Source organism: Artemia sp. Qi Xiang Cuo, chromosome 10, assembly GCF_049724085.1.
Source record: "Artemia sp. Qi Xiang Cuo chromosome 10, ASM4972408v1, whole genome shotgun sequence".
Taxonomy (NCBI): Eukaryota; Metazoa; Arthropoda; class Branchiopoda; order Anostraca; family Artemiidae; genus Artemia; species Artemia sp. Qi Xiang Cuo.
In genome coordinates this window covers 56,613,584-56,757,762 of record NC_142803.1, presented here as the reverse complement: position 1 = coordinate 56,757,762, position 144,179 = coordinate 56,613,584, and the positions used below count along the sequence as shown (strand labels likewise).

At 35.3% G+C, this 144,179-nt stretch overlaps 1 protein-coding gene and 1 long non-coding RNA gene across 2 annotated transcripts in view; one reads left to right on the top strand and one right to left on the bottom strand.

Moving 5' to 3' along the window:
- Nucleotides 1–2,922, top strand: part of LOC148947925 (uncharacterized) — an 8,274-nt gene extending 5,352 nt beyond the window's left edge. The window contains exon 2 of the long non-coding RNA XR_016142272.1: nucleotides 2,647–2,922. This is a non-coding gene — a long non-coding RNA (uncharacterized LOC148947925). The remainder of the gene's footprint in view (nucleotides 1–2,646) is intronic.
- Nucleotides 2,923–30,015: 27,093 nt separating this feature from the next.
- LOC148947924 (lipid scramblase CLPTM1L) lies at nucleotides 30,016–104,887 on the bottom strand. Its single transcript, XM_089095145.1, has 11 exons — nucleotides 104,654–104,887; nucleotides 91,309–91,409; nucleotides 74,702–74,897; nucleotides 67,724–67,878; nucleotides 65,787–65,930; nucleotides 59,514–59,655; nucleotides 52,796–52,984; nucleotides 44,396–44,598; nucleotides 36,625–36,760; nucleotides 34,740–34,855; nucleotides 30,016–30,188 (listed from the first exon to the last, which is right to left on the bottom strand). Exons 1-11 carry the CDS (start codon nucleotides 104,810–104,812, stop codon nucleotides 30,113–30,115), a joined length of 1,617 nt encoding a protein of 538 aa, XP_088951271.1. The 5' UTR covers nucleotides 104,813–104,887; the 3' UTR covers nucleotides 30,016–30,112.
- Between the last annotated feature and the right edge of the window lie 39,292 nt (nucleotides 104,888–144,179).

Sequence of the window (144,179 nt, the reverse complement as noted above, 5' to 3'; positions counted from 1 at the left end):
AGCTAAATAGATAGTGCCACTGCAACAAACCTCGATTATAAAATATTTGGTGAGAATAGAAGAAATCTTATAGGGCTCATATAAATTTACATGCTACAAAATCTTCAAATATTAGGATTAGATTCCCGATGAAATCTGTAACAGCCTCTCAACCATTATTGGGAACCAGTAAATCCCTTTCAATTTTACTAGGATTATTTCTGATTCTATCTTATTGCTGATGGATAGGGGGGGGGCACTCATTCAAAAACTAGGACTTTTATTCATACGGATTGAAACCTGGGTTTGGTCTTCTATTGGATTGAAGCCTACCTGGCTCTTCACCTTTAAATATTTTTATACATATACACATATAAATCCACTATTTTATCAAAACAATCTTTTCATGGTTTATTTTGTTATAGCTTTTTTTATTAAATAAATACCCGTCATTATTAAAGAATCTAAATTTAGAAGAAAAGAGTCATGTTTTGATGTCTAAGAAAAGGACAACACTGAACACTGAATATGAAAGGATAACACTGAATATGAATCAACACTAAATATTTGTTTCTTTGATTTTGTTTTATAAAAACAGAGGCTTTCTTTGCTTTGTCTGCGAGCCCTGAAATTTTAAAGCGTCTCAGCAAAACCTAAATCCAATTTTTTGTGCTGAGAATCGATACAATCTTTTTTTCTTACCGAAATTTTATGTTCTCATAGAAAATCTTTTGGTCTAGTAATACTTACTCTCAAATACCCTGTTATATGCTGATTGGACAAAAGTAGTGTATGACTCATTTTAGTATGTCACAAATCGATACAACAAATCTTTCAATACATTTTCTTCTCTTAGGTTTGCTATGTCCATTCTATATGCCTAGAAAGTTATAAGCCATTCATAGACAAGAAAACATAGGTCTATTTAGATTTTCAATAATTTTGTAGAATAACGATTCCGTGAAACTGATAGTATGTTTGAAAATTTTGTCATTTTTAAACCTTGTGAAACTCAAGCATAATACAAACCTCGCACTAGTTTCCTAACCAGTGTTGCCAACGCTCTGAGATGGATTGCACCAGTGTTGTGATCAAACTTGTTATACAAAAAATGCTTTTGGTACAATTTTCGCATTTCAAATTCCATTCCAACAACGAGGAAACTAGAATAAAAATCAAAAGCAAGCTATCTTTTTTTGTTTTGTTTATCTTTCTTTGCCTGCTTCTTTGCCCTATACAACTAATTTGTAGTATTGTTTTTCCGTGTGAACATATTTAAATTTCAAAAAAATTATTTTTCGTCGTGTTGGCATTCGATGGAAATTTCTTTTCTTGTTTTTACATTCCTTTTCTTTTTTTTTAAATTTCAAAATTTCACAAATTAAACCATGACCAGGTGAGTATTATAATATCATCATTATATAATATATCATTATAATAATAATAATAATATAATGCAAAAACGTAGGCCAGAGCCTCTTACAAAACAGAAAAAATTTAGACAAATTACAAAAATACGAAAATACAAAAATTTTGATAAATCTTCTAAGCTTACTGAAGTCCTACATACGACTCTTGTATATCTTGTCAAACGAGTTCTTGAAAGAGCTGATGGATGAAACCAGAACGGTTTCCTCGGGTAGGGAGTTCCAGGTGTCGACGACTCGGTTTCGATAGGTCCATTTGCCTACATCTATTGTAGAACCTCTCAGTTTTAAGCTTTAATGAATGAATGAATGAATGAATGAATGATTTTTATTACCCATCTTTAGCAATACAAAAAAGTAAAAATGTAGTAGAGAGAAAATGAAAAGAAAACAACAAAACACATCGAGCAAACGAACAACTTAAATTAATACTTCAATAACTAAAAAAAAACAATGGCGAAACTATTTACATAAAAAGACAACCATTAGACAATACTGACTATGGCTTCAAACATACTATGCGTTGGGTCTAAAGATTTCAGGAACTTTTCCCTCCTGAAGGGATGGCCACGTAGATGATTTTCGTTCAAAGACCAGTAGTGCTTCTCTGGGGACGTTGTCATAGCAACCATGGCATAGCTTGTACAGCTCGACCATATCACCCCTTAGAAATCTGTATGAGAGTGCTGGTGGGTAAAGCAGACGAAGACGTTGTTCGTATGGGAGGTCTTTCGGGCTTGGGGAGAACTTCGTCATCCGCCTTTGAACTGCTTCCAGTGCATCTATATCCTTGTTCAGGGATGGACAAACTGTACAATAATCATATTCGAGAATTGGGCGGACTAGTAACTTGATGAGGGTCACGAGCATTTCCAACATCGAGACACTTGAACGTTCTCCTGATCAGCGGTGATACCCTCGTAGCCTGTTTTATGGTCAATTCGTAATGGTGTGAAAAGGTCAACTTTTTGTCAACCATAATACCCAAATCTCTTTCAACCGTGCTTTGAACAAGTGGCGTGGGCTCAATGCTGTATGATGCACATGAACATTCAGCTCCGAGGGTCACAGATACAACCATATTGAAATGAACCAAAAATTTTAAATTGTGCCATGCGCCACACTATACCAGGACCTCTAAACTCAACTTAAACACGATGTATTGTATCACGTTAGCTTTGCTTTCCTCCACTGTGTCATCGGTTTAACAGACCTCGTGAAATGAATGTTTTTTTTGCAGCTATTCGCAACCTTTTTCGCATTGATGTTTCTTTGCGCAGCATTGGCTGTGGCATCACCTGACGCTATTCCTGAACCAGGAAAAAGTCGAAAATATGGAGTGAACAGGGTCCCAAACAAGGATGCCGCATATTGGAAATATCATCGGTATTTGCGATGAATCTTTTTTTTTAATTAAATTCAAACTCTACTTGCATGGATTATTTCATTAATTTTCTGATGTGCTGTTTGGCTTATTCTATTCTTGTAATTTTAATAAAGAAACTTCTGGCTTAAATGTTTTGTATTGGATTTGACATAATAGTAGTTATGTAATTGACACCACCTTCTAGATTTTTAAAATTATCTCTTTAGTATGTACATTTTTTTAAAGGAATTAAAAATCCTCTCCTCCTCTGTATTTTCATGGATTTGTACTTTTGGCTATAAGGCAGTGAATGTATGTTTTTTTCACGAGACTCTGAATTTCATCTCATTTTCTTTTCCACCCCAAAGAAAAATAACACTCACTGTCAATGTCAAAACAAAGAAATGCCTTTGCAGGATTGTACAGCTCCAGTGGAATACATAATCAAAAGTGAAAGAAATGTAGTTTATCCAAAAAAGTGGTGAAATCTTAAGTCAGCTAAAAAAAAATTAAAAACATAAAACGATATAATATGCGCCATAAGCAATTAGAAACTAATTTTCCAGATTTGACAAAAAAAAAATTGGTAACATTAATAAAAAAAAAAAATGTGAAACCTGGGTAAGTTCGAGAAAATTCGAACTCTTAAAACATGGGATTACTTCTCAATGTTCGCCTGCAGTAATAAAGCAAAAGATAATATATTACTATCCCCATATAATGTTTTGCATTGAGATTTTCCTATTCCAACAGGGCAGAAATTGAGATTTTATCTCGTTTGTTTAATTTTTTTATTTCAACGAAAGCATCAATAGTTTGGCTCAGTCAAAAGGCATTTTGATACACGATACATAATTTTTATGAGAGCAAAAACAATAACTGATATTGTAGACTCCCATCCTATAGCCCAGGATTACTGCAAACACATTTTCATTTTAGAAGCAAAACACACCCTAGACAGTGTGTGTAAATGGAAGCATTAAAAGGGAGAAGTGGTCACATCAAGTCAGTTTAGTATATGCGTTAAAATGCAAAGGGAGAAACTAGAAAAATTGAATAGCGTAATCATTTTTTTTTTATGGATATGATTTTCAAGAGTTCATTGGAGATATTCTAAATCGATCATCAAACAGTTATGCCCCATGAACTTACCAAATAAAAACAAATCCTAACTGATACCACAAAAACTACAGTTTACGCAAAACGCAGGTTTGGATACAGATAATTAAAACGCCCGTGGGACAAATGGCGCGTGAAAATATGACTGCGGCGCGTTAAAATACGAGGGCAGAAACATGGAATACGTTAGTCATTTTTTATAAATATAATTTTCAATAGTTCAGTGAAGGTATTTAAAATTAGCCATTGAACCGTCATGAACTTACCAAATGAATACCAATCCCAATTGATACAGAACACAAAAACTACTGTTTACGCAAAAACACTTCTTTGGATATAGAGTATAAAAACAGGCGTGGCACATTTGGGCCCGTTAGAATATGACCATGGCGCGTTGAAATACGAAGGCAGAAACATGGAATAAGTTAGTCATTTTTTATGAGCATGATTTTCAATAGTTCAGTGAAGGTATTTAAAATTAGCAATTTAACCGCCATGAAATTACGGACTGAATACCAATCCTAATTGATATTAAATAAAAAAAACAAGTATTTTAACTGAAAGTAAGGAGCGACATTAAAATTTAAAACGATCAGAAATTATTCCGTATATGAAAGGGTCTGTTCCCTCCTCAACGTCCCGCTCTTTACCTTAAAGTGTTTTATTGGTTTAAAAAGTAGAGGTGTGAGAAAAAGTCAAACTTTGGCTTAAAGAGGAGGCGTTGGGGAGGGGACAGCCCCTTTCGTATACGGAATAATTTATGTTTGTTTTAAGTTTTAATGTTGATCCTTACTTTCAGTTAAAAAAACTTGTTTTTTTATTTAATTTCTGAAAATTTTTGAATTAATGCAAAACAAAATTTGCATTTTAGTTTTAATTTTTTTTAACTAATAATAACCTTATAATAACCTAAGTTTTATTTTTGTTCCATTTACAATTAGAATAATAACCTGTTTTAAGAGTTAAAAAAAAAAAGCTTTAGCGTGAAATCGAGCTATTCAGAAGAGGTATCCCCCCTTATATACGTAATGTTTTCTATTTGTTTTAAGTTTTAAATGTTGCTCCTTACTTTCAGTTGAAAAAACTTGTTTTTTATTTAATTTCTGATTGTTTTTTAAATAACGCTGGGATAATCCCCAGCGTCCTTCATCAAAATTCTCTTCCTCCCTTAAAAATTCCTCCATGGGAAGATCCTTCCATGTAATCTCCTCCCTTAGACCCACCCCCCAGAAAAAATCCCCCCTGAAAACTTCTTTATACTTCCCAATAACCAATACTACATGTAAAGAATGGGCAAAGTTCATACCTTGCAACCCTTCCCCCTGGGACTGTGGGGGATTAAGTCGTTATCAAAGACATAGTTATAATATTTTTCGACTGTGATGGCTACAAAATGGCTATCTCAAAACTTTGATCCGGTGACTTTGAGAAACAAACAAGCGCGGGAGGGGGCCTAGCTGCCCTCCAGTTGTTTTAGTCAGTTAAAAAGGGCACTAGAACTTTTAATTTTCGTACGAGTGAGCCTTCTCGCGACATTCTAGGACCATTGGGTCGATACGATCACCCCTGGAAAAAAAAACAAAAAAACACGCATCCGTTATCGTTCTTATGGCCAAAAAAAAAAAAAAAATACAAAATTCCACATTTTCGCGGATAGGAGCTTGAAACCTCTACAGTAGGGTTCTCTGAGACGCTGAATCTGATGATGTGATTTTCAAAGAGATTCCAAGAGTTTTAGGGGGATAATCCCCCTAAAACGATAATCCCCCTAATCCCCCACAGTCCCAGGGGGAAGGGTTGCAAGGTATGAACTTTGCCCATTCTTTACATGTAGTATTGGTTATTGGGAAGTATAAAGAAGTTTTCAGGGGGATTTTTCTGGGGGGTGGGTCTAAGGGAGGAGATTACATGGATTATCGTTTAGATTCGAAATTTAGATTCCTTTTTAAGAAAATAATACAAATTTTCTCAGGCTCTTAACTTTTGATGGGTAAGACTAAACTTGATGAAACTTATATATTTAAAATCATCATAAAAATACAATTATTTTAATGTATCTATTAATATAAAATTCTGTTTCTTAGAGTTTTGATTACTATTGAGCCAGCTTGCTCCTTACTTACAGACGTTACCACGAACTGTTTGACAAAACACAAAAACTACTGTTTATTCAAAAACGCTGCCTTGCGTACAGAGAATAAACACGACCGCGGTGGAACTGTTTCGTGCTCAAACTATAATGAAGGAATATCTAATCACGGTATTTGCCATAGAATCTAATAACAAACCATAGGCTATACAAATTTAAACAAATTTTATACAAATTTCAAATCTGACGGAAAGGAGGAGAGTTTGATTTTTTTTTTCCGACAAAATCTGTCATAGAATTATACAGTACGTGGTAACGAACTGTATTAATGAACCGTAGGAGTGACGCGGCTCAATAGTAACCGAAATTCTAAGAAACAGGGTATTGATAATAATGGATACATCAAAAGAATAGAAGTTTGATGCTTATTCAAAACATATAAAGTTAACCACGTTAGATGTTACCCATCAAAAGTTACGAGCCTAAAAATTTGCCCAAATTTGGAAAAAGTGGGAAAACATCCGCAAAAGATCAATTGATCTCAACTAAGGGAACACCATCAGATTCAGTATTTCATTAAACCTACTGTAAAGGTCTCATGCTCCTATATACAAAGATGAAATTTTTCATTATTTGCTAGAAGCAAAATTAAGGAGGGTTGTTCATTTTTTTTATTGGTAATTGTATCTAACCAGTTATTCTAGATGATCGCGAGTTGGCTCATTTGACCAGAAATCGAATGTTCTAGTGCTCTTTTTAAGTGACCAAAAATATTGGAGGGCAGCCAGCGCCCCGAAATCCATTTTTCTCATAAATTTCCGATCAAAACTCTATCAGCATAGTCGAAAGATATACTAACTGGGTCTTTGAGGATGATTCAACCCTCACAGCCCCTGGGAAAAGGTCCCCGGTCAAGGTATGATCTTTGCTCATTGTTTAAATACAGAATTGGCTAATGGGAAGTGTACAGATACTTTTCGGGGGAGGGATTTTTCTTGCGAAGAGGCGGGGAGTTGCACTGCTGGATCTTTCCATGGAGGAACTTTGGGGGGGATGGATTTTTCCATAGAGGAGTAGCTGTATTTCGGCATTATTCAATAAACGATAAGAAATTATACAAAAAAAAAGTTTTTTTTAACTGAAAGTAAGGAGCAACATTACAACTTATACCGAACAAAAATTATTACGTATATGTGCCCCCTCCTCAATACCTCCCTTTTTATGTTAAAGTTTTTCTCGGAACTTTTAAAAAAGCTTGTTGTTCTAATTGAATGACACTTGGGTTTCAAGAGTCATTCTTAAATAATTGGAACAAAAAGTCAAACTTTAACGTGAAGAGTATCGAGGAGGGGACAAATCCTTCATATACGTAATAGTTTCTGTTCGTTTAAATCTTAATATTGTCCCTTACTTTCAGTTGCATAAACTTGTTTTATATGTAATCTAATAATAAACCACAGGCTAATGGTTTACGAAAATATCAAATCCGGCATAAAAGAACGAAAGTTTGCTTAACTTTTTCTCCGTAAAAAAATCTTGTTCAAATAAGACACAGGGGCCTAGAATTTTATTATCAATCTATACAATATAATAGATACATTAATAAAATTTGTCAAAATGACGATTCCATCGAAGACCCTTGACCAGACTCTGAATCACTTTCTGTATACCTCATTTCCAGTGAGTCTCAACCACAGACAAAACTTATACAATACAGATTTCCAACTGAGCAATTTTTCGGTGACCGATGAATTTTGTGCTTTTGTTCGTCTGTAAATTTTTTCGAAAGCGTTGTCATGAATATTTACTGTTAAACACGAGCTCACTCAAAATATTTGATCCTTATAAAAAAGAGAGTTAAATAACTATGATATAATCGGAAGTTCCTTTGTGATTTCTTTTCAGTTTTAAATCTTTAAGTTCTCATTTTAAATTACAATTTTGCTCTTTAATTCCAATAAATATATTTTTTTTTAATTATTCCAGGCTCGTTTTTAATAAAAAAAAAATTGCTAAAAACATGGGTCTATCATACTTCCTAATATGTTGAAAATTAATTTTTATGCAAAAATAACCCCTTTGAAACTTCTGATTCCGCACAAGACGTCTCAGAGCCTTATTATCAAGAAGATAGGTGAACCTACTTAATGGCAAAAGTGCAAAAATATTCAATACTTCCTGTTTCGCAACGTTTGCCCAGGTGAATTTTTTTCCTAATATTTAAGATTAGCGTAAAGAGCGAGGGGTTGAGGAGGGGGCAGCCCCTTTCATACACGGAATAATTTATGTTCGTTTTAAGTTTTAGTGTCGCTCCTTACTTTATTTTAAAACACCTTTTTCTTATTTAATTATATAATAAAAACTGAACCAATCAATCTAAGAAACTGATTATAAGCGAACAAAAATGACAACCTTTACATCTGCAAAAACTGAACCGATTAATCAAACAGACTGATTATTACACCATACAAACTGAATGATTATATTATGCAAACTGAACCGCTCAATCGAACAAACTGATTATAATCGAACAAAAATGACACCCTTTACATCTGCAAAAAACTGAACCGATCAATCGAGCAAACTGATTATTACATTATACAAACTGAACCGGTCATCGAACAAATTGATAATAATCGAACAAAAATTACACCGTTTACATCTGCAACAAACTGAACCGATCAATTGAACCAACCGATTATTCAATTAACAGGGCAACAACATCTTCAAACATACTTTAACCTCATTACAAATAGCGTCTAGGTACGCCCGATGGCCGACATCTTCATTCCCATATTGCAGGATAGACGCATGGGACATCTATATGGTCTTACCATATAGCTTACCATGGAACTTAAAACATGGAACTTACCATACAGATCCACTAGTTGAAGGAAGTCCAAACAAAATTTTGCCATAATGTGCTCCAATTTATGGAGAAATGTGACTTTGCAAATGTAATGCTATTAAAAATACACCAGAAGCGTGTTTTTTACACGCTTTTTAAAAGACTAATTAGAAAGACTTTTTCAGCAAAATAAGTTTTTCAAAAAAACAAAGAACTCCATTAAACCAAAAATGATCAAAAATAAATCAAATAATCTACCAAGCATACAATTACCACAAATCAGTATCAATAAGTAAATGAAATCGAAAACAAACATAAATTAAAATAAATAACAGAGTCAAACTCAAAACGAGCAGAATGTAATATCAGTAGGATTCTAAAACAAAATGCTTTCTAAAAGCCAGAATGTAATTTGTGCTTTACTGAAAAAAAAAATTCAAATGAATTTACTAAAAAAAAAATTTGCATTGTCAGTTTAATATACATATGCTCGTATTTATTCCTTAAAATCTTAATTAATTTATATTACTTAAAGTTATAAAAATAAAATCATTTAAAAGAATTTTTTCAGTAAAGTACAAAATATATATTTTTACGACAATGTTTTCTATAAAACCTTATATGCCCCCAGGATATAGCTTACAACCTTAGCCCTGAGGACTGTGGGGGGGGGGTCATACTCAAAGACATAATTTTCTGAACTTTCAACTATGTTGAACAAAATGGTTATTTCGATTGGATTTGTTTGGGGAAGAGGTGTGAGAAAGGGGTTAGTTGCCCTCCAATCACTTTCGGCTATAAAAAAAGGGCACTAGCCCTTCCAATTTCTAATCGAATGAGCCCTTTTTGAAGTTTCTACGACAACATTCAATTCCCAACTGAATGAGCCCTATTTGAAGCTTCTACAACAACGCTTTCTATAATAACCTTATATACCCCCCAGGCAAAACATAAAAATTTCACCCTGGGGGTTGTGGGGGGTTTCTCATCCTACAAGACACAATTTCCAGACCTTTCAACTACGTTGAACGAAATAGCTCTCTCAAAATTTTTATTGATTGTGTTCGGGGAAATGGTGGGCCTGAGAGGGGGGGTTAGTTGCCCTCCAATCACTTTCGACTATGAAAAAGGGCACTAGCCCCTTCAATTTCCAATCGAATGAGCCCTTTTTGAAGTTTCTACGACAACACTTTCTATGAATACCTTATAAGCCCCCAGGGCATAACTTAGAGGGGGGTTGTCATCCTCAAAGACCTAATTTCAAGAACTTTAAACTATGTTGAACAAAACGGCTATCTCAAAATTTTGATTGGATGTGTTTGGAGAAATGGTGGGCGTGAGAGCGGGGTTAGTTGCCCTTTGATCACTTTCGACTGTTAAAAAGGGCATTTGCCCTTTCAATATCGATCAAATGAGCCCTTTTGAAGTTTCTACAACAACGCTTTCAATAAAAACCTTATATGCCCCCAGGTCAAAAATTACAACCCTTACCCTGAGGGTTGTGGGACGGTTGTCATCATCAAAGACCTAATTTCCAGAACTTTCAACTACGTTGAAAAAATGGCTATCTCAAAATTTTGATTGGATCTTTTTGGGGAAATGGTGGGCGTAAGAGGGGGGTTAGTTACCGTCAAAACACTTTCTACTATAGCAAAGGGCAGTCGCCCTTTCAATTTCCAATCCAATAAGCCAGTTTTGAAGTTTCTATGACAACTCTTTCTATAAAAACCTCATATGCCCCCAGGGCACAGCTTACAACCCTTGCTCTGAGGGCTGTGGGGAGTTGTCCTCAAAGACATAATTTCCAGAACTTTCAACTACTTTGAACCAAATGGCTATCCCAAAATTTTGATTGGTTGTGTTTGGGGAAATGGTGGGCGTGAGAGGGGGGTTAGTTGCGCTCCTATTACTTTCGACTATCAACAAGGGCACTAGTACTTTAAATTTCTAATTATATGAGCCCTTTTTCAAGTTTCTACGACAACAGTTTTCATAAAAACCTTATATTCCCCTGGGACATAACTTACAATCCTAGCCCCGAGGGCTCTGAGGGGAGTTATCATCCTCAAAGACCTAATTTCCAGAACTTTCAACTACGTTGAACATAATGGGTATCTCAAAATTTTGATTACATCTGTTTCGGGAAATGGTGGGCGTGAGACGGTGGTAAATTGTCCTGCAATCACTTTCGACAATTAAAATGGGCACTAGCCCTTTCAATTTCCGATCGAATGAGCCCTTTTTGAAGTTTTTTAGAAACTGCTTTCATTAAAAATAAAACCTTATATGCCCCCAGGGTATAAATAACAACCCTTGCCCTGAGGGCTGTGGGGGGATTTGTGATCCTCAAAGACCTAATTTCCAGAACTTTCAACTACGTTGAAAAAATAGCTACCTCAAAATTTCGATTGGATGCGTTTGGGGAAATGATTGGCGTGAGAGGGGGGTTAGTTGCCCTCCAATCACTTTTCGAATATTAAATAGGGCACTAGCCCTTTGAATTTCTAATCGAATGAGCCTTTTTGAAGTTTCAACGCTTTCTATAAAAACTATATATGCCCCCAGGGCATAGCTTTCAACCCTTGCCCAGAGGGCTATGGGGGAAGTGACCTCCTCAAAGACATAATTTCCAAATCTTTGAACTACGTTGAACAAATCGGCTATCTCAAAATTTTGTTTGGATATGTTTGGGGAAATGGTGGGCGTGAAAGGGGTGTTTGTTGCCTTCCAATCACTTTTGGCTATTTAAAAGAGTACTAGCCCTTGCAATTTCCAATCGAATGAGCCCTTTCCACAATTTCTACGACAACTCTTCCTATACGAACTGCCCTGGTCTAAATGAAACAAACAAACAAACCAAAAAAAAAAATTAACAATAATAGTTTGTGCCAAAATCGTTCTTTACTTATGATATTCTTAAAACCTTTTCTTCTTCTATACTAGTCATATGGAGGCTCAGAAATTAAAAATTGATGATTTTTACAACAATAATTATTGAAAACAACACTTTTGACCTTGTTTCATCAGATACTCGCAGGCACTTCCATCTCTTTTTCCCTTTTCTTATCAGTTGCAAGAAATGCTACGATTTCTGTGAGTAGTGCGAACCCAATAGCACTTGTGTAAGATTAACTGTAAAAAAATATACAGCTAAAAGGATAATATGCTACAATTTGAAACTTCATTTTATTACTATTCGGCATAATATCAACTATGCTACATAATGCATTATATATTACATAATATTATATAATCGGTAGTATTCAAAGCCCATCCAACGTCTAACTTTGAATGCCTAATTTAATTTTTGTCAAAAGTTTTTGATGCAGAAGATAATTTATTGTTAAAAATATTTACAAAATGGTGTACTTTTTAGACCATTTTCTTCTAAGTTTAAGGTATTGTCTAAAAAACTTTGTAAAAGTTTCTCATTTTATTCTGAAAATAAAAAACCTAGGAAATACAAAATTAAAGAACTCAAAGAGTAAAAATTATTAGAGATAGCGCTTGCATCATTGATTTGCCATACACTCACTGGCTTCACATTTTCTTTTTTTAATCTCGCTTTTACAAGCGGTTGCGAGAAATTCCACAATCCCTGGAAGTGACAGGGACCAAATACAAGTTGCGTAACCCAAACTACAGAAAAAAGGCTAAAAATAATGAAAAGCTATCATCTAATGCTTCTTCCTATTTGTTTTAAACGAAAAATCCATATATGGCCAATGATATTCCGAATTCGTCTTGGCATCGCTCTAATTGCGAAACCCTAATTCAATTTTCACCATAAAATTTTTATCGGAGGCAGTATGCTTTTCATTTCGTAAAGATTTTAGGTAAAGGTTTACAGCCCCAGCCAACTCTTGGCCTGGGATCTGATTAGAGCTGGGACTTGTCTAAAAACTGAGGACCCCTGGGGTGGACTCCCACCCACCTCATAAGGTTTATTATTACGATCTTTTTCGCTGTTAATGTTTTAAACACCAGGCGTTTTGAAAATAATTAACTAAATTTGAAATTATTCATTTTACATTCATTGGGAACCTAACTGCCGCTATAAAAGCAAATAAAAGAAAATAAAAAAAAAAGGCTGACGACAGTAGAGATGCCTCAGGAGGTCCGATCGCTCACCCCTGCTGCCACCTACAACTTTTTTTAACACCAAATATGAGCATAGCCTCCCTAGGGAGAACACGTGGTTAATGGGGATCAATGACCTTAAATTTCCAAAGGTGACGATGTTGTTGTTGTTGTTGTAAGTGCACGCTCTCAGCGAATGTCAAGGTCAATGTTGTTGTTGTTGTTGTAAGTGCACGCTCTCAGCGAATGTCAAGGTCGATGTTGTTGTTGTTGTAAGTGCATGCTCGAGGCGAATGTTATGCCGTCCAGGAATTTGGAACACCTGTGCTGTCGAGCTCAATTCCCCTATCGTGAATCAATAATTCCCCTTAGAAACAACAAATTAATTCCCCTTTCTTGACAGATCAATCAACCAATGACATCATCTGTCTGACTTTAAAAATTTTCGCCTAGAAACGATTCTCCAGGAATAGATCCAAGTCATTAATGTCTTTGCCTCGGAAATAACTCTACTGGTCGAACTCCAAAAGATATTAATAACCAAACGCCATGGAAACAATTCACCAAGAAACATCTTAGCGATGAATTGTTTTAGCGTGGGAATCAGGTTTCGTAGTAATTTGAAATGCGTCAGCGCAGAGATGCCAAAAACAAAAGGAACATGCTGAAATTACGTTTAGGGATTATTTGGGCGAAACCGTTTTAGACAGGTTATGGAATTATTTCGGCGAAACAGTTAGAGACATTTTAAAAGATGATTTAAAAGATGATTTTAGAAGAGGATTTGTGGGTGAAACTCTGTGGTCGTTATAATACACAAGTTCCATTTGAACAGTGTTGTGAGGTCCCCTACCACAACCCCAAAGGGTTCCGATCCCCCCACCCCAACCCCGAAGGAAGCCACCGGTCCTCAAAGGTTCTCCGGATTCCCAAAGGGTCCCCGGCGCCCCAAAGGTTCCTGAGCCTCCATTTTAATACTTTTTTAAGGCTTTATTATATCTTTTCAGAACAAATTATTATTTTAGGGAATTATTTCGGCGAAACAGTTAGAGACATTTTAAAAGATGATTTTTGAAGAGATTTTAGAAGAGGATTTGAGAGTGAAACTCTGTGGTCGTTATAATGCACAAGTTCCATTTGAACAGTGTTGTGAGGTCCTCTACCCCAACCCCAAAGGGTTCCGATCCCCCTACCCCAACCCCAAAGGGTTCCAATCCCCCTACCCCAACCCCGAAGGAAGCCCCTGGTCCTCAAAGGTCCCCCAAGCTCCCAAAGGGCCCCTGGACCCCCAAAGGCCCTCCCCCGGTCCCCAAAGGCCCTCCCCCGGTCCTCAAAGGTCCCCCAGGCTCCCAAAGGCCCTCCCCCAGCCCCCAAAGGTCTCCCAGGCTCCAAAAGGACCACCCAGCCCTAAAGGGCCCCCTCAGACCCCCAAAGGACCCCCAGCACCCCAAAGGCCCCTGAGCCCTCATTTTTTAATACTTTTTATGGCTTTATTATATCTTTTCAGAACAAGTTATTTTCTTAATGTCCATCCTAAACCCATTTTACAAGTTGAAGTACCCATCCTTTTCACCCACAACTTTACTATACTGATTTTTGAATGATCCAACACCAAGCAATACTTTTCAAAAGGCATTTCAGAACAAGTTATTTTCTTAATGTCCCTTCTAAACCTATTTTCCAACTTGAAGTACCCATCCTTCTCACCCACAACTTTACTTTACTGCTTTCTGAATGCTCCAACACCCAGCAATACTTTTCAATGGCATTTCAGAACAGGTTCTTTTGCGTAATATCACTCCTAACCCCATTTTACAAGTTGAAGTACCCATCCTTTTCACCCACAACATTACTTTACAGCTCTTGAATGCCACAACACCAAGCAATACTTTTCAATACATTTCACAACAAGTTCTTTTCTTAATGTCCCTCCTAAACCCATTTTACAAGTTGAAGTACCCATCCTTTTCAACCCACAACTTTACTTTACAGCTTTTGAATGCCCCAACACCTAGCAATACTTTTCAAAAGGCATTTCAGAACAAGTTCCTTTCTTAATATCCCTCCTAAACCCATTTTACAAGTTGAAGTACCCATACTTTTCACCCACAACTTTACTTTACATCTTTTTGAATGCCCCAACAGCACGCAATACTTTTCAAAAGGCATTTCAGAACAAGTTCTTTTCTTAATGTCCCTCCTAAACCCATTTTACAAGTTTAAGTACTCATAATTTCCACCAACAACTTTACTTTAAAGCTTTTTGAATGCCCCAACAGCAAGCAATACTTTTCAAAAGGCATTTCAGAACAAGTTATTTTCTTAATGTCACTTCTAAACCTATTTTCCAACTTGAAGTACTTATCTTTTTCCACACGTCTTTACTTTCCGACTTTTTGCATACCACAGCACCAAGCAATACTTTTCAAATGGCATTTCAGAACCAGTTCCTCTCTTAATGTCCCTCCTAAACCCATTTTCCAACTTGAAGTTCCCATCCTTTTCACCCACAACTTTACTTTACTGCTTCCTGAATGCTCCAACACCCAGCAATACTTTTCGATGGCATTTCAGAACAGGTTCTTTACGTAATATCACTCCGAACCCCATTTTTCAAGTTGAAGTACCCATCCTTTTCACCCACAACATTACTTTACAGCTCTTGAATGCCACAACACCAAGCAATACTTTTCAATGCATTTCACAACAAGTTCTTTTCTTAATGTCCCTCCTAAACCCATTTTACAAATTGAAGTACCAATCCTTTTCAACCCACAACTTTACTTTACAGCTTTTGAATGCCCCAACACCTAGCAATACTTTTCAAAAGGCATTTCAGAACCAGTTCCTTTCTTAATATCCCTCCTAAACCCTTTTTACAAGTTGAAGTACCCATCCTTTTCACACACAACATTACTTTACAGCTCTTGAAGGCCACAACACCAAGCAATACTTTTCAATGCATTTCAGAACAAGTTCTTTTCTTAATGTCCCTCCTAAACCCATTTTACAAGTTGAAGTACTCATACTTTTCACCCACAACTTTACTTTACAGCTTTTTGAAGGCCCCAACAGCAAGAAATACTTTTCAAAGGGCATTTCAGAACAAGTTATTTTCTCAATGTCCCTTCTAAACCTATTTTCCAAATTGAAGTACTTATCTTTTTCCACACGTCTTTACTTTCCGACTTTTTGCATACCTCAACACCAAGAAATACTTTTCAAAAGGCATTTCAGAACAAGTTCCTTTCTTAATATCACTCCTAACCCCATTTTACAAGTTGAAGTACCCATCCTTTTCACCCACAACTTTACATTACAGCATTTTTGTTACCTCAACACAAAGCAATACTATTCAAAGCTTATTTCAGAACAAGTTATTTTCTTAATATCACTTCTAACCACATTTTATAACTTTAAGTACACATCCTTTCACCCACCACATTACTATAAACGTTTTTGAATGCTCCACCCCCCAGAAATAATTTTCAATGGCATTTAAAAAACAGTTATTTGCATAATGTCCCTCCTAAACCCATTTTACAAGTTGAAGTACCCATCCTTTTCAACCCACAACTTTACTTTACAGCTTTTGAATGCCCCAACACCTAACAATTCTTTTCATAGGGCATTTCAGAACAAGTTATTTTCTTAATGTCCCTCCTAAACCCATTTTACATGTTGAAGTACCCATACATTTCACACACAACTTTACTTTACAGCTTTTGAATGCTCCAACACCAAGCAATACTTTTCAAATGGCATTTCAGAACAAGTTATTTTCTTAATGTCCTTCCAAAACCCATTTTACAAGTTGAAGTTCCCATCCTTCTCAACCCACAACTTTACTTTACAGCTTTTGAATGCCCCAACACCTAGCAATACTTTTCAAATGTCCCTCCTAAGCCCATTTTACAAATTGAAGTACCCATCCTTTTCACACACAACATTACTTCACAGCTCTTGAAGGCCACAACACCAAGCAATACTTTTCAATGCATTTCAGAACAAGTTCTTTTCTTAATTTCCCTCCTAAACCCATTTTACAAGTTTAAGTACCCAACGTTTTCAACCCACAACATTACTTTACAACTTTTGAATACCCCAACACATAGCAATACTTTTCAAATGGCATTTCAGAACAATTTATTTTCTTAATGTCCCTCCTAAACCCATTTTACAAGTTGAAGTACCCACCCTTTCACACTCAACTTTACTATACTGCCTTTTTTGAATGCTCCAACACCAAGCAATACTTTTCAAATGGCATTTCAGAACAAGTTATTTTCTTAATTTCCTTCCCAAACCCATTTTACAAGTTGAAGTTCCCATCATTTTCACCCACAACTTTACTTTACAGCTTTTTGAATGCCCCAACACCAAGCAATACTTTTCAAAAGGTATTTCAGAACCAGTTCCTTTCTTAATGTCCCTCATAAAACCTCTTTGCAAACTTAAGTACCAACCTTTTCACACACAACATTACTTTACGGCTCTTGAAAATCACAACACCAATAAATACTTTTCAATGCATTTCACAACAAGTTCTTTTCTTAATGCCCCTCCTAAGCCCATTTTACAAGTTGAAGTACCCATCCTTTTCAATCCACAACTTTACTTTACAGCTTTTGAATGCCCCAACACCTGCCAACACTTTTCAAAAGGCATTTCTGAACCAGTTCATTTCTTAATGCCACTCCTAAACCCATTTTACAAGTTGAAGTACCCATACTTTTCACCCACGACTTTACTATACTGCATTTTTGAATGCTCCAACACCAAGCAATACTTTTCAAATGGCATTTCAGAACAAGTTATTTTCTCAATGTCCTTCCTAAACCCATTTTACAAGTTGAAGTTCCCATCCTTTTCACCACAACTTTACTTTACAGCTTTTTGAATGCCCCAACTCCAAGCAATACTTTTCAAAAGGTATTTCAGAACCAGTTCCTTTTCTTAATCTCCCTCATAAAACCTTTTACAAATTGAAGTACCCATCCTTTTCACACACAACTTTACTTTACAGTGTTTTGAATGCGCCAACACCAAGCAATACTTTTCAAATACATTTCAGAACAAGTTTTTTTCATAATGTCCATCCTAAACCCATTTTACAAGTTGAAGTGCCCATCCTTTTCACCCACAACTTTACTTTACAGCTTTTTGAATGCCCAACATCAAGCAATACTTTTCAAAGGCATTTCAGAACTAGTTTGTTTCTTAGTGACCGTCCTAAAACCATTTTACAAATTGAAGTACCCATCCTTTTTCACCCACAACTTTACTTTACAGCTTTTTGATTGCTCCAACACCAAGCATTACTTTTCAAAGGCCATTTCACACTAAGTTCTGTTCTTAATGTCCTTCCTAAACCCATTTTACAACTTGAAGTACCCATCCTTTACACCCACAACCTTACTTTACAGCTTATTGAATTCCCCAATACCAAGCAATACTTTTCAAAAGACATTTCACAACAAGTTCCTTTCCTAATATCACTTCTAAGCCCATTTTACAAGTTGAAGTGCTCATCCTTTTAACCCAAAACTTTACTGTAAAGCTTTTGAATGCTCCATCACCAAACAATACTTTTCAAAGGCATTTCAGAACAAGTTCTTTTTTTAATGTTCCTTCTAAACCCATTTTCAAGTTGAAGTACTCATCCTTTTCACCATAACTTTAGTATACTACTTTTTGAATGCTCCAACACCATGCAATGCTTCTCAAATGACATATCAGGAGCTAATTTTCTCATTGATGTGAAGAAAAGTTCAAGTTCTTTTCCTAACTATCCATATGAAAAGAAATAATTTACAGATCAATTCTTATTTTCAAGAAAAAATAAAAAATTTTCACTCCAGTTCAGATTGTTCTCAAAGAGATGGAAGAATTTAAAATTACTGTTCTAAATTTTTCATAGAAGATACAAAACGTTATACGTTGACCATAAAAAGTTAACTCAAGTCTGAATTTTATTAAAGAACATACAGTTCAATTCTAATTTCTCCAGAGAAAAATAAAAATTTTCCTCTGCAGCTCTTAATTTCACAAAGACACAAAGAAATTTAAATTTCTCTTCTGAAGTTTCGTAGATAAAAGAAACAGTTATAGTTTCAATTTTATTTTTTTTTCAAAGAAAATGAAAAATCTCCAACTCTTTAATAAACATTCCAAGCGCTTAACATGCTAACGTTTCCAAAGATAATAGAAATATAACAAAGTAATGCATAAAATATTTTTATTGAAGTAACAACATAAAAATATGTTACATACATTATTTTACATTATTAACATCATTGAACAACAATGAACATTCAGAATCTGTTCCATAAAATAATTAATCGAGTTCTCTCTCTCTTAATACTAGAATTACTCGCATCTCTTAGTTCATAACATCTAGAATAATCATTCATCCATTTTGAGTCGTATACAATTTCCACTGGGAATGTCACCTACTGATTCAATACACGTCTCATCATAGGTATTATTTGATTCATTGACTATATGATCAATAGTGGTAATAATGCACACTTGTGCTTCATTTTCCAATCAATTTGTCATTATATTCATTAGTAATATTGTCTGCCAATGCTCTTTTTATTTTACCAGCAATTTCACTGTCTATTATCACATTATTTTTACAGAGGCAGCAGTTTTGGCACGTTGACAAGATATGATTTATAATGTTGGTGCAGCAGTAGGCTCTTCTTTTCTTTACTGATTTCATTCGAATGCTAACACCGGAAAGATGACAATAAGATCTATCAACAGCTAACATGTTACCAGAACCATTAGCTAGAAGTTACCCATCTTCATCGACTATTATTTTTAAGTTGGCATTCTCTTTGAGCACTAATTTCTCTGGAAATGATATTTTCACATATCCACCTTTAGAATGATGAAAATTCTTGACTACTCCAAAGGAATTTAACTCCTCAATGTCATGACAACGTAGGCAAACATTCCCAATAAGATCTCCACTACTACTTGTCGCATAGTTCTAATATATCTCTTTGTCAGCATTCAAGGCAACATTGACTTTATCATGTGCACACACTTTCTTCGAATAATTTATTTTCACGTCTTTTTTAAAAATATGTTTAGGTGTTTATCCCTCCAATGGTAAAAAATGACTGATTTAACGCACGTAATAAACTCGATAGTCTCGATAACCTACCATGGAGTACCACTGGGAAAGCCTCTCCCAATATAAGAGCAACCAGAGAGTACGTTTGCTACACCCGCAAGCATGCATAGTGAGATAAAAATACAAAGTCGACCTGGGGGGATTTTCCGATGAGTATGGTTAGGTTAGGTTAGACTAGATTAAGTTAGGTTAGATTAGGTTAGGTATGTTAGGTTAGGTTAGCTAAGTTAGTCTAGGTTAGCTAGTAAACATCTCTCCATGTTAACCTAACTTAAATATGGAGAGATGTTTACTAGCTAACCTAGCCTAACTTAGCTAACCTAACCTAACCTACCTAACCTGACTTTACCTAACCTAATCTAACCTAACTTAATCTAGTCTAACCTAACCTAACCATACTCGCCGGAAAATCCCCCCAGGTCGACTTTGTATTTTTCTCTCACTATGCATGCTTGCGGGTGTAGCAAACGTACTCTCTGGTTGCTCTTATATTGGGAACGGCTTTCCCAGTGGTACTCCATGGTAGGTTATCGAGACTATCGAGTTTATTACGTGCGTTAAATCAGTCATTTTTTACCATTGGAGGGATAAACACCTAAACATATTTTTAAAAAAGACGTGAAAATGAATTATTCGAAGAAAGTGTGTGCACATGATAGAGTCATTGTTGCCTTGAATGCTGACAAAGAGATATATTAGAACTATGGGACAGGTAGTAGTGGAGATCTTTTTGGGAATGTATGCCTACGTTGTCATGACAGTGAGGAGTTAAATTCCTTTGGAGTAGTCAAGAATTTTCATCATTCAAAAGGTGGATATGTGAAAGTATCATTTCCAGAGAAGTTAGTGCTCAAAGAGAATGCCAACATAAAAATAATAGTCGATGAAGATGGGTAACTTCTAGCTAATGGTTCGGGTAACATGTTAGCTGTTGATAGATCTTATTGTCATCTTTCCGGTGTTAGCATTCGAATGAAATCAGTAAAGAAAGAAGAGCCTACTGCTGCACCAACATTATAAATCATATCTTGTCAACGTGCCAAAACTGCTGCCTCTGTAAAAATGATGTGATAATAGACAGTGAAATTGCTGGTAAAATAAAAAGAGCATTGGCAGACAATATTACTAATGAATATAATGACAAATTGATTGGAAAATGATGCAAAAGTGTGCATTATTACCACTATTGATCATATAGTCAATGAATCAAATAATACCTATGATGAAACGTGTATTGAATCAGTAGGTGACATTCCCAGTGGAAATTGTATATGACTCAAAATGGATGAATGATTATTCTAGATGTTATGAACTAAGAGATGCGAGTAACTCTAGTATTAAGAGAGCGAGAACTCGATTAATTATTTTATGGAACAGATTCAGAATGTTCATTGTTGTTCAATGATGTTAATAATGTAAAATAATGTTTGTAACATATTTTTATGTTGTTACTTCAATAAAAATATTTTATGCATTACTTTGTTATATTTCTATTATCTTAGGAAATGTTAGCATGTTAAGCGCTTGGAATGTTTATTAAAAATTTGGAGATTTCTATTTTCATTGAAAAAAAATAGAATTGAACTATAACTTTTTATTTTCTCTACGAAAACACAGAAGAGAAATTAAAATTTCTTTGTGTCTTTGTGAAATTAAGAACTGCAGAGGAAGATTTTTATTTTTCTCTGGAGAAATTAGAATTGAACTGTATGTTCTTTAATAAAATTCAGACTTGAGCTAACTTTTTATGGTCAACGTGTAACGTTTTGTATCTTCTAAGAAAAATTTAGAACAGTAATTTAAAATTTTTCCATCTCTTTGAGAACAATTTGAACTAGAGTGGAAAATTTTTATTTTTTCTTGAAAAAAAGAATTGATCTGTAACTTATTTATTTTCATATGGATAGTTAGGAAAAGAACTTGAACTTTTCTTCACATCAATGAGAAAATTAACTCCTGATATGTCATTTGAGAAGTATTGCATGGTGTTGGAGCATTTAAAAAGTAGTATACTAAAATTATGGTGAAAAGGATGAGCACTTCAACTTGAAAATGGGTTTAGGAGGAACATTAAAAAAAGAACTTGTTCTGAAATGCCTTTGAAAAGTAATGTTTGGTGATGGAGCATTCAAAAGCTGTAAAGTAAAGTTTTGGGTTAAAAGGATGAGTACTTCAACTTGTAAAATGGGCTTAGGAGTGATATTAAGAAAGGAACTTGTTGTGAAATGTCTTTTGAAAAGTATTGCTTGGTGTTGGGGCATTCAAAAAGCTGTAAAGTAAGGTTGTAGGTGTAAAGGATGGGTACTTCAACTTGTAAAATGGGTTTAGGAGGGACATTAAGAAAAGAAATTAGTGTGAAATGCCCTTTGAAAAGTATTGCTTGGTGTTGGAGCAATCAAAAAGCCGTAAAGTAAAGTTGTGGGTGAAAAAGGATGGGTACTTCAATTTGTAAAATGCGTTTAGGACGGTCACTGAGAAACAAACTAGTTCTGAAATGCCTTTGAAAAGTATTGCTTGATGTTAGGTATTCAAAAAGCTGTAAAGTAAAGTTGTGGGAGAAAAGGACGGGCACTTCAACTTTTAAAATGGGTTTAGGAGGGAAATTATGAAAAAAAACTTGTTCTGAAATGTATTTGAAAAGTATTGCTTGGTCTTGGCGCATTCAAAAGACTGTAAAGTAAAGTTGTGTGTGAAAAGGATGGGTACTTCAATTTGTAAAAGGTTTTATGAGGCATATCAAGAAAAGGAACTGGTTCTGAAATGCCTTTTGAAAAGTATTGCTTTGAGTTGGGGTATTCAAAAAGCTGTAAAGTACAGTTGTGGGTGAAAAGGATGGGAACTTAAACTTGTAAAATGGGTTTAGGAAGGACATTGAGAAAATAACTTGTTATGAAATGCCATTTGAAAAGTATTGCTTGGTATTGGAGCATTCAAAAATGCAGTATAGTAAAGTCGCGGGTGAAAAGTATGGGTACTTCAACTTGTAAAATGGGTTTAGGAGTGGCATTAAGAAAGGACCTGGTTCAGAAATGCCTTTTGAAAAGTATTGTTAGGTGTTGGGGCATTCAAAAGCAGTAAAGTAAAGTTGTGGGTTGAAAAGGATGGGTACTTCAACATGTAAAATGGGTTTAAGAGGGAAATTGGGGAAAGAACTTGCTGTGAAATGCATTGAAAAGTATTGCTTGGTGTTGTGGTCTTCAAGAGCTGTAAAGTAATGTTGTGTGTGAAAAGGATGGGTACTTCAGTTTGTAGAAAGGTCTTATGAGGGACATTGAGAAAGGAACTGGTTCTGAAATGCGTTTTGAAAAGTATTGCTTGGTGTTGGGGCATTCAAAAAGGTTTAAAGTAAAGTTGTGGGTGAAAAGGATGGGAACTTCAACTTGTAAAATGGGTTTAGGAAGGAGATTAAGAAAATAACTTGTTCTGAAATGCCATTTGAAAAGTGTTGCTTGGTGTTGGAACATTCAAAAAGGCAGTATAGTAAAGTTGAGGGTGAAAAGGGTGGGTACCTCAACTTGTAAAATGGGTTTCGGAGGGACATTAAGAAAATAACTTGTTCTGAAATGCCATTTGAAAAGTATTGCCATGTGTTGGGGCATTCAAAAGCTGTAAAGTAATGTTGTGGGTTGAAAAGGATGGGTACTTAAACTTGTAAAATGGGTTTAGGAGGGACATTAAGAAAAGAACTTGTTCTGAAATGCATTGAAAAGTATTGCTTGGTGTTGTGGCCTTCAAAAGCTGTGAAGTAATGTTGTGTGTGAAAAGGATGGGTACTTCAATTTTTAAAATGGGCTTAGGAGGGACATTAAGAAAAGGGACTGGTTGTGAAATGCCTTTTGAAAAGTATTGCTATGTGTTGGGGCATTCAAAATCTGTAAATTAATGTTGTGGGTTGAGAAGGATGGGTACCTCAACTTGAAAACCTGGCTTTGGAAGGACATTAGGAAAATAACTTGTTCTGAAATGCCATTTGAAAAGTATTGCTTGGTGTTGGAGCATTCAAAAGCTGTAAAGTAAAGTTGTGGGTGAAAAGTATTGGTACCTCAACTTGTAAAATGGGTTTAGGAGGGACATTAAGAAAAGAACTTGTTCTGAAATGCCCTTTAAAAAGTATTGCTTGGTGTTGGAGCATTCAAAATCTGTAAAGTAAAGTTGTGGGTTGAAAAGGATGGGTACTTCAACTTGTAAAATGGGTTTAGGAGGGACATTAGGCAAAGAACTTTTTTTGAAATGCCTTTGAAAAGTATTGTTGGGTGGTGGAGCATTCAAAAAGGAGTATAGTAAAGTTGTGGGTGAAAGGATGGGTACTTCAAGTTGTAAAATGGGCTTAGGAGGGAGATTAAGAAAATAACTTGTTCTGAAATACGTTTTGAAAAGTATTGCTTGGTGTTGAGGCATCCAAAAAGCTGTAATGTAAAGTTGTGGGTGAAAAGGATGGGTACTTCAACTTGTAAAATGGGGTTAGGAGTGATATTAAGGAAGTAACTTGTTCTGAAATATCTTTTGAAAAGTATTTCTTGGCGTTGAGGTATCCAAAAAGCTTGAATGTAAAGTTGTGGGTGAAAAAGATTGGAACTTCAAGTTGGAAAATAGGTTTAGGAAGGACATTAAGAAAAGAACTTGTTCTGAAATGCCATTTGAAAAGTATTGCTTGGTGTTGGAGCATTCAAGAAGGAGTATAGTAAAGTTGTGGGTGAAAAGATAAGTACTTTAACTTGTAAAACGGGTTTATGAAGAAAATTACGTAAAGAACTTGTTCTGAAAAGATATAATAAAGCCTTTTGAAAAGTATTGCTTGATGTTGGGGTATTCGAAAAGCCTTATAGTACAGTTGTGGGTGAAAAGGATGGGTACTTCAACTTGTAAAATTGGTCTATGAATGACATTAAGAAAAAAACTTGTTCTGAAATGTCTTTTGAAAAGTATTTCTTGGTGTTGTGGTATGCAAAAAGTCGGAAAGTAAAGACGTGTGGAAAAAGATAAGTACTTCAAGTGGGAAAATAGGTTTAGAAGGGACATTGAGAAAATAACTTGTTCTGAAATGCCCTTTGAAAAGTATTGCTTGCTGTTGGGGCATTCAAAAAGCTGTAAAGTAAAGTTGTGGGTGAAAAGTATGGGTACTTCAACTTGTAAAATGGGTTTAGGAGGGACATTAAGAAAAGAACTTGTTCTGAAATGCATTGAAAAGTATTGCTTGTTGTTGTGGCCTTCAAGAGCTGTAAAGTAATGTTGTGTGTGAAAAGGATGGGTACTTCAACTTGTAAAATGGGTTTAGGAGGGATATTAAGAAAGGAACTGGTTCTGAAATGCCTTTTGAAAAGTATTGCTAGATGTTGGGGTATTCAAAAGCTGTATGGTACAGTTGTGGGTTGAAAAGGATGGGTACTTCAACTTGTAAAATGGGTTTAGGAGGGACATTAGGAAAAGAACTTCTTGTGAAATGCATTGAAAAGTATTGCTTGGTGTTGTGGCATTCAAGAGCTGTAAAGTAATGTTGTGGGTGAAAAGTATGGGTACTTCAACTTGAAAAATGGGGTTAGGAGTGATATTACGTAAAGAACCTGTTCTGAAATGCCATTGAAAAGTATTTCTGGGTGTTGGACCATTCAGGAAGCAGTAAAGTAAAGTTGTGGGTGAAAAGGACGGGAACTTCAAGTTGTAAAATAGGTTTAGAAGGGAAATTAAGAAAGGAACTTGTTCTGAAATGCTTTTTGAAAAGTATTTCTTGGTGTTGTGGTATGCAAAAAGTCGGAAAGTAAAGACGTGTGGAAAAAGATAAGTACTTCAAGTTAGAAAATAGGTTTAGAAGGGACATTAAGAAAATAACTCGTTCTGAAATACCTTTTGAAAAGTATCGCTTGCTGTTGGGGCATTCAAAAAGCTGTAAAGTAAAGTTGTGGGTGAAAAGTATGGGTACTTAAACTTGTAAAATGGGTTTAGGAGGGACATTAAGAAAAAAACTTGTTCTGAAATGCGTTTTGAAAAGTATTGCTTGCTGTTGGGGCATTCAAAAAGCTGTAAAGAAAAGTTGTGGGTGAAAAATATGGGTACTTCAACTTGTAAAATGGGTTTAGGAGGGATATTAAGAAAGGAACTTGTTCTGAAATGCCTTTTGAAAAGTATTGCTAGGTGTTGGGGCATTCAAAAGCTGTAAAGTAAAGTTGTGGGTTGAAAAGGATGGGTACTTCAACTTGTAAAATGGGTTTAGGAGGGACATTAAGAAAAGAATTTGTTGTGAAATGCATTGAAAAGTATTGCTGGGTGTTGTGGCATTCAAAAGCTGTAAATTAATGTTTTTGGTGAAAAGGATGGGTACTTCAACTTGTAAAATGTGGTTAGGAGTGATATTAAGTAAAGAAACTGTTCTGAAATGTCATTGAAAAGTATTTCTTGGTGTTGGAGCATTCAGGAAGCAGTAAAGTAAAGTTCTGGGTAAGAAGGATGGGTACTTCAAGTTGGAAAATAGGTTTAGAACGGACATTAAGAAAATAACTTGTTCTGAAATGCCTTTTGAAAAGTATTGCTTGGTGTTTTATCATTCAAAAATCAGTATAGTAAAGTTGTGGGTGAAAAGGATGGGTACTTCAACTTGTAAAATGGGTTTAGGATGGACATTAAGAAAATAATTTGTTCTGAAAAGATATAATAAAGCCATAAAAAGTATTAAAAAATGGGGGCTCAGGGGCCTTTGGGGTGCTGGGGGTCCTTTGGGGGTCTGGGGGGGCCCTTTAGGGCTGGGTGGTCCTTTGGGAGCCTGGGGGACCTTTGGGGGCTGGGGGAGGGCCTTTGGGAGCCTGGAGGACCTTTGAGGACCGGGGGAGGGCCTTTGGGGGCCCGGGGAGGGCCTTTGGGGGTCCGGGGGCCCTTTGGGAGCTTGGGGGACCTTTGAGGACCGGGGCTTCCTTCGGGGTTGGGGTAGGGGGATTGGAACCTTTTTTGGGTTGGGGTAAGGGGATCGGAACCCTTTGGGGTTGTGGTAGGGGACCTCACAACACTGTTCAAATGGAACTTGTGTATTATAACGACCACAGAGTTTCACCCTCAAATCCTCTTCTAAAATCTATTCAAAAATCATCTTTTAAAATGTCTCTAACTATTTCGCCGAAATAATTCCCTAAAATAATAATTTGTTCTGAAAAGATATAATAAAGCCTTAAAAAAGTATTAAAATGGAGGCTCAGGAGCCTTTGGGGCGCCGGGGACCCTTTGGGAATCCAGAGAACCTTTGAGGACCGGTGGCTTTCTTCGGGGTTGGGGTGGGGGGATCGGAACTCTTTGGGGTTGTGGTAGGGGACCTCACAACACTGTTCAAATGGAACTTGTGTATTATAACGATCACAGAGTTTCACCCACAAATTCTCTTCTAAAATCATCTTTTAAATCATCTTTTAAAATGTCTCTAACTGTTTCGCCGAAATAATTCCATAACCTGTCTAAAACAGTTTTGCCCCAAATAATCCCTAAACGTAATTTCAGCATGTTCCTTTTGTTTTTGGCATCTCTGCGCTGACGCATTTCAAATTATTACGAAAACAATTCATCGCTAAGATGTTTCTTGGAGAATTGTTTCCATAGCGTTTGGTTATTAATATCTTTTGGAGTTCGACCAGTAGAGTTGTTTCCGAGGCAATGACATTAATGACTTGGATCTATTCCTGGAGAATCGTTTCTAGGCAAAAATTTTTAAAGTCTGACAGATGATGTCAATGGTTGATTGATCTGTCAAGAAAGGGGAATTAACTTGTTGTTTCTAAGGGGAATTATTGGTTCACGATAGGGAAATTGAGGTCGACAGCACAGGTGTTCCAAATTCCTGGACGACATAACATTCGCCTCGAGCATGCACTTACAACAACAACAACATTGACCTTGACATTCGCTGAGAGCGTGCACTTACAACAACAACAACAACATTGACCTTGACATTCGCTGAGAGCGTGCACTTACATCATCAACAACAACATCGTCACCTTTGGAAATTTAAGGTCATTGATCCCCATTAACCACGTGTTCTCCCTAGGGAGGCTATGCCCAAATTTGGTGTTAAAAAAAGTTGTAGGTGGCAGCAGGGGTGAGCGATCGGACCTCCTGAGGCATCTCTACTGACGACTTGTTTAGTCACCTGCTTTCAAAACAATAAATAATTGAAACAATTTCAAATAGTTAAAAGAAACTACCACTTTCGTCAATTTTGTACAGCGAAATGTTTCACGGGTGTTCATTAACCGCAGTAACTAGTACACAGTCTCAATACAGGTAAAAAAAAAAAAAAAGTGAATATAAAGCTTGATAATTACTTTGTACCACATAGAACTTATTTCAGAAGTTCTTTAATTGCACGTTGATTGCAAATTAAAAGTTAGCTGCAGCACTCATTCCTTGCTCCAGCATTTTTAAAAATCGCAAAGGAGGTGACATATTGTAAAGTCTAATTGGATCTGACTTTGTTTCTATCTAAATGCTATACGTATTGATGCTTTTACCTCTAAATGGCTTATATTTTGGATAAGTAATTTAGTTTTAAATGTAACTACACGAAAAAAAATTTCGGGTACACAATAAGCCCCCTCCTCGAAATATTGCTTTTCACAGTTACTGCTAATGAAACAGTTACAGCTGAATCCATTGATGCTTTCAAATGAAGGTTGAATGCTAAGTAGTCTGCCAGAGAGTGTAAACTCAAATGGGATGCTACAGGCATCCCAATTGTTGCTACTGGCAAAGGGGCATGGGCTATAAAATAATCCCCCCTCAACGACACCACTTAAAATAACTCCGAAATTATTAAATGACTCCGTTCCCCTACAAATTCACCTCCCTGGCAGAAAACCAAAGTCATGCCCATCGAGCCCCCCCCCCCCCACGTTCCTCTCCACTATAAAGGAAGTCAACATTGGGAACAACCTGATAAATGTGGTTGAAGACTTTCACTTACCTCGCATCCACTCTGTCGAGGACGGTTCGATCACAAAAGAGCTTACATCTCGACCAGCCCGAGCGTCATCAGTTGTTGGGAGGCTGAGAAGCATTATTTAGGTGAAAGCCAAATATAAGGCACCACTCTAAAATGCATATTTACAACGCGTCAATAAGCGCTATGGAGCGGAGACTTGGTCAGCCACAAAATCTGTCTTCAAGACCGTAGATGTCACTCAGACTAAACATCTTAGAAAAATCGAGGGGGCCCACTGGACTAAATTTTTTAGAAACCAGATCCACGTGTCACATGCTTCGCAAACTCTTTTTTCGACATAACTGGCCCAATGCACTGTTCACTGGTACATCAACCTCCTTCACATGCAACACGACACCTCAGCACGGGTTGTGTTTGACTTCAACTGCACCCTGCACGGATGGGAACGACCAAGAGGACTTCCCCTCACAAGGTGGAAAGGCGAGCCAACCAATTTCTTTTCTAAGCCCCATCTCAGTGGAAGAAGCCTGGAGCCTGGCAAGCGATAGGTCAACTTAGTGGCACATGGCCCCATCATTTTATAAGCCGAACCCCTGACAAGAGCCGTAAGCCAAATAAGTCATAAAATATTCGGTAAAAAATAGACCTCATCGACCTTCTAAACCATCATTTCACGTTTAATTTGGAAAATATTTAAGAAGATTTCAAATTAAATTCGGTTAACGACTTTTACAACATTTTCTGTCCATCTTAAAGCATAAATCTTTACTGAAAAGCGACCCTGTTTTTGTTTTTGATGTTTTTTCATCATTGCAATGTTTTTGATTTTTTTTTATGTTGCTTTGATATTGATGTTTTTTTCAGCGTATTTTATGTCAAAATATGCTTTTGACGAAAAAAGCAATAAGCGTTCACAAGGGAACATTCAAATCGAATTAAAAAGAAACAATTTAAGAGAGGAAAACATTAATTATTTCTTTATCCTCGCCTCTGCCCCTTGCTACATACTTGATATACTTGATTATACATACTTGATATCACCAAAATCAAGACAATATTATAAAAAAGTTTAAACAGAAGCAAATAAAGAACAATATACCAAAAACATAATAAATGAATAAATAAATTCACGTCTTAAAAGATTTATTCTATTTTCTCCTTTTCTTCTTCTCCTGATTGACCAAACTCGTTGACTCTAGCTTTATCAACAGGATATAGCCTGTAAAACAAGATTGATAATTTTCCTATCAGTTAAACAACAAGGAGAGAGATAAATCCAAATTCCTTCTTAAAAGATATATATGGAAGCTTTGAACTATTACATGCACATCCCCTGTCTTAACTCACAACCTTCGAATTTCAATCAGACCAGCAAGGAACAGAAAAAAAGAGAGCATAACCTTGACGGAAACGTACATTAAAATTCAGAATTATAAACATTCAGAAACAGCTTATATCTCAAAATCAAACAAAAAATAACATTTTTTGAAAACTGTTACTTAAAAAATTATTAGAAAACTAAAAATTAATTTCTTACTAACAGTAAATACTGAAATCAGTATTTCAGTATTTACTTTATTACCAAAAATTTATTACCAAAATTTAAGCTAAAGGTGGTAATTTTACGTTTTCGAATAGTTACGAAATGCAATGGAAAAAAAATAAATATAAAAAAGCAATAATAAAACAGATAAAACTTATAATTTTAGTAGAAAATACAGATTGGTGAATACGAAAAAGACTAAAAATTGATTTATATTTGACAGGGTTGCCGTGTATCTGAAATCGAAGCGAACTAAATATTCAGCCATCCTTAGATCGTGCAGCATAAATTTAAAAGATGAAACCTTCATTAGCCTATAAATGAAAGCATTAGGAGATTTTTGAATATTTGATATTTCGTAGGTGCCCCGACACTTTTTTTTAGTCTAAAAAAATTTCGATTTTCCCATTATATAATAGGGTCTTCATAATGACAAATATTCTTTTTTGCTTCTTTTTGCGACCAGGCTTTAAAAATTTAAAGATTCAAGAGAGTTCTGCAGGCTATCAACAGAGCAGAATAATTAAAACTTGACCGTCTATGGGCTGGTACTATTCATTCGCAGCAATTTTTTTTAGACAGAAAGAGCCTACAAATGCCTTTTCATAGGCTGCGCGCTAGCGCTACCTAAGTAAAGAACGATGTGTGCACAATGTGCTTTTTTTTTCTTTTTTTTTTTCTTTTTTTTTTCTCCATACCCGGGCACTTGGTATCGAAGGAGTTGTCGTATAAAATTCGAAAAGGGCTCATTCGATTGGAAATTGGAGTAGCTAGTACCCTTTTTACCAGTCGAAAGTGATTCGAGGGCAATTAGCCCCCCCCCCCCACGCCCGTCATCGTAGAAACTACCACAAATCAGAATCGATAAATAAATGAAACCCAAAACGAACGGAAATTACAATAAATAACCGAGTCAAACTCAAAACGAGCAGAAATTAACATAAATTGGGCGCAAAACCCTATGCCTTCCCAAGGCCAAAAAAAAATTTACACTTTACGGAAAAAAATACAAATGAATGTTCATTGTCAGTTTAATATACATATACTGATATTTAGTAATGAAAATGTTAGCATTATTTGATGTATTAAAGTTATAAAAGTAAGAACATTTACTTTTTAGGGTTGTAGGGGAAGTGCAAATTATGATCTGGCCTTGGGAAGGCAAAGCGGTTTTGAGCCCAACTTATGTTAATTTCTGCTCGTTTTGAGTTTGACTCGGTTATTTATTGTAATTTCTGTTCGTTTTGGGTTTCATTTATTAATCGATGCTGATTTGTGGTAGTTTCGAGCTTGGTATATTATTTGATTTTATTTTTGCTAATTTTCTGTTTAATAGAGTTCTTTACTTTTCTTTGAAAAACTTATTTTGTAGAAAAAGTTTTTTTAATTAATTGTCTACGAAATGTCGAGAATCTGTGCACAAAATTTCGCTTTCGGACTCACTTCAGACATAGTTCAACTAAAGAGGTAGGTTGTTCGTTCCGACTTTAACAAATTCTGTCAGAACTTAAGGGCTTGGGAATTTATTATACCAAGTCAGAAACAAAAAGTATGGAACTCTGATAAGAGAGAAATATTTTACGTTTTAAAAGCTGTCAAAAAAACCTTCGGTGGTAGAAAAAAAGTTTTTATTAATTAACCTCACTAAAACATAAATTGAAAAATGAATTTTTTAAATAAAAACGGTTTTTTGGAAAAAAAAGACTGGTAAAAATATTACTGGCAAAAATATACACTTCGTTGATAGCCATAAAACTTTCGATAGAAGCGAAAGAAAATACTCATAATTATGAAGATCCTTTTATAAGATACAATGTAAATTGAAAATAGTTTTTTTTTTTAGACTAAACTTTTTTTTTAATTCTAAGAGGAAACAAAATAAGAATTTTTACTGGTAAAACAAAGAATATTCAAGTATAAGCCATTAGTTGCAAACTAACAATCGTAAATATAGATAATGAAGATAATCCTATATTTACAAAAAAACGTTATAAATGTAGGTAAATTAACTCGTTAACATGGTAGACATAGTAACTAACAAGTGATAGATTGAAATGAACCCCATAGGTTATACACAGAATTTAACGAATGAAAGTATAGAGATACAACTTTGTACTGGTCAACTACGTATGTACAGAGGCATTTTTAGGAGGACGGACACTTGCACCAGGCGCAGAAACTTTAGGGGCGCAAAAGTTCAAATAAATAATCTAACGGTTAAAATCGCTTTGTATTTTTTAAATTTCATTTTTATTAAAATAAAGTAGATGGTGCAGTGAATAAATCAAAATGACTAAAATATTATTAATTAATTAATACAAAAAATATTAAGTATTAATTAAGTAATAATGATCAAGCAACTAAATTAAACTATAATAACTAAATAATAAAATGATTTAAATAATAAGTTTCAAAAAATTTATTAATTAACAAATGGAAAATAATTTGGTTAATAAATGAATTTTTTTTTAAAAAGCGGCCTGAAATTTTTTTTGGAGGCGCAGGGGGGGCTGGTCAAAATTTGTCCCAGGAGCAAGAGAGGCTGGAACTGCCCCTGCTTATGTACCAAAATATGGAAAATATTGTTGTTTTTAAATATTATACCCGTTTTCTCTATATTTTCATTTGTTAAATTATGTCAATGGAAAGGCACCGGGGTCTAAGAAATTATCTAAGGTTATAAACAAATTTCAGGGCACATATTTCTGCTGGTCTTTTTCCAGCCAATTATTAACGCGGTAATAATGGCGTACAATGGTGAATTAGAGGCTTTTCCTCCGGGGTTCTCCGGGGTTTAAAAATCTTCCTCATTTCTTCAAGCCTTCCTCAATCCTCCCTCTTTACAAAACAATTTCAATCGCAATTCTTTAAGAATCATATGGATTATATTGGATTATACCCTGGTTTATACCGGAAATACCATACAGAGTATTAAATTATACCCTGAGATTAATAATTACTTTGGATTATATTAGATTATACCCTGGATTATACCAGAAACGCCATTCAGGGTATTGGATTATACGCCTTAAGTAGCTTATACACAAATAATAGGGCTCACATTTTCGCTTTGTCTTAATTTTCCTATAACTCGAAAAGAAGAGACACGCCTTTATCACCTTTATTAGTCTCCTTGTCTTGACTGCAGTGGTAACACTCAAGCCTAAGAAAAAGCGAACTACAGCTCACTGGGACCAAAAATTTAAACAGGCGTTTTGAAAAAAAACCGTTAAGTGACAAAACCTTTTCATTTAAGGCAATACGATACCGTAAAGAATCACCCTATCTCGTCCACTGTAAAATTTTTAGTTCACGTGGCAAAACTTCTTAAAATTAACTGGACAGCTTTGCCATAACTAGTAAGCTAAGACAAGAGATCCGAATAAACGACAAAATACAAAAAGCCGCACCACCTTTCCGAAAAATCTTAGAAATCATTTAAACCCCTCATCATAACCCTTTAACTTCCCCCATTTTGTACCCAAGATGGAGATATTGAGTTTTAACAAAACTTGTATCATCAGAAAGAATGAGTTTTGTTTCTTTGATCAAACAGAGCAGAATTTTTAATCTAAAGTTCACAAAAGGGTAGTCCCTAAAAATATTCTTGGCTCCCCATGAGGAAAACATGAAAAAACAGTTCAAAGCAATTATCATTTGAGCAAATTCACCGCTTAGGGAATTCCCTCTGGTGCCACCCACTTTGATTTTTAGACTCACCAACAAAAGGGTATAAAATTCCACTTTGTTTGCAGTCAAATTTCCAAGACAAAGCAAACATTTTCTTCAAGTTTCGGTGATAGCTAGCCCACTAGGAAAGTTCGCTAGTGGACTCTTTGTCTTTTAGCCAGTCAACCGACGCTGAAATTCACACTTTCTAATGTTTATGATAACTATTACATAAGTTAATGATACTAGTATAAGTTTACTGTGAAAATAATTTTTGAGAAATTTGAAAGAGATTTCCAAACTCCTCAAAATGGTAGTAAACTCCGTCACTGAAACCACTACGGTCAAAAAACCGAGACCGGAGGGTTTGAGTTCCCATCCTCAAAAACAAGAAAAAACACTTTTTTGTGTGAGTAGTAGTAATCTGTCCCTTTTCTGTTAGTAAGTATACGACGACTGGAATAGACCACTGATAAAAATGCACAAAATTAGCCTAGAACCTAACTGTGGAACAATTTTAGATATTAAAGGAATTGATTTTTTTTTTACGTTACTTACCATCTTTGGTAAAGATAGACTACGAAGACAACGTCATCTCTAAAACAGGCCAGCCGATGTGACGTTGGCATTGTTATAATGAACGAAAATATATCGTCGATAAAAGTATTGAAGGCCTAGAAGAAGAAATAGATATTATTTTTGAAAAACTCAGGGCTTTTTATTTTAAAAAAACTAAAATAATAACAAAAAGTAATATCCTAAATTATAACTTTAGACAGGTTCCAACTTCGCACGGCCACACTTACAATTAGCTTTTTTCTCTCTAAGGGAATGAACAAGAATTAATTCAACTTTAAAAGCTCTATTTAAATTCTCTATATAAAGCTTGGGGGTAAGTTTAACCAGTATAGGCTACTTACCCCTATATGTATCTATATGTAGATATGTTGCGAGATACACACAATCAAGAAGTGACGTTATCATAAAGCTCATAATAGTTATGAGATCATAGATTCCTGGGGCTCGATCTGGGGAGGGAACATAAGGGGGAGTACCCCTATTTACTACCCGGAAAAGGCTAGTAAATCCTAGAAGAGGCACTTTTAAGATGAAAAGAAAAGAGTATTCAAAGCCAAAATGTAAACTAATGATAGTATGTAATTAGATGAAACAGCAGAATCGCAACTCTACAAAAAAAAGGAAAAAAAATCTTTCGTCACTCTTTCACACTGAACTGATATAATGGAAGTTAGGTATATTAGTCAAATAAATAAAGTAAAAAAAACCTAAAAAAGAAAAAAATGTCGGCCTTGTATCGTTACTCTTTCGTCAATCTTTTATCTTGAATTCAATTGCTATTACAACAAGCTATGTAGCTGTCCGAACGAAATATTCTGTTTAAATTGGCGATCGCAACAGAAGTCATTATAATTTACCAAATATTATATATAATATTGACAGAACATTTCTGAAAATCGCCACTAGACCCCTAACAGTTTTTACAACATTCACAGATAGGCAGTTTTACAAAATGTTTCTCAAAGTAGTTTCTCGATAGTAGATTCATAACATATTTTGCGCAAAAAAAAAGTAAAGAATAGGAAAAAAAATGGCCTGTTCAGATAGTCAAGGACTTCAATTTTTCAGAAGATTTTAGTGACATTTTGATGAAATTCCTCGTGACATTAGACAAGAAATATTAAAAATTGGATCTAATCTCTAACGATGTAAGGGGAATTGAGTAGCTTCTGTGTGCGTCTATTAGAAGCCAAAATAACTCAAGTATACTTTTTGAATTTCGATGTTTTAGCGATGGGAATGAATCTCAATTCTTGGCCAAATTTAACATTATATACTTTCAATATATTTATTATTCAATGAATATTTGAGGTCAATTGTAATGTAAACCAAAGACTATACGTAATTAGATGGTAAAGTAGAATCGAAATCCTACAAAAAAAAAAAAAAAAAAAAAAAAAAAAAAAAAAAAAAAAAAAAAAAAAACAACATCTTTCGTCACTCTTTTATACTGAATTGGTATAATGGAAGCTAGGCATATTAGGCAATAATTGGAATAAAAGACAGCAAAAAAAAATCAGATAGCGTTTATAATATGAAAAATAAGATTATAAAACAGAATTGGAATTCTAAAAAAAAAATTAGAATTCTAAAAAAAAAATTAGAATTCTAAAAGAATTACAATCCTCATGGAGAAAATATGATTTCAGAAAAACAATCGGAAAAATTTGGTATTACCTTGGTACTACATCTGACTACTCCCCCCCCCCCCTCTCCCCAATAAAAAGTAGTCTAGGAATCCCCTGATGATAATGGCACAGGCTGTTGAACTTGTACATCTAATCTATTTTTCATGTTTTCTAATGTTTTCATAGCAACAGAAAGAGCAGGAATTCAAGCAGGATAATTAAACAAATCTAATTACCTTATACATGAAAGCTTTCCACGGTAGGTGAGCCACAGATTTGAGCTTATAATTGACAAACAGCTGAGGCAACATAAACAGGAAACCAAAAGCATAAACCCCATTGACAAGACTTTCAAGTGTCCATGAATACCAACTAAAATAAACACAAATATAATTCAATTCTAGCCCAAGACCATGTCGAACGATGGGATAAAAAATACAGGAGCTTTTATACAAACCGTAATGTTATACAGCATATAAAATTATATTCACAATTCATTTTTAGAGATTTTTCACTTTTTTATCAAATATTTTAGATAACCCAAAGGTTGTTTATATTTTTTACAAGTTAATAAATTTTACAAATTTATATGTTTATATATATTCATATTCTATTTATATTTTATTATATATCTTTGTATTTATATAATTTATTTTTAGAAAAATTATATAACAATATCATTTTTAATTAAAATATGAAATATAATTTTTATTTATATAATCGAAATTACATTCTTTTAAAAAAAAACATTTATTTATTTTCTAATAAAATTATATTTTTATAAAAAATATATTTTTTGTATATTTCTATCTACATAAATATCTATTTTACTTATATAGATATTTATCATAATATTTATTTACAGAAATAATTTTATATATTTATATAAACGTAAATATATGTTTATATATTATATCTTTCATGACAATTTCATGGCTATTTCAATCCATATTTGCAAGAATCACCTTACGATAGCAATTAATATTCAAAAATAGCCAAAGGGTATACAGTTTATAAAATGTACATAAGAGTTGCTTCATTTATTTCATCTTTTTTTATAACGGCTTGGAATTCTCAGGCTTATTTAGGTGAAATTCTGCAAGAGTATGACCCTAACACGACACTCCAAGCCCAGGGCAATATTTATCAATAGGCCCATTAGGTCCGGGCCTAGGGGCACACAATGCCAGGAGGGCAGTAAATTATCACTGAGTGATTTTTTTTTCTAAAAAAAATGGACCAATGTTATCTATGGTTGAAGTGCCAGGTGCACTTCACTGCTATGCAGCCTATTCACAGAAAAGTGATTTTAAGAAAACACAGGGATTCCGTGGCCACTATAAAACTATCAAATTTCTCACAAGAATGGCAGTTGAGAGGTCGGTATCACCGTTCTCTTTCATCACTTTTCACTCATCAGTTGCATTCTGTTCAGTGCTTTCACTATCCCCAAGTTTTCGGGGACTTCCCCAAAAATCTTTCCAAAACGGAGCGGCCAAAACGCTTGGACCTAGGAGCGTCCGCCTTAAATCCCAGAAATATCAAATGACCCAATGGCCCTACCCAAGCCCAGAGATAACAAACTTTGCTGCATTTTCCATATTCATTGCAATAAGCTCTAAAAAAAACTATTGTTGTTCAACGTAAGGGTGGGTAGGAGCTAAGGTTAGGTTGGCAGGGTGGGGGAAGGGAGAGGGAGTTGAGTAAAGTGAGTGATGGAGACTGGATTGGTTATTATTATCTTTCTTTTATATTTTATTTATGTATTACCATTTTTAATTCAGTTATTTATTTATTTTTCCATATTTTTTTTACTATTATTATTATTACTATTATTACTATTTATATATATATATATATATATATATATATATATATATATATATATATATATATATATAGGATATAGGATATAGTTTATCTATTTATGGTTCATTTATAATAGTTTTAGTCAAATAGTTGAGATTTATGTAAATATTTGAGTAAATAGGTAAGTAGTTACGCGGAATTTCGCGCGATCATAAACCTTCGTAGGTTTTCTCCAGCGTGAAAGTGTTGTTTAATTTATTTATTTGTTTATGAATGTGGATTAATAAACTTATATGAACTGGTATATGAACATGGACCCAACAAAGAAATTTTTTTCTGTGTTTCATCTGTGTTTCTTTTGTACTTAATATTGAAAATAAATATTAAAATTACAGTAAAATTTTGAACTGATGAGATTTTAGCAATTAATATCATTATGCATCAAATATTCAGTTTAATTTGTTAGTTCTTTTCAAGATTGGTCAAGACAAATATAGTTTCATTAAAAAAAAATTTGAATACTGCCCCCTTCTTTAACTGTAAAAACCTAAAGCCTTCTGTGTCATTGGTACTTCATTGAAAACGAATTACTCGTATATTACAAATTTATTATTTTCCAGTTCTTACAGCATTGAAAATGAAAATAAAAATTACAGTGAAAAAAAATCTTGAACTGAAGGATCTTTCAACAATTAATATAATCATGTATCTAATATTCAATTTGATTTTGTTTATACTTTCCAAGACTGTTCAAGACTCATATAGTTTTGCCATTTTTTTTTAACTCTGTCATTTTTTCTAACTAATCGTGTTAGTTTGTTATGAAGCATTCTATGGCTTCTAGGCATTTCTATTTGAGCGGAAAACTGCACCTCAAACTTTGTGGAACATTCATTTTCTTGCATGAAACACCAAAATATAATAAAATGTCAAGTTTCGGAGTGTTCCACCACTCGCAAGCAAGTGCCATTGGTATTTTTGAATCCGCATGGTCAATTTAGGGGGTAGAGGGTAGACTAATTCTCATATCAGCTCCATTCCGTCGTGGTATGATTTACATTTTCAACACCTGGCGTCCAGACTATCATATAATCTACCAAGCATACAACTACCCCAAATCAGTATCAATAAATAAATGAAACCCAAAACGAACAAAAATTAAAATAAATATTAGAGTCAAACTCAAAACGAGCATAAATCAATGTTAGTAGGGTTCAAAACCCCAATGCTTTCTAAAAGCCAGAATATAATTTGTACTTTACTGAAAAAAAATTCAAATGAGTTTACTGAAAAAAATGTGCATTGTCAATTCATTATACATATGCTGATGCTTATTCCTTAAAACCTTAATTAGTTTTTTATATCTTAAAGTCATAAAAGTGAAAATATTTCAAATAATTGTTTTCAGTAAAGAGCCAATGACGCAGTAGGTTTTAGGCTTCTGCAGTGAGGCGGCACCCAAATTCTTGTTTGTAGTTATTTTTATTTGATCCAAACTTGATTTGCATATTATTTTTAAGTTCCACTCGTTTTAAGATTTATTTATTCATTTACATTAATATATATTGCATGTTTGTATATTTAAGTTATGTTCGTTTTAAGTTTCATTTATACTTTAATAGCAAAACATTTGTATTCGTTTTAAGCTTGATTTTCATATTCAATCTAAGCACTACTCGCTTTAAGATCTATTTATTCATTTATATTATTACTTGTTGTATGTTTCTTGCTATGATTCTTTATTTAATTTCTGTTCGTTTTGGGTTTCATTTATTCTTTAATAGTAATTTCTGGTCGTTTTGAGTTTTAATTTTAACAAGTATTCGTATCAACTGAGCTTAAGTTTAAAATGACCTTTACTTTTCTTTGAAAAACTTATTTTTCGTAAATTTTTTTTTTAATTAATTTTTTTCGTTTTTGATTGCAAAAAGTTTCAAGTTTTTTTTTGGCATGGGGGGGGTGCTTACTGTCCGATTATTATTGTCTTTAAAAAACGGATCTAGAACTTTCAATTTAAATCAAATGAGGCTTTTTTCAAAGTCTATAAGATTACCTCTTTGATAAAAACCTTATATATGAACAATAGACAGCTTGCATAACTTGTGGACAGCGATTGATAACAATGAATGGATTGAAAAAATAGCTCCAATAAGGGGGTTTAGACCATTTAACTTGCTGACACAAAGCGATCACGACTGTTTGGAATTGACCTTAATAGGATTTTGTGTGCCAAAGTAATTTTGCATCTATCACAGAGTATGTATTTTAACCTTAAAGTTTGGTAATTATAATAGATTTCCTATATTTTCTTCTCATACAAAACCCCTTCCCATAAGCTATAAACCCTCCTTAAAAGTTTATTCCCCAGGGCATATCTTAAAACGCCTACTCCCGGGCCCTGGTGGGATGTGTCGACACTTGAGTTTTTGTCATCAGAACTTTGAACTATTTTAACAAAATGTCTATCTCAAAATTTTTATCTGATGAATTTAGGGCTTGGAGGAGGGGGGGGGCTAGTTACCCTCCAGTCTATTTTGACTCTTAAAAAAGTAAACAAGAACTTTCAATTTTCAGTCAAATGAGCCCTCTCTAAAGTTTATACGAGCATCCCTTCCATAAGAAATAATAGAAAGGATTCAGAGAATCCTTAAATTATAACCCTTGCCCTGGGGGCTGTGGGGGAGCTATCATCCTCAAAGACCTAATTTCCAGAACTTAAGACTACGTTTAATAAAATGGCTGTCTCAAAATTTTGATCGGATGTGTTTGGGTAAATGATGGGCGTCGGGGGGAGGGGGCTAGTTGCACTCCAATCACTTTTGACTATTAAAAAAGGGCACTAGCCCTTGTAATTTCCAATCGAATGAGCCTGTTTTAAAGTTTCTACGAAAACATCTCTATAAAGCCTTATTTGCCCCCAGGGCATAACTTAAAACCCTTGCCCTGAGGGCTGTGGGGGAGTGTCCTCCTCAAAAACATAATTTCTAAAAGGAAATCAACTACGCTGAACCAAATTTTGATGGGATGTGTTTGGGGAAATGATCGGCGTAGGGGGGGGGGAGGGGGCTAGTTACACTCCAATCACTTTCGACCATTAAAAAGAGCCCTAGCCCTTTCAATTTCCAATCGAATGAGCCTGTTTTGAAGTTTCTATGACAACACCTTCTATAAAAGCCTTATATGCACCCAGGGCATAACTTAAAACCCTTGCCCTGAGGGTTGTGGGGGAGCGTCCTCCTCAAAATATATTTTCTATCTGGAAATCAACTACGCTGAACAAAATGGCTATCTCAAAATTTTGATTGGATGTGTTTGGGGAAATGATGGGCGTCGGGGGGGGGGGTTATTTTCACTCCAATCACTTTCAACTATTAAAAAGGGCACTAGCCCTTTAATTTCCAATCGAATGAGCCTGTTTTGAAGTTTCTACGAGAACGCCTTCTATAAAAACCTTATATGCCCCCAGGACATAACTTAAAACCCGTGCCCTGAGGGTTGTGGGGGAGTGTCCTCCTCAAAATATATTTTCTATCTGGAAATCAACTACGCTGAACAAAATGGCTATCTAAAAATTGTGATTGGATTGTTTTTGGGGGAATGTTGGGCGTGGGGGGTGGGCTAGTTACCCTTCAATAATTTTCGTCTATTAAAAAGGGCACTATCTCCTTTAATTTCCAATCGAATGAGTATGTTTCTAAGTTTCTACGACAACGCCTTCTATTAGAACCTTATATGCCCTCAGGACATAACTAAAAACCCTTGCCGTGAGGGTTGTGGGGGAGTGTCTTCCTCAAAAATATATTTTCTATCTGGAAATCAACTACGCTGAACAAAATGGCTATCTGAAAATTTTTATTGGATGTTTTTGGGGAAATGATGGGCGTGAGGGGGTTAGTTATACTCCGATCACTTTTGACTATTAAAAAGGGCATTAGCTCTTTAATGTCCAATCGAATGAGCCTGTTTTGAAGTTTCTACGATAACGCTTACTATAAAAACCTTATATGCCCTCAAGGTAAAACTTTCAACCCTTACCCTGAGGGCTGTGGGGGAGTATCCTTCTCAAAAATATATTTTCTATCTGGAAATCAACTACGCTGAACAAAATGGCTATCTGAAAATTTTGATTGGATGTGTTTGGGGGAATGATGGGAGTGGGGGGGGAGTTGCCCTCCAATCATTTTCGACTATTAAAAAGGGCACTAGCCCTTTAATTTTCAATCGAATGAGCCTGTTTTGAATTTTCTACTACAATACCTTCTGTAAAAACCTTATATGCCCCCAGGGCATATATTATAACCCTTTCTCGGACGAATGTGGGGGAGTATCCACCTCAGAAGGATATTTTCTATCCGGAAATCAACTACGCTGAACAAAATGGCTATCTGAAAATTTTGATTGGATTTGTTTGGGGAAATGATGGGCGTGGGGAGGGGGGGGGGAGGTGAGCTAGTTACACTCCAATCACTTTCGACTATTAAAAAGGGCACTAGCTCTTTAATTTCCAATCGAACGAGCCTGTTTTGAAGTTTCTACGACAACGCCTTCTATAAAAACCTTTTATGCCCCCAGGGCAAAACTTAAAACCCTTGCCCTGAGGGTTGTGGGGGAGTATCCTCCTCAAAAATAATTCTCTATCTGGAAATCAACTACGCTGAACAAAATGGGTATCTAAAATTTTTATTGGATGTGTTTGGGGGAATGATGGGCGTGGAGGGGGGGGGGCTAGTTGCCCTCCAATCATTTTGGACTATTAAAAAGGGCACTAGAACTCTCGATTTCCAATCGAATGAGCCTGTTTTGAAGTTTCTACGACAACGCCTTCTATAAAACCTTTTATGCCCCCAGGGCATAACTTAAAACCCTTGCCCTGAGGGTTGTATAATATATTTTCTATCTGGAAATCAACTACGCTGAACAAAATGGCTATCTCAAAATTTTGATTGGATGTGTTTGGGGGAATCATGGGCGGGGGGGGGGGCTAGTTGCCCTCCAATCACTTTCGACTTAAAAAGGGCACTAGCTTTTTGAATTACCAATCAAATAAGCCTTTTTTGAAGTTTCTACGACAACGCCTTCTATAAAAACCTTATATGCCCCCAGGGTATAACATAAAACCCTTGCCCTGAGGGATGTGGGGGAGTGTCCTCCTCAAAAAAATATTTTCTATCTGGAAATCAACTACGCTGAACAAAATGGCTATCTCAAAATTTTGATTGGATGTGTTTGTGGAAATGATGGGTGTGGGGAGGAGGGGGCTAGTTACACTCCAATCACTTTCGATTATTAAAAAGGACACTAGCCCTTTAATTTCCAATCAATTGAGCCTGTTTTGAAGTTTTTACGAAAACACCTTCTATAAAAACCTCATATGCCCTCAGGGCATAACTTAAAATCATTGCCCTGAGGGTTGTGGGGGAGTGTCCTCCTCAAAAATATATTTTCTATCTGGAAATTAACTATGCTGAACAAAATGGCTATCTCAAAATTTTGATTGGATGTATTTGGCGGAATGGTGGGCGTGGGGGGGCTAGTTGCCCTCCAAACATTTTTTACTATTAAAAAGGGCACTAGAACTCTCGATTTTCATTCGAATCAGCTTTCTTTGAAGTTTCTACGAAGACCCCTTTCATATGAATGGCCTCTGGGAAAAAAATAATAATAAATAATAATAAAACATTGTAGGCGTACGGCCTTTACTATAGGCAACGCTATAGCGTTGACTCTGATAACAATACTCAGGCAAGTAAAATTATCCAATGGATCAATTAGCTCGTTACCTAACATCACCACCTCACTTTTATATATCCCTAGTCTAAACTACTTAATCATCTTAGCATTAATTTTCAAACCCATTCATGCACCCTGAAGTATCAAAACCTCTACTAATTTATTGATTTTGCTAATAATTTTATCTACAATAATCAAATGATCTGAATAATCTCTTTAAAAGAATCTAAGTTTCCCAATGACAAAAAAAAAATATGGTGAAAATATGTTATAAATGAAAATAACAAAAAAAAACAAAAATAAATTATTTACATTTTCAAGAGCAACCGATGGACTGAATTAAAAAAAAAATAGTAAGTTGCAGCATATGAGTTGATTTATTCAGAATAGGGAGGTGATGGTAATATATTCAATAGCTCGGTCTTTTAAATTCAACTCTTTCAGTTTCCCCAACAAGAATAATCTTACCTTTTATGTGGCATGTAGACTAGCGAGTAAATAGCACCACCAATAACAAGAGGGCACAACACAACTGAGAGCTTTTTTAGAAAATCAGCATCATATTCATCCGATTCCTTTTCTTCTTTCGTAAAACTTCCTACAGTAATTCGTGGCAGTATACACCCAGAAAAACGAAGCTCAATCTTAAATGCTTTCATCACTTTCCAAAACTACAAAAATAAAAAATGACCTATCATAATCGTCTTACATAAGACTATTCAGAAAATAGGGGCAGTTGTAGGCCAATAAAAAAAGGTACTTTGGTACTGCAGCTCGAAATAAGAGCAAACACAAATATATTATTTCAGGAGGCAGAAGGAGGGAGAAGTTAAAAGCATAACAAAACCTTTATACAAACAATATGAGAAAATGCAGATGATATCGCCATTCACGGCAAAACATACAAACTTAACTCCAGTACTTATTGCAGAAAATTTTAATACTTAACATCATGAGTCCATACCAACCGTTACTAAAAAAAAAAAAAAAAAAAAAAAAAAAAAAAAAAAAAAAAAAAAAATCTATAAAACAAAACATTGATGATACAACCTTAACTCCAGTACTTATTGCAGAAAATTTTAATACTTAACATCATGAGTCCATGCCAACCGTTACTAAAAAAAAAAAAAAAAAAAAAAAAAAAAAAAAAAAAAAATGTATAAAACAAAACATTGATGATACAACCTTAACTCCATTACTTATTGCCGAGAATTTTAATACTTAACATCATGAGTCCATACCAACCGTTACTAAATAAGAAAAAAAAAAAAAAAAAAAAAAGAAAAAAAAAAATATGTGTCACAGGCATTAAAGCACTTTACTTGCCATTTCGGGCCTTTAACCTTCCTTTTACACCTGACTCAACGCCTCAAAGTTACTAAAACTACAGACCCAAGACAGTCAAATGGAGCGTAAAGCAAACACGGCATTTAATCACGCCAAGTTTTAAGGTTCCTTTCTCATATCCGGATATTTTCAGCAAAATCTCAGGTTTTGAGTTTAGATAGTTTAGCTATTTGTTCGATGTGCAGACCAAAACTAACATTAAGTTCTAACAAAAGGCAGTTATCGTAGGGATTAAGGATCGTACCTGGTGATTACGATTACGGATCGTAGTGATCGTACTTGATGATACTTAAGCTGTATGGAAAGCTAAGAGATGCGGTATAGAAGGAAAATTTAAGCAGGGTTGTGTCTTATACCCATTACAGTCATAAACTAGACGGACTTTGTCCTAAGGAACACTACAAAAGTTATGGGAGAACATGGTAACGACGGAAAGTAAAACTCTTAAACTTAGTTCATGCGATGATTTGAGTGTCTTAGATAAGAAACAATGAATTTCTTAGGCTTTTGAGAGTTCAGTGCGCAAGAATAAGTTTGAAGACTAATGTAAAGATGACAAGGCCGCTTAGATTACGACTAAATTAGGGCGAAGAGGTGATGTTTTTAACTTAGCGCTAGTTCTAGCAAAAGGCGGTAAATTCTATCAAACATAAATGGCAAAGCAACGTCCCACTCGGAATGCCTGCTCGTATATCGGATTGAAACCGTGAAATCTTCTTAGATAGCATTTCGAGAACCTTTGAACACCTATACAAGAAAAAAAATGATGATAAATTTTCACTGGTCTAGAAACACAACATATTGTTGTTGTAGATAAACAAAAATAGACATAATTCATTAAGTATAGTCAAAATCTATTGATGTTGATGACACAAGGATTTCATGGGCTGTCCCTCACATCTGCTCAAATACGTTACTCACATATCACATTTCCACTTGATAGTTTGGAGGTGTTTTTGTTCACTCGTGCCTTATTTATGTTGAATGGCAGTGTAACACTTTATATGAAAAAAGATTTGGCTTTTTTCGAACAGATATTATTCTGTATATGAAAGGGGCTGTCCCCTCCTCAATGCCTAGCTCTTTGCGCTAAAGTTAGACTCGTTATCACAACTCAATTTTTTAAAACAATAAAAAACTTTAGTGTAAAGAGCGAGGCGTTGAGGAGGGGACAGCCCCTTTCATATACGGAATAATTTATGTTCGTTTTAAGTTTTAGCGTCTTTCCTTACTTTCAGTTAAAAAAAAACTTGTTTTTCTAATTTAATTTTTGAACGTTTTTGAATTAATGCAGGTTTTGATTTTGGCTCACCGTACATGAATAATTAAAACAAAATTTGCATATTAATTTTACTTTTATTTGGTTAAATTGCTTTCTCGAAACTTGTTTAATTTTATTTACGAACGTTTTTATTAGTAATAAATATACGTAACTTACGAATTAACTTCCCTAACGAAATTCTATATTCATAGATTTTTAATAAGTATATTAGGGGGTTCGTCCCCTAGTCAATACCTCGGTCTTTAAGCTAAAGTTCGAATTTTGTTCCAATTCTTTAAAAATGACCCCTCAATCACAAAGGCCGTTAATTAGAATAAATAGCTTACTAAGAAATCTTTGTCTTCAAGAGCAACATATTGACAAACGGACCAGATCAGCTAAGTGCTTTGTAATTTCTGTTCGTGCTAATTTCTGATGCTGCCGCTTGCTTTTAGTGAAAACCTTGTTGTTTTTTTTATTTAATTTATGGTCTTTTTTTAAATAATGCTTGGAAATTTAGTGTCTCCGTCATAGCAATGTCCCTTCCTCCATAAAAACTTCCTCCACAGACAGATCCTCCCACATAACCCCCGACCCACCTCCCCTTCCAGAACCCCCCCCCTTCCCTTAAAACGTCTGTATACTTCCCAATAACCAAAACTATATGTTGATATTGGGTAAAGTTCATAACTTTCAGCCGTCCCTCCGGGAACTTTATGGGATTCAGTCATCCTAAAAGACATATCTTTAATATTTTCGACTATGATGAACCAAATGGCTATCTCAAAATTTTGATCGGGTGACTTCGGGGAAAAGATGAGCGTGAGAGGGGGCCTAATTAACCTCTATTTATTTGGTCACTTAAAAAGGGCACTAGAACTTTTAATTTCCGTTCAAATGAGCCCTCCGACGATATTTTAGGAACAATGGATCGATACGATCAATCCTGGGAAAAAAAATAAAAAATAAATAAACACACATCCGTGATCTTTCTTCTGGCAAAAAATGGAAAAGTCCACTTTTGTAGATAGGAGCTTGAAACCTCTACAGTAGGGTTCTCTGATACGCTGAATATAATGGTGTGATTTTTATTAAGGTTATATGATTTTTAGGGGGCCTTTCCTCCTTTTTTCGAAAATCAGCCAAATTTTCTCTTATATATTTGAACTTATATATTTGAAGTCAGCATTAAAATCTGATTCTTTTGATGTATCTATTGGTATCAAAATCCCATTTTTATAGAGTTTCGGTTACTATTTATTCGTTACCACGAACTGTTTGATGGTTCTTTCATTAGGGTACTAAGATGCCTAGGTTGGTACAAATAGCGATAGATGGTATCATTATCTAGGAAAACTTGTTTATAGTTAGTGTAATAAAGGTACAAAGTTGTCCTGTAGCTCCTTGGCAGTCCTTCCATTCTAAGCTGCGTCCACGCAACACTAAGTCCAAACTATGGACTGACACAGTGGAAGGACAAGCTCAGTCCAAAGTTAGCTATGAAATGAACGCTAGGGCTACAAGGTCAAACCATCAGATACACTGGTATGATTATTCCAAGTTAATTCTCCTTAATTTTTAGAGGAACACTAGTTTGCAGAAAACATTGCCTGCACAGGCTACCAGGCTGCACAGGCTATTGTAAATAAAAAAGGAAACATCTTATCGGGTCACACATTTCACACAGATTTAAAAAAATAAATTTAGGGAGAAAAGGGGTATAATAGTCAAACAAATCAGTACACCAAACAAAAAACAACAACAAATTTTAAACAATAAAATCCGAATATTTCGACTCCATGTCCAGGAGCCTTTATTAGCAGGAGAAAAATGAATTAAGCTAAATTAAACACAGCATAAAAAGAAAAACAAATAAATCAAACTCCTGTCTTAGCATCTTTACGTATGTTTAGATAATGCTTGAAACGTAACAATTTTGCTAGTAAAAACAGGCTAATATAATTACGCAACAAAGATTTTTACAAAAATGTAAAATAAATAAATTAATACCAAAATCGTTACGTTCCAAAAATCATTTAAAAACACGTAACGAAAATAGGAAGTGAGTTTTATTTTATTTTTCTCTCTATATGTTCGACGTATTTTCGAAGGCCACACTGCCTTTCCATGAGGTATAAATAACAGTTTAATAGGGAAAATCCTTTTATTAGACAGTGAACCACAACAAAATAATCTCTTATTATTTCGGTCACATATACAATAGCCGTCATCAGCAGATAAACATCAGTTTATAAGCTGATGACAGCCACTGTATGTGTGACCGAAATATCCAGAGATTATTTTGTTGTGGTTCACTGTCTAATAAAAGGATTTTCCCTATTGCACTGTTATTTATACTTTATATTTTGTGTTTAATTTACCTTAATTCGTTTTTCTGTTCATAAAGGCTCCCGGAAGTGGAGTCGAAATATTCAAATTTTTATTACCTAAAGTTCTTTTTGTACACTGCTTTGTTTAAATATTATACCGTTTTCTTTCTACATTTTCATTTCTTAAATTCTGTGAATGGATAGGCAGAGTGGTTTAAGAGATTTTTCACACTTCTCATAGAATTTGAGACCCAAAATTCCCCCTTTAAAAAAAATGCATGAATGTTTCTGGCCACACTGTGAAACGGGAGGCCAGAAACATTTGACTATGAAGAATGTAAATTGTCGTCCCTTTTTTCAAGCAAACGAAAAAAATTATCACAGCAACATTGTCAGCTCCAAATTGTTTGATCTTCTATTCTTCAATCTTAAGGAAAACCTGTAAGCAACTGGAATTCAGTAGCTTAATGCAAATGATAAAGTTACAAAATTGCAGAATCACTCTAGTGTTGTTGACGAGCAGCACAGCCAGAAAAAAACATTTCATCGTCATTCCAATGGTTGGAATGACAATTACAAATTAAAAGACTGCTTTCTGTTTCTTCTTTTTTGAGGAGGGGGAGGGCTTTTATAGGCTCATTAAATCGTTCATAGATACCTTCTAGCGCTGCATTACTGTTAACGATACTCCATACATGTTCCATATAAAATCAAACAAAATAAAATATTAAAACTGAAAATGAGTAAAAAGTGAGCAATGACGACAAATTTCGGTGCTCGCACTTACACAACGAACATTCACAACTAAGGAATATTAGTCTACGGACAAGTTTTAAACATGTTGCTTAAATTGGTTTGGTTATATTTGCTTTATTAATTAAACATTCAGTTTCCATAGTTCAGCACCTTTTTGGGGAAGGGGGGTGTATCTGTTTGTGGGGATGGTGTTAAAATCAATCTTTTAAAATCAATTTAACGCCATCCTTAAATCATCTGCGCATGCATTTAAGATTCCTCAATACTAATTTTATTGTTTTCTTTGCTATTGGTTATTCCTCATGACCTTTTGATTTTGTATGATTGATGCAGATGATTTGATTTGATGCAGATGATTTTCACCGATTATTAAATTCTGCAAATTTGAGGCAAATTTGAGGTAAAATTAAATTCTGAGTTTGAGGTATGCTTCTCCTTTTGTATCTTTTTTGCCAACTTCTATGTCATTAATCCTTATTTTTTACGTCGTCCGTTTCCCGATTCTTTGATTCAGTACCATGTGTAGTTTGCCAACTTCTATGATGTCATCAATCTTTTGCCAACTTCTATGATGCCATCAATCCTTATTTTTTACGTCACCAGTTTTCTGGTCCTTTGATTCGGTACCATCTGTAGTTTGCCAACTTCTATGGTGTCATCAATCCTTAACTCATCAGGAAACTAGAAAAATCCGTGGATCCGTGGGAAACTAGAAAGATCTTTGGCTCAACCATTCAAAATATAAACGGGATACTCTAATAACAAATTATACGAAAATTACTTTTCAACTTAAATTAAGATTAATTTAAAAACTCATTACCTCTGAATATCAATTTTAGATTTAATCAGTTTTTAAACCTTTTATTTTAAAAACAGAAACGCATTCAAAAGGGGGAAGGAGGGGGCAAAGAAGGTTAAGCAGAGCAAACCTCCCTTTGCTAAATGATGGGTTAATTTAAAATGACCAAATTAGATTTAATATTCACATTAGGTAGTTACAAATAAATGCTAATAATATTTTTAAATTGTTGATTGTGTTAAACTCACTTGGGTCACCCAACCATTTAATCACATATTTTCACCTAATCAAAATTTACCTTGACCTGATCATAAACAAACTAACCAGGTGAGTTATTAAGAATATCTGAACAATAAAGGCTCAAAAGAGCCGCAAAAATAGAATAAAATCTAACTCCTAGACTTTTTACTACATAAAACACACTTATTATGCCATCTTTAGAACAAGCATTAACTCCAAAAAATACGAATATATTAGATGGCAGCACCGACCTTTTTGTACTGCGTAAAAGTTGAGAGGGTAGAAAAAAAAAACACGTAATTTCGTGCATTAGCTTCCAGAACTGTTTTTCTTTCATTATTAATTCAAACTTGTCCTTGCCACACCAGCTCTTTACTAAATCAACACTACTGAGATAACTTCGATGATAATAAAAAAAAAAATTAATGTCTTTGTTCAAGGGACATGTCTCCCTTCTCTCTCAAAGGAGAAAACTTATTATGATAATATATAGTTTTCGATTCGAGCTCACTTCTCTCTTGGCTCTCTTTGATTATTTATTGTTTGTCTCTATTTGGTTTTTAATAAAAATCTTAAATCTTGAGAAAAAAAGGAGATTTAAAAATAATCCTATAGAGAAGTTTAGCATAGGCCCTTGCTTCTCTTTTTCGTTCACCATTTGAAGCTATTCAAACAATATATCCTTTTCCAAATCCTCAAGGCTTTCATCTTCCTTGAAAGTGATTTTTACAAAAAAATAATTTCTGTATTTTTGGGATTGGAATCTCGGCAATATTGACCTCTGGTATGCTGAATTTGATGGTATAATTTCCACCGAGATCATTCCCTAGCTTGGGGGTGTTTTATCTCTTTATCTGAGATAATGAAAACTGTCTCAAGGTCTTAACTTTTTCCCTTTTTCTAAAATCAGGCAAACTATCTCAAGGTCTAAAATTTTTCACTTTTTCTAAAATGATGTCATCAATGATGTCATCAATCCTTTGCCAACTTCTATGATGCCATCAATCCTTATTTTTTACGTCACCAGTTTCTTTTGATTCGGTACCATCTGTAGTTTGCCAACTTGTTGCCAACTTCTATGATGTCATCAATCCTTATTTTTTACCTCATTAGTTTCTTGATGTTTCAATTTGATATCATCTGTAGTTTGCCAACCTCTTTGCCAACTTCTATGATGCCATCAATCCTTATTTTTTATGTCATCAGTTTCCTGATCCTTTGACTCAGTACCATCCGTAGTTTGCCAACTTCTATGATGTCATCGATCCATATTTTTACGTCATCAGGTTACTGATCCTTTGATTCGGTACCACCTGTACTTGACCAACTTCTGTGCCAACTTCTATGATGCCATCAATCCTTATTTTTTATGTCATCAGCTTACTGATCCTTTGATTCGGTATCACCTGTAGTTGACCAACTTCTGTGCTAACTTTTCTATTGAGCGTCAATACGACCAAGCACCATGCTAATTTCTCTTGTATATATTTGTTAAATAATTGTATGTCGGCTACAACTGCATTACGGACACGAGTGCGACCATTACATAATATGCTTATAACTGATTCTACAAAAACATTGGCAATTGATGCAACCACATCTCCAAAAATGGCAGGAACGCGTTTCGGACGTAGGGTAGAAGATAATTTTCAAGGGCATTGATACGATACAATTCAATATCGATGTTTGCATTATTGTATCAAGCATCGTGGTACTATAACACTTCTATGTCAAGTATCGAGCAACGCTATACACTACAGTGTATATAGATCTTTTGACATTTGTGGCCAATAGTTATACTGTCATTGTAGCTTACTCAGGAATGGCAACTATTATTTTGATTAATCTTAATAAAAAATTTTGACAGCGAATTTATCAAAATTTCAGGACATGGCCTGAAACTCATCAAAAAACAGCGTCAGAAAAAAAATCGCGAAGTCCACCGTTGGGATTTTCGCTGTCGAAAAATCAATACAGGAAAGTTACAGCCCCCCATCTTGGACAACAGGGGAAATTCCTTGTTTGCATGGGTAGCACTGATGTGTCCTCTTTTTCTTCTTCGCCACTAACGGGGCCCTGGAACATCATAGAAAGCTACATGGGGGACCATTTTAACATATTAAAAAAGGGCCAACCTCAATAAGACAGCCTAAACCGGAGGGCACAGTAACAAGAAGACTTGTATCTTCCTCAAGTAGATAAAGAAAAATGACAGTTTGACTGAATGCTCTCCAGACAACAGTTCGAGTTGAAAGACCAACCATCGACTTCTTATGTCGCCAAAACGATATGTCATTCTTGAATGCTAATATGTCAAATAAGATCTGAAAAAGATATAAATCTATACTTAAATTCGCAGCAAAGGATTTCGGACAACAGACTAAACAAAGGAAAAACTATAAAGTACTATCTTTGTGAATACCAGAAATCTATTGACTGCGTAACGATAAATAATATATAATAAGATCGCTGTTTTCTACGTAAAAACAATTTTTTGTTAATTTAAATACAAAGAAGTAAAAAATATCTGCTAGTTCTGCTAGTAGCACCTTGATGTTTCTAATATTAGAATATCAATTATTTGAATTATTTGATATTTATATCAAATAATTTCAAATATTATTCAATTATTAATAATTGGTATTATTAATAACTATTAATAAAGCATTTTTAGTTTAAAGTAAAAAAAATAAATAAATAAAGATGTTCCTACTTTTTTTTCTGTTTTTATTTCTTTGACCTCTATGAGGAGTGCACCTAAGCCTTGTAAATTATACATATTTTTAATTAAGGTAAAAAGGGAAATTTTGTCCTTAAAAAAAGAGCCAAAATCAAAAAATAAGATTTTCGGTGCAATTTTGAGCACCGAGAAGCAAACCCTCCTTATACTTAAAGCATTGATTTTTGTTTCAGACCAAAAAGACACACAAATAGTATAACTAGGCGAAAAAAAAAATCTGAAAAATACTATATTACCTCTGTTGTATTAACCTGAATAATTAAAAATAATAGTTGGATATTTCCTGAATTTCTAGCTTGAAGGTGAAAGTATTTGATTTGCTCTTAACTCTAGTCTATACACTAGTATTGACAGATGCCTCAATAGTATATTATAGCCATAAAAGTTAGAGATCTGAATTAAAAAACAACAACATAATTTCAAGAACTCTGTATATTCGGAAAATACCTTGACTCGATCACAAATAAACAAACCAACTGAGTTAGTAAAAATATATTCTTAATTAGAGACTTGTTTAACCTCTCAAATTAAGTATATTAATATATACTTATATTTAAGTATCTTTATAGCATATTAAATAGATTTATTAAGCCGAAAAAAAAAAAAAATCTAGCTCCGATAATTTTTACTACCTGAAACTCACTTTTACTAAGCCATCTTTAGAAAAAGCATTAACTCTAGTAAATACGAATATTAGATGGCAGCACAAACCTTTTTGTGTATTGCGTAAAAGTTGAAAGGGTTAAAAAACCGTTAGGTTCATATATTAGCTTCTAGAACCGTTTTTCTTTTATTATTAAGCCAAGCTTGCCCAAACCAGGCCAGCTCTTTACTAAATCAACTCTAATGAGCTGAGTTGACTTCGATAATAATATGAAATCTTAGACAACAGCAGGATTGTGTTTCAGAACAGAAATTTACGGAGCATTTAATCAGAAGTTAGAGAATTTCTTTCTTTAAGGGTTTTTTTTTCGTTTATCATTCTTTTTCTGAATCTAAAAAAAAAAATGGAAATATTGGTTAAATATACATATCCATACTCTGTAAAATGGAAAAATATTTCGTGTTCCTGCATATTGGAAAAAATTACATTGTTCTGTATATTGCTTTGAATATACTCTAGATTTTGACAGATGGACAGGTCTATTATAACACTGATAAGATAATGCCAGGTAGATAGCAGCCTGGTCAGTCAAAGGTCCATGACCATAACACCATTCGATTCCCGATAACTAAATATTAATTTTAAAAACGTTTTCCAAAAAAGGAGTTATTTAAAGAAAAGTAAAGAGCTTCGTTAAGCCAAAGATGACCAGAAATAAAGTCAAATAATTTCTCAAGCGTAAAACTGCCATAAATCATCATTAATAGATAAATGAAACCTCAAACAAACAGAGTTTACAATAAATAACCGATTCAGAAACGATCAACGACCGTTCGATCGTTGATCAAACCCACTCAAAACTCAAAACCGACTCAGAACCGATCGACCCGACTCAAAACGGTCAGAAACTAAGAGGAGTAGGGCTCACAAACCCCGTGAGCCCTACTCCTCTTTTAGATCTAAAAATCTTTGGATTTTTTAAAATCTTTAGATTTTTTAAAATCTTTAAATCTTTAGATCTAAAAATCTTTGGATTTTTTTAAATCTTTAAATCTTTAGATCTAAAAATCTTTGGATTTTTTAAAATCTTTAAATCTTTAGATCTAAAAATCTTTGGATTTTTTAAAATCTTTAAATCTTCAGATCTAAAACTCTTTGGATTTTTTAAAATCTTTAAATCTTTAGATCTAAAACTCTTTGGATTTTTTAAAATATTTAAATCTTTAGATCTAAAAATCTTTTGATTTTTTAAAATCTTTAAATCTTTAGATCTAAAACTCTTTGGATTTTTTAAAATCTTTAAATCTTTAGATCTAAAAATCTTTGGATTTTTTAAAATCTTGAAATCTTTAGATCTAAAAATCTTTGGATTTTTTTAAATCTTTAAATCTTTAGACTCTAAAAATCTTTAGATTTTTGTTTCTAAAAACCAAAAGTCTAAAAATTTTCACAATACTGAAAACAATCCTTGTTTCAAGCTATGTTTTTTTATGTCTCGTAATATTAAAAGAAAAAGGAAAAATCACCAGGATTCCGGGATTCTTAAAAAATAATGAATGTGGATTGACAGTTTAGTTTTAATATATTTACTGATATTCATTCCTCATTCCTGAAAGTCTTAATAATTTTGGATATATTAAAGTGAAAAAACTGAAAATTTTTATTTTGTTTTGAGTAAGTCGTGTCAGAAAAATAGTAAAACAATCAGAAAAATTATTTGACTTTATTTCTGTACGTCTTTGGTTTAATGAAGCTCTTTACTTTTCTTTGAAAAACTTCTTTTGTGGAAAGTCTTTTAAGATTAATTTCTGTTCGTTTTTAATTAACAAAGTCTTTTTCAATGGTTGATAAAAGAATGTTTCAAGTATTTTCGGGTTTTCCCAACGAAAATCCAGACCTGGCTTACTATGTATATGATGGGCAGAATTTTTCACCAATCTTTAATAATATGCGCCCTTTTGAAAATCGAGTATATTTTTATTTAGTATATTTGTATATTGAGTATATTTTTATTTAGTATATTTGTATATTGAGTATATTTTTATTTAGTATATTTGTATATTGAGTATATTTTTATTTAGTATATTTGTATATTGAGTATATTTTTATTTAGTATATTTGTATATTGAGTATATTTTTATTTAGTATATTTGTATATTGAGTATATTTTTATTTAGTATATTTGTATATTGAGTATATTTTTATTTAGTATATTTGTATATTGAGTATATTTTTATTTAGCTCTACACCTCAGCTTTCCCTGAAAAATAAAACTTAATACCATATTACGTTCCTAAAATATTGTATCTGGGCAATTTGGAAAACCTGGATGCATTTACACCCTTGTGATTTAGTTCAATAGTAAGAGCAGCAGTAGTAATGGTAGTAGCCCTGAAAGTAGTTGAAGGATTCCACTGACTGACTCTGCGGTTTCTTCTTTAATAGGTAGTACCGGCAGCTTTTAAAAAAACAGTGAACTGTACAAAAAAAAGACCAAATATTTCGGCGTCACAGCCGAAAGTGTTTATCAGTTTGAAGCAAAGGAAAGAAAATACAAAACTAGATTAAACAAATTAATACCTAAATTAAAGAAGAGAAAAAAGATTAACCAACAAATTTATTTACCCGATGCTTGAATTAGGATAGCATAAACCACAGAAGAAAAAATTGGCAAATCTGGTGCAAATGGGCAAAAAGTTACACGAGGGTTCAGGTACACGGGAGTTCAATTAAATGGGATTGAGTTGCACGGAGGTTCGGTTGCACGAGGGTTCAGTTGCACGAGAATTCAGCTGCATGGGGGGGGATCAGTTACAGGGGTTCAGTAGCTTGGGGTTCAGTTACACGGGGGTTCAGTTACACGCACACCTTAATTAAGATACCATAAACCACAAGAAAGAATGGGCAAAATTTACCATTTTTCAAGCAAATTTACGCTGGTGAAGACAATAGTCAAACAAATCGGATTTCAAAAAATGAGGTGGTTTGAACAATCAATAAGCAGCCTCCTCAATAAAGCGCCCAAATGGTGCAAACGTACGGCATCTGACAACACTGCTGTATACAGTTAAAAAGATATTCCGTAAAAACAAGGATCCATACTTAAAAAAAAAACCTTCATGTCATTAAAAAAAAAAAAAAAAAAAAAAAAAAATCTGAGCCCATTTATTCTCAAGGTATGGTTTCTACATTGACAGATTATAGTGAATTCTGGGGTGGGTGATGAAAATCACCCCTCCTCCACCTAGATTTTGACAAAGGCTGGTACCCTTTTTCGAGGTGGACCTTCGTGACACATTTAGTTATTAATAATAGCTTACAAGTGATAAGGCGAACGCAAAATACTGAGTAACGATAATGAATATTGTACTAAGTGATATCGCTACAGTTATTTTTCTTTTCAGGGTGGAAATTTGATATTGAATTCGTACCCTGAATTTTACAAGTCTTCTTCTTGATTTGCCAAGAAAATATAAATCTTGTATTGACTGTAAATACATTAATAAGTATAAAAAACTAGTTTTATTCATTCATACATAGCCAATATTCGTAGCCTATGCTGATTAATATCTAATTGAAATTCAAAAAAAAATTTAAGTAAATAAAAATGAAGTAATAAAATTGAAGAACGAGTAAAACTTTTAATTAGACAAAAATAAACTTTTTCTACAAATACCAGTTAAAGTTGGAATCTATTAGGCTAAAACCTGGAAACTTTAACAACGAAAAAACAGGGAGAAAAATTAGCTCGAGCGAATCAACACAAATAAAAAAATGATGAAATATACAAACATCCTTCTATCGTATGCAAGCCCCGTGTTTTCTATTAAACCTAAAAAGTGACCTAACAGAGCTTTTTAGGTCAGAATTTATTCACGTTGAACCCTCACCGAAATTTTTGTCTGACTCAGAAAAACGTAAAAAAATTACATATAAACAAATTATTTTTTATGCGTTTTTTGAACCCCCACCCACCAAAACAATATCCTCCCTCGACCAAAAATCGTGGCTACGGCCTTGGTCAATGTTATTTCTATAGCTACATGGAAAATCAAAAGAAAAAAGTTACAAAACCAGTGTCAGTGATAAAAGAAATATCGAATTATCGCAAATCGAAAATAGATATCCGGTGCATTACCACCAAGCTCTTGAAGCTTTTATGGGCAGAATTCATATATATAAAAAGTATAAATAAAAAATATATAGGAAACATTTTAAAATATATGAAAAAAGATATAAAAAATATACAATATAAAAAATATATATAAACTAATATTTTTATATAAACTATATAAAATATGAAAAAAAGGGCAGGATTGGTTTTTTCTTCAGTCTTGGACTCACCTTTATCACCATCCCACCTAAAGATCTTCTCCGCTCCCCCTGGTTGAAGAACAATTGAAACACCCTCTAGTTGAAAATCGTGGACAAAATGATCAGCTTTTAGCTATTCAGTTCTGTTACTTAATTTCCAAACCAAAATTAATGAAAATGGTTACACAGAAAAAAAACCGTTTGCTTTCCATCGTGTGATAAGTGATTCCAAAGTGCCTTTACGTTTTAAAATGTTTCATCTCCTTAGAATTCACCTTTCTTACTTTGGGGGCTTGGAAAAGTGATTCTTTAGATGAGACTGTGATGACCCTGAGCTCCCAGACAAAATGGGGGCTCAGAATGTCTTTAGTTACCTAAAGACAGTTACGCCCCAAGGGTATAATTTACAGCCCTTACCCTGAGGGCTGTGGGGGGGGGGTCGTCATCAGGGACATAATTTGCTATGGGGCAGGGGGGACTGCCCCTCCAAGACCCCGGTTGTTAGTTACAATCTTAGAGAACAACCTGGTTGACAAACAAAACAGAAATTAGAAATTTCTAGCTTTCCTTCCAAGGAAAGCTAGACATTCTTAATTAATTTGGTGCCATATGCTTATACCATATTTATGCTGATTTTTCATCCCTGTTTCTTTTTTTTATATTTAGCACACGCCACTTCCAGAAAGTACATGTCTGCCTACAAAGGTCTTTTTCATTAAAAATGGTTTTCCCAATTCTTCCTAATTTTTAATGTGTATATGGATGTGCAAGTTTCCGCTTAACCAATTCAATCAGTCATATATCATTTTAATATCCTGGGTACTACCAAAAAAATTACTACCCTTTTAGATATTTATAACAGTCCCTCGTTTTCATTTTAACGCATACAATGAGCCGATTTTACATGTACATTTCTGTATTTTTAATATTGCGCTGTAGACCTATATTCTGCAGTAATGTCGCGCAATACCGCGTTACATTTCATTTCACTGTCCTTGGTACTTCACTGTTCTAACGTAACGATTCCTAATAGTTATTCCTTTTCTATTGGTAACATTAATGGTAACATTAATGGAGATAAATGTATTAATGGAGATTTTTAATGGAGATAAACCTTTGTACGAGTCGTTTTGTTTTTTTTTTAAATGTGTAAGTGGAGGTATAGAAACAAAAGAATTAATTTGAAAATTCTTACATGAAAACCGGCTACAAAAAATGTCAGACAAAGAAAATAAATATTCGTGTCAGTGAAGATTCCTTTTACATCGTCCAGATCTTTGTCCGTGAAGCCAAAATTCTTCATCTGCTCTAGAGAAGAAGAAAACTGAACCCAAACTCTGAAAATATTCAATTGGTTTCAAAAGGCATAAAAAGATTTCCAAAAAGACATACTAAACTTTCCATAATAACCGTTCTCCAGTTGGTCAAGCAACAGGAAGGATGCGTCGTCAAAAATCGTAGAGGAGGATTTATTTTATGGAGAGTAGCTGGTAAGCGCAGCCTATGTATATACATATATACAGTCATGCTCGTTCTTATAATCTCCATTGAAGAGTTCTGGGACACATCATGTGTAGCCCATTTTTCCTTGGCTCCTCCTTCGCGCGTGCGCAATGACGAATTTATATACCTTTGCTGTGCTTTGATACGCTGTTCAGAATCAGTCCATTGACCACCGTCCGCCTGTGGCGCTGTGATGTGTCCCATTTTTGAAGCAAACGTACATGACTGTAAATATAAATATACCTAGTACGTACGATATATGATATATAAACAAATGTACATGGCTGTTTTGGTAAGCAACTAGATGAAGAAGATAGATAGAAGTTGGTAGAAATTCTGAAAATATTAAAAACCAAACCTTAAAACATCTCTTCCTTTCTTCGCAATTTTATGTTTTATCATGATTAGCCAGTGTGGTCTCAGAAATTATTTACTCAGAGTAAAGACTTCATTCCAAGTTTTGAAAATTATATATTAGCGTAGAATTTACAAACCTTTTACCATAAGGGGAATTATTTGAGAGAGAGTAGCTTGTAAGTAGCTAGAAAGAGCGGTTGGCCAAGCAAGTACGTTAAAATTCTTACAGGGGGAGTTGTTTTTAAGAGTACTTCGAGGAACCATTTGTGATCAATAAACAGTAATTATTAAAAGTAATTATTAAAAGTAAAGTAATTATTAAAAGTAATTAATTATTATAGTAATTAAAAAGTAATCAATAAAAAGTAATAAAAGTAAAAACCAGCCTCTTCACTACAATGTCTGGTGCCAAAAACCAAAAGAATGTCAGCAAGCTGGCTTTTGCTAAACAAAAGGTGTACATCAGAAATAAATTGAAAGTAATTCTAAACAACCTCTTTAAAACAACTTGTCGTCCCCAAAACCATAAATTGTAGATTAGAAAGCAGAGTAAGTATTAGGAAGTAATGTAAAAACAAAAAAATTAAAATCAGTCTCTTTATAGTGAATTGCCGTTCTCTAAACCAGAAGATGTATATTAAAGATTAATTGAAAGTACTTTTAATCAACCTCTTCAAAACAACTTGTCGTACCCAAAACCCTAAATTGTAGATTAGAGAAGAGTAAGCATTAGGGACTAATATAAAAAAAATCAGTCTCTTAATAGTGAATTGACGAGCTCTAAGCCAGAAGATTTATATTAAAGATTAATTTAAATTAATTACAATCAACCTCTTCAAAACAGCTTGTCGTATCCAAAACCATAAATTGTAGATTAGAGAGCAAAGTAAACATTAGAGAGTAATATAACAAAAATATCAAGGTCAGTCTTTTTACAGTGAATTAACGTCCTCTAAACCAGAAGATGTATATTAAAGATTAGTTGAAAATAATTCTAAATAACCTCTTCAAAACAGCTTGTCGTATCCGAAATCATAAATTGTAGATTCGAGAGCAGAGTAAGCATTAGAGACTGATATAACACAAAAAAAAAAAATCAAAATCAGTCTCTTTATAGTGAATTGACGTGCTCTAAACTAGAAATGTATATGAAAGATTCATTGAAAGTAATTCTAATCAACCTCTTCAAAACAACTTGTCTTACCCAAAACCATAATTTGTAGATTAGAGAGCAGAGTAAGCATTAGAGAGTGATATAACACAAAAAAAAAAAAATCAAAATCAGTCTCTTTATAGTTAATTAACGTGCTCTAAGCCAGAAGATGTATATCAGAGATTAAGCGAATGTAATTTTATTCAACCTCTTCAAAATAACTTGTCGAACCCAAAACCATGAACTGTAGACTAGAGAGCAGAGTAAGTATTAGAGATTAATATATATAAAACCAAAATCAAAATTAGTCTCCTTACAGTGAACTGACGTGCTCTAAACCAAAAGATGTATATCAGAGATTAAGTGAATGTAATTTTATTCAACCTCTTCAAAATAACTTGTCGAACCCAAAACCATGAACTGTAGACTAGAGAGCAGAGTAAGTATTAGAAAGTAATGTAAAAACAAATCAAAATGAGCCTCTTTATAACAAATTGACGTGCTCTAAACCAAAAGATGTATATTAGAGATTAAGTAAAAGTAATTTTATTCAACCTCTTCGAAACAACTTGTCTAAACTGTAGATTAGAGGGCAGAGTAAGTATTAGAGAGCAATGTAAAAACAAATAAAATTAAGTCTCTCTACAGCAAATTGACATGCTCTAAACTAAAAGAGCTATATTAGAGATTAAGTGAAAGTAGTTTTATTCAACCTTTTCAAAACAACTTGTCTAAACTGTAGATTAGAGAGCAGAGTAAGTATTAGAGAGCAATGTAAAAACAAATAAAAATAAGTCTTTCTACAGCAAACTGACGTGCTCTAAACCAAAAGATGTATATTAGAGATTAAGTGAAAGTAGTTTCATTTAACCTCTTCAAAACAACTTGTCTAAACTGTAGATTAGAGAGCAGAGTAAGAATTGGAGAGCAGAGTAAGTATAAGAGAGCATTGTAAAAACAAATAAAATAAGTCTCTCTACAGCAAATTGACGGGCTCTAAAGCAAAAGATGTATATTAGAGATTAGATGAAAGTAATTTTATTCAACCTCTTCAAAACAACTTGTCTAAACTGTAGATTAGAGAGCAGAATAAGTATTAGAGAGCAATATAAAAACAAATAAAAATAAGCCTCTCTACAGCAAATTGACGTGCTCTAAACCAAAAGATGTATATTAGAATTAATTGAAAGTAATTCTAATCAACCTCTTTAAAACAAATTGTCGTCCCCAAACATTAAATTGTAAATTAGAGAGGTGAGTACTAGAGTGATAGAAACAAATGGATAACAGCCTCAATAGAGCAAACTGACGTTAATTAAACTAATAAATGTACATTACAGATTAATTGAAAGTAGCAGAAACCAATCTCATTACAACACACTGAAATTTGTGTAATTATGATTTTGGAAATTTTTAATTCTGAAATTTTTTCGTTTTTGTATTATTTTTCTTCCCTTTCTTTGCTTTTCCCTCATGTTGTTTTCTTCATGAATAATGACTGGACTTGATGCGAAAGACATCTCTGACAAAGGAGAAATTCATACGCATTTTTAAGAGGGAGTCTTAATGTTACATAATGTGCTTATTTATTACTAGCACAATACAATATAAATAATGGTTTAACAATCTCAAAAACGAAAAAAAATATATTATCAACCAAACAACAGTTTAAAAAAGGGTGGAATAAACGCTTATAAGTCATACATAGGACTTTCCTACGCTAATCTTTAACTTTGAAATCATATTATAAATACCAATTTACTCATAAGAAACTAGGTTTCACCCAAGAAAGAAAAAAAATTGCAAAATTTCAAAATTTATTAGAAATTAGAATTTTTTAAATTTATTAGAATTTTCGAAATATCTAGATTCTGTTTAAGCTTACATTCTTAAAACTAGGGCGGAGACCCAAAGAATGAAAAAAAGAATGATCAGAGGAAGCCGACAAAAATTTTCCAAAGTTAAGAATCCATAAACCTTGTTTGAGAAAATCTTTGCATAATCAATCAGGATTGTTTAATTAATATCACTAAATTCTGCTGAAATGATGGGTTCCTTAACGTTTACTCAAATGTGCTGCAACTATCAGGCAGTGGTTCTATTATCCCAAAATTTTACGGGGTTCCTCCAAATTTCTTGGAAATAAAATGGGGTTCTCCGATATCTCCCCAAAAAATGAACATTAACAGAAATTAAGGTTTAGAAATCAAAGAATATTTTGCTTTAGAAATCTTTCATAATGATACTTTTTTTAACTTAGAAATGCTGTAGATAAAGTTTTAAGAGAAGAACAGTGTTGTTTTAGGAAGGGGAGAGGATGTGTCGACCAAATTTTCACTCTTAGATTAATAATTGAGAAGTGCCTGAGTCATCAAGCCCCCTTAGTTCTCAGTTTTATATATCATGAGCAAGCGTTTGATTCAGCCAATAGAAGAGCTTTAGCGAAGGTTCTATTTCTGTATGGTATACCCAAATGGGAAAGCAAAGCTCTCCTAGAATTAGATTATGCTGATAATCTAAGTGTCATAGATAAAAATGTTAGCAAAATGAACGATATACAGGAGATTTTGAGAGCTCAAGGCGTAGGAATAGGTTTAAAAATTAATGTCAAAATAGCTAATTCACTCAATGGTACAGGAAAGAGCTTTTTAAAAAAGCTAAAAAACTTCCCTAGATTTCAGACTTTTTTTGGCTAGGGGTAGCCCGATATTTAGAAAAACACCTTTTTTTGGTATTTTCATTGAAAAACATTTTTTTAGGGTAATTCCATTGATCCAAATAAAAAAGATTATACACTGTAAAACTTATTTTATTTAATTCTTAGTCGCCGATACAAAAGGGGTTCAAGATAGATGCAAGAAAATATGAATAATTATAGTTTGATTTACTTTCTGTATTTTAAAGCAGAAACGTACTAAGAAGAGAAAGGGTGTTACTTACGAATTTGTACCAATCAAAATTATGCAATATTGTTTATTGTTATCGTCTTAATGTTAAAGAATAAATAATTGCGCTAAAAAAAGATGGGAGGGCGATAATCCTTAATATTGATCCGAAAGGCCCATCCCCCCACCCCCTCCCAGTCAAATTTTTAACTTAAAAAACTACTATTTGTTTGTAGCTTTGACTATTTGGGGGAAAACATGAGAAATTCAAAATCGTTATTTCTGATAACCAGCCTCTGGCAAGTCATGTATCTTGTACTGTTGAGTTTCACGGAAACCCGTCAGTGAACGGTAAAATAAATTGGTAATTTAGTTTTTATTACCTAATTAAATTGTTTCATTAAATTTTTATATTTATTTGTATCTATTTAATTTATTTAAAAATTTAATTATTTTACTTATTAAATTTTAATTGTCAGTTTCCTAATTTTTTGCTTCACTTCGTGTATTGAGAGTAAAACTTTGTAACAGCATTCTTTCCTTGTAGCACTACAGCACCTTTCAGATTTATGCAGACTGCCACATATTACAAAGCCCTTAGTTATTATATATTAGGGTATAATCTTTAGAAAGCCGCTTACGCCATCTATGCAAAGCATTTATCGTTTCATAGGGGGCTCTTGGTCAAAATGAAACATTCCTAAAATCGATAAATGTAATATCCATCTGTGCCACAGAGATAGTCCAAAGGACCTTTCTCCAAGAAACAAAAAAATGATAGAAAAATGATCTTCTTTTAGTTTTCAAAATTGCCATAAAATTGCGCTCGTATGTTAGTATTTTTAAGATTAATATCCTCTATTCGGTTACCTATTTGTTAACGGTAATTTCTAGTGTACTATTTAACGTAATTATAGCCGTATCATGACAAAAATTTGGTTATATATTTTAATATACTCGTACTTCATAATATATATATATTGGTAAAATAACTTTTTATAACATTAAATAATTTACAAGTAAAATAATATTAATAATACATTTTATGATATATATTTTACTAAAAATTGTGTATATATTTTAGATATTTGTTACCAAAAAGTTCTTAGGCGAATAATGTTAATTTTTGGAAAGATTTCGGATTTTCCCTAATTTCTTTTAGGGAAAGGCGGCAAACTGGAAGCAACAACAAACATCACTAGAACAAAAAAAAAAAAAAAAAACAACAAACAAAATATTGGTGGCAATTACCATCACAGGTTATTCGTGGCTGTCTTTAAATAAGTCCAGAATGACTATTCCCTTTCAATATTTTTACATACCAATATAATATTTTATTATTATGCCGTCTGGCTAAATATGTGATACATAAAACCTGCAATTAATCCATAATAAAATAAAAACTGTCTAAATACATTTGGCAAAAAAAAAAATCGACTGAAAGATTCCGAATTTAAGAAGGTTTTTAGTGAAGCAAGAATAAATATAACAAAACAACAAAATAACAAATCAAAACAAGAATAACAGCAAAGAGAATAGATAACAAAAACAAGCTGAATAAATAACATACCTGAGCTTGCCAAAAGAGATGGGAGTATATGAAAAATGCAGATTCACTTCGTGTGTGGTTTTATCCACTTTCAACAGATCCTTGATTCTAAAGCTAAGAGAGTCTATATATACAGGCGGCACATAACGATGGTCTCGAGTTACCCTAAAAAAGAAGACCATATAAGATGAAAAAACAAAGAACGGGAGAGAGAATGGAGAGGGGGAGGGAGAGAAGGAGAAAAGAAACTTATTTCATTAAAGCGTCAGTAACAGGAAAAATGCAAAATTTCGTATGTGCTAAATCTTTGGCGTAAAGAGCGAGGTATTGACTAGGAGGCGAACCCAGATCATATACGTAATAATTTCTGTTCGTTTTAAGTTTTAATGTTGCTCCTTACTTTCAGTTGAAAAACTTGTTTTTTTATTTAATTTCAGATAGTTTTTTAAATAATGCTGGGAAAACCGGCGCCTCCTTCATAGCAATGCCCCTTCCCCCAAGAAAACTTCCTCCACGGAAACATCCTTCCTAGTAACGGAAAACGTTGGTGCGTTTGTTTGGTCGTACGTAACGTTTGGTCGTTGGTAAAGCATAGCATATATTAAATATGTAACCTAACCTCGGTACATCCCCCCTCCCCTAAACCCCAAAAACCAACAGTTTAAATATCGTAAACACAATCAAAACTACTCTTTGCATTCCATTTCAAGAGACCGCTATTGGAAATAACCAGTCTGGCGGGTTTCGTCTTTCATTAGTATATAGAAGTGACCATATAATGCACCAGTACCAAGTGTTCTTTGTAGATTCCACTTCATTATAGTAGCAACTCAGAATTTTGCTAACATCCCTGCTAGCATGAGGGGTGAGAGCTCAGACGACCTACTTAGACGAAAGCAATGAACACAGTTCTGACCACCAAGGGAGCAGGAAGCTTGTTTCTCGGGGGAAATAAAAACAAAAGGCAAAAAACGTATTTTAAGTTCCTATTTTTCATATGGATACGGAAGGAGGTCCCTTGGACCAGCCTCATGGAGCAGAGAAGACACATTTGACCTACCATTAAATAAGTTTTTACAATGAGAAAACAATTCTTACAAGAAATGGACTGACCATGTTTACACATCACGTTATGAGGGTGCTTTTTCATGATTAATATTTACAGATTTTACATAATGTAAGCCTTCATTGTGTATTGTGTGGGACTGAACACTAAGACTGAATACCAGATTCTATTCTATTTCATTATCATCCAAGGTAACACACTGCTTCTGGCACAGGCAATCCGCCAAGGGACTACAATTAGTTACAAACTAATTTCTTGTCTTCTTTTAATAAACCAAACCTCACGACAATATTGACTTTCTTTTAAAGTGTCAATACAGGGTGACCCACAAGGACCGATACCTAAATTACTTGCTTAATTCACCAGACGCTTTATTGCTCGTATACAATTATATATTTTTTTAAATGCATTAATGAGGGTGCTTTTGCTTGAGGAATGTTTACTGCATCATGTAAGCCTCCATTGTATATCGTGTGTGTCATACGAATCACATACGAAATTCTATGTTATTCCATTATCACACAAGGTAACATACTATGTTCGGCATAGGCTGTCCTAAGGGTCTACAATTATTTACAAACTACTTTCTTGTCTTCTTTTCATAGACAAATTCTCAGACAATACCGGCTTCATGACAAACATACAAATTCTAGACATGACTATGACTACAATTAGTAGTTAGCTACTTTATCACATTCTTTTAGCATAACAGATTTTTAAACAGCACTGCCTTTTCATTAAAGAGAAAAATGGTTACAGACACACAGACTTACACGCTATTTTCAACACTGGATGCTCTACAAGGACCAATCCCTCAATAAATGTTTAACTGACAGCTTTATTGCTCGTATGCTACAACACTTAATTTAAAACAAAAGAAAAATAAACTTACGTCAATAAGGGTGCAATTTCATGAGGAATGTTCTTTCTTGGTAAAGGAGAAGAATGCTGTAAAACATTCAATTGTATTTTCCTACGTAAATGCGTCACTGGTAGCGGGTTTTTCTCAAAAGGGATATTCCTCGGCTTTTCCTCTGTAGAAACGTTCTAAGAAAAAAAACAGAGAATTACATTTTTCTTCATTTTAAGCAACTTTCTTTTTAATGCATTGTTTTAAAAAATAAATAGGACTGTACAGCCTTATTTCTTTACGATTCTCGTTTTATCAGGACATATAGGATTAGGATTGATTACAATAGTACATATACAAAGAAAATAAAGCCTCTCAATCTTTTACACAGGCATGTTTATTGAAAAACAAAAACGACCCCCCCACCTATATAAAGTACAGGTGAAAGCTACATACAGCTACATTAAAAACTACATATAATGACTTTAAGAGAAATTGGATTAAATCCCGACTTTAATACCTTAATGAATTGAAATCGAGCTTGATCTGACACTATTGATTTATTCAGAAACTTTAAAAGATGAATATTAGCGTAAGCTTAGAGGAGCCTATTACTAATGTGGGGACCCGTAAGTGCTATTCCTGATTAATTTTAGATTAGCATTAGCCATTAATGTAAATAGTTTGTTGGAAGCAAGGCCGAGCACAAAAAAAAAAACGGAAAAGGAGGCCTCTTCCTTTTTTCGGAATCAACTGAAATCTAACCTAACCTGACCACATTGTTTTATTCAGTAGAGTTTATTAATAGCGTACGGATACTTTATCTGCTATTCCTGACCCAATTTCAGATTGGCAGTGACCATGAATGTAAGTAATTTGGTCGAAAAGAAGACTGAAAAGGTCAAAAACAATAAGGAGGAAGAGCGACCAAATCAAAAACGTCATTAAATGGTTATAAAAATGTCACTAAGATGGTCATTAAAACTATGTCAACTTATGTGTATCGAATTGCTTATCGCATGCTGACCAATGGTCTGTGTGGAGCAGGTTCTCCAGATTCTCTGCCTTCGGCCGGGAGTGCAATGCGTGGTTAAGGGCAAATCATCCAACGCTTCCCGTATTTTTTCTCCCAGATTTCTCCAGGTATCCATTGGGAGCTGAGTCGACTCTGGCTGAGCTTACGGAGTCACACAGCTGACAGCCGTTTCAAACAAATAACCGGCGACACGAGGACTCGAACCCGTGTCCATACAGACAAAGGATTTCAATTCCAGCGCGCGAACTGCTCGACTAAGACTGATAGGATGCGTATCAAATTAACATGTAAGAAAATCATTTTATTTTCGTTAGCCAAAATGATTTTTATCATGCTGTTTTTTATCAGCCTGGCTTTCAGCTTTTTCTACTATGGAAATAAAGTTGGGGCAATACCAAGGATCAAGTTAGTCTATTGACTAAGGTTATGTAGAGTCCGTTTGTTTACCTTCTGATATTTTTCATATCCAAAACTATAGTAAAAGGAACCCTTTTACTCATGCAAAAGATTTTGGTTTTATATCTTACTCAGGAGCAGTTACGTCCGCGAGAAGTATACCTCTGAATCGATCCCCCACTTCCCTCAAAAGATATCTAAAATTCTTCACAATTTCCTCATCTTTTCTTTTACTTTCTAAAAAATTAACAAATTTTTTGATTTTTTTTTAAGAACCCTCCCCCGAAGAAACTCCTGTGTCTGTGCACTGCTTAGCACTTAGCACTGCTCAATAGTGCTAAGTTCGGAAATGCACCTCCTAATCTTTTTTATCTGTATCTATTTATTCTTCGGCATAAAACAGTGACGTTCAAAAATAAGCAACGTTATAAGGAAAAAGTAAAATTGAAACCAAATATATAATTACTGTTATTGCTATATTCATTTCCGATTTCATAGATACTTTTTAAAAGAAAAAAAAACACAGAAAGAGAATCAGCCATGTAACAAAAAAAGTGTATAGTTTCTTCGGTTTCCTCAAGACTGTAACCAAAAAAGGTGTTATTCCATTTTTTTTTTTTTTCCCTATTATTTCCTATAGAAATCCTTGAAAAAACAAGAAACATTACAAGAAAAGAAAGAAATATTGGAACCGAATAAGTATTTGCTGTTAAAAAAGAAATACTAAATATTGCAGGTAAAAAAGAAATACTAAATTGGCCCTCTTGCCATTTTTAATTGAGCAGGTCTGACTTAGCAGAAATTTTTTTAAATGTAATGGATAAATCTACATATTAGAGGGACAGCTTAAAAATTTATTACGTCAACATCCCCCTTAACATTCTCTGAAAGTTTCAACTTAATAAACTTAGACTTTCCTGATATATTGCAGATGCGCCCTTGTGACATTTTGGATGCACAGAGTGCATTTTTTTTTATTCAGCATCTCCCTGATCTTCCCTGTAAGTCTCAATTAAACATCCTTAGCCATTCTTGATATGTGGTAGAAGTTTTGACATCCTGGATGCAAATTTTATCTTTTGTTTCAGTTCAAGAGTTCAATATCCAACTTAATACCCTCAGCCGTTCCTGGACAATGTAGACCCTTATAACAAACTGGATAAAAAGTGTCTTAGTTTAGTTTAACATCTCATTCAACATTCTCTGTGATTTTCAATTAAACACCCTTAGCCATTCCCCAGATATTGCACATAAACCCTTTTGGCAACCTGTATGCACATAGTGTCTATTGGTTCAGTTTAAAATCTCCTCAATATTCTCTGAAAGTTTCAACTAAATACACTTTGCCCTTCCTGGGATATTGCAGGTAGGCCTTTTTGACAACCTGGATGAATGGTGCATTTTGGTTTAGTTCAACATCCCACAGAACATTCATTTAAATTTGCAACTAAAGACCCTTTGCCATTCCTGAGACATTGCAGATACGCTCTTTTGACAAACATAAACCCTTTTGGCAACCTGTATGCACATAGTGTCTATTGGTTCAGTTTAAAATCCCCTCAATATTCTCTGAAAGTTTCAACTAAATACACTTTGCCCTTCCTGGGATATTGCAGGTAGGCCTTTTTGACAACCTGGATGAATGGTGCATTTTGGTTTAGTTCAACATCCCACAGAACATTCATTTAAATTTGCAACTAAAGACCCTTTGCCATTCCTGAGACATTGCAGATACGCTCTTTTGACAAACTGGATGATTTACTTCAACATCCCGCTGATCATCCCCGTAAAGTTACAACTAAACACCCTTAGCTATTCCTGAGATATTGCAGATCCGCCCTTTGAATATCCTGGATGAGCACAATGTATTATATTTTAGTTCAACATCTCCCTCAACATTCCCTGAAAATTTCAACTTACTGCGCTTAAACATTCCTGATATATTGCAGATACGCCCTTTTGACAACCTGCATGCATATAGCCTGTTTTGATTTAATCCAGTATCCCCAAGGCTGCCCTCAAATCACCTTTAACCCTAAAAAGGGGAAGTAGTCTCTCTTTTTCTCTTTCTACAAACCCAGAAGATTTTGACTCTTTTTTACCAGTGATAGTACACATCTTTTTAAATTTCTTACACTACTTTGCTCAAATTTACCCACTTATTGATGTTCAACATGAACCCTACATTTAAACAAGTTTCCAAATTTCTTAGGAGTTTAACAATCAAAGCACATGCGCAACTAAAACCTTTATATGGCCACAAGTATATTCTAAAAAATAAAGATTAATATCAAACCGTCGAAAACCAGGATGGATTTTTCAAAGACAAAACAACTGTATAAGAAAGGTGATAAGAATGAGTGTGGCAATTATCGAGGCATTATCTGGTCTCTGTAGGTAGCAAATTACTTAGAAATGTGATACTTTTTAGACTGAGAGATGCTGTAGACAAAGTTTTGAGAGAAGAACAGCACTGTTTTAGAAAAGGTAGAGAATGTGTCGACCAAGTTTTCACTCTTAGGTTAATAATTGAGAAATATCTGAGTTGTCAAACACCTTTGGCTCTCAGTTTTATAGATTATGAGTAAAATTTCGATTCTGTTGATAGAAGAGCTTTAGCGAAGGTCTTATCCTTGTATGGTATAAAAATTAAAAAAACGAGTTTTTTTAACTGAAAGTAAGGAGCGACATTAAAACTTAAAACAAACCGAAATTATTCCGTATATGAAAGGGGCTGTACCCTCCTCAACGCCACGCTCTTTAAGCTAAATTTTTTATTGTTTAAAAAATTAAGTTGTGTGACAGGGTTAAACTTTAGCGTAAAGAGTGAGGCGTTGAGGAGGGGACAGCCCCTTTTATATACAAAATGATTTCTGTTCGTTTTAAGTTTTGATGTCGCTCCTTACTTTCAGTTAAAAAAAACTTGTTTTTTTTATTTAATTTCTGAACGTTTTTGAATTAATGCAGCTTTGATTTTGGCTTACCGTACATGTATAATTAAAACGAAATTTGCATATTAGTTTTACTTTTTTTGGCTAAATGGCCTTTCTGGAAATTTTGTTCTGACGTAACTTACGAATAAACTTACGTAACGAACTTCAATATTCGTATGTTTTTATTACGTATATTAGGGAGTTTGACCCCTAGTCAATACCACGCTCTTTACGCTAAAGTTGGAATTTTGTTCGATCATAAGCCCCTGAATCCCAAAGACCGGTTAATTAGAATAGATAGCTCTTTTCAAAAGTACTAAAAAAAACTTTTGCGTAAAGGGTGAGGTATTGACTAGGGGGTTAACCCCCCCCCCCCATATACGTAATAATTTCTGCTCGTTTTCATTTTTAATGTTGCTCCTTACTTTCAGTTTAATTTTTTTTTTTTATATATGATTTCTGATCGCTTTTCAAATAATGATTGGAAATCCGGTTCCCCTTCATATAAATGTCCCTTCCCCCAAGGAAACATCCCCCATGGAAAGATCCTCCCATGTAACCCCTTCTCGGACCCCCCCCCTGAAAAAATCCCTCCTGAAACGTCGTTATACTTCCCATTAACCAATACTATATGTAAACAATGGGTAAAGTTCATAACTTGCAGCCCTTCCCCCGGGAACTGTGGTGGATTAACTCAACCTCAAAGAGATATTTATTAAATTTTCAACTATGCTGAATAAAATGGCTATCTCAAAACTTTGATTGGGTGACTTCGGGAAAAAAATGAGCCTGGGAAGGGGCCAAGTTGCTCTCCAATTTTTTTGGTCACTTAAAAAGGGCAGTAGAACTTTTAATTTCCGTTCGGATGAGCCTTCTCACAATATTCTAGGACTACCGCACGCATCCGTGATCTTTCTTCTGGCAAAAAACACAAAATTCCACATTTTCTCAGATAGGAGCTTGAAACTTCTATAGTAGGGTTCTCTGATACGAATCTGATGGTGTGGTTTTAAGTCAAGTTCTATGACTTTTAGGGGTTGTTTCTCTCTTTTTTCGAAAATAAGGCAAACGTTTTCAGGCGCGTATTTTTTAATTGGTAAGACTAAACTTAATGAAACTTATACATTTGAAATCATCATAAAAATCTGATTCTATTGATGTATCGATTGGTATCAAAATTCCGGTTTTAGAGTTTCGGTTACTATTTAGCCGGACCACTCCTTACTTACAGTTCGTTACCATGAACTGTTTGATACAAGAGAAATACATTAAAGTAATTAATGCTATGTACAAAAATAACACTGCTGTGGTTAAGGTAGTAAATGAGATTAGCAGCTGGTTTTGTATTAAATCCAGAGTTAAGCAGGGTTGTGTTCTATACCCCTTTATATGGATCATGTTGATGGGCTTTGTCTTAAGGAGCATAGGAAAGGCAATGGGGGACCACGGAATCAAATGGGGAGGAAAAACTCTCCTAGACTTAGATTATGCTGGTGACATAAGCATCCTAGATAAAACTATGAACAAAACGAATGAACTTTTAGAAGTTTTGCGAGTTTATAGTACTAGAACAGGTTTGAAAATTAATATTAAGAAGGCTAAGTCCCTAAGGCTAGGAATAAGTGAAGATAAAAAGGTGACGTTGGGTAACGAAAAGATTAATCAGGTGGGCAGCTTCACTTACTTTGGTAGTACTATTAGTAAAGATGGTGGGAGCAATGAAGATGTTAAAAGTAGAATTGCCAAGGTTCTGGGTGTTTTTTTCACAGTTAAAAAAAAGCTTGGAAGAATATTAAGATAAGTCTGCAAACTAAGACTAGAATATTGGAAGCTACAGTTATGACAGTGGTCAATAATCGCTCTGAAGCATGGGCGCTCCGAAAAGCGGATGAAGATTTGCTAGATGTTTTCCAGAGAAATTGCCTACGGATTGTTGTGGGTACCCGGCTTACTGACCGTATTTCAAACAGCAGGCTGTTCAATCCCGCTCTCTAGGGTTATAACGAGAGAAAAGTTGATATGGCTAGGGCATGTTCTGTGGAGGCAGGATGACAGACTGCCGAAGATTGTCCTTTTCGGACAACCGTCTAGGGCTAGACGGAAGGCAGGTCGTCCTCGTTTGGGGGTGGGAGGATGTCGTAAAGGAAGATTTAAAGGAAATGGGAACTTCCTGGGAGGCTGTAAAGAGGGAGGCTTTGAATAGATTGGGATGGAGGAGGAGCGTGCGTAGCTGTGTTGGCCTCAGGCGGCCTGGTGCTGCGGTGAGTTGTTAGTAGCAGTAGTAGTAGTAAGTTCATATTCTTTATGTTTAGTGTATGATATTTTACCTGGAATTTCTTTCACCTCAAATTCCTGAAAATACAACAAATCAAGCAAATAAAAAATAATGAAGAAATATATTATTTAGGGCTATGTCTGGGACCATTAGGGGAAGAAGTAGACTTTGACACTCTTTCCATTATTCGGAAAATGTCAATTCAGGAATTTAATAGTACGCCTACGCTACTTAGGCTAGACCAGGCTAAACTTTAAAAGGATATTTAGTTTATATTCTTGATGTTTAGTGTTCTGCTTTAGTGTCTGTTTTTTTTTACCTACAGATAGCTTGAACAAATTCTATTGATATAAAAATCTTTTTGTTTTGATAAAACTTACTTTTTCCCCAAGTAGACTAAACGTATCCGCATCAGGCACTTGATACACAGTAAGAGGTGCGGCTGCATGTGACAAATACTCTTGCTGCAAAAAATCTCTCCAGTTTGAAAATTTCTGATTCCTCGGTGAAAAAAACACATGAAGATACATTGTTCCATTCCTTTTCAACTGTCTTGGTACACTGAAATTTACATACCTAAAAGAAGAAAAATAACATTTGCTTCAATGCTTAATAGGGGCCCCATTCACGAAAATATAGGGGGAAGGGGCAAGGACTTTAAAAAAAAATGTTAGAAAGATACGAAAAAGACATTTTTCCTAATTTAATCCAAATCATTTTTTGATTCTTTTTTTGTTTTTTAAAAGAAATTACTAAAAAAAAGGTATGTTTTTTGTTTTTAATCTACCCCCTTCTCCGATTACAACCTATTGGAATGTAAATGGTGCTGCACCACTTATTGTAGTGGAATGCCCAGCGGCTACCACTACCGTAATATAGATATAGGATAAGATAATACCCTATTAAGGTATACCCTGATCCAGGGTATGGTAACGTGATCGAACGGTCAAACAGGCCAAGGGTGCAACAACCTGGGTCACCACTAATATCTCTAGATAGTATAGGATAACTTCCTAAACCAAGCCAGTTCGATCTCAGCCTCTCTCTAGGCTTCAGACCCTACCTAGGCTAACCAAAACGTCAAGGGTATAAAATAAAGAAAGCTTACTATATCCACTTCAAACTCAACATAAGAACTAAAACTCAAAACTCTTACAATTAATAAGTACAGTTTGAGATGCGCTTTTGCACGCTATGCTCTGGACCTCTGCTTGAATGGTTGAGTTCAAATTAAAATTACTCAGCATCCTTTGAAGATGTATGAGTCATCGCCGTCTACACTTTTCGGTTTGAATTAATTAACGAATTCTTTTAAGACGTCTCGTACTAACAGCTGGGCTCAAGTTTTAAACATTACAATTGAAGATAAAATAAGTTAAATTTACAAAAAGGGGATTTTTCTGATAAAAAGGCCAAAGGTCCCAACACAACCCCTGTTACTCAACTATCTACTCACAGTAATGACCCTACTTGAATAAGAGCCTAGTCTCCCAGCCAAGACTAAGGACTTCCGAAAGTATGTGCCTTGAAGCATGCCATTTCCTAAAAATGGTTGGAGAGATGTATTCCTGCCATTTGGTTCCTCCCCAAGAAGTTTTTTGGTTCATTTCCCCCATTATATGCTTAGATTGTGTGACGGTGTCTGTGGAAAAGAGACTATTTAATGGAATATCAACCATGAGGGGAACAAGAGGGGACCAATAGCAAAGAGGGGAGAAGTCATCTCCCTAAAAACAATGGCCTCAGAACGTTCTTTTATGCTTTAGTCCCTTGTATAGGAGAAACTGCTTAACTATTTATTTTCTATGTTTCATCGTGGAGCCAATGGTCATATGGAGCTATTTAAAGGGAAGAGGGGTAGAGGTTGCAAGAAAGATTTAAAGGAAATTGAAACTTCTTGGGAGGGGGTAGAGAGAAAAGTTTTGAATATATTTCGATGGAGGAGGAGCGTTCGCAGTTGTATTGGTCTTAGGCGGCAGTGAGTTGTGAGTAGTCGTGGAAATTTCACTATTTTACACAATGTACTTATTTTATATTTTTACTGGTATTTTACTACTATTTTACAACACTTTATGCTTTCTCTAATTTAGAAAGTTCCAAAACCACCCTTATAGTTACTAGGGACTGGTTTGTCCCCGTGAAAAGATTTTATGGAGACAATTCATTCAACGTCTATTGGCAATCTGGTCCAGTCAAACCTTCGCGTTGTTTCATGGATTAAGGAAGAATATTTTAAGTTTTAATTTTAGTGTTTATGTCCACCGCCAAAATACTGGTTTGTCCGTTAGTCGAATAGAACAGGGTGAAGCTTGTTGATCAAAGGGACTCTCTAGATTGCATTGCTTAATGACTTCACTCAAATTGTCATTTTCACATGATTTCCGCAGCAGGGTGAGAATATAATAGGAATGAGGCAATTTCTACAACTACAATTGAAAACCTTTAAAATGAGTTTAAAAATGGATTGCTTGCTCCTTTAACATTAGACGGAGATCACGGTTATCCGCTATGAATGGGTCCTATTAATCCATGAACACAAAATACCTCGTTTGGAGTGTGAGTTGGGCAGGGAGAATCAGATTCCTCGGGTTTAGAAAAAATCAGTAAACTAACAAATTTGAAAAAAATAGCGGGAAGAGTTTGAAAATGACCATATTCAACAAGGATAAATAGGCATTGTTGACAAAAGATGGGAAACGATAATGATAATATTGCATGGCTAAGCAGTCAAAGCGAACCTTCTGTGCAGTCTTATGTCTGCAGAGCAGTGAGTCAGATTTTTGTACTATGCTGAAACTCGGTGAATTTGTCATGGCAGTTGTTTTGCTTGCAAGCGGTAGCAGCAGCAGAGAGGTGTTCCAGCTCCTTTGCCAATATTGACAAAGTTGCAAAGCTAGTCTATGTTTCCCATAGCCTCAGGCTTCTTGAACCAAAAAAAACAAAGATTAATTGCAGAAACCAGGAGTCAGATCAAAATTATCAGATCAGTCAGGTCAGAAAGAGAGGAGCTGCAGTTGCTAGCAGATGCTGCTCAAGATATACAGTTGCTAGCAGATGCTGCTCAAGATATTCCTAATAAATTTAAAACTAACTGGTTTTTCTGCACTTATAATTCAGTACTGAACTCATCCAATCAAAGATGGGGAGAATAATCTTTTGGTGGACCCTGTGAAAATTTCCGAGGTGTTTTGTGAATATTTTTCAAATATTGGGTCAAACCTATCATCGAATATTCAGCCACCAGAGGACACAAATTTTGAGAGGTTTATACCAGCAGGAATTGATGTTTCACTTTATTTAAGGCCGACGAATTACACAGAGGTGGATAATACTGTTCGTAGTATGAAGTCAAGTTCAGCTGGAGGGGATAAGTTAAATTTAAAGGCAATAAAATACATTCTACCAGCAATTTTCGAAGATTTTGTGGGATTGATTCTTTAATACAGCAGTTGTGATTGCATTATTTAAGGCAGGCGAGAGGACTAGTGTGTCAAATTTTAGACCCATTTCAGTTTTTCCCCTCATAAGTCCTATAATTCTCTTGAGAAATTTAATATGTTACACCCTAATCAGTTTGGCTTTAGAAAAGAAATAAATACGGAACAGGCAATAGCATATTTAACTAGTTGTACAAATCAAGCTCTTGATAAAGGTTACCGAGTTCTAACAATTTTTTCAGACATCATTAAACCTTTCAATACAGTGGATCATTCTATACTTGTTGAAAAGTTAAGAAGGTAGGGATATAATGGAAGATTTCTCAATTTGATAATTAGTGTCCTTTCTTATCGTTTGCAAAGAAAAAAATATCTGCCTCAATTTCTCAACCATTGCTAATTATATGCGGTGTACCCCAAGGGTCTATTTTAGACCCTTTATAATTTTTTATTTATTTTAATGATCTTTCTTCTTCTCTTCGGCCATTTGTGAATAAGGTTTCAGAATTTACCAATAAAGAGACTAATGTTTCTCTCCTGATGTTTGCTGATGATACAGCTCCAATTGTGCGTGCGAAAAGGATTGAATTGTTGGTTATTGCATTGTCTAACATTATTCAAAAGACATCTATCTGAATGAGGTGAAATAAGATTGCTATTAATTATAATAAGTTAAATTTTGTAGTTTTTGGACAGTCTGGTAATTGTTATCCATGGATGTCTTCAGTTGAAGCTGGGGGTATTGCAATATGGAGGACTTCAAGTGTTCAATACCAGACTGTTGGTATTATTGTTGATGGATCACTCTCGTTTAAAGATCATATTGTGAAAGTTTCAAATATATTAGCAAAAAATGTTGACATAATTCGTAAACTTAAACATTGTTTTTTTTTTTAACGATAAAAGATTTTATTATCAAACGCATTACACGGTCATGCCAACCAGCGGCAGTTCTTGTCACCATAAAATACAAAGCATAAAAAATATGAAAATCGCAGCCATAGCCACCGTCATACAAATTATACGTTGATTCAAAATATCACAGAGTCAAACTAAAACTTAAGACATTGAAACATCCAACTATTAAAGAAAAAAAAACTTTAAAGAACAAAACGAATAAAAAGAATAATGAACTAAAGCAAACAAATATGTACAATTATTGACGAATGAGTCCAGCACTAAAAATCTTGACGAATGAGGGAACAAAACAACTTGCGTAACGCATACGCCGTTCTGGTACCGGCTGAATTTTTGGTACCGGTGAGCCACTTGTCACGGGAGCCGTTGGCGCGAAGGGAGATGCTCGGAGGGAGGATTTCACGAAGCCGCAGATTTACCAAAATACCGACAACACATTCAAAACACAATTTGTCACGGCGTGTCGAAAGAGTTGTAATAGAAATTTGTTTTAAAAGAGAGCAATAAGGGACTTTGGGGGATTCAGACCCTAGCAGAAGAGCTCGGTATTGGATACTTTCCAGGCGGTCCTTCTGATCCGAAGTCAGGTCGTAATGCCAAACGGGACAAGCATTTTCTACCAGCGGTCTGACAAATATAAGAAAAATACGCAATAGGTGGGGGGCTGGGACGCCATGATGAGCAAGGAGTTTTAAAGAAAGGATACCCAGGTTTGCCCATTTGATCATCTCCTGTGTTTGTTTTTCCCATTTCAGGTCATGTGTGAGATATATTCCTAAGAGTTTGATACTCATGATGCTGCACCCTCAAACAATCTGTAAAACAAGGAATCAGTTGTCCCTCATAGAAGAAAAAGTTAGTACGAGCGATTTTTTACGATTGAAGATCATTTTGCCCTCCTCAGCTTGGCGTGATAAACTCGCCATCATTCTGTCTGCCTCGCTTGAAACACTCTTTTCACCTAGATCTAGTACGGATAGATCATCAACAAACTTAAAGCAATCCGACTCATCATTTGCCAACTCATTTACAATAACCGAAAAAAGTAGAAGGCCTAAAATTGTTCCCTGGAGAACTCCACAGTAGATTGGCTGGGGATCAGAACAGGCAGATTTATACTTAGTTTTTTTACTTCTACCTGAAAGAAAATTGGCAACTATTCTTACCAAATATGCATCAATATTAAAATTTGTCAATAGCTTGCGAACATGCTTTCTTTAGGTCAGTTGCGATGAGGTTGACCCAACGTTTCGGATCATCTAGAGGCTTTAAAACCGTATCAAGCAAACTAACAAAGTAATGGCTTGTCCAACTTTGGGAATATTACCAAATTGTTGTGGGTCAATTTTATGCAGAATAAAAGGTTTTAGCCACTCAGCGATGAAACTTTCATAGATCTTGATAAAAATATGTGTCATCGTAATAGGCCACACCAGTAAAATCACAGGGGGCTCCTTTTTTGGGGATAGGGGTTATGAATCCCTTTTTCCAATTTTGCGGATACTGGCCTGACATTGCAATCTCGTTGAATATTAAATTTAGCGGAGCAGTCAAAAATTCAGGAAAAGCCTTAATGAGGTCAACAGGAATATCGAGTGGTGTAATAATAGTCATCTTCAGTTTCATCAATTTGAGGCGAACTTGGGATTCTGTGATGATTGGGAAATCGATAAAATCTGGAGTTGGACACGGAAGATGCTCCGAGTTTAGTGGTGGAAGTAACTGAACAATCGCTGCCAGGTGAGTGTTTAGGCGATCTGCAGTTTCTTTGCCCAGCTTATCATAGCCAAAATCCAGTCCAGTTTGCGTTTTACCAGCCATATTCTTTATCCTTGTATACCACTGTCCGGGCTTATAATCCAATAAATGAGAAAATTTCTTATGGAAGTACAATACCACTACCTGGCAGGTCATTCCTCTGATTTTATTCTTCAGGGTAGTCGCTTCTTTGTGTCTTTTCCTGAAAAGTTGTCTCATATCGCTTTTAGTGCTTTGATTTCGTTTGTAACGTATGGACGATCTGCTGAAAAACGTTTGTTAACTTTTTCAGGAAAATAGAAATGGTACCGAGAAGTTTTTCTTGAAAAGTAGCGGTCATTTCATCAGCATTAACTGTAGAAATTATACTGTCCCATTTTTCAGTCGTGAGCCGATTGCACAAACCAAACAATCCACTGTTTGTGATTGGCCGACTTGTAGGTGTTTTTGTGGTGTACGTGACCCAAACTTTGCTTGTAGGGTGTAGCTCAAGGGTAAAGTGGTAGCTTCCTCCTATTGGGGGTCTTGGGGGGAGTTTCCTATAGAACTGGGACATGTTAGTATCTATGCGGTCCAGAGCCGTATCACCTTTTGTTGGTGGACAATTAACAAACTGTTTTAGATCTAATCCTGCGTCCAAGGACTAAAGTCGTAGTTCGTTGGCGTCACCAAGCAGGAACATAGCACCGTGGGGTATTTACCCGGTACGTAGGCGGCACTTAATTGATATTTTTCCCGGAAATCTTTTTGAGAACTGGCATCTTGTTCTGGCGAATAATAAAAAACACAAACAGGAATACCATTGTAATGGGAGGGCAGGCGTTTGGGCTTTGCAAATACCCAAAGAATCTCATCTTAATCATCAATCACAGGTACGTCTATTTGAAAAGCAGAAATTTTTTGTTACTATAAATTGCAAGACCTACTCCTTTCTTCTAAGCCAAGCCAATTTTCCGAAGGAAATAATCCGTATGTTGTATTTTAGTTTAATCCACCCCTATATTTTGTATTGTAGTTGAATATGGTTGGAAACTTTCTCCTCAATCCTTCGTCCAGTCCCGAGTTTTGCAAAATATTGTTATTAGAATAATTACTATTTTAAACCCTTCCGAATCATGTCGAGAGGCCTATGTTAAAATGAAAATACTCCCAGCGGCTGTTCTCCGCGACTTTTATACTGGTACTTTTATGTATAATTACATCAGACGTAAGTCCGCTTCTTTTCTAAGTGTGTTCACGCAAGTTAATGAAGTTTATTCCCATGGCACAAGGTCAATAAACAACAGTTGCGTTAATAATTTGGTTACGGCTAGGTCAGGGTTTTCTCTTATTTTTAGGGGGATAAGCTATGGAATTCGTGAAATGAGAATATTAAAAATAGTAATTTAAGTAAATTTCAAAGACTGTTGAAGAATGAATTGTTTTCTAAATATGATTTTAATGATTAATGTAATAGGATGCACAGTCGATAGATTAAATTCGTATTAAATCATTAAAGGTAGTGTTTTGTTTTTAATGAAGCATGTTAAGGAAGGAGTTGAGTGTGGAGTGTTAAACTAGTGGTAGCAGGGTATATGATGTTGCAGTTGTGTTTGTTTTTACACCCCTTCTGAGGTTTATGCTAAGTTGTTTTTTTTTATTATTTGTTTGGTTATCCCTCCTCCATATCATGCTGTGGCATTTGGAGGGGATGTGTTTATACCAAGTTTTTTTGTCAATAACTGCTATTAAATAAATAGATAAATTGTAAAAATATGCCCTTTCAATCACAGGCAGCGCTGCCTAAGTAAAGAACGATGTTGGCACAATGTATTATTTTTTTTCTAGACCAGGGCACTTTGTATCGAAAAAGTTATCGTAGAAACTTCGAAAAGGGCTCATTCTATTCAAAAATGGAGTGGATTTTGCCCCTTTTAACAGTCAAAAGTGGTTGGACGTACCTAAAACACCTTCCACGCACACCAATTCCCCAAACACGTCCAATGAAAATACAACTATAAACATTTGTTCAACGTAGTTGATTTCCAAATACAAATTATGATTTTGAGGAGGACACTCCCCCCACAATCCTCAGGGCAAGGGTTGTAATTTATCACCTGGGGGCATGAAAGGTTTTTTTTTATAGAAAGCGTTGTCGTAGAAACTTCAAAAAGAGCTCATTCCATTGGAAATTGAAATGGCTAGTTCGCTTTTTAATAGTCGAAAGTAATTGGAGGGCAACTAACCCACCTCTCATGCCCATTTCCCCAAACACATACAATAAAAATTTTGAGATAGTCATTTTTTCAACGCAGTTGCAAGTTCTGGAAATTTAGTCTTTAAGGGTGACCCCCCCCCCAGCCCACAGGGCAAGGGTTGTGAGTTGTGCCCTGGGGGCATAAAAGGTTTTATAGAAAGAGTTGTCGTAGAAAATTCAAAAAGGGCTCATTCGATTGGAAATTGAAAGGGCTAGTGCCCTTTTTAATAGTTGAAAGTAATTGATGGAAATTGAAAGGGCTAGTGCCCTTTTTAATAGTCGAAACTGAATGGAGAGCAACTAACCCCCCTCTAACGTCCGCCATTTCCCCAATGAAAATCTTGAGATAGCCGTTTTGTTCAACGTAGTTGAAAATTCTGAAAATTATGTATTTGAGGATGACAGAGCCCCCAGGGCAAAGGTAGTAAGTTATGCCCTGGGGACATATAAGGTTTTTATAGATAACATTGTCGTAGAAACTTCAAAAAGGGCTCATTTAATTGGAAATTGAGAGGGCTAGTGCTTATTTCAATAGTCGAAAGTGATTGGAAGGTAACTAACCCCCCTCTCACGCCTACCGTTTCTTCAAACACATCCAATCAAAATTTTCAGATAGCCATTTTCTTTAGCGTAGTTGTAAGTTCTGGAAATTAGGTCTTTAAGGATGACACTCCCCCCAGAGTCCTCAGGGCTAAGGTTATAGGTTATACCCTGGGGGCATATAAGGTTTTTATTGAAATCTTTGTCGTAGAAACATGAAAAGGGGCTCATTCGATTGGAAATTCAAAGGGCTAGTGTCAATTTTAATAGTAGAAAGTGATTGGAGGGCAACTAAACCCCCTCTCACGGTCATTTTAGGCATGCTTATTTTTTTAATATAATTTAAATAAAACACGTTCCAGTTAGCATAACTAAAATAAAGCATTCCAGTGTTGGAACCTTTTTAATATTCGAAAGTGATTGGAAGGCAACTAACGCCCCTGTCACGCCCACCATTTCACCAAACACATCCAATCATAATTTTGAGATGTATATTTTGTTCAACGTAGTTGAAAGTTTTGGAAATTAGGTCTTTACCAGCGTCGTCGTAAAAACTTTAAAAAGGACTCATTCAATTGTGAATTGAGAGGGCTAGTGCCCTTATTAATAGACAAAAGTGATCGGAGGGCGAATGCTTCCCCCCCCCACACGCCCATTATTTTCACGAATAGTTTCGATCATCATGTTGGCATATCAAGGTTTCTGAGCATAGTTGAAGGGTTTGGAACTTAGAGTTTTGAGTATGACAATCCCCTCACAGCCCTTAGGGCTAAGGTTGTAAGTTATGCCCTGGAGGCATTTAATGTTTTTATAGGAAGTGTTGTCGTTGAAACTTCAAAGACGGCTCTTTCGATTGGAAATTGAAAGGGCTATTGCCCTTTTTAATAGTCGAAAGTAATCGGAGGGATAATCGCCTCCCCCCCCTACCCCACGCCCATCATTTCCCCAAACATTTCCGAGCAACATTTTGATATGACTCTGTTGTTCGACGTAGTTGAAAGGTCTTGAAATTCTGTCTTTAAGGATGATAATCCTCCCCCATTGCCCTCAGGACGAGGATTGTAAGTTGTGCCGTTGGGGCATATAAGGTTTTTATAGAAAGTTTTGTCGTAGCTCTTTCAAAAAGGATTCATTTGATTGGAAATTGAGAGACTATCGCTTTTTTTTTAGTCGAAAGTGATCAGGGAGCAAATTTTGATAAAGCCATTTTGTTCATCCCATCAGAATGGTCTGAAAATTATGCCTTTGAGGATAACAACCCCCCCAGCCCTGAGGGCAAGGGTTGTAAGTTATGCCCTGGGGACTTAGGGTTTTTATGGAAAGTGTGGTCATATAAACTTCGGAGGGGGTTCATTGGATTGGTAATCAGACGCTTTAGTGCTCTTTTTAAGAGTCAAAGTGATCAGAGGGCAGCTACCCCCTTCACCCTACACACACGTCGTATTGTCCCGAAATGCGTCTAATAGAAATTTTGAGATGGCCATATTATTCAAAATAGTCTAAATATCATATAACAAGGCTTCTGGGGTCGAAACAAATCCCAGAGATTAGGGGCAAGGGTTGTAAGTTATGCCCAGAGAGTATTTAAGGTTCTTATGGACAGGACCGTAGTATCGACGTAAAAAAACAGGCATTTTGGAGAATGGTCCCAAATATATTACGAGAAAAAGAGACCAGAACAATAATTCGAAGTAAAGTAAAAGAATTACTAGGAGTTTACGCTGAAGAAACAGACGTATGCCAGTTGTGGATTAGTTTCAAAGCAAAAACAGGTCATTTCATTAGAAGTCTTGAAAAGCAACAGAGAAGAGAGAAAGAAGCTCACAAACGCCACCTATATAGGACGTTAACTGACCTAAAGGAGGAAATAGATTTAGGGCAAAGCATCTGGCAAGAGTATTACGAAATAGAACAGCAAATAAGACAAATTGAAGAAAAAGTGTTCGAAATCTTCAAGATAAGAAATAGATTACAAGGGGTGGAAGGATCAAGACTAATAACGGTTTCAGAAAAAGCTAAAGTGCAAGCAAAGAGAGACGAAAACTATATTAGAAAATTAACAGCCGAAAATGGTGGAACCACCTCTGATCAAACAAGAATATTAAATGAAACCGCCTCCTTTTACAGGGTGTTGAATAAAAAACCTCCAGTAGGAAACACAACAGAGAACTGCTTCTGTGATTTCCAGTCCAGATTCCAGGTTACAGAAGAAGAAAATGCACAAATAGGGGAAGAAATTACGAGACATAGTGATAAAAAGTGATATCAAGTAGAAAAAGTGATATCCGGGTTAAAAAATGGAGTATCGGCAGGAATGGACGGGCTAAGCTATGATTTTTATAAGTTAACATGGAGCAAAATCGAGGAATTCAAAATGGAAGAGCCCAATGAAATTGGACAAGTGGAAGCCCTGAAATTGTACTGTCAATTATATCACTGTTACACAAGGGTGGATCTAGAGAAGACCACCGAAACTTGCGATCAATCTCCTTAATAAACTGCGACTATAGAACATGTACCAAAGTATGATTTAAGCGACTAGAGAAAAGCGCAGGGAAAATAGTGGGAGATTACCAGAACGGTGGAATAAAAAGCAAGAAAGTCCAACATGTCCTGACAGTTCTCAGAGACCTTTGCCTTCGGCGACATAAAAAAACGATGGAAAAAGTGTTAGGTCGGAGCCTATTAGCCCTAGTTAGCGCTGACATAGTGAAGGCGTATGATTCAGTAATACGAGAGATTTTGTGGTTATTAATGCGACTAAAGATGAATTTCGGAAAGAATGTCCTAGATAAATTGGAAAGAATATATTCTGCACCGAAAGTGGTTATAAAAGTGAATGGAAAACTGACGACAATAATAAACCTAGAAAGAGGTCTGCTGCAAGAGGACCCTTGTTCTGTAACGCTATTTGAAATATATCTCGACCCACTCTTTCGGTATGTAGAAGAAAGAAGTTGCTGTGTTCAAGTTTCTGAAAACGCTTTTCTGAAAAGTACAGCTTTCTTAGATGACAGAAATTTTATCACAGGAAGTGAAAATGATGTGAAAACTGTGTGTAGGGGTTTGCATTGGTACGAGCAAGGAAAACACACAGTGAGAACACACAGACAAAAGAGCAGTGTTCTACCCTTGAACAAATCGGCAAATTACTACGACATAGAAAGAAACTGTTGGCTCCCGTTTGCGGAAAAAGCGCGAGTATTGGGCCAGACTTTTGAGAAAGTGCTGAACACAAAAAAAAAATTGGGAAGAAAAAGTAAATAAAATAGTCAGGATATTGAGTCAATGGAGAAAAAGCCTTTTCAAAACGATTTTCGAAAGAGTTCTCTATGTCAATAAATATTGCCTCACGCTATTATTTTACATTACTCCTGCTTTCCCATTACCTGAAAACCTTGCCAAACAAATTGAAAGAGCCATCTGGAGAATTGTTTGGACAGGCAAACTTGAAAAGCTACAAATAAAAATGCTATACTTTCCTGTGGAATCGGGAGGAACTGGGGTAGCAGATTTCAGGGTGATATGCAAGACGCTCTTCATCAGAAATATTTGTGAACTTGTGGTTAAAGAGGAGCCATCAACTGCAATTATGAGGCAGTGGTTTCTCCCTATAGTGAATGAGGATGCAGAAGAAAAATGAAAAAATTGAGAAAAAAATTCCGACCCCTCTGCGATGGATTGTCAGCCCCCTGAAGAAAGCAAAGGAATTGAGAGCACTGAGATGTGACTTGGGAAAGGAGGAACTAAAGAAGGTATCGCGGGATGTTTTTAGAAGTGAGAAAGAACCCAATTATAGAGCTACAGAAAAGCAGCCGTTTATTGATTTTCAGTTATCTTTTAAAAATCTAAGTGAATTGCCGTTTAGTTATGAACAGAAAGAGTTTGTGTACTGCATGATTCACGAAATATTACCCTTTAGTGATAGAGTTGGTCGCATATTGAAAGCTCAAACGCCTACTTGTTTGATGTGTGGAGACGAAGTGCTTGACGGACTATTGCACGAATTGATTCAATGCCCCTCGAACGGTGGATTACCCCAAAGATTATTGGAAATACTAGAAAATTAAGGAATAAAAACAACGTCTGTAGAAGAAAAGAAGAAAGCTCTAAAGCTGTCATTTTGTGTTAAAGGTAAGCCAAGGATTTATGCGATGTGTTTGTTAGTGACAAGTGTTAGTATGCATGTGTGCAAAATGCGGAAACGTCAGAAGCAGGTCCAAATTCCTTTGGCGAATATTTGGCTTGAAAGTTATGTAGATGACTTGAAAGGGAGTCGAGTATGGAGGAAGAGAGTAGATGTGGTATGGAAGTTATGTAGATGACTTGAAAGGGAGTCGAGTATGGAGGAAGAGAGTAGATGTGGTATGGAAGTTATGTAGATGACTTGAAAGGGAGTCGAGTATGGAGGAAGAGAGTAGATGTGGTATGGAAGTTATGTAGATGACTTGAAAGGGAGTCGAGTATGGAGGAAGAGAGTAGATGTGGTATGGAAGTTATGTAGATGACTTGAAAGGGAGTCGAGTATGGAGGAAGAGAGTAGATGTGGTATGGAAGTTATGTAGATGACTTGAAAGGGAGTCGAGTATGGAGGAAGAGAGTAGATGTGGTATGGAAGTTATGTAGATGACTTGAAAGGGAGTCGAGTATGGAGGAAGAGAGTAGATGTGGTATGGATGATTAAAATTTAGTTTTAAATTTGAAATTTTGATTTAAATGTTTTATTGTAAAAAATGTTTTAAATTATTAAAAAAAAAAATTGAGTAATTGATGTTAGTATTAAGATAATTTATATTAATTTATTTTTTGTTGGTTTTTGTTTGATTTTTGAGTAACCAAATGGGTATTAAAAAGGTTTTAGTAGTTTATTTGTGTGTCATAAAAGAAGGATTAGAATGGCGTGCCTAAAGATATTGTAAGGGCACAGCTTTCTACTCCTCCTAGGTTTGTTTTCGGGTTGAGGGAAGGTTGGGAGGATGGAGGATGTTGTATAGTTGATTGAGAACAAGGTTTTACGAAAAATATTTGTGTATTATTAATATATTCCCTCGGTGAAAGGGGTGCCCTATGGCAGAAGGGCACCCTGCTTAACCGGGAATGGTACTTTTTTTGCAGTTTTTAATAAAAAAAATTTTGTAGTATAGTATACCTTTTCTTTGTCAATTATGTTTGGCTACCCAAATTCAAATTTCAAATAATAAAAGTTGTTTTTAAATTAGTGTTTTCAAATTTCAAACAATAAAAATTGCTTTTAAATTAGTGTAGGTGACATTAAAGTTTGAAATTAAGTGAAAAAGATTATTATTTCACCGATAGGAGAGGAGGTGGGATTTAATTAAAATATTAAAAAAAAAAAAAAAAAAATAAGGTTCTTATGGAAATGATAGTTGTTTAACTTCAGAAGAGGCTCACTCTTTCTCCCTGAAAAATATTATGTCAATATAAAACGAACATAAATTAATCAAAAAAAATTTTTGCAAAAAATAAGTTTTTCAAAAACAAGAAAAGAACTCCATTATATCAAAAATGAAAAAAAAACAGAATCAAATAATCTACCAATCATACAACTACCAGAAATTAGTATCAATAAATAAATGAAACCCAAAACAAAACAAAAATAAAACTAATCCAAGCTCAAAAAGGGCAGAAAGTGATGTGTGAATGATTACATACCCTATGCTTTCTAAAAGCCAGAATATAATTTGTGCTTAACTTAAAAAAATCCTTCTAAATGTTCACTTTTATAGCTTTAATAAACAAAAAATTAATTAAGATTTTAAGGAATAAGTATCGGTATATGTATATTAAACTGACAATGCACATTTTTTCAATAAATTCAATTGATTTTTTTTTATTTTTAGGGGGATAAGCTATGGAATTCGTTAAATGATTCGTTGAAAAATGAATTGTTTTCTAAATATCATTTTAATGATTAATATAATAGGGTGCATAGTTGATAGATTAAATTGGTATTAGATCATTAAAAGTAGTGTTTCATTTTTAATGAAGTGTGTTAAGGAAGGAGTTGAGTGTGGAGTGTTAAGCGATTGGTAGCAGGGTATATGATGTTGCAGTTGTGTTTGTTTTTACACCCCTTCTGAGGTTTATGCTGAGTTGTTTTTGTTTTTTTTTTCGTTTTTTTTGTGTTGTCTTTTTTTATTATTTTTTTGGTTATCCCTCCTCCATATCAAGCTGTAGCATTTGGATGGGATGTGTTTATGTTAAATTTTTTGTCATTAATTGCTATAAAATAAATAGATAAACTGTAAAAATATGCCCTTTCCATTACTTAGGAACTCAATGTTTTTCCGATCATTTTCTGAACACTATTTGGTACTCGAATAGAAAAATTAAAAAATAGTTCGTATAAATGAAATTGTTCTGGTTAAATATCTAATGTGGCGATAATTGGTCCTGTTAATGGTTAAAGAAAACAAAATAATCTGCTCGTATTTCAATTTTTAGCAGAGGTACGGATCGGGAGTTTAAAGTAAGCAAGTTTTTTTTCGAGGAAAAGTAATAATAGTTGAAGTGTGTTTTTAGGATGTGCGGACCCATTGCGGACCAAACCAGCGCGGACCCATTTTGAAAATAAGGAATAATGTTTATTTTTGTTTTTATAGTATTTTATGAAGACTTTAATTGTTACGTTTTTGCGACATTTTTGTTAGTAAAAAAGAAGACAAATCCGTTATAATCCCAAAAAACATCCACCGTTCTCAAAAATGTGCTTAGCAATCTTAGACCTGCACTGGAACTTTAAAACATCAACCTTGCACCAGACTTTCCCTGGAGGAACTTTATTTTACCAAATTATACCGATTTTACTTCTTTATTCATAGTTATAGTTATTCATATTTTTTTACTCATAGTTATAGTTATTCATAGTTATATTTATGGTTATAGTTATAATTATTCATAGTTATTCATAGGTTTTTTATTCATAGTAGTTTTATACCTTTTTTTGAAAAAGTTTTTTTAAAATAACAACGGATTATCTTTTTTCTCAGTCATATTATATGTCTTGTGGTGTGCCAAAGGGGTCAGTCCTTGGTCTGCTCCATTACTTGGCTATCCATTACCTACTCCATTAACTTTTCTCCACATTGCTGCCCTACATCATTTGCTGATAATAATGTGGTTATATTTTTAAGTTGTTGTTTGGATAGTCTTGTGTTGAAATATTGTGAGAAGTTTGTATATTTTTACTAGCTTATTATTACTAAATGTTCAGAAGACTTATTTGATTTTACGTTCTAGAATAGCCCAATGATATTAATAGCAGAAATTATGTTCTACATGGAGGTTTTTTTTTCAATGTATATGCTGTATTATTGCATGCGTAATGAAAGAATACAAATCAAATTGTTTTGTAATGAGCTAGGAAGTCATAAAAGAATTTTATTATGGGTATAATCCATTGGCCTTATTGGGGAGATGTGCATACTTTCAAAGAGCTTGGGGAAGCAGCCATTGTTACAAATCTTTGACAACAAACGTTTCAGTATGTGTATCCCTAGACTATCTAATAAGATCTTATAGATAGATATAGTTTGGCTAAGGAACAGCCAAACTATACCCTTGGAATAATCAATATCCACTATATATCAATATCCAAACTGTATCTACGGTATATTCTAGCTTAGCCTAGTCTTTTTTTACTCTACAACTAAGCAAGACATTTACGCGCATTTTAACTGGATTCTGATACAGGCTTTTCTCATATTGACATTTTTGTATATTTAGGACCCATTTTCTAAGAATCTTTCAAGCTTTAAAAGTAGAAAATGAGAGGAGACACGAGAGCGAATAGCTTTCCAGGCCCTTAATGGGATGGTAATCAACTCTTAGTTGTTTTTTTTTCCATAGCAGAAATATTCTACAGCTTTCCCCCTGAGTGGACTATGGGAGAGAAAGGTGGATGCTTGAAAATATCCCCTCATGCCCTATTTTTTTGCAATAGAGTCATTACTATGTTTCGTCCACCTGGTTAAAAACTTTTCAAGATAGCAAAAAGCATGTAAACTGGAGTTTTACCAAATGTTTTTCATGGGGTTTTTTCTTCTTTTTGTAGAATAGATATATATAAACGACTCACTTTTCATGGCTTTCATTGAAGTTGAAATCTTCCCAGTTGTCAATAAGTTCTAGGTCAGATAATGAACTTGGCCGCTGATATTTAGAATATAACATTAAAACCTAAAAGAAAATATCTGGACAAAAAAGAACCGAAAATTTTACTTAAAAAAGCTCAGCAATCGAAGCAATGAGAGTCTAGTAAGTCGAGCTTTGGCAATGTAAGCAAATGATTACTGGCCCCACATTTAAGCTTCAAAATAGTGCTGCCCACTCTTAGGCTTCACTATTGTGCTGCCTAAGAATGTTTTAATTATTAGTTAATAAAATTATTAAATTAACTCAAAAATTAATTATTAGTTAATTTAAATAAGACTTTAAGCTCTAATTGGTTTCTCAATCTCTCCAGAAATGCCCCCTTCCTTTGAAATTATTTCCCAGAAAACAAAACACACGGAAAAGGCCCCTGGATAATCCCCGCGGATCATCTCCACATAAAAATATGGTAAGACAATTAAAAAGAATTTTGTATAGTAATTCTGTCAAAATCCCCCAGTGTAACATTTACCCTAGAATATTTACTCCTCAGAAATTTCCCTCCCCAAGAAAGATTCTCCCCATCAGCATACACCCTAAGCACAACTCTCCTCTTTAAAAAAAATAGCTGTATACTTCCCAATAACAAAAACTATATGTAAACAATGGGCAAAGATCACAACTTACAGCCCTTCCCCCGGGGACTGTGGGGGAGGGGGGGGGGTCATTTTACACCTAAAGACATACTTTTTTGATCTTTCGACGATGCTGAACAAAATGGATATCTCAAAATTTTGATCGAGTGACTTTGGGAAACAATGAGCATGGGAAGGGGCCTAGTTGCTCTCCAATTTTTTTGGTTACTTAAAAAGGGCACTAGAATTTTTAAATTCCGTTCGAATGAGCCCTCTCGCGATATTCTAGTACAACTGGGTCGATACGATCATCCCTGTGAATAAAAAAAAAACAAATAAACACGCATCAGTGATCTTTCTTCTGGCAAAAAAATACAAAATTCCTTATTTTTGTAGATAAAAGCTTAAAACGTCTACAGTAGGGTTCTCTGATACGCTGAATCTGATGGTGTGATTTTCATTAACACTTAATTACTTTTAGGGGGTGTTTCTCCCTTATTTCAGAAATACGGCAAATATTCTCAGGTTCGTAACTTTTGATGGGTAAGACTAAACTTAATAAAAACTTATATATTTGAAATCAGCATAAAAACTCGATTCTTTTGATGTATCTATTGGTATCAAAATTCTGTTTTTAGAGTTTCGGTTACTATTGATCTGTCTAATGGGGGGGTTTCTTTGAAAAACAAATTGTTCTTATATCTTCTGATGTTTCCTAATACGGAAATTCCAATTAATAATTCAATGGGGAAATTTAGTCAAGCTCTTAGCTGATGGTTCGCGTGTGACTTACCTGAGTGGAGGCGGAACTTCTAGAGTGGGGGGGCTTAAACAAGTAGTACAAATAGGGAGCTTATATTAACGGCCATACTGAGTCGAAATCAGACTGAGAAGTTTCAGTTTCCCTTAGGAGCGAGTGGAGCCACAAGGACTAACAAGTTTGAGAAATATTAACATAGAGAGAATAAAATAAGAAAGTAATGCGTTTATTATTACTCACATAATTGTCGCAGAGCTTCGGTTATATCGACACACTTGCAATACAAGGCACTAATATAAAATGGTCATCTGGAGCGATGCGACGCAAAAGGTAATGCACTGGTAAAAGATTTTCTCAAAAGCTTATTTTGAATAGACTGCAAATAATTTCAAATAACACAAATCATAAGAGGTTCATAGTAGTCTCTCCTAGGTTAGACTGAGACAAGACTGAAAATAAGACTCCAATAAGACTGACTCAAAATTGCTAAGTTCTAGCTATATACTTTTCCCAATTTCGCTAGAGGTTACGTCCGGGCGTTACTCACAAGTATATTTTACAAAATCTGTTGGTTCTACTATATGGCCTATGTTACTATTGGGTAATGATGAACCAATGAGCTACTTGGGTTTAATTAAGATTTATGACTTTTAAGATTTATGATACTTTTAAGACTTTTGGAAAGTCTTGCTCGATCTGTAGGTCATTTGAATTCTTCAAGTTCATATTTTGGGTGGTTTTACTTTTACTTAGGTAACTTTAGTTGGAAAATTTTGAGGTTTTTGAAAATTGATCCCATTACAATCTGGATCGCTTCTTTCTTACAGTTCGTTACCATGAATTGTTTGAAAATTACAATTTTTAAAATGGAAAAGTTTGTCAAATAAGTCGTCAGTATTTTTGCTGTCCATATTTAACAGATCTGTGACCTCCCTTCAGTCTTCTTATAAATTGCTGCCTACAGGCACGTATAATTTGTCATACTTATAAGTAGAACAAAAATACTAGGAAAACTTGCCACCAGTAGAAGTCAAAACAAGAGCTTTTAGTGGCTTCTGTGCTTGGACCTAGACAGCCACTAGGAGGCTTTTTGATAGATTAACATAGACCTCATTGCCAAGACCAGCAAACTGTCAAATTAAACTAAGATCTGAAAACAAAGGATATTCTTGACAGTAAAGGAGTATATACAAATATACAAACAGAGCCCAGCATTGTGCACTGACATAACAAAACCCACTGCACATGAACTACAAACAAGACTGTGTCCAGACTCACAACTGTAAATCTTTGTATATTCCTTTACTTTCTAACCCTTTTTTTTCATGTATGGTTTTCTGTTTACTGATTATTTTTTCTACATACATATGACAACTTCACTATATCAACTCCTATGGAACCCAGCCAACAGAACATAACTTTTTTCCAAAAAAAATGCATTGAACCCACTATATCCTTGTAATAGCACCTTCTTCCCCAATATCCATGTACTATTAAAGATTTTTTGCTACATGGCTAGTATTTACCTGCATGGATGGAAGGAGTTTTCTAGCTTAAGAAGATCGTAATAAAAATGCCTTAAAAAACCCATGGCTGAGATTCATCAACTCCAGGATCCAGCTCCATGGACTTGCAAATCAAAATGTTCCAGTTTGGGATGCGCCCGATGAGCTGAGTCACCATCATTATTGACTGGCGTCTACAGGATTAGTCCTTATCGCTGGCAAGTGCAATTTAAGGTTTTAAGGCGACTCAGAAGCAATTATGAATATTGTAGTAAAAATGAATCAAGGAACAATATCCATGGCTGAGACTGATTTTCATGGACTTGTTAATCATAATGTTTCTTGTGACTAACGTTTCTGTATTGTAGCAAAAATAAATCAAGGAATTTTGACATTTTGCAATGATCAAAGACCACTTTGCAATGGCTTCAAACATAAATGGACCTGTTACAGCTGAGCCTCACATCCCCAGCTACCTATTTTCTAAATCAAATTGGTAAATGTTCAAGTATCAATTTAGTGATGCAAAATATATATGACACGTGATGCGCAGGCCACAGAGCTAAGTGATGCAGCAAATCCTGCTATACCAATGACAAAGGCAAGAACAAAACATCCACACAACACCCCAGACCATTATAGATTTTAATCCACAAAACATCCCCACATCATGATACATTTTCGTAATGAAGATTTTAATTCGCAAAACATCCCCAAAGCATGATAGATTTTAATAGTAAAAAATTGTAATAGTAAATTTGAATTTGTTTTGTTGTAAGATTTGTGGTGTTGATTAGGATGTGCCATTTCTATTAATTGTTTTATAATTTATTTAGTCCTGTATTATTTTTAGTGCGTTTTTTGCCACCCTGTAAGACAAGTTTAATACATCTTAAGGTTAAAATTGTTGTTGTTTCTTTGGTGTAATAAATACCTCTCATGGTGGTTAAAAGGACGTCAACAAAAAGAAAACAAATAGATCACCTATGCTCTCATCAACATATACACATACCAATAAACTGCAAGCTGCAACCAAGGCCGTACTTTAGGGGTTAGGGGGGTTTGAACCCCATCCGAAATGCTTGTTTGACTCGTAAAAACGTAACAAAAATGGATATAAACAAATCTTGTATACGTTTTTTTAGGTTCTAATGCGTAAACCCCCCTCCCCCCACCCCCAACAAAAAATCTTTGAGTAAAACCCCCTCCGAAAAGCAATCCTGGGTACAGCCTTGGCTGCAACTAATCTTAAGAGAACAATAAAATATATCTAATAATAATCTAAATAATCTAAAATATAATCTAATCATCTAAATCAAAATAATGTAATCATATAATTTTGAAAATAATTTAAATCACCAGAAACCAGGATTCAGAAGCTAATAAGTCATAGGTGTTGAAATAAAACCTCTTCAAGCCCACATGAGTGTGAAATAACTTATAACAACATATCTTATGTTGTTAAAAGATTGTTATAGTTAGAAAACACATGTTGTAAATCATGTTGTATGTTGTAAAAGATGTTATAGTTAGAAAACACAGGCAAACCTGTTTGATACATTTTTCTCTCAAAACCTAGCAGAAAGAGCATAAAAAATGACATGGAGTAGTATGTTCTCTTAATTTTTAGGTCAATAATATGAATTGCTCAATATTTACCAAAACTATACACCGAAGGTATTAACTATTAATGTATTTTAATATAGCATGGGATATATTAGTTTATCCCAAGACTTGGTAATGCTTGTCTCTTGTAAAAATTTAAAAGAGAAATAAACCAAAACATGAGATTCCATCATATGGGCCTATCATGATAACTCAACAAAAAATAAATATTTGTCCATTACATTGGGAAAGTTCATGGAGAAAATAACCTAGGTAAAATTCTAGTTTAGCTACTTTTTGCTATCTTGGAAAGGGGTTATGTTAGGAAAATGAAACTTTCAGGGATGCGTCTACAAACTAAAGTATGTCCCAGGAAGTTATTTTGGAATAACTACCTCTACTCTTTCTCCCTCTGGAGGGCCCTGACCTTTTATGTCCTTTAAAAATCTTTGTGTTATAAAAGTGACACCTTGCAAAATAGATCTTCTGCTTAAATGAAGTACAACAAAACTGTTTTCAACTTCACAACTTTGCTCAATCCCAATATATGAGGTTTCAAGGATCCACAGATACATTTCCTAGATTCTGAAAAAAGAACCATTGATATAGCTTAAAATTCTATTCAAATAACAGAAATTGTATTTACAGAACTAAATTCAGAGACAAAGAAACTGATAACTGAAAATTAATGTAAAATGAAGTTTTGTCAAAATTTCAATGGAGGTCCCAGGGACTTCTTGTTTTCTAGTTCTAAGCTGGCTTAAGCAATTCGGCGTAGAATTGAGGAGATGTGATCCCTGTCCTGCACTGGTATCTTGGAGCATTGCTTTTCCTGAGCCCAAAATGATTTCAATGATTTAAAGAACATGAAAATTGGAACTTAGAATGTTACAACGTTAAAAAATTACTATTGTATCAACATTTTGACTGACGAAATAAAGACAATTCAAACTGGACTTATTACGAGTTTCAGAAACTCATATCCAGGGGCATGAAATTGGGTGACATAGAATTTGTTTACTCAGGCAGGAAGGATGGGATACATAAACAGGGAGTAGGGATCATGATGAGCAAGGGAGCTGCTAAGTCTTGTTTAGGCTGGGAAGGTACTAATAATAGAATACTAATTGCTCATTTTATGACTAAAAAGTTCAGTGTATCAGTTATAGTAGTACATGTCTCTGTAGAGCTGAATGACAGAGATACTATTGACTCACATGAATTTTACTTACAGTTACAGGAGCAAATAGACAGAATCCCAGGTAGAAATATTATGTTTTTACTAGGAGATTTTAACACCCAGGTTGGTAGATATAAGGATAGATGGTATCCTAGCCTAGGTAAATTTAGTGTAGGAAAAGAAAACATTGAAGGATACAGAGTTTTGCAATTTTGTAGGTATAACAATCTAGTTATAACCAATACGCCCATAAAATGGCTCATAAGTTAAACTTGGTATTCACGTGATGGTAAGACAGCAAACCTTATTGATTATGTTATAGTAAACCGAAGACTGGCAGGATCAATACAAGATACTAGGTCATATAGGAGTGCTGCTATTGATAAAAGTAAAGATCACCATCTAGTAGTGTCTAGGGTTAATTTAAAGATGAAATTTTGGAAGGGTAACTACCTACCTAGAAGTTATGATGTTGGTAGACTCCAGGATAAGAACTTGAGATAAATTTTCCAGGAACAGTTGAATACTAAACTTGAGAGTTTAAAATTTGACAATGTGGAAGAAGGTTGGAACAATTTTAGAAAAATTATTTGTAAAGTTGCTGAAGGTCTCTTAGGGAAAAAAGCTAGGACTGCAGCTAAGAATATTAGTGAAAAAGAATTATGTTTAATAGACAGGAGAAGGGACTTATACAAAACTTATCTGAGTGATAGATCATATGAAAACAAAAGGAATGTAAATAAAGTGGAGAAAGCATTAAAATATGAACTAAGGAGGTTTGAAGTGGAGGCCATGGATAAAATTACTAAAGATCTGGAAGATGCAGCTAGACAGCATAATAGTAAAATATTGTACTGACATGTTACTAAATTGAGAGGGAGTAGTCAATCTGCACTTGTCCCAGTTTAAGATAGGAATGGGGGCACAATAAGTGATAAGGAAAGAGTTAAGAGAGATGGGCAGAATATTTTGAAAATTTCCTAAACCAAGAAATATATAAACCAAAAGATATAGAGGAAAATGAAAAAGTTTGTGATAACTTAGATGTGAAGGAAAATATGTTTGGGGAGGAAGAATTAGCAACAGTACTAAAATGATCAAAAAAAAGGGGAAGTACCTAACGATTTTAGGAAAACCTTAATTAAGCCACTGTGTAACAAAGGTGATAAGAGTGAGTGTGGTAATTATCAAGGCATTAGTCTGGTCTCTGTAGTTAGCAGATTACTTAGTAATATGATACTTTTTAGACTGAGAGATGCTGTAGACAAAGTTTTAAGAGAAGAACAGTGAGGTTTTAGAAAAGGCAGAGGATGTGTTGACCAAATTTTCACTATTAGGTCAATAGTTAATAAGTGACTGAGTTAACAAACATCTTTGGTCCTCAGTTTTATAGATTATGAGAAAGCATTCCATTCTGTTGATAGAAGAACTTTAGCAAAGGTTTTACCCTTGTATGGTATACCAGACAAATCCATTAAAATGATTAGTGCTATGTATGAGAATAACACTGCTGCACTTAAGGTGGGAAATGAGTTTAGCAGCTGGTTTTGTATTAAATCAGGAGTTAAACATGGTTGTGTTCTATCCCCCTTTATATGGATTATTTAGATGGACTTTGTCTCAAGGAGCACAAGAAAGGCAATGGGAGAACACAGAAACAAATGGGGAGGAAAAAGTTTTCTGGACTTACATTATGCTGATGATTTAAGCATCCTAGATGAAAGTGTGAGCAAAATGAATGAACTTTTAGAGGTTTTGCAAGTTCAGGGTGCTAGAACAGGTTTGAAAATTAATATTAAGAAGACTGAGTCACTATGGCTAGGAATAAGTGAAGATGAAAAGGTGATGTTGGGTAACAAAAAGATTGATCAAGTGGGCAGCTTCATTTACCTTGGTATTATTATTAGTAAAGATGGTTGGAGCAGTGAAGATGTTAAAAGTAGAATAGCCAAGGCTCAGGGTGTTTTTTCACAGTTAAAAAAGTTTGGAAGAACAAGAAGAAGCATTGGCTCTGAAGCATGGGCACTCCAAAAAGTGGACGAAGACTTGCTAGATGTTTTCCAGAGAAATTGCTAATGGATTGTTCTGGGTACCCAGCTGACTGACTATATTTCAAACAGTAGGCTGTACAAAAAATGTGGTTCAATACCACTTTCTAAGGCTATAATGAAAGAAAGTTTGAGGTGGCTAGTGCACATTGTGCAGATGAAGGATGACAGATTGTCCTTTTTGGTCAACCGTCTAGGGCTAAATGGGAAGCAGGTCATCCTTGTCTGGGCTGGGAGGACATCAAAAAGAAAGATTTAAAGGAAATGGGAACTTCCTGGGAGGGTGTAAAAAGGGAGGCTTTGTATAGATTGGGATGGAGGAGTGTGTGCAGCTGTGTTGGCCTTAGGCAGCTTGGTACTGTGGTGAGTTGTTAGTAGTAGTTATCAAAATCATAAGAGGGTTAACATTGAAGCTTGGCAATACCTTCCTGGGGTATGTTTTTGGCCCTGGATTATTTACTGAAAGTTTCATTTTCCTAACATAATCCCTTTCCAAGATAGTGAAAAGTAGCTAAATTAGAATTTTACCACAGTCTATAATTAACTCCTATGGCTTGGGGAGAGAAATAACATGGTATCTTATGCTCAGACTGGTCTCAGGAAACACCATTCAACAACAGATGCTTTTGTTTCTTTAACAAAATCTATAAATGAAAGTGCCTTTGGAAAGGCTGCAAATATTTTTCCAGAATACAGACTACTAAACTTATTCCTTGCCCCCTAAAGGAAAAAAATATAACCCAAATTATTTCCTACTCAATGAATTTTTAATAATATGACACTTTCTTTTGGCAGGAAAGAAGAAACTGCAGGAAGAAAAGAGTCACAGTATTGACATTTTATTGAGTAAACATAAGCTTGGCTATAAATTTGACAATTTATTGCATTGACCATTTATTCCCAATATTGTATTGATAATTTATTGACAATATAAGTTTGATAATGTATTGAGTAAATTTTGGCTATAAACTTGTCCATTAGGAATGGGTGAAATTTATTGGTCTGTGTTTAGGAAAGATATAAATAATATTGCCAAGTGTTTTAAAGTAGTTTCCACAATTTATACTGTTACCTTATGAAGGTTGAGAGTTCTTAACTGGTACCATTATGTCTGAAGAGATTATTGAATTAAAATATAATGCCATCTTTACTTTTTCTGCATCTGATTTCTGCCCTACACTAGACCTATAACCAATGTCCAACTTTCCCTGTGGCTTCTCAATTTACCTTTAGGGAGCAGTGGCATAATTTTGTCAAAATCCTGGGGGGGGGGGCAAAGTTGGGGCCAATTTTCCCAAATTAAGTGAAAATGGCAGTGAAAACGGAAAAACAAGCCATTTGGTACCGTAAAGATACTATATAGTACTATGAAAGTACAATAAAGACACTTTATAGTAATATATAGGTAAATAGGCCTATATGCTAAACAAACTGATCTGTTTCTGTTGAAGTTTAAATTAGGCCTATGCAGACTTTACTTTGTTTTGACAAGATTTTTGAAGAAACTAAATTTCAGATGGGGGAGGGACAAACTTGGGGCTTGAGGGAGGGTTGGCAAACAAAGGAGGGGCGGTTCCCCCCCACCTGCCACATAGAAAATTATCCCCCATTAGGGAGGGGTGGAGATTTTGGAGGGGAGAAGACATCTGTCACTCAAACAGACTCATAGGCAGCCAGATGACAAATAATCAGTCACTGCTGATGAAGAAAAAGGCCAATAACAAAGTGGCTTTGAAAGAGTGCCCAGCAAGTAACTGGAGCATTCTAATTAAAACTAAACTTGGTGAATGAAGCTAAGAGAGGAAAGGAAATAATAAATGATAAATGAAACCATAGAAGGGTGAGAAAACAAGGATTTTGTCAGCTAGTGGTAAAATATTAAGACAAAAAACCAGCAAATATTTCGACAAGGACCTCCGCCAAGTCGTCCTCAGTGCTAGGAAAAAAAAAAAAAAAAAGAATCTAACCTTTTAGATTTCACTGGGCAAGATAAGAAAAAACATTGAATGAAAGACCAAAGCCAAGATCAATGAAAAAAAAAGGATTTTACCTAAGAGATTGTGCAAGAATCTTTTGCCTAGCAATACTTTTTGCACTTCTGCCATTTCGGTTTTCATTAGATATGTTAATAGGTTCTCTTAAATTTGATTGGGTGCAAATTTCAAAAGAGTCTTTTAGTATTAAATTTTTATAAATTGGGTTTAATGAAATGTCTCTGGTGTCCATATTTATAGCCAAATTCCTGTTTATATATTTTTTTTGTATCTCAATTACCTCTTTGAAAGATTGCAGTAGGCTATTTAGAGTAGATATTAAAGTTGCCTCCTCAAAAAGAACAAGATGTGTAGGATTTTCGAAAACATGCTGGGCCAAAGCAGAATCAAAGTTGTGATTTTTATTTTTCAATCTCAGGGACTTATCTATTGAAGTTTTGTGTTCATGCAAACATTCACCAAGTTGTTGATGGGTCCTACCAATGTAAAATTTCTCACATGAACACAGGACTCTGTAGACACCACTACCCAGTACATGGTCAGTTTTATCTTTTCCTGAGTTGAAAAAATGTTCAAATTTTTGTTCACTTTTGAAAGAAACAGAGAGTTTGTGTTTATTTAAAAATTTTCCAAGTTTATCACTAAGTTTCAAAATATATGGTAGAGTGGTGAAAGTTTTTTCTCAATTGCTGGAACGACTGAATCAAGGGGGACGGGCTCCCTATTTTCTTGTTCTATCTTTTTTAATTGTCTATCTATGATATTTTCAATAAGGTTTATTGGGTAGCCATTACAGAATAAAATATCTTTGATATAATTTAATTCAGAATTTACATGATTAATTGAACAGATTTTTAAAACTCTGTCAACTGAAGAGATTATTACTCCTCTTTTAACAGAAGGAGGGTGATTTGACGAGAAGTGTAGATACTGATCATTATGGGTTGGCTTTCTGTATATAGAAAAATAAAGGCTAGGAGTTTTTTTTATAATCAAAACATCCAAGAAAGGCAGCTTTCCTGAATCTTCTAGTTCCATTGTGAACTAGATGTTTGAGTCAAAAGAATTTAAATGCACCAAAAAATCCCTAAGAGAGTCCTGTCCATTTTTCCAACACAGAAAGGATATCATCAACGAAACGAAACCAGAGGGAGTGTTTTAAGTGGAAACTATTCAATGCAGATTGTTCTATGAAATCCATGTAAAAATTTGCCAAATAAGGAGATAAAACACAGCCCATGGACAGGCCCATGATTTGAAGGAAAAATTTATCTCGGAACTTAAAATACGAAGAAAACTTGTTGCAATGACGAACAAGCGTCATTATTGTGTCAATTTCCAAAGTTTTGTAATCTGACCAAGCAGAATTTTCCTCTAATTTTCTTTGCAAGGCCTGCTCACATTTATGGACATCGCATGAAGTGTACATACAAACTGCCTCGAAACTAGATAAGATGGTTTTTTCTGCTGTACTTTGAAGTTTAACTTCTCAACAAGATCTATAGAATTTTTTAGGTAAGATTTCTGTGTGCTTAAAAGAGGCTTAAAAATGGTGGCCAAGAACTTTCCTACACCTGTAGCTGGAGAACTATAACATGCTACAATAGGACGTAACAGAATATCTTTCTTATGGATTTTAGACTGACCATAAAACTTTGGGGCTGAATTTTTGTACATTTGAGGGGTGATTAGTCTACTGTCTTGTCTTTGGGATCACTTTTTATTTCTTTGTAAGTATTTTTATCCATTAAAAGAGTATTTGCTTTCATTTCGTAATCTGTAGAATTCATAATTACTACTGTGTTTCCTTCGTCTGCTCTTGTAATTACTGTATTTTTATCTTTTTTTAAGTTCTGGAGGATTTTAAATTCTTCTTTTGACTTAGTTGAAAGTGACAAAGATGGCCTATAATCAAGAATTCTATTTACAATTTCACCTCTGAGTAGGTCTGGATTTTCAACCTCCCCACAAGAGCTAAAAATAGCAGACTTCATGCCCGTAATAATTTCTGATGTATTTATGGCTGTCTGAGTCATTGCAAATTTTGTTCCTTTTGAAAGAATACTTAGCTCCTTAGATGTAAAAGCCTTAGAGGATAGAATTTCCAAAGGAGGGCCAGGACAAAATCTAAGCAGGAAAATCCGTTTTTGTTGAAATTCCAGTTTTAAAAATTTCTCCAATAAGCAAGTTTTTGCTAAATGGAAAACGTGTTGGAAAGACCTTTGTGAGATATATAAAATTTGGTGAAAATCTTGAACGAATAAAGTCTAATATAATAATGATTTAAAGTTAAATATTTTATCACTAAGGACGTATCTTTTGAATCTATGGTCTTTTAAAACGTGTGTTAAAGTTTTGAAACCCATTCTCTGGATAAACAGGCCTTCAGATTGTGTGCACCTTGTAATTACAAGAGCAGACAAAGGAAACACAGTAGTAATTATTAATTCTACAGATTACAAAATGAAAGCAAATACCCTTTTAATGGATAAAAATACTTACAAAGAAATAAAAAGTGATCCCACAGACAAGACAGTAGACTAATCACCCCTCAAATGTACAAAAAATTCTACCCCAGGGGATGTTCAGGCACAAAGTTTTATGGTCTGCCTAAAATCCATAAGAAAGATATTCTGTTATGTCCTATTTTAGCATGTTTATAGTTTTCCAGCTACAAGTGTAGGAAAGTTCTTGGCCACGATTTTCAAGCCTCTTTTAAGCACACAGAAATCTTACATGAAAAATTCTATAGATCTTGTTGAGAAGTTAAAATTTGAAAGTATAACAGAAAAAACCATCTTATCTAGTTTCGATGCAGTTTCTATGTACACTTTTTGCAATGTCCATAAATGTGAGCAGGCCTTACAAAGAAAATAAGAGGAAAATTCTGCTTGGTCAGATTACAAAACTTAGGAAATTGACACAATAAAGATGCTTGTTTGTCTTTGCAACAAGTTTTCATCATATTTTAAGTTCCAAGATAAATTTTTCCAAGAAAAATATCTACTGTAAATGGCCTACTGTAATCTTTCAAAGAGGTAACTGAGATAAAAAATATATATATAAACAGGAATTTGGCTATAAATAGGGACACCAGAGCACATTTCATTAAGCCCAATTTAAAAAAATTTAATGCTAAAAGACTTTTGATATTTGCACCCAATCAAATTTAAGAGAACCTATTAACATATCTAATGAAAACCAAAATGCCAGAATAGTAAAAATTATTGCTGGCCAAAAGATTCTTGCACAATCTCTTAGGTAAAATCCTTTTTTTCATTGGTTTTGGCTTTGGTCTTTCATTCACTGTTTGTTCAGATCTTGTCCAGTGAACACTAAAAGGTTAAATTCTTGTTTTTTTTTGTTTTTTTAGCACTGAAGATGACATGACAGAGGTCCTTGTCAAAATATTTTCTGGTTTTTCGTCTTCGTATTTTACCACTGGCTGACAAAATCCTTGTTTTCTCACCCTTTTTTGGTTTTATTTATCATTTATTATTTCCTTTCCTCTCTTAGCTTCATACATCATGTATAGCCAGTGTGGTCTTAGAAAGTATTTAAAACTAAACTTTAAGATTCAGATTAAACCGGGGTTTAGACCTACCTGTCCTTTATTTTCTTGAGTTAATGGGTGAAGACATGGCTCTTCTGCACAATGAGGTGCAACAAACATTGAAGCAATACCATAGATAGAATGGGCAATGTAAACGGTAAACAAAAAACTAATTACAGTTGTAAACGATGGCATCTTTGTGCTTCCCATCTTAGAGGGAAAAATTAAAAAATATGCTAAAGTAGTTGTTATGAAAAAATTAAAAACTATCCTAAGATTTTTTATTTTTTCTATTCAACTAACGCTCTCCTAGGCAGTGTTGCCAACTTTTCGGTTAATGAATATGTCCCTTGAGCACCCAAAAATGTGTCCTTTTCAGCCAAATTATGTCCATATTTTGTCTAAAATATGTCCATAATTATGTCCATCTTGAAATCTCAGAAACTAATCCTTTTTACAACTTTTAAACCTCTTTCAAAGTGGTCAGTTAACATCGAATATAATGAAAGCAAAAAAAAATTAATTTAGTACATCCATACAGAGTGAACCAGTGTGAAAGCACAAAAGTCATAAAAACATGTAAACAGTAAAAACTACTTGTGGGAGCTTAAGGCTCATCTTCCTGCAAGAATTCCTCTTGATAGGTATGATTGGCATGAGGGTCAGCATTTTCACTTCTTTTGGTAGCTTTTTGCCAATCAGAATAATTCTTGCGCATGTTATAAGGTACAATCCAAGAATCAAGCAATGTTGCAGAGCGCTAGGTAAGCTGGGTTGCCCTGCAATCAATTTTGACTCTTGAAAAGAGCACTAGAACTTCCAATTTTCTGTCGAATGAGCTCATTTCGAAGTTTTTAGACAACCCCATCTATGTGAAGTGCCTTGGTAAAAACAAATATAATAATATACTGTGCCCACATCACTCTTCACTTCAGCAGTGCTATTGCGCGGCCTATAATTTATGATTGATTTGAGTTTTAATCATTATAGGAATTTATATCTGCTGAATTTATCTCTGGATTGTTATATGTTCTTTGGACTATTTCGAACAAATTGAGTGTCTCACAGGATTGTTTCAGGGGGGGGGGGTTAATTGTCCTCATATCACTGTTGAATTTTAAAAAGGAAATAGAACTTTCAAATAAAAAGAGCTCCATCTGAGGTTTATAGACCACCCATTGCTTAAAAACTTTACATGCCCTCGGGGCATGATTTACAACCCTTTTCCCAGGGCTCTGGGGGGTTGTCTAAACCCTGGAGGCGTTGTTATATGTTCCTTGGACTATTTTTTAACGAAATGACTATCTCAAAATTTCTGTCGGATGCTTTTAGGGAAAGGAGGACATGTGGGGGGGGGGGGGGTAGTTTCCCTCCTACCTTTTCAGATTTAAAAAGGGCACTAGAAGCTCTGTCCCAAGGCATACTATTTCTAAACAATTAAAGAATTACCTAGCCCACAGCCCCTACCAAGAGGGCTAGGGGGTGACATCCCCAAAGGCATAATTACTGAACCTTTCAACAATGTTGAGCAAAATAAATGTCTACAAATTTTGATTGGATGCTGATTTTAGGTAATGATAGGCGTGGTGGGGGGGGGTGTCCTCAAACCACTTTTGACTTTTATAAATGGCACTAAAATTTGATCAAATGAGCCCTATCTGAAGTTTATACAACTATCCATTCCATAAGACCTTGTATGCCCCCGGGGCATAAATTAAAAACCTTGTTTCGGGGCTCTTAGGGGGTTGTGTCAATGCTGAGGGCATTGTTATATGTTCTTGCGACCATTTTCTATCAAAATGATTATCTCAAAGTTTTTGTTGGATGTATCTAGGGAAAAGAAAATGTGGGTGGGAGAGGGTGGCTGGTTTGCTTCTGACCACTTCTGACAATTGAAAATGGCACTGGTGCTTCTGATTCTCAATCCTGTGAGTCCCCTCCAAAGTTTATAAAACCAACCCTTCCATAAATTTCTTACATGTTGATAATGGGGAACTAGTATAACTCGTAGCCCTTGCCCTGAAAGCTTTAGGGGTGGTATCATCCACAAAACATAATTAATGGGCCTGTCAAATATGATGAACAAAATGGCAATCTCAAAATTTTGATTGAATATGTTTGAGGAAATAATGGGTGAGGGGGGAGGTGGCTGTTCGTCCTCCAATCACTTATGATTCTTAGAAAGGGCATTAGAACTTTCAATTTCCAATCCAGTCGCTTTCAAAGTTTCAACAAAAACCCATTCTACACAATGCGCCTTGGTCAGAAGTAAAAAATAAATTTTAACCTTATCGTTTTTTCATTCATGAAATAAAAAAAAACAAGTTTTTCTACTTAAAATAAGAAGCAACAATAAAACTTAAAACAAACAAAAATTGTTCCGTATATTAGGGGAGCTATTCCTTGCTCAATACCCTTCTCTTCATGCCAAATTTTTTTTTCGAACTTTTTGTAAAAAGGTTTTGACGGCCCTTGTGTTTCAAGAATCGCTCTTAAAAAAAATCGGACAGAAGGTCAAACATTAGCATAGAGAAGGGGATATTGAGAAGGGAGTAACCCCTGTCATATACGGATTAATTTCAGTTCGTTTTAAGTTTAATGTCACTTTTTACTTTCGGTAGAAAAAACTTCTTTTTTCTATTTATTTCTGATCGTTTTTCAGATAATCCCAGCAGGTCCACCCCCTTATCGGAAAATCAACCATGAACAATTCCTGTATCTAAAGTTCTTCCCATGTAAAAATCTTCCGCCAGGACATTACTCCCAGACAATTCCACCCCTGCTGCAAATTCTTTCAATAATTTTTTTTGCTTACAATTCTACCTGAAAAATACTCCTTAGCATACTTTTATTTGAAGAAAGACTTGTTTTCATTTAGTTTCTGATCCTTTTTAAGGTCATTGGAGAAGGTGTAAAATACCTCCCCCCCCCGGGAAAAATTCTCCCCCAGAAATTTCCCATGGAGAATTTCTCCTGGTGATATTTCCCCATGGAAAAATTCTCCCATGGAAAATCCTCCCCATAAGGATCCCCAGAGAATTCCAACTCCACTGAAAACTTCCCCCTGACAATTCCCTCAAAGTGTTTCAACATGTAGCCTACAATGGAATCAACAACGAGAAAGTAAGACAAGTAACACAAATTTTTATTTGAATTCTGTCAAATTATCCCCATGTAAAATTTCCCCTGAAAAGTTCACCCCCAGAAACTTCCCATCCCAATGGGAAATTCTCACCGTAGAAATCCATCCCCACAAGATATCCTTCCCCCCTTGGAAAGTGTGGGTATACATCCCTATAACAAATGCTATATTTAAACAATGGGCAAATTTCATAACTTGCAGCCCTCCCTCTGGTGGTTATGAGGGATCTAGTCATCTCCAGGACATATCTATTGTACCTTTCAATTACACTGAGCAAAATGGCTATCTAAAATTTTTGACCAGACGAATTTCAGGAAAAAAGGGTGTAAAAATACTGTAAAAACGTAAAAATCAATAGAAAGTAAGTAGTTAAGGAAATTAAGTGCTAGATAAGTAGTTTTAACACTACTTTGGTGATAAATGACAATTTTTTTTACAAAAATATGTATCCACCAGGGAAATATTCTATTTTTTGTCATAAATTTGCAAAATATGTCCCTTTTATGTCCCAAATTTCTAAAATATGTCCCTTTTTTGCCCTATGTTGTCATTGTGTCCCGGCACATAGGAATATATCCTTTGGACATAAAATATGTCCTGTTGGCAACACTGCTCCTAGGATAATTAGCGCCGAAACGGCCGAGAACCAGGGTTGCTTACTTCTTGGTCAATGAATATGTCCCCTGAGCATCCAAAAATGTGTCCTTTTCAGCCACGTTATGTCCATATTACTCCGGGACAAACCACGTGGTTTATGGTTTTCTCACTGGGAATGAAAAAAAAGTATTTTTCTCACTTGAAAAACAGGAATTTTGTCACATTTATGTCTGTTTTCATGGATGGTTATGTGTGTTGGTCGATTTATTTGATGTTTTTCATGGATGGCTAGGGATGATTCATGGTTTTTCTCAGTGAGAATGAAAAAAACAGTATTTTTCTCACTTGAAAAACAGGAATTTTGTCACATTTATGTCTGTTTTCATGGATGGTTATTTGTGTTGGTCGATTTATTTGATGTTTTTCATGGATGGTTATGGATGATTTATGGTTTTTGTCAGTGAGAATTTGAATAACAGGAACTTTCTCACATTTATGTCTGTTTTTATGGTTTTTGCAAGTGAGAATGGAAAAACAGGAACTTTCTCACTTTAATGGATTATTGATTCTAATGGGAGCAGGTCAATGACACTTCCTTCATGTTGTTGCTCTAGGCAAATGTTTCATGGATGTTAACAGCAATTCATGTCTGTTTTATGTCTGTTCGTTGTCAGTGAGAATGAAAAAACAGGAACTTTCTCACATTTATGTCTGTTTTTATGGTTTTTGTCAGTGAGAATGAAAAACAGGAACTTTCTCACATTTATGTCTGTTTTTATGGTTTTTGTCAGTGATAATGAAAAAACAGGAATTTTGTCACATTTATGGATGTGTTCATAGATGGTTATGTGTGTAGGTCAATTTATTTAATGTTTTTCATGGATGGTTATGGATGATTTATGGTTTTTGTCAGTGAGAATTTGAATAACAGGAACTTTCTCACATTTATGTCTGTTTTTATGGTTTTTGTCAGTGAGAATGGAAAAATCGGAACTTTCTCACTTTAATGGATTATTGAGTCTAATGGGAGCAGGTCAATGACACTTCCTTCATGTTGTTGCTCTAGGCAAATGTTATGAGTTTCCCGGAAACAGTTAGATCACGTGTTTCCTTCTCAGCCAATCAGCGAGTCGGATACATCCTCCTTCTCAGCCAATCAGCGAGTCGGATACATATGGTTTTCCCCGTTACATAACAATTCACCCTTGAGATTTCGTATATAACGGGAATACATTGTGATTAAATTATCAGAAAGTATTGTGACACAATTGAAACAACAATGAATGTTATTGATGAACTTGAAGCCTTGGCAGCCACAATTAGCAATGTGAGTACATTTTTTATTTTCCAAATAAAATTATTTTCATCGGTCACCCTCTACTATATTTAGGTAAGTACCCCCCCCCCCCCTATACAATACAAACATCACTTTACAATCTTTATACTCGATGGAAAACATAAAATATATTCTTTTTACCCTCAAAACCTAACCCCCCCCCCTCACTGTTTTACAACCAAATTCTTGCAAATTGAAAAAATAATCTTTTCGTTAAATTTTTGCCTTTCTCTAATATGATTTAAAGTATCTACTGAATTCTCTCAATTTTTAATGAAAATTTAGTTCTGTTATGACACAATTTCCAGTGCGAGGCTAAAATTAGCTATCACCCCTTTTACCTCTGTGTTTACGAACGCGGTGGCCCAAGTCAAAGGAACTATTCTTCCGTCAAAATTAAAACACTAATTAAGCACAGACGTAATGCTCTATTTTGGAGAAGTGAAACAGATTATTTTCAAATTAAGGTCTAACAATATATTTAGGACATTATGTAAAAGGGGGGAGAGGGGGCAACACCTCACTTCTAACAGCTTCGTTGTAAGTAAATTATGTAAAAGGGGGGGGGCATTGCCTTCAATTCTACCGCCATCAGTGTAAAATGAAAACAAACTGTGCAAGGCTAGAAGGGTCTCTAGGAATTGCATGAAGCTTAAATTATGTATAAATTGAATAGCATTTTAACCTATGTTTGCAAAATATAAGTATGTAGGCCGCTGGGTTAAGGATCTAATTTAAAGCCCTTAGACTGGAAATTTTAATATTTTTCTAAATGGTAAAAATAAAAACAAGGATTCCTACTCTATGGTTATAGACTACTGATTGTCTAATAAAAACGTTTGATTTCTAGGTCTAATATATTTTTTGTGAAATTTTCACTTTTTGCTTTACTAAAATGAGATAAATGCTTTTCTAAACAAAATTATAGTTAATAATTTTCTTTCTTTAAAAAAGGCGGAAATTATTTTGATACTAACTTTTTTCTTTTCTTTAAGGCAAATTGTGAAGAATGCCCGTCACCACCACCCAGTAAGAGAGCAAGGGCTAATAATGCGCCCCCTGCGAAGGCTACTGTCATACAATATGGTCGCTGGTCGAAGCCTCCTAAACAAGTGATGCCTGCCCAAGCCATGCTGGAATGTGACATCGCTTGCCCATCCGCTCTTCATGGACCTCTAATAGCTGCCCCATCATCGATAGGTCAGGAAGTTACCCTCCAGCATGCTATGTCAGATCCATCCGACACCCAAGCCCAGACGGATTTTGCAAATGTAAGCATTTTTTCCTACCTATCTATTTCTTCCAATGTTTTTTCTTTTTCACTATTTTTCAATATAAACTTATATCAGCGGGATATTAACCCCTCACCCCCCACCCATTGTTTTCCCTGCTCCCCCCTCCCTCGGAGATATCTAAATATAATGTAATTTTTGCAAAGAAACCGCTCCTCTTTTTTCTAATCTTTACTATTTTCTCTGTTGCTATCTCTTCACTATCACATATAGTGTTAGGTACCTTTGAAACTCTGTGAATGCTATTCTTCACATAGTTTTAAGAGAGAGTTTATTCTATCTGTCACATATCAGCGTCCTAATTTACACTGTGCCTTTCTATCATGCCAAGATTTTAGCGAAGGGGAAATCAAGTTAACGGTTCTCGGCATTTTGAAGTTCAATCCTGTAAATTGGAACACTCGCTTGCGATAGGTTACAATAATTAAACTCATGAGTTCACTGAATCTGTGTGGAATTAGAGAAAAAAATAGCGACTTATGACGGGCATTATGTAAAGGGGGCCGGGAAGAGCTGTGGGAAGCGCTGCGGGGGTGCGCCGCGGGGTGCGCCACGGGCCCGATAAGCGCCGTAGGAAGCGATGCGGGCCCGAGAAGCGCCGCGGGAAGCGCTGCGGGAAGCGCTGCGGGGAAGTGCCGCTAAAAAAAAAAAAAAAAAAAACTAGTAGGGCTGATTTGAACAATTTGAAAATAAGCGAACAAATTGCCGCCTTCTATGTCATATCTTAGATTATCTTAAGTTGGAAATTGACTGCTTTCAGTTGAATTAACCAAATGCTATTAAGCAATAATAATCCGAATTTTAACAGTAGGGGTGATTTGAACACATTGAAAATAAGCCATTTTTCGTTTATAGGTTAGTGCATTGGTCCCTTATTCTTTGTCTTCCCCCTCATCAGTTGGAGAAGGTGAGGAGCTCTCCGACAACAACATTTCGCCATGGAGTGATATCGCTAATTCCGATGAAATACCATATAATATTGATGAGTATTTAAGTGATTTTTTAAAAGTAGATAATAGCACAGTTGAGCTGGGGACTAGACCCACAATACACTACAGCTTTTAAAGAATTTTATAAACTAATAAACTGGTAGCCCGTCTCCTCCTCCTCCTCCAGCCTCCGTTACCATCACTACTCCAATACAAATAACTGACGTGTAGAATTTGTAAGATATTGTTGAACACCTGGAGGGAGGTGATGATCTACACGAGGAATAGGGGGGTACAACTTTTCCCAATTTTCAATTAACCAACAGAATTTTAAATAAAGTAGTTGTTTTCACTGCGACGCGCGGGGATCCTTTTAATTCACTAATGGGGTTAGAATTTGTTTTTGACCCTGTAGAAATTATACATGATTGTGTTGAGAAAAGGTTTGCTCTACGGGAGAGTTAAATTCAGAGAGGGGTGATTGAATCAATTACATCCTCTCTTGTTCTAAAGGTTTTTTATTTAAATGGGTGTAAAATCAAAGTTAACGGTCATTATATAAATTCCGAAAGTTGTTTGTTTTATTATAATTTGTAAAATTTTGAGGGTGTTTTCATGGATTGGGTAGATCAAATTATAACGCATCTTGAGAACTTTAATGAAAACGGTAGTGGGTCTTTAGTTCTTTTTTTTGAAAATTGAATCGTTAATTAATTTAAAATTAATAATTATTTTATTTTACGAGGGGGGGCAGGTAGGGGCTCTTAAAGGTCAATAGTTTTAAAAGATAATCCAGATCTAGAAGGTTGTCAAGGTGTCCAGATTTGTTTTGAAACAGATCAAAAGTGTTTCAGATATGCTTTCATCATCTCAGCATTCGAGCCTCTAGCACGTGACGCTACCAAGACGAATTAGGATCATTGGGCTGTGCATGGGAAGGACGGTTCCAATTTTCCCATTGTAGATTTTTCTTGTTTAGAGGGGAAATACCCAGTAACGCTACGATCTATTGATATTTTTGAAAGGGCTAATACCCATTTAAATATCGGCGTTACTGTGGTTCAGTATGAAACTGAATTTGAAGATGGGAGTCGTTTAAAAAAGAAGAGGGTGGTTTTCTCCGTAAGGGGCCCGTCAATTGATTTGGTTAAACACTGGGTTTGGTTGTTATACACACCACCTAGTGACCCTGCCAATTCAATTGGCCATTTTAACCCGATTACCGACATTAGTAGAGTTCTGGGGGGTGGTAAGCATAGGGGGACACGTTTCTACTGTCCGACATGCCTGTCTCGATTCCGTAGTTATATATAACTACGGGATCATATGAAGCACTGTAGCCGGCATGGCTACCAGACAGTGGAGACGGTTTCAGGGAATAGGGCTATTTTACGCTTCAAAAATTTCCAAAACACCCTTCTCCAGTGCAACAAAATATCTTTATACTGTGAAGCTAAGCTGGTGGAGGTGAATGACCCCCAGTTTCCAAACCGAGTCAAAGAACATCAAGCTACTGCAGTGTCCTATGCCCACGCACAAAGAGATAGTTCTAACACCATGCGGTTGTTAGAAATAGTTGAGACATTGGATGAGAACGAGTGTATGGTCAAGGCACTGACTAAACTTATTGGCACGGCTAATTGCGCTATTTCTCGTTTGAGAAATACACATTATCCAATGGTGTTGTCTGCAGAGGATCGTCTCGCGATTAAAAATCAAAAAATATGTTGGGTTTGTAAGAGGGAGTTTGCAGAGGAGGGGGATAAGGGGACTAAAGGGAAAAGAGGGGGAGGGGGAAAGTCAGAGATCAGACTCACGTGGGGCAGGAAATCGCCTCGGGGGCTAGTAATTTTAGAGGGGTTGCGCATAAGTCGTGTAATTTAAATGTTAGCCAACAGTTTTTCACCCCTATTTTTATTAACAGCTCTAATTATGACTTAAAATTTATTTTACCGGCACTGGCACGTATGCACAGAGAGGGAGGGGGAGTAGACAGTCCATGGGTAAATATTTCATTTACCTATAACATTAGTCCCGAATCGGCCGACAAGTTATTGCTTCTTGAACTGAAATGGCAGGCAGTGGATAATGAGCATACGTGTTGTAATAAAATCAGGTTTTAAGATTCTTTTAGTGTTTTTCCTAAGGCATTGAGTCAATTGATTCAAGTACAAAAAAAAGACAATTTTGATAGCTTTCCCTTGCTTAAACAGCACTTTCCAGACAGTGAAATGTATGACCTGTTGACCTGCAAAGGTGTACATGCATATGATTATTACTGTTTTGGCGCTTGCTTAAGTGAGGTGAAACTACCTCCAATTGAAGCTTTTTACAATTCACTGACCAACAGTGAATGCAAAGCTAAGGATTATGAGTTTGCCAAGAAGGTGTTGTCCAAGGGGGATTGTAAAAATTGGTGGGATTATTGTAGACTGTACATGTCCAGTGACGTTTTAACTCTGTTGGATATAGTCTGTAAGAACACAGACCAAATCTATTCAGAGTTCGGGTTAGATATAGGCTATTATTTTTCACACCCCATTTGGTGATGGATATGATTTTAAAAATTAGCAGGGAGGAAATAGGCCTAATCACCGACGTAGATCAGCACCTTTTCGTAGAGCGTTCAATGAGGGGAGGGTATGTTTTTCATGGGGACCGCGTCTTATCAACCGATCCGAGCGGACAAAGCACCGGTGCAATGTCAAATGAAGTGTTCTTCGACATGAACTCATTGTATCCCTCGGCAATGTCTCACTACTTTGTGCCGTGAGGGAAGTATCAGTAGCTTGAAAATCCTTGTGAGTTCCCCGACATTACGACCATTGAGGACAATGGGCCACAAGGATGGTTCTTTGAAGTTCACGGTCACATTGCACTGGCGCTTCACGAATCCGTCAAAGATTTTGTTTTTCCCTGTATCAATCGACCCGTGAGCAGGGACTCTCTGAGCCCCTACAATCGATCATTGGTTGAGGATATGGGGATGCATTGGACCCCCTCTAAACAGAAACTGATTGCTGATTTGGACCCTGAGGAGAATATCTTTGTTCACCATGTGCTTTTGCATTGGATGGTGAGCAACGGTTTCAAAATCACCAAAATACATAGGGTCCTGCAATTCAATCAACGACCTTATTTAAAGACTATATCGACACTTTTGTCGATAAACGCTCTAGGGCAAATTCAAAGGTGGAGAAGGAAATGTATAGTCTCATCCTAAATTCAGCGTTTGGCAAAATGCGTGAAAGCGTACGTAATAGATCTCGCTACAACGTCGTGACTGACCCTCTAGAGTGTGCACGAATTATTGCAGACCCCAATTTTACATCGTTCACGAGCATAAAGACTGGCATGGTTTTTCTACACAGGCGAAAGCGAAACGTGGTACTGAAGAAGAATAGAGCAGGTGGTAGTTCAGTACTAGAAATTTAAAGATAGGATACTTTGTCGTTCTTTTACTCTGTGAGAAAGGTGTAATAACTACGGGAAGGGGAGGTTCAAGTTCACTCCGGTGATACGGATTCTCTGCTGTTAAAGGTAAATGGGGCCGAAGATTTATTGGGTGATTTAGAAAAAGGGGAACACATCAGCTCGCGGATGGATTTCACCAACTGGACTCCATCATTTTACCTCGAGTTGGTGAAACGTCAAGCCCTTAACCAACTATTAATGTTAAAATCAGAGAAGGGGAGTGATTTGATATCCCGGGGGGTGTTCCCGGGCCCCATAGTTTATTGCATGTAAACTCATAGTGGGGACGAAAAGAAGGCGTCTAAAGGGGTGCCTATACATTTTGTAAAGAGCAATTTCAACATGAGCGTGTACAGAGACTGTGTAGAAAGTAGCCTAATGCCGAGAGCACAAGTGCTTGCAATTCGCTCTCTACCGTATAGAAATTATACTGTGAGAGTGGAAAAGAATGCAATGTCGTGTATATCCGACAAGGTCTATGTGCTCGAGAATGGTGTGAGTGTCCTGCCTCATGGCCACTACCGTATTTCAGACCGAGTTGAATGCATAGACTATCGCAATCAACTTGGTCTGGATAAATTAACCTAACCAACTAACCAACTAATCACCACCACCACCACCACTGACCCAACTAACCCAACCACTAACCTGTAGGAGTGACGAAAACTATTGTTTTTCCATCTTGGTTCCCGGGGGGGGACCCTTCCCGCGGCCGGCTCCCGGGGAGGGGGGGGGTGGGGGGGCCACCATTCACTTTTATATTCAACTGTGCTAGGTCCATTTGTATTTTGTTTTTGTATAAAAAGTGTTTTTTGTTGTACATACAAGTGCTTTACAGAAAATTTTTTTAGATGTAGGAGGGTGTAGTACAGAAAAGGGTTGTACAAAAAGTGCTGTAGATGGAAAAAACTGTTGAAAGACAAAAAATGTTATCATTATTCATGTTGAACCAAAAGAGTTATCATGTTGACTAAGTGTTCACTTTGAACAGATATTTGTTTTCATGATGCTGAAATAAATGCTGCCAGAAAAGTCTGTTTTTTTGTTGTTCTTGAACGTACTATATTTATCAATGGGGAATTTGAATCCTATTAAATAAGTACATAATGATTAAATTTATTTACATTCCAGATCTTGTCAACAGCATTATGTATTTGACCAGAACCCCATTTTGATCATTTTAATGAGTTCTGTCACGGTCAAAGAAAACAATACTTGTGACTAAAATAATTAAATCTTAAGATAAAATGTTTATGGAGAAACAGAAAAAATCTACTATTGCTATATTATTTGGCAAGAGTCCTAAGACCAAATAAAAGCTATTGCCACAACCATACCAATACAATTCATACGAGGACTTGATGTTTTCAATAGTATTGAACCGAACTCGTGGCTGATTATTGATGATTTGGCTGAATCCATTGAACAGTTCTCACAGGAAATGCTGCAATTGTTCACTGTCCGATCTCATCATGAACACATTTCCATAACTCTAGTTCTACACAATCTGTTTCATCAGAGCAAATGTATGTGAACCCTTTCTTTGAATTGTACCATCTTTATTATATATCGAGTTGTTCGTTTTTCTAGAAAGCACAAAACAATCAATAAACAGATATACCCCCGCGCCCCTAAAATTTCTGTTGTCAGCGTACACACAGGCGACTAGCAAACCCTACGGTTACATTTTGCTGGATCTTAATCAGAGCACTCCCGAGGATCTTCGTGTAGTCACCGACATTTTCGACAATGAAATTACAGTATATCTTCCGGTGAACAGTAGAAAAGGCTATTAGTTGCCATTATAACATTGAAGAAACTACACGAACAACGGCATTTATTTTCCGTTTTAAGCACTTCAAAACCCTTGCTTAGGAAGGCCATACTTAAACATGGTGTCGACAATGATTTCATTAATCTAATATCTGAACTTTGTTTAAATTTAACTGAGGGTAATGTTCAACTGCCAGATGTTGTTAGACAACAGACAAAGCAACCTCGTTCCACTTTACGTGTCTTGGCTTTTAAAAACAAGGTAAACAAATTTAAAATAACACGGCTCCTTCAAGCAGGCGGTAGCTTTTTCACACTTTTACTGCCAATAATTGCAGGACTTGTAAACAGTTTTCTCTAGAGAATGGCAAAACCCTATAAATTGACACCATTTGAACTTGTCCTTCCGCCCGTCAAACATTTTGAAGACAAACTAAGCAAATTCATTAATGATGAGAATATTTCCGATGACAAAAAACTGATTTTACTTCAAGATGCACTGCGACGTGTGTGCAAACATAAACCTTATCGTGAGAGACCCACCGTCGCCGCCACTGATCCCTCTAAACAGGAAACATCTCCTCAAGATTCTGCACAATCAAAGGAGAAGGAATTGAATTCAATTGTATCCCCTCCTACGAGTTCTTGAACGAAAAACCAATCAAGAACATATTCACCACTACAATATAAAGCATCTTCAGTATATTCCCGTAAACACTTCCTATTTGGAACTCTGTCAGTTAACACTAAGAACCGAATTGGGTGATCCCACAGCAATTTCAAAAGGTTTGGCTGTGATTACATGCCATTTTCGACCCATCGTTCAAAAGCAAGATGTCTAATAAAAAACTGGTATTCACTTGTCCTGATATTGACTGCTATGTTAATACTCTTGGCCCAAGACAACTGGGCAATGGAATGGACTACTACAAAGAACGCTCGTCAATGTCTGGCTATGGTCTTGGCAGTTAGTTTGCTAAGCTGCTTCGCTCTTCATTACCACTGGCTAGAATATATCTTGTACCGGCTGAGACAGATTTTGCATCCTCTACACTATACGATTGGGGCTCTGGCAAGGATTTAAAAAAAAATGCTTCGGAAAATCTTAGGTCCAGTGCGTGAACCCTTGGCGAGAAATTAAAAAAAAATGGTAAAGGCTTAAAAAGGTCAAGAAACAATGCATCACTCATCAGTCTCCACTCAGGTCGGAGACGAAAGACATCATCCCTCCTGTCAAAGAAGAGAATGACAAAGCCGACAAGTGCTGTAAACAGAAAACGAAGTCCCAGGAAGAAAATTGTTAGATCGAGACTAGATTTCTTCTCCTAAAATGTCCTACCTACCGCATAAGGATTCTCAACCTTCAATCACCGCCTCATTGAATCTATTCAATGCTGAAAATGTTGATGCGAGTGTCAAGCATGGATACTATGAACAATTTTATCCTCAACAACCCCTCTCCGATAATATCCACTTTCAAATTTATTCCAATGAAGACTACTTTATGGACATGTCTTCAACATTTATAGATTTACAAATCAAAGTCCGGAAAATCGATAATGCAATGGCAATTCGGGCCGATGGAATATGCTATGAAAATTGTATATTACATAATTTATTTCGTCAAATAAGTGTCTACATCAATGGCACGCTGGTGAGCACAAGCAACAATCTCTCAAATTATACGAACTATATGCAGTTCATGCTGCTGATACCTAAGTCATAGAAGGAAATCAGAGGCGTCTCCAATGTTCATGAATATATTACTAATACTGATAGTACAGATGCACTTAAAATTCCTACAACTAGTGAAATCCATATAGTTGGAAAAATATATGTCTGAATATTTAAGGTAACCCCCGGGATGCCATCCAGTATCAGAGTGGATATAAAATTGACACGTGTATCCGCCACTGTCATTTAGAGAAAAGAATTTGTTGCCAATTCCGATGTGATTCTTTCTTTCATCTCAGCAATACTACATGTACGCAAACAACAGGTTATGAGTTCTGTTGCTTTGGCAGTGGAAAAACTGAGAGCCAATGGTAACAATATTAAACTACTTGTTCCTCATACAATCACCAATCAACGTCACATTGCCACTGGCTCTCGTAGCTATAGCGATTCATCCTTTATCAATGGTGAAATCCCCTCGAAACTTGCTTTGGCATTTTTATAAAGCGCCAGTGCAATAGGATCGTGGACTGGATGCCCACATAAATTCGAGATGTTTGGACTTTCATCTCTTGTGTGCAAAGTAAACTGCATCCCACTCTACAATCTATCTTTTAATAGATCCTATAGAACATTGTATGAGTTGACCATGCAAACCCTAGATCATGATTCTCAACTATTTGAAAATGGTATAACCGAAGATATGTTTGCTAAAACACATGGTATCATTGTATTGGATTTGTCTGGCACACAGGATATGAGTATAGTACGTACGGGGACTGTGCGTTTAGAGTGTACATTTGCCAACCCCTTGGCTGAGAGTATTGCACTAATCTCACTAAATCAATATGAAACCTTTTGGGAAATCACTCCCGAAGGCAGTGTTCTACTAGACTTGGCTCCATGAACACCAGTCAAATAATCAATGTATTTAATATGGACCCCTACATGTCCCAGTTCAAATCCTATTGTCCACCCTCGTACTATCTTGGAAAAATTCAAAGCGCGAACAATACCTTGATTATTGTTAATAGCAGTCCATCGACTGTGCTGACGGGTCATTGGGTGTGCATCTATCAAACAACGAAGACGATTGAATTTTTTGATCCTCTTGGTCTACCCCATAAATTCTACACACCTCACATCAGCAACTATATTGAAAGCAGTAGGAAAACTATTATTCAAAATCGAAAGAGGGTGCAAGATCTAACGACTAAAAGCTGTGGCTTCCTCCCGCGACTATATTTTGTGTTCCGATGCCGTGGTTATACTTACAAGCTGTTTCTCCACATTTATGGTGACAATCCACGTCTGAAAGACTTTCTAGTAGAAAATATCCTCTCAGACCTATATAGTATTGATTTCAGTGCCCTAAGAGTAAAGTGCTTAAAAAATGTTTGTGAATTTGTTTATTAATAAAATGCATATATATACAACAATGTCTTTAAATCTTCACTTTAGATTTTTTCTTCGATGTATGAACAACTGTCGTGAACCACTAATGCCGTTAAATCATTTGGATTCACTGTATATTGATCTTGATTGACTGCAAAGTCAGGGTCACATTTTCTACAGGACAATGTAACTTCACTCTTGTCATATCTTTTTGTATAGTCAATGATACTATTTGCATTCATATTATGAAATTCAAGAGTTTCAATCTGTCTATTTGAAGCAATATCACATACAGTGTTTTCAAATGGTGAATCACATTCAGTAACCGCCAAATAAAAATCATTTGGTTTATAGTCGTAGTAGGCAGTGTCGTCACAACGATGAAGTAGAAACCAAATTGTCTTGTTAGCCCAACAGTTGAATCGTAGACCAGATTCCTCTTCCCAGAATAATTTAAATCCACGATTATACCAATCTCGTATAAATAAACTAAAATCACGTTTAGGATTCTTTCCAATCATAGAGGGGTAAGTATTCTCACACTGATCAAATTTATCATAGTGACAATTGGAGCACAGGTGCCCTCTAGGGTGAGAGTCACAAACCTCTTCAAGACATGAATTAAATCCTTTAATTTGCGATGCATAGTCTCTATGTAATTTACATGGATTACATAATTTCACTTACATGCTTTTCACTATAGTCATCAATAATTGTACAATTCTCACACTGAGTCCAACTGCCAAGAGTTTACATGCACATTGGGCATATATAGAACATTTTTTGGTTTCTGATGTCAACTCACTCACAGTTAAAATGAAACTGATCGTCTTCGGTCGATAAATTCAAAGTGTAGGAACGGAAAGTGGAGTAGCTCTGTAACGTTACCGCTTTCGAATGACGGGGGAGCCATCTACATTGAATCCATTGGCAATGTTTTCAAAAGTATATCCACAATATGATTCTGCTTTGTTCCAATTAATATATCAATAAATTGAGTATAAGCATTTGAATCACATTTTAAAAGTTTCATACAATAGTTCAATGGGGGAGAATCACTCCTCATAATATCGTAAAGTGTTTCTTGACAAGAGAATATCTTGTGTTGAAGAGATAACTCGAGAAAATCATCATCCAAAATCAAATGTTTTTTCATAAACATTAGATTAGATCTAAGTTTCTCTTCCTCAACTGTAGTAATTTATCAGTCCTTTCACTCCTACTGCTCACTAGACTGACCAGAAAAGAAAATGAACATTTTCGATTTCGAAACAATTTATTGAATAATTACAGCATCAATAATACTAAGCATTCACAATTAGTAATGGTGATAATTGTCGTACCTTTGATTCTCTAAAGAGCTTAAATCACGTTGAAGTCTATTCACGAGTGCTATATCAACTTTTGCGGTCAAACATAATCGATCCTCCATTTTAAATTTGCTCATGGATATCTCATATCTTGCATATACTGCATCCCATTCCAGACGAAGCCGCGATCCTTTCTTAATTTCCACCGCAATGTTTGGTGCTCTTGTACTTTTATCATTAACTCCACTATCAACTTCTAATAGGGTAAACATTCCACTCGTCATCAAATCAAATATATATCCAAATGAGTAAAGTCAAAACTGTTCTTCTTAGTTCTTTGAATTCTATTCAGAGACTAATAAAACTATAACAAAAATCCTTTCTTTATATTCACTCCGCCGCTACTATGTAAACAAGCCCTCTGATTGGCTGAGAAGGAAACACGTGATCTAACTGTTTCCGAGAAACTCATAACATTTGCCTAGAGCAACAACATGAAGGAAGTGTCATTGACCTGGGCCCATTAGACTGAATAATCCATTAAAGTGAGAAAGTTCCTGTTTTTCCATTCTCACTGACAAAAACCATAAAAACAGAAATAAATGTGAGAAAGTTCCTGTTTTTCAAATTCTCACTGACAAAATCCATAAATCATCCATAACCATCCATTAAAAACATCAAATAACTCGACCAATACACATAACCATCCATGAAAACAGACATAAATGTGACAAAATTCATGTTTTTCAAGTTAGAAAAATACTTTTTTTTTCATTCTCACTGACAAAAACCATAAATCATCCATAACCATCCATGAAAAACATCAAATAAATCGACCAACACACATAACCATCCATGAAAACAGACATAAATGTGACAAAATTCCTGTTTTTCAAGTGAGAAATATACTTTTTTTTCATTCTCACTGACAAAAACCATAAATCATCCCTAACCATCCATGAAAAACATCAAATAAATCGACCAACACACATAGCCATCCATGAAAACAGACATAAATGTGAGAAAATTCCTGTTTTTCAAGTGAGAAAAATACTGTTTTTTCATTCTCACTGACAAAAACCATAAACCACGTGGTTCGTCCCGGAGTAGCACCCCCCTCTCTACTCATATTTTGTCTATAATATGTCCATAATATGTCCATCTCGAAATCTCAGAAACTAGTTTTATCACGACTTGTAAACCTCGTTAAAGGTGATCAGTTAACATAGAATATAATGAAAACGAAAAAGATTCATTTAGTTCATCCATAAAAAATGAACTAGTGCGAAAGCACAAAGGTCCTAAAACATGTAAACAGTAAAAAAATAATTGTCGGAGCTTAAGGCTCATCTTCCTAAAAGGGTTCCGCTTGACAAGCATGGTCGGCATGAGAGTCAGCCTTTTTACTTCTTTTGGTAGCTTTTTGCCAATCAGAGTGTTTCTTGCGCATGTCATAAGGTACAATCCTGGAGTCAGGCGACGTTGCGGAGCGCTAGATAAGCGGGGTTGCCCTTTAATTAGGGGGTTGACATCCCCAAAGGCATAATTACAGGACCTTTGAACAATGCTGAACAAAATAGATGTCTACAAATTCTGACTGGATGCTGGTTTTCGGAACTGATAGGCGTGGGGGCTGGTTGCCCTCAAATCACTTTTAACTCTTATAAAGGGTACTAAACTTCAATCAAATGGGCCCCATCTCAATTTTATACGACTATCCATTTCATAAGAACCTTATATGTCCCTGGGGCATAGCTTACAACCCTTGTCCCAAGGCTCTTATGGGTTCTTTGGACCATTTAACAAAATTTTTATCTCAAAATTTTTGTTGGATGCATCTAGGGAAAAGAATACGTGTAAGGAGGGGGTGAATCCACCCCTCTCCACTAATGGTGGAGGGGGGCTTACTCCAAGGGTGGCACGGCACTTGTGTTTCAAGAATCGTTCTTGAAAAAAAATTAGACAAAAGGTCAAACATTAGCGTAGAGAGGGGGGAATTGAGGAGGGAGTAGCCCCCGTCATATACGGAATAATTGTTGTACCGTTTAAGTTTTAATGTCACTCCTTACTTAAGGTAGAAAAACCTAGTTTTTGCATTTATTTCTGATCGTTTTTCAGATAATCCCAGGAAATTAACGCCCTCTGTGGGAAATTTCCCCAGGAAAAATTCCTCTATATAAAGTTCCTCCAATGTGAAATTCTCCCATCGCGAAATTACCCCCGGACAATTCCATTCCTGCTGCGAATCCTTCCCAGAAAATTTTTTGCTTACGGTTCTACCTGAAAAATACTCCTTACCATACTTTTATTTGAAGAAAGACAGTAGGAAGGGCATAATGAATATGAAACGAACAGAATGCTGCCATCTACAATTGAGTCTAACGCTGACGGGATATAATTTATTCAAGGATTATCGATCGAGTCTAATAGGGTCAAGGTCAATTGATTTGTTGTTTGTCTAGGTGTAATGACACTGGGGTGACGTTTGCACATGCGCATTAACGGGGGAGAGATGCATTGATCTAGGACAAGAGGGGGAAGTGGATTTCCAAGAAAATGATTTACATAATCGAGGGGAATTATTGATTCACGAAAGGGGAATTAATTTGTTGTTTCTAAGAGGAATTATTGATCCAAGAAAGGGGAATTTATTTGTTGTTTCTAAGGGGAATTATTGATCCACAAAAGGGGAATTTATTTGTTGTTTCTAAGGGGAATTATTGATTCAAGAAAGGGGAATTTATTTGTTGTTTCTACGTGGAATCATTGATTCACGAAATGGGAATTAGAAATGACATCACTTGTTTCCTAGGAATTATACGGGACTCTAAAGAGATAAATTAATATTCTATTTTTTAAATATGGCTTCTCAGGTCCTTAGACTTAGCGATAAAATTAATATTCTATCGAAGCCACAATAGTGTAGCTAGGAACACCTTAGAGATGAAGAGATTAACGCGGGAAAGGGTTTCCTAAGAATGTCAAATGTGACAGCGCACGGATGCCAAAACAAAAGGAACACGCAGAAATTAAGTTTAGGGATTATTTGGGCAAAACAGCTTGAGACATTTTAGAAGATGATTTGGGCGAAACAGTTTGAGAATTTTTAGAAGCTGATTTTAGAAGATGATTTAGAAGATGATTTGGGGTGAAACTCCGTGGTCGTTATAATACGCAAGTCCCATTTGAACAGTGTTGTGACGTCCCATACCCCAACTTCAAAGGGCCCCCTATCCCAACCCCAAAGAGTTCCACCCCCCCCCCCAACCCCAATGCTCCCCAAAGACCCTTCGGGCCTCCAAATGCCCCCGGCCCCCTAAATGCCCCCAGGACCCCCAAATAACCCCAGAACCCCAAATGCCCCCGGACCCCCAAAGAGCCCCCCGGCACCCCTAGGGCCCCAAAGGGCCCCCCAAATTTTTTGCCCCTCATTTTTTAATACTTTTTTATTAGCGCATTTGAGACACAGAAGGCCCCATCCCCCCAACTTTTGGCTCCCCATCCCACCATTATTGTTTTGTTGTGGTTTACCATGTCGCAGTTACATTCTCTTGATTTTTCAATGTTAATTTTGGATAACTTTCATTGAAATGCAAGAGTTGGAATATTTCAGTAGTGTTTTGTCGTGGTTTATCTTGTCACAGTTACATTCTCTTAATTTTTAAAAGTTCATTTTGGATGTCTTTCGTTGAAATGCAAGAGTTGGAATATTTCAGTAGTGTTTTGTCGTGGTTTACTTCGTCACAGTTATATTCTCATGATTTTTCAAAGTTCATTTTGAATTTCTTTCGTTGAAATGCAAGAGTTGGAATATTTCAGTAGTGTTTTGTCGTGGTTTACCTTTTCACAATTACATTCTCTTAATTGCTCAAAGTTCATTTTGGATTTCTTTCATTGAATGCCAAGAGTTGGAACATTTCTCCATGTTTAAGTTAGGTTATGTTAGGGTAGCTTATCTTGAGCGCTCATGATAAGCTAACCTAACTTAAACATAGAGAAATGTTTACTAGCTAACCTAACTTAGATAACCTAACCTAACCAAACACCAACCCAGACATGTAAACAAATAGATTCAGACATAGAAACAGAGAAAGACATGCACTTTAGACATTCAAACCAACAAAGACAAATTCTTGGACTTGCAAAAAACCAGCCCAGATTCAAAACACTAGTGAAATATTCCAACTCTTGCATTTCAACGAAAGAAATCCAAAAATGAACTTTGAAAAATCAAGAGAATGTAACTCTGACAAGGTAAACCATGACAAAACACTACTGAAATATTCCAACTCTTGCATTTCAACGAAAAAATCCAGAATGAACTTTGAAAAATCAAGAGAATGTAACTGTGACAAGGTAAATTACGACAAAACACTACTCAAATATTCCAACTCTCGCATTTCAACGAAAGAAATCCAAAATGAACTTTGAAAAATCAAGAGAATGTAACTGTGACAAGGTAAACCATAACAAAACACTACTGAAATATTCCAACTCTTGCATTTCAACAAAAGAAATCCAAAATGAACTTTGAAAAATCAAGAGAATGTAACTGTGACAAGGTAGACCACGACAAAACTTGACTTACTTTGACTTATGTCTCCTGCCGGGCGCTGCTCGGCGTAGAGAGTGACGTCTGCCTCCTCCATCCACTTCGGTCCATCGCAAGCGTTTGCTCTTCGCTCAGCCTGATGTCTCCCATCGCCATGAGCTCAGACAGGCTGTCAGACCATCGTTTCTTCGGTCGGCCGCGAGGTCCCTTCCAACCGGCTTTGACAGGGTCGAAGTCATGGATCGTTTTCGCAGGTATGTGTGGAGGCATTCGAAGTAGGTGTCCGAACCATCGTAGTGTTCGCTCGGCTGCTTGGGTCGAAAACCGAGACTGCTTGGTGAGCTGCAGCAGCTTCTCATTGCTGACAAAGTGGAACCATCGTAGACCTTCGATCCTCCTCAGGGTGTTCGTCTGAAAGAAATAAAGCGTCGTGAGGGTTGGGCCTAAAACTTGCCGCGTTTCTGCTTCATGAAGCATTGCAGTACTATTAGGGACATTGAGAATCCACCGATTTACTGTACAATTGATATTTGGTTTTTACCAGAGGTGATGTTTCACTCTGCCCATGGTATAAGACACTTTAGATATTCTTGCTTGAAGTTGAGAAAAAAGCGAGCCATCTGAAGAAATTATGGAGCCCAGGTAGGTGAACCTTTGGACAACTTCGATGCTAGTGGTGCTATCCAGGCTAACTGAAGGATTGGCAGCAGGAGAGGATAGGTCAATGGCCATAATTTTCGTTTTAGTCCAGTTTATCTGCAGTCCCACTTTTGCAGCCTCTACTCGTAGGATTCGAAGCGCTTCCAGCAACTGCTCCATGGAGTCCGCCAGAATGGCCAAGTCATCGTCAAAATCAGCATCTGTAATGACACGATCTCCAAACTTGAGTCCAAAGCTGAGACGTGAAGTAGTCCTTGTCATAACCCAGTCTATGATGACATTGAAGAGCTCTGGGGCAGCTGCACATCCTTGGCGCACTCCTGTCGTGATTTGGAAGAACGGGCTGCGGCGGCCGTTCACTTGAACACAGCTCTCCGTCCCATGGTGTAGAGCTTTGAAGAGTCTGCAGTATTTCTCACACAAAACACTACTGAAGTATTCCAACTCTTGCATTTCAACGAAAGAAATCCAAAATGAACTTTGAAAAATCAAGAGAATGTAACCGTGACAAGGTAAACCACAACAAAACACTACTGAAATATTCCAACTCTTGCATTTCAACGAAAGAAATCCAAAATGAACTTTGAAAAATCAAGAGAATGTAAGTTTGACAAGGTAAACCACGACAAAACATTACTGAAATATTCCAACTCTTTCATTTCAATGAAAGAAATCCAAAATGAACTTTGAAAGATCAAGAGAATGTAAGTGTGACAAGGTAAAGCACAACAAAACACTACTGAAATATTCCAAATCTTGCATTTCAATGAAAGAAATCCAAAATTAACTTTGAAAAATCAAGAGAATGTAACTGTGACGCGGTAAACCATCACAAAACACTACTGAAATATTCCAACTCTTGCATTTCAACGAAAGAAATCCAAAATGAACTTTGAAAAATCAATAGAATGTAACTGTGACAAGGTAAAGCACTGCAAAACACTACTGAAATATTCCAACTCTTGCATTTCAATGAAAGAAATCCAAAATGATCTTTGAAAAATCAAGAGAATGTAAGTGTGACAAGGTAAACCACGAAAAAACACTACTGAAATATTCCAACTCTTGCATTTCAACGAAAGAAATCCCAAATGAACATTGAAAAATCAAGAGAATGTAACTGTGACAAGGAAAACCATAACAAAACACTACTGAAATACTCCTAATCTTGCATTTTAACGAAAGAAATCCAAAATGAACTTTGAAAAATCATGAGAATCTAAGTGTGACAAGGTAAACCATAACAAAACACTACTGAAATATTCCAACTCTTGCATTTCAATGAAAGAAATTCCAAATTAACTTTGAATAATCAAGAGAATGTAACTGTGACAAGGTAAACCATAACATAAAACTACTGAAACATTCCAACTCTTTCATTTCAACGAAAGAAATCATAAATGAACTTTAAAAAATCAAGAAAATGTAACTGTGACAAGGTAAACCACAATAAAACACTACTGAAATATTCCAACTCTTGGATTTCAACGAAAGAAATCCAAAATGAACTTTGAAAAATCAAGAGAATGTAACTGTGACAAGGTAAACCAAAACAAAACACTACTGAAATACTCCTAATCTTGCATTTTAACGAAAGAAATCCAAAATGAACTTTGAAAAATCAAGAGAATGTAACTGTGACAAGGTAAACCATAGCAAAACACTACTGAAACATTCCAACTCTTGCATTTCAACGAAAGAAATTCCAAATGAACTTTGAATAATCAAGAGAATGTAACTGTGACAAGGTAAACCACAACAAAACACTACTGAAATATTAAAACTCTTGCATTTCAATGAAAGAAATCCAAAATGAACTTTGAAACATCAAGAGAATGTAACTGTGACAAGGTAAACCACGACAAAACCCTACTGAAATATTCCAACTCTTGAATTTCAACAAAAGAAATCCAAAATAAACTTTGAAAAATTAAGAAAATTTAACTGTAACATGGTAAAGCATAAACAAACACAACTGAAATATTCCAACTCTTGCATTTCAAAGAAAGAAATACAAAATGAACTTTGAAACATCAAAAAAATGTTACAGAGAAAAAGTAAGCCACGAAAAAAAACTAATAAAATATTACAACTCTTGCATTTCAACTAAAGAAATCAAAAATAAACTTTAAAAAATCAAGAGAATGTAACTGTGACAAGGTAAACCATAACAAAACACTACTGAAATATTCCAACTCTTGCATTTCAACGAAAGAAATTCCAAAATGAACTTTAAAAAATCAAAAGAATGTAACTGTGACAAGGTAAACCATAACAAAACACTACTGCAATATTCCAACTCTTGCATTTCAACGAAAGAAATCCAAAATGATTTTTGAAAAATCAAGAGAATGTAACTGTGACAAGGTAAACCACAACAAAACACTACTGAAATATTCCAACTCATGCATTTCAACGAAAGAAATCCAAAATGAACTTTGAAAAATCAAGAGAATATAACTATGACAAGGTAAACCATGACAAAACATTACTGCAATATTCCAACTCTTGCATTTCAACGAAAGAAATCCAAAATGATTTTTGAAAAATCAAGAGAATGTAACTGTGACAAGGTAAACCACGACAAAACACTACTGAAATATTCCAACTCTTGCATTTCAACGAAAGAAATCAAAAATAAACTTTAAAAAATCAAGAGAATGTAACTGTGACAAGATAAACCATGACAAAACGCTACATAAATATTCCAACTCTTGCATTTCAATGAAAGAAATTCCAAAATGTACTTTGAAAAAATCAAGAGAATGTAAGTATGACAAGGTAAACCACGGCAAAACACTACTGAAATATTCCAACTCTTGGATTTCAACGAAAGAAATCCAAAATGAACTTTGAAAAATCAAGAGAATGTAACTGTGACAAGGTAAACCAAAACAAAACACTACTGAAATACTCCTAATCTTGCATTTTAACGAAAGAAATCCAAAATGAACTTTGAAAAATCATGAGAATCTAAGTGTGACAAGGTAAACCATAACAAAGCACTACTGAAATATTCCAACTCTTGCATTTCAACCAAAGAAATCCAAAAATGAACTTGTGACAACTGTAAATGTAACTGTGACAAGGTAAACCATAACAAAACGCTACTGAAATATTCTAACTTTTGCATTTTAACGAAATAAATTCAAAATTGAACTTTGAAAAATCAAGAGAATGTAACTGCGACAAGATAAACCATAACAAATCACTACTGAAATATTTTAACTCTTGTATTTCAACGAAAGAAATCCAAAATGAACTTTGAAAAATCAAAAGAATGTAATTGTGACAAGGTAAACCACAACAAAACACTACTGAAATATTCCAACTCTTGCATTTCAACGAAAGAAATCCAAAATGATCTTTGAAAAATCAAGAGAATGTAAGTGTGACAAGGTAAACCACGAAAAAACACTACTAAAATATTCCAACTCTTGCATTTCAACGAAAGAAATCCCAAATGAACATTGAAAAATCAAGAGAATGTAACTGTGACAAGGAAAACCATAACAAAATAATACTGAAATATTCCAACTCTTGCATTTCAACGAAAGAAATCCAAAATGAACTTTGAAAAATCAAGAGAATGTAATTGTGACAAGGTAAACCACGACAAAACACTACTGAAATACTCCAACTCTTGCATTTCAATGAAAGAAATTCAAAATGAATTTTTAAAAATAATGAGAAAGTAGCTATGTTAAGGTTAACCACGACAAAATACTAACGAAATATTCTAAGTCTTGCATTTCAACGAAAGAAATTCGAAATAAACTTTTAAACATAAAGGGAATGTAAGACTGACATGGTAAGGCATGACAAGAAACTACTGAAGTACTCCAACTCTTGCATTTCAACGAAAGAAATCCAAAATGAACTTTGAAAAATCAAGAGAATGTAACTGTGACACGGTAAACAACGACAAAACACTACTGAAATATTCCAACTCTTACATTTCAACGAAAAAAATCCAAAATGAAGTTTGAAACATCAAGAGAATGTAACAGGGTCAAGGTAAACCACGACAAACCACTACTAAAATATTCAAACTGTTACATTGCAAGAAAAGAAATCAAAACTAAACTTTGAAAAATCAAAAGATTGTAAGTTTGTCAAGGTAAACCACGACAAAACACTACTGAACTATTCCAACTCTGGCATTACAATGAAAGAAATCCAAAATGAACTTTGAAAGATCAAGAGAATGTAACTGTGACAAGGTAAAGCACTACAAAACACTACTGAAATATTCCAACTCTTGCATTTCAATGAAAGAAATCCAAAATTAACTTTGAAAAATCAAGAGAATGTAACCGTGACAAGGTAAACCACGACAAAACGCTACTGAAATATTCCAACTCTTGCATTTCAACGAAAGAAATTGAAAATGAACTTTGAAAAATCAAGAGAATGTAACTGTGACAAGGTAAAGCACTACAAAACACTAATGAAATATTCCAACTCTTGCATTTCAATGAAAGAAATCCAAAATGATCTTTGAAAAATCAAGACAATGTAACTGTGACAAGGTAGACCACGACAAAACACTACTGAAATATTCCAACTCTTGCATTTCAAGGAAAGAAATCCAAAATGAACTTTGAAAAATCAAGAGAATTTAACTGTGACAAGGTAAACCACGATAAAACACTACTGAAATATTCCAACTCTTGGATTTCAACTAAAGAAATCCAACATGAACTTTGAAAAATCAAGAGAATGTAACTGTGACAATGTAAACCATAGCAAAACACTACTGAAACATTCCAACTCTTGCATTTCAAAGAAAGAAATTCCAAATGAACTTTGAATAATCAAGAGAATGTAACTGTGACAAGGTAAACCACAACAAAACACTACTGAAATATTCCAACTCTTGTATTTCAATTAAAGAAATCCAAAATGATTTTTGAAAAATCAAGAGAATGTAACTGTGACAAGGTAAACCACGACAAAACACTACTGAAATATTCCAACTCTTGTATTTCAATAAAATAAATCCAAAATGAACTTTGAAAAATCAAGAGAATGTAGCTGTGACAAGGTAAACCACGACAAAACACTACTGAAATATTCCAACTTTGGCATTTCAATGAAAGAAATCCAAAATGAACTTTGAAAAATCAAGAGAATGTAAGTGTGACAAGGTAAATCACGACAAAACACTACTGAAGTATTCCAACTCTTGCATTTCAACGAAAGAAATCCAAAATGAATTTTGAAAAATCAAGAGAATGTAACTGTGACAAGGTAAATCACGACAAAACACTACTGAAATATTCCAACTCTTGCATTTCAACGAAAGAAATCAAAAATGAACTTTGAAAAATCAAGAGAATGTAACTGTGACAAGGTAAATCACGACAAAACACTACTGAAGTATTCCAACTCTTGCATTTCAACGAAAGAAATCCAAAATGAACTTTGAAAAATCAAGAAAATGTAACCGTGACAAGGTAAACCACAACAAAACACTACTGAAATATTCCAACTCTTGCATTTCAACGAAAGAAATCCAAAATGATGATTGAAAAATCAAGAGAATGTAAGTTTGACAAGGTAAACCACGACAAAACATTACTGAAATATTCCAACTCTTGCATTTCAATGAAAGAAATCCAAAATGAACTTTGAAAGATCAAGAGAATGTAATTGTGACAAGGTAAAGCACAACAAAACACTACTGAAATATTCCAAATATTGCATTTCAATGAAAGAAATCCAAAATTAACTTTGAAAAATCAAGAGAATGTAAGTGTGACAAGGTAAACCACGACAAGACGCTACTGAAATATTCCAACTCTTGCATTTCAACGAAAGAAATCCAAAATGAACTTTGAAAAATCAAGAGAATGTAACTGTGACAAGGTAAAGCACTACAAAACACTACTGAAATATTCCAACTCTTAAATTTCAACGAAAGAAATTCAAAATTAACTCTGAAAAATCAAGAGAATGTAACTGTGACAAGTTAAACCACTACAAAACACTACTGAAATATTCCAAATCTTGCTTTTCAAGGAAAGAAATCCAAAACTAAATTTAAAAAATCAAGAAAATGTAAGTGTGACAAGGTAAACCACAACAAAACGAAATATTCCAACTCTTGGATTTCAACGAAAGAAATCCAAAATGAACTTTGAAAAATCAAGAGAATGTAACTGTGACAAGGTAAACCATAGCAAAACACTACTGAAACATTCCAACTCTTGCATTTCAACGAAAGAAATTCCAAATGAACTTTGAATAATCAAGAGAATGTAACTGTGACAAGGTAAACCACAACAAAACACTACTGAAATATTCCAACTCTTGTATTTCAATTAAAGAAATCCAAAATGATTTTTGAAAAATCAAGAGAATGTAACTGTGACAAGGTAAACCACGACAAAACACTACTGAAATATTCCAACTCTTGTATTTCAATAAAATAAATCCAATATGAACTTTGAAAAATCAAGAGAATGTAGCTGTGACAAGGTACAACCATAACAAAACACTACTGAAATATTCCAACTCTTGCATTTCAACGAAAGAAATTCCAAAATGTACTTTGAAAAAATCAAGAGAATGTAAGTATGACAAGGTAAACCACGACAAAACACTACTGAAACATTCCAACTCTTGCATTTCAACGAAAGAAATCCAAAATGAACTTTGAAAAGTCAAGAGAATGTAACTCTGACAAGGTAAACCAAAACAAAACACTACTGAAATACTCCTACTCTTTATTTAACGAAAGAAATCCAAAATGAACTTTGAAAAATCATGAGAATCTAAGTGTGACAAGGTAAACAATAACAAAACACTACTGAAATATTCCAACTCTTGCATTTCAACCAAAGAAATCCAAAAATGAACTTGTGCCAACTGTAAATGTAACTGTCACAAGGTAAACCATAAAAAAACACTACTGAAATATTCCAACTCTTGCATTTTAACGAAAGAATTCAAAAATGAACTTTTAAAAATCAAGAGAATGTAACTGCGACAAGATAAACCATAACAAATCACTACTGAAATATTTTAACTCTTGTATTTCAACGAAATAAATCCAAAATGAACTTTGAAAAATCAAGAGAATGTAAGTTTGACAAGGTAAACCACGAGAAAAAATTACTGAAATATTCCAACTCTTGCATTTCAACAAAAGAAATCCAAAATGAACTTTGAAAAATCAAGAGAATGTAAGTGTGACAAGGTAAACCACGAAAAAACACTTCTGAAATATTCCAGCTCTTGCATTTCAACGAAAGAAATCCAAAATGAACTTTGAAAAATCAAGAGAATGTAACTGTGACAAGGTAAACCATAACAAAACAATACTGAAATAAAACTCTTGCATTTCAACGAAAGAAATCCAAAATGAACTTTGAAAAATCAAGAGAATGTAATTGTGACAAGGTAAACCACGACAAAACACTACTGAAATATTCCAACTCTTGTATTTCAAAGAAAGAAATTCAAAATGAACTTTGAAAAATCAAGAGAATGTAACTGTGATAAGGTAAACCACGACAAAATACTACTGAAATATTCCAACTCTTGCATTTCAACGAAAGAAATCCAAAATGAACTTTAAAACATCAAGAGAATGTAACTGTGACAAGGTAAACCACGACAAACACTACTGAAATATTCCAACTCTTGAATTTCAATGAAAGATATAAAAAATGATCTTTTAAAAATAAAGATAATGTAACTGTTAAAAGTTAAACCACAACAAAACTCTACTGGAATATTCCAACTCTTTCATTTCAGAGAAAAAAATTAAAAATGATCTTTGAAAAATCAAGATAATGTAAGTATGGAAAGTTAAACGACGACAAAAAACTACTGAAATGTTCCAACTCTAGCATTTCCATCAAAGAAATCCAAAATGAACTTTGAAAAATCACGAGAATGTAACTGTGACAAGGTTAACCATGATAAAACACTACTGAAATATTCCAACTCTTGCATTGCAATGAAAGAAATTCAAAATGAACTTTGAAAAATCAAGAGAATGCAATTGTAACAAGGTAAACCACGAAAAAACACTACTGAAATATTCCAACTCTTGCATTTCAAAGAAAGAAATTCAAAATGAACTTTGAAAAATCAAGTTAGTGTAACTGTGACAAGGTAAACCACGACAAAACACTACTGAAATATTCCAACTCTTGCATGTCAACGAAAGAAATCCAAAATGAACTTTGAAACATCAAGAGAATGTAACTGTGACACGTTAAACAACGACAAAACACTACTGAAATATTCCAACTCTTGCATTTCAACGAAAGAAATTAAAAATAAACTTTGAAAAATCAAGAGAATGTAAGTGTGACAAGGTAAACCACGACAAAACACTACTGAAATATTCCGACTCTTGCATTTCAACGAAAGAAATCCAAAATGAACTTTGAAAAATCAAGAGAACGTAAGTGTGACAAGGTAAACCACGACAAAACACTACTGAAATATTCCAGCTCTTACATTTCAACGAAAGAAATCCAAAATGAACTTTTCAAATCATGAGAATGTAACTGTGACAAGGTAAACCACGACAAAACACTACTGAAATATTCCAACGCTTGCATTTCAACGAAAGAAATCCGAAATGAACTTTGAAACATCAAGAGAATGTAACTGTGACAAGGTAAACCACGACAAAACACTAATGGTGGGATGGGGAGCCAAAAGTGGGGGGGGTGGGGCCCTTTTGTGTCTCAAATGCGCAAATAAAAAGTATTAAAAAAATGGGGGGCAAAAAAGTTGGGGGGCCCAGGGGAATTTGAGGGGCCGGGGGGGCCTTTGGGGCCCGGGGGCCTTTTGGGGCCCGGGAGGCATTTGTGGGTCCGGGGGGTATTTGGGGTGGGGGGGACATTTGGGGGCCCAGGGGAATTTGAGGGGCCGGGGGGGCCTTTTGGGACCCGGGGGCATTTGGGAGCCCGGAGGGCCTTTGGGGCCAATTGGGGTGGGGTGTTGGAACCCTTTGGGGTTGGGGTGGGGGGGCCCTTTGGGGTTAGGGTAGGGGACCTCACAACACTGTTCAAATGGAACTTGCGTATTATAACAACCACGGATTTTCACCCCAAATATCTTCTAAATCTTCTTCTAAAATGTCTCAAACTGCTTTGCTCGACTAATCTTCTAAAATATTTCAAACTGTTTTGCCCAAATAAGCCCTAAACGTAATTTCTGCGTCTTCCTTTTGTTTTGTCATCCCTGCGCGGTCACATTTGAAATTCCTAGGAAAGCCTTGCCCGCGTTAATCTCATCATATCTAAGTTGCTCCTAGCAACACTATTATGGCTTCGATATAATATTAATTTTATGGCTAAGTCTAATAACCTGAGAAGCCTTATTTAAAAATAGAATATTAATTTATCTGTTTAGAGTCCATTGTAATTCCTAGGAAACAAGTGATGTCATTTCTAATTCCCCTTTCGTTAATCAATAATTCCCCTTAGAAACAACAAATAAATTTCCCTTTCTTGAATTAATAATTCCCCTTAGAAACAACAAATAAACTCCCCTTTCTTGAATCAATAATTCTCCTGAGAAACAACAAATAAATTCCCCTTTGTTGAACCAATAATTCCCCTTAGAAACGACAAATAAATTCCCATTTCGTGGAACAATAATTCCCCTTAGAAACAACAAATTAATTCCCTTTCGTGAATCAATAATTCCCCTTGATTATGCAAATCCATTTCTTAGAAATCCACTTCCCCCTCTTGTCCTAGATCAATACATCTCTCCTCCGTTAATGCGCATGTGCAAACTTCACCCCAGTGTCATTACACCTAGACAAACAAAAAATCAATTGACCTTGACCCTATTAGAGTCGATCGATAATCATTGAATAAAGTATATCCCGTCAGCGTTAGACTCAATTGTAGATGGCAGCACGGTGTTCGTTTCATATTTATTATGCCCTTCCTACTAAAGACTTGTATTCATTTAGTTTCTGATCCTTTTTAAGGTCATTGGGGAATATCCCTGTTTGAAAAATACCCCCCTCCCCTGGAAAGTTTATCCCCCAGAAATGTTCCATGAAGAGTTTCTCTTGGTGATAATTTCCCTATGGAAAATCCCCCCCCCCCAAAAAAAAATGATCCCAAGAGAATTCCAAATCTGCTCAAAAACTTCCCCCTGAGAATTCCCTCAGAGTGTCTCTACATGTACAATGGGATTAACAAAGAGAAAAAAGATAAATAGCAAAGATTCTGTATACAAATTCTGATAAATTCTCCCCATGTAAAATTTTCCCTGAGCATGAAAAATCCATCCCCAGAAGATCTCCTTCCTCCCTTTGAAAATGTCGGTGTACTTCCCTATAACGAATACTATATGTAAAAAAGGGACAAATTTCATACCTTGTGGCCCTTCCTCTGACGGTTCTGAGGGGTCATGTCATCTCCAAGGACATATCTATTGTACCTTTCAACAATATTAAACAGAATGGCTATCTCAAATATTTGATCACGCGACATTCAGGAAAAAAAGGAGTGGTACGGGGGCTAGTTGTCCTCCAATTTTTAGGTCACTTAAAAAGGACACTAGATCTTTTAATTTTCGTTTGAACGAGCCCTCCTGCGAAATTTCAGTACCATTGGTTCGATATGATCACCCCTGGAAAAAGCAACAACAAAAAATAAACACGAATCCTTGATGCTTCTTCTGGGAAACATTATAAAATTCCATTTTTATAGATAAGAGCTTGGAACCTCTACAGTGGGGTTCTCTGATACGCTGAATCTGATGGCGTGATTTCCATTAAAATTCTTTGACTTTTATAGGGTGTTTTTCACCTTTTTCGAAAATTCGGCAAATTTCCGTCAGGCCCACTAATGGGTAAATCTAAACTAAAAAAATATTATATATTTGGAATCAGTACAATAAGCTAATTTTTTGGTACATCTATTGATATCAAAATTGATTCCAAATCATCAAGAATCTAATTTTTTTCTTTTGCGAACTTTTCATTTTCAGATAGTAATCATAGGTAGCGCGCTAGCGCTGCCTAAGTAAAGAACGATGTGGGCACAATGTTTTTTTGTTTTTTTTTTGTTTTTTTCTCCATACCCGGGCACTTCGTATCGAAGGAGTTGTCGTAGGAACTTCGAAAACGGCTCATTCGATTGGAAATTGGAGTGGCTAGTGCCCTTTTCAATAGTCGAAAGTGATTGGAGGGCAACTAGCCCTACCCACGTCCATCATTCCCCCAGATACATCCAATCAAAATTTGGAGATGGCCATTTTGTTCAGCGTAGCTGATTTCCAGATAGAAAATATGTTTTTGAGGAGGACACTCCCCCACAACCCTCAGGGCAAGGGTTTTAAGTTATGCCCTGGGGGCATATATGGTATTGCAGAGGGCGTTGTCGTAGAAACTTCAAAACAGGCTCATTCGATTGGAAATTAAAAGAGCTAGTACCATTTTTAATCGTCGAAAGTGATTGGAGGGCAACTAGCCCCCCCCCCCCGCCCATCATTCCCCCAAAACATCCAATCAAAATTTTCAGATAGCCATGTTGTTCAGCGTAGTTTATTTCGAGATAGAAATTATGTTTTTGAGGAGGACACTCCCCCCTAGCCCTCAGGGCAAGGGTTTTAAGTTATGCCCTGGGGGCATATAAGGTTTTTAAAGAAAGCGTTGTCGTAGAGACTTCAAAAAAAGCTCATTCGACTGGAAATTCAAAGGGCTAGTGCCCTATTTAATAGTCGGAAGTGATTAGAGGGCAGATAGCCCCCCTCCACCCCAAACCAATCCTTCCCCCAAACACATCCAATAAAAATTTTGAGATAGCCATTTTATTCAACGTAGTTGAATGATTTAGAACTTAGGTCTTTAAGGATGACAAATCCTTTCCCCACAGCCCTCAGGGCAAGGGTTGTAAGTTATGTCCTGGGGGCATTATAAGTTTATATTGAAAGCGTTGTCATAGAAACTTCAAAAGGGCTTATTCAATTGGAAATTGAAAAGGCTAGTGCCTTTTTTAATAGTTGAAAGTAATTGGATAGTGACTAACGCCCCTCTCACACCCACAATTTTCCCAAAAACATCGAATTCAAATTTTGAGATATCCATTTTGTGCAAGGTAGTTGAAAGTTCTGGAAATTAGGTCTTTTAGGATGATAACCCCCTCAGAGCCCTCAGTACAAGGGTTGTAAGTTATGCCCTGGGGCATATAACGTTTTTATTGAAAGCGTTGTCGTAGAAACTTCAAAAGAGCTCATTCAATTGGAAACTGAAAGGGCTAGTGCCTTTTTAATAGTTGAAAGTGATTGGATAGCGACTAACGCCCCTCTCACGCCCACCATTTTTCATAGGCAGCGCACTAGCACTGCCTAAGTAAAGAGCAATGTGGGCACAATCTTTTTTTTTCTCCATACCCGGGCACTTCGTATCGAAGGAGTTGTCGTAGAAACTTCGAAAATGGCTCATTCGATTGGAAATTGAAGTGGCTTGTGCCCTATTTAATAGTCGAAAGTGATTGGAGGGCAACTAGCCCCCCCCCCACGCCCATCATTCCCCCCAACACATCCAATCAAAATTTTGAGATAGCCATTTTGTTAAGCTGAGTTTTTTTCCAGATAGAAATTATATTTTTGAGGAGGACTCTCCCCCACAACCCTCAGGGCAAGGGTTTTAAGTTATGCCCTGGGGGCAAATAAGGTTTTGATAGAAGGCGTTGTCGTAGAAAATTCAAAAAAATTCGATTGGAAATTCAAAGGGCTAGTGACCTTTTTAATAGTCGAAAGTGATTGGAGGGTAACTAGCCCCCTCCCACCCCCATCAGTTCCCCAAAGACATCCAATCAAAATTTTGATATATCCATTTTGTTCAGTGTAGTTGATTTCCAGATAGAAAATATGTTTTTGAGGAGGATACTCCCCCAGAGCCCTCAGGACAAGGGTTTTAAGTTATGCCTTAAGGGCATATAAGGTTTTTATAGAAGGCAATGTCGTAAAAACTTCAAAACAGGCTAATTAGACTGTAATTTCAAAGGGTTAGTGCCCTTTTTTAATAGTCAAAAGTGATTGGAGGGCAACTAGCCTCTCCCCCCAGGCCCATCATTCCCCCAAACACATTTAATCAAAATTTTGAGATAGCCATTTTGTTCAGCGTAGCTGATTTCCAGATAGAAAATATGTTTTTGAGAAGGACACTCCCCCACAACCCTCAGGGCAAGGGTTTTAAGTTATGCCCCCAGGGCATAACTTAAATTCAGGGCATAACATAACTTAACTGAGGGTTGTGGACACTCCCTCAGGGCATAACTTAAATAAGAGGGCATAAAATAACTTAACTGAGGGTTGTGGACACTCCCCCACAACCCTCAGGGCAATGGTTTTAAGTTATGCCCTGGGGGCATATAAGGTTTTTATATAAGGCGTTGTCGTAGAAACTTCAAAAAATGCTCATTCGAATGGAAATTCAAAGGGCTAGTGCCCTTTTTAATAGTCGAAAATGACTGGAGGGCAACTAGCCCCCCCCCTTGCTCATCATTTCCCCAAACACATCCAATCAAAATTTTGAGATAGCCATTTTATTCAGCGTAGTTGATTTCCAGATAGAAAATATGTTTTTGAGGAGGACAATCCCCCACAGCTCTCAGCACAAGGGTTTTAAGTTATGCCCTGGGGGTATATAAGGTTTTCAAAGAAGGTGTTGTCGCAGAAACTTCAAAAAAAGCTCATTCGATTGGAAATTCAAAGAGCTAGTGCCCTTTTTAATAGTCGAAAGTGAATAGAGGGCAAATAGCCCCCCCCCCACACCCATCATTCCCACAAACACATGCAATAAAAATTTTGAGATAGCCATTTTGTTCAGCGTAGTTGATTTCCAGATAAAAAAGAGGACACTCCCCCACAAACCTCAGGGCAAGGATTATAAATTATGCCCTGGGGGCATATAAAGTTTTTATTGAGATCTTTGTCGTAGAAACTTGAAAAAGGGCTCAGTCGATTAGAAATTCAAAGGGCTAGTACCCGTTTTAATAGTCGAAAGTGATTTGAGGGCAACTAACCCCCCTCTCACGTCCACCTTTTCCCCCAAAACATCCAATCAAAACTTTTAGATAGCCATTTAATTCAACGTAGTTGAAAGTTTTGGAAATTAGGTCATTAAGGATGACAACCCCTCCCCCCAGAGCTTTCAGGGCAAGGGTTGTCAGTTATGCCCTGGGGGAATATAAAGTTTTTATTGAAAGCGTCGTCGTAGAAACTTCAAAAGGGCTCATTCAATTGGAAATTGAAAGGGCTATTGCATTTTTTAATAGTTGAAAGTGATTGGATAACGACTAACGCCCCTCTCATGCCCACCATTTTCCCAAAAACATCGAATTAAAATTTTGAGATATCAACTTTGTTCAACGTAGTTGAAAATTCTGGAAATTTCGTCTTTGAGGATGATAGCCCCCTCAGAGCCCTCAGTGCAAGGGTTGTAAGTTATGCCCTGGGCATATAAAGTTTTTATTGAAAGCGTTGTCGTAGAAACTTCAAAAGGGCTCATTCAATTGGAAATTGAAAGGGCTATTGCCTTTTTTATAGTTGAAAGTGACTGGATAGCGACTAATACCCTTGTCACGTCCACCATTTTCCAAAACACATCCAATCAAAATTTTGAGATATCCATTTTGTTCAACGTAGTTGAACGTTCTGGAAATTAGGTCTTTTAGGTCTCAGAGCTCTCAGTGCAAGGGTTTTTTTGTTATGCCCTGGGGGCATATAAGGTTTATATAGAAAAATTGTTGTATAAATCATAGGCAGCGCGATCGCGCTGCCTAAGTAAAGAACGGGGACACTCGAGAACGAGACAAGAAACGGGGACTAAGTAAAGAGGAAGACACTCCCCCACAACCCTCAGGGCTAGGGTTTTAAGTTATGCCCTGGGGGCATATAAGACCAATGTTGGCACAATGTATTATTTATTAATTTTTTTTTTTAGAGCAGGGCACTTCGTATCGAAGAAGTTGTCGTAGAAACTTCGAAAAGAGTTCATTCAATTAAAAATTGGAAAGGTTTGTAAATTATGCCCTGGGGGCGTATAAGGTTGTTATTGAAAGCGTAGACACTTCAAAGGGCTCATTCAATTGGAAATTGAAAGGGCTAGTGCCTTTTTTAATAGTTGAAATTGATTGGAGAGCGACTAACGCCCCTCTCACGCCCACCATTTTCCCAAATACATCCAATAAAGATTTTGAGATAGCCATTTTAGTCCACGCAGTTCAAAGTTCAGGAAATTATACCTTTGAGCAGGACACTCCCCCCACAGTCTTCAGGGCAAGTGTTATAAGTTATGCCCTATGGGCATATAAGGTTTTTATTGAAATCTTTGTCATAGAAACTTGAAAAAGGCTCATTCGATTTGAAATTAAAAGGGCTAGTACCTTTTTTAATAGACGAAAGTCATTAGTGATATTTTTTTGTTGTTGTTGTTGTTTAGAACAAGGCATTTCGTATTGAAAGAGTTGTCGTAGTAACTTCGAAAAAGTCATATTCTATTGAAAGTAAATAGAGTTAATGCCGCTCTCAATTGTGAAAAGTCGATTAAGGGCAACTAGACCCCTTTCCACTACCACCCACCCACGCCCACCCTCCCATTTTTCCATTATGTTTAAAAACTAAATTTTGCCTTAAGATTAAATCAAAATGCACCGTGTTAATGCTAATTCCAAATAAAGAATTTCAGCAGTATCCCAAAAGCGACTGAGGGTATTATGCTCAAACTTCGGGGCTACTTCTGCTCTTAAAATTTAACCAAATCAAAATAGCGTAACAGTATCAAAGCTATCAAAGAAAGTAAACAGACTTTTTTGCGAATGGTATCAAGTTTTCCATTTCAGGTCAGCTAGAGGAGGTATGAAACTAAATTAAACAGTTCTATTTGTGTCCAGATTTTTAAACGGGTGTAGGCTATGTAGTTAAAAATTGCTGAAAATTTTTCTCCAGCATACAAATAGCAGGCCAAACTATAAAGTCTTAAAAAACGAAAAGATTTAAAGTATTATTTTCTTTTTCCCTGAATAAACTCTGTCAATATAAAACGAACAGAAATCAATTAAAAAAAGATTTTTCCACAAAATAAGTTTTTCAAAGAAAAGTAAAGAACTCCATTAAACAAAAAATGAGAAAAAATAAAATAAAATAATCTACCAAGTGTGGAACTATCATAAATCAGCATCGATAAATAAATGAAACCCAAAACGAAAAAAAATTACAATAAATAACCGAGTCAAACTAAAAAAGAGCAGTAATTAACATAAGTTTGGCTCAAAACCCTTATTCCTTCCCAAGGCCAGAAAATAATTTGCACTTTACTGAAAAAAAATACAAATGAATGTGCATTGTCAGTTTAATATACATATACTGATACTTAGTAATCAAAATGTTAGTATTATTTTGTTTATTAAAGTTATAAAATTAAAAACATTTATATTTTTTTCAGTAAAGTGCAAATTATGTTCTGGCCTTGGGAAGGCATAGGGGTTTTGACCACAGGAGACTGGGGTTGCCTGTAAAAGTAAAATATCACGGACAATATTGCCAGAAAAAGCCGTAATGAAGACTCAGCGTAAAAATGATTCAGATAGCGGCATGTTGAAACAATTTGCAAAATAATCATTTTAGTCGGAATCAATTTACGGTCGTGAAAAGACTTGATCAGTAGGGAAGCCTCATGAGTTACTGGACGAACACTTGTGCTGCCATCTAAGTAGTAAGCTATCTAGTACTTTCACCAGTGATTGCGTAATATGCCTTACCACGGGTCAGTCACCTATTACTACGAACCGTACATGCCTTACCAGACGGGTTTTCAGAGGTAGCATCCATTTTTTTGGGGGTCAAACGGTGAGAGAGCGGTGGTTAGTCCATATACACTAACTTGATTAGTAGGTTACGAAAAAATAAAAGTTTAAAAAAAAAATAAACACATATCCATGTTCTTTCTTCTGGCAAAAAAAATGCAAATTCCAATCAAAACGGGCCAAACGTGTTAATAACCTGTAAGTTATAGCTATTTGATAACTCGTTCAGTATCGCATGTATTATTAGCGCTATCAATGGTATTTCATTTGCGTAAAGCTATCTTTATTTGACAAAACTGTTATCATTCGCATAAAACTAACTCAATTTGCAAAAAAGGTATTCCATTTGCGTAACTCTGCTCTGAATGTCCTTAATGAGGATATAAATAATATAGAATGACATTGTGACTTGACCTAGCTTTACCTCTCCGATGTGGTCTGTATAATACACAAGTAACGTTTGAAAAGTATTGACAATTTAAAATTGTATCTAACGTTCCCTTCGTTCCCCCCTTTCTGAGGGGCAGGGGAGGGTAGGTGAGGGGGTGGGGGAGTCAATTTTGAAGGTATAACAAGTACCATTCATTGCGATCGTAGCTCTATGTTGGATCGTTTTAAATACTTCAGCTTGTCTATTCATT

Excerpts from the sequence above, each read along its gene's own strand:
- LOC148947924 (XM_089095145.1), bottom strand. The coding sequence starts at position 104,812 with ATGGGAAGCACAAAGATGCCATCGTTTACAACTGTAATTAGTTTTTTG. Across the intron at positions 59,656-65,786 it reads ATCTCTTTTGGCAAGCTCAG|AGTTTGGGTTCAGTTTTCTT; the intron begins GTATGTTATTTA and ends GAATATTTTCAG. Across the intron at positions 52,985-59,513 it reads TTTTTGTAGCCGGTTTTCAT|ATCTTATTTGACATATTAGC; the intron begins GTAAGAATTTTC and ends TATCTTTTTCAG.